The sequence below is a fragment of the Dioscorea cayenensis genome, chromosome 14 (genome assembly GCF_009730915.1).
Source record: "Dioscorea cayenensis subsp. rotundata cultivar TDr96_F1 chromosome 14, TDr96_F1_v2_PseudoChromosome.rev07_lg8_w22 25.fasta, whole genome shotgun sequence".
NCBI lineage: Eukaryota > Viridiplantae > Streptophyta > Magnoliopsida > Dioscoreales > Dioscoreaceae > Dioscorea > Dioscorea cayenensis.
This window is the reverse complement of record NC_052484.1, coordinates 2,730,839-2,875,017: the sequence shown is the minus strand read 5'-3', so window position 1 is coordinate 2,875,017 and position 144,179 is coordinate 2,730,839. Positions and strand designations below refer to the sequence as shown.

At 33.3% G+C, this 144,179-nt stretch overlaps 12 protein-coding genes and 1 pseudogene across 21 annotated transcripts in view; 6 read left to right on the top strand and 7 right to left on the bottom strand.

Annotated features, from left to right (window-relative positions):
• LOC120275662 (salutaridine reductase-like) overlaps positions 1–2,499 on the bottom strand; it is a 6,789-nt gene extending 4,290 nt beyond the window's left edge. For 2 of the 8 annotated variants that reach the window (XM_039282320.1, XM_039282314.1), the window contains exons 1-2: positions 2,279–2,499; positions 1–2,172 (exon numbers count right to left, since the gene is read on the bottom strand). The exon at positions 1–2,172 is cut by the window's left edge and continues 123 nt beyond it. The gene's annotated coding sequence lies outside the window, so the exon portion shown is untranslated. The remainder of the gene's footprint in view (positions 2,173–2,278) is intronic. The other 6 variants (XM_039282315.1, XM_039282318.1, XM_039282316.1 and 3 more) reach the window with 6 other exon arrangements.
• A 4,116-nt stretch (positions 2,500–6,615) lies between these two features.
• LOC120275612 lies at positions 6,616–17,192 on the top strand. The gene is made up of 14 exons (XM_039282239.1): positions 6,616–6,826; positions 6,920–7,163; positions 8,076–8,150; positions 8,265–8,450; positions 8,819–9,193; positions 10,870–10,933; positions 12,144–12,262; positions 12,845–12,871; positions 12,913–13,063; positions 13,920–14,013; positions 14,839–15,082; positions 15,957–16,031; positions 16,150–16,335; positions 16,781–17,192. Exons 1-14 carry the CDS (start codon positions 6,804–6,806, stop codon positions 17,159–17,161), a joined length of 2,244 nt encoding a protein of 747 aa, XP_039138173.1. The 5' UTR covers positions 6,616–6,803; the 3' UTR covers positions 17,162–17,192.
• Positions 17,193–21,946: 4,754 nt separating this feature from the next.
• On the top strand, positions 21,947–25,203 carry LOC120275339 (salutaridine reductase-like). Its single transcript, XM_039281880.1, has 5 exons — positions 21,947–22,200; positions 22,301–22,544; positions 23,654–23,728; positions 24,054–24,239; positions 24,680–25,203. Exons 1-5 carry the CDS (start codon positions 22,178–22,180, stop codon positions 25,058–25,060), a joined length of 909 nt encoding a protein of 302 aa, XP_039137814.1. The 5' UTR covers positions 21,947–22,177; the 3' UTR covers positions 25,061–25,203.
• A 4,086-nt stretch (positions 25,204–29,289) lies between these two features.
• LOC120275340 lies at positions 29,290–33,239 on the top strand (annotated as a pseudogene).
• Positions 33,240–34,806: 1,567 nt separating this feature from the next.
• LOC120275338 (salutaridine reductase-like) lies at positions 34,807–37,516 on the top strand. 2 transcript variants are annotated; one of them, XM_039281879.1, is made up of 6 exons: positions 34,807–34,898; positions 35,007–35,055; positions 35,147–35,390; positions 36,420–36,494; positions 36,583–36,768; positions 36,955–37,516. In XM_039281879.1, exons 2-6 carry the CDS (start codon positions 35,033–35,035, stop codon positions 37,333–37,335), a joined length of 909 nt encoding a protein of 302 aa, XP_039137813.1. In that variant the 5' UTR covers positions 34,807–34,898; positions 35,007–35,032; the 3' UTR covers positions 37,336–37,516. The 2 variants fall into 2 exon arrangements, with proteins under 2 accessions (XP_039137813.1, XP_039137812.1); XM_039281878.1 differs by having other exon boundaries at positions 34,881–34,898; positions 34,973–35,055.
• Positions 37,517–47,285: 9,769 nt separating this feature from the next.
• Positions 47,286–53,562, bottom strand: LOC120275902 (MLO-like protein 6). Its single transcript, XM_039282632.1, has 15 exons — positions 53,434–53,562; positions 52,569–52,626; positions 51,253–51,425; positions 49,785–49,901; positions 49,641–49,701; positions 49,467–49,555; positions 49,307–49,381; positions 49,091–49,185; positions 48,958–49,007; positions 48,829–48,869; positions 48,588–48,761; positions 48,456–48,491; positions 48,310–48,377; positions 48,161–48,221; positions 47,286–48,077 (listed from the first exon to the last, which is right to left on the bottom strand). The coding sequence occupies exons 1-15, from the start codon at positions 53,560–53,562 to the stop codon at positions 47,622–47,624; spliced, it is 1,683 nt and encodes a 560-aa protein (XP_039138566.1). The 3' UTR covers positions 47,286–47,621.
• A 5,486-nt stretch (positions 53,563–59,048) lies between these two features.
• LOC120276464 (pre-mRNA cleavage factor Im 25 kDa subunit 2) lies at positions 59,049–65,086 on the bottom strand. The gene is made up of 7 exons (XM_039283216.1): positions 64,887–65,086; positions 64,652–64,697; positions 61,342–61,435; positions 61,161–61,234; positions 60,060–60,146; positions 59,868–59,978; positions 59,049–59,373 (listed from the first exon to the last, which is right to left on the bottom strand). The coding sequence occupies exons 1-7, from the start codon at positions 65,003–65,005 to the stop codon at positions 59,302–59,304; spliced, it is 603 nt and encodes a 200-aa protein (XP_039139150.1). The 5' UTR covers positions 65,006–65,086; the 3' UTR covers positions 59,049–59,301.
• A 2,177-nt stretch (positions 65,087–67,263) lies between these two features.
• On the top strand, positions 67,264–70,107 carry LOC120276328 (LIM domain-containing protein PLIM2b-like). Its single transcript, XM_039283049.1, is given in 6 exon segments — positions 67,264–67,293; positions 67,295–67,399; positions 68,300–68,396; positions 68,542–68,576; positions 68,691–68,780; positions 69,768–70,107. Coding segments are annotated over 6 exon segments (609 nt in total). The 3' UTR covers positions 70,020–70,107.
• Positions 70,108–70,383: 276 nt separating this feature from the next.
• LOC120275611 (transcription factor MYB82-like) lies at positions 70,384–71,746 on the bottom strand. The gene is made up of 3 exons (XM_039282238.1): positions 71,611–71,746; positions 71,397–71,526; positions 70,384–70,882 (listed from the first exon to the last, which is right to left on the bottom strand). Exons 1-3 carry the CDS (start codon positions 71,744–71,746, stop codon positions 70,384–70,386), a joined length of 765 nt encoding a protein of 254 aa, XP_039138172.1.
• Positions 71,747–74,482: 2,736 nt separating this feature from the next.
• Positions 74,483–83,901, bottom strand: LOC120275445 (serine carboxypeptidase-like). Its single transcript, XM_039282018.1, is given in 10 exon segments — positions 74,483–74,798; positions 74,992–75,125; positions 75,319–75,550; positions 75,552–75,578; positions 75,651–75,736; positions 81,158–81,311; positions 81,384–81,527; positions 82,236–82,355; positions 82,767–82,935; positions 83,559–83,901. Coding segments are annotated over 10 exon segments (1,509 nt in total). The 5' UTR covers positions 83,876–83,901; the 3' UTR covers positions 74,483–74,672.
• A 1,965-nt stretch (positions 83,902–85,866) lies between these two features.
• LOC120275444 (purine-uracil permease NCS1-like) lies at positions 85,867–87,686 on the top strand. Its single transcript, XM_039282017.1, has one exon. The coding sequence runs from the start codon at positions 85,901–85,903 to the stop codon at positions 87,545–87,547; it is 1,647 nt and encodes a 548-aa protein (XP_039137951.1). The 5' UTR covers positions 85,867–85,900; the 3' UTR covers positions 87,548–87,686.
• Positions 87,687–89,854: 2,168 nt separating this feature from the next.
• On the bottom strand, positions 89,855–112,973 carry LOC120275443 (syndetin). 2 transcript variants are annotated; one of them, XM_039282015.1, is made up of 25 exons: positions 112,616–112,973; positions 110,534–110,701; positions 108,353–108,427; positions 106,590–106,668; positions 104,893–104,957; positions 104,646–104,735; positions 103,557–103,646; positions 103,336–103,422; positions 103,097–103,180; positions 102,726–102,845; positions 102,055–102,083; positions 100,889–101,021; positions 99,367–99,918; positions 97,971–98,524; positions 97,833–97,896; positions 97,640–97,727; positions 97,350–97,531; positions 96,187–96,312; positions 95,966–96,036; positions 93,090–93,152; positions 92,572–92,644; positions 91,541–91,660; positions 91,378–91,455; positions 90,211–90,261; positions 89,855–90,117 (listed from the first exon to the last, which is right to left on the bottom strand). In XM_039282015.1, the coding sequence occupies exons 1-25, from the start codon at positions 112,823–112,825 to the stop codon at positions 90,007–90,009; spliced, it is 3,363 nt and encodes a 1,120-aa protein (XP_039137949.1). In that variant the 5' UTR covers positions 112,826–112,973; the 3' UTR covers positions 89,855–90,006. The 2 variants fall into 2 exon arrangements, with proteins under 2 accessions (XP_039137949.1, XP_039137950.1); XM_039282016.1 differs by lacking the exons at positions 106,590–106,668; positions 108,353–108,427; positions 110,534–110,701; positions 112,616–112,973 and having other exon boundaries at positions 104,888–104,951.
• A 22,187-nt stretch (positions 112,974–135,160) lies between these two features.
• On the bottom strand, positions 135,161–138,782 carry LOC120276379 (ACT domain-containing protein ACR10-like). Its single transcript, XM_039283103.1, is given in 7 exon segments — positions 135,161–135,508; positions 135,593–135,649; positions 135,651–135,878; positions 135,950–136,289; positions 136,594–136,699; positions 138,217–138,456; positions 138,550–138,782. Coding segments are annotated over 7 exon segments (1,263 nt in total). The 5' UTR covers positions 138,704–138,782; the 3' UTR covers positions 135,161–135,370.
• Between the last annotated feature and the right edge of the window lie 5,397 nt (positions 138,783–144,179).

Genomic DNA, 144,179 nt, shown 5'->3' with positions numbered 1-144,179 from the left:
GCCCTCTCGTAATCCTCTATAGCTGCAACTAGTTAAAGAGTCCAACAAAAACATCACCACATTTCACTTAAGGACAACAACTACATTAGGAAATTATCTTCCCCACTACATCAACTTTTCCTAGTTTTAAAGCTGACCACTAACTAGTTAACAAGTCTGACAAAAATATCACCACATTTCATAGGAAACCAAAATCAAATTGCCACTATATACATATAATCTAAGCGACAACAAGTTCATTCGTAAGTTGATACTGATGTAAAATCATGGTAAAGAACTGTAGGTTCACCATCAGAAAGCAAAACCATCATTAGCAGACCATTTTGTTGCTTCTTCAATAGATCTAATCCCAGTATTACAATTTATAGTGATTTTTTGCAAACACAAGATAAACACAATTAAAATAGAAGGCAAAATACTTATTTGTGAGAATCCTCATATGCACAATAAGAGCTACTTAATTTTTAGATTCGATACGTGAAAAATGTTGTTGGCAGGCCATTTTCTTCCAAGTTCTTTGCTTAGGAATCACTTAAATATTGTTGCAACAATTCATCCAATTTCTCTTCAGTCAAACCATCGATATTGCTGAATTCTATTTTGATGCTTTCGCGATGCTTTCACTTGGAATAGTCTGAAAGACATATTATAATTCAGCTCAAAGAGCCAAAGAAACAAAGAAAGAAGAAAATGCATTAGACAATTTTGGAAAACAATTGAAGTATAAAATAATTTTACAAAAGAAGCATTGATATACAATAGGTCAAAATTCAATAATACCAACACTTGCTTAATGTCTGCCAATTGATTTTCAGTAGTCAAATGAGGAGTAGAAATCAACTTCTGTATGCTTAGTTCGTTCATAAAAGGCTGGATTATTTGCAAGAAAGGCAGTTGCTTTCTTATCACAATACATAGGAATAGGCCTCTTAACTTGTACTCCAAGGTCCATAAGTAAAGATTCCACCCATAAAAATTCACAAGCAGTTTGAGCCATAGCTCTGTATTCTAATTCAGGACTAGAGCAAGAAACCACATTTTGCTTTTTACTTTGCCAAGTGACTAGGTTCCCACCAACAAAGACATAGTAATCAGTAGTAGACCTCATATCTTCTGGAGAACCGATATAATCTGAATATCAGAAACCATGAATTTGAGCATGCCCATTATTTCGAAAAACAAGTCCTTTTTCTTGGAGATGACTTGAGATATCTCAAAATATGACACAGAGCTTCCCAATGACAAAAAAAGAAATATCTGGCCAGGTTATTGTCAAGTAAAGAAGTTTTTCACCCAAGGCTCTATATCGTCGAGTATCTTGGAAGGGTGCACTGTATGGATCATCAAGGCACGCCTTTGGATTCATGGGAATAGAGGAAGGCTTACAGCCAAACATTCCAGATCCATAACATATCTTCTTTGAGGAAGTATAACCCCATCAAGTATATGGGTAACCTCAATGCCAAGAAAATAATTAAGCCCGCCTAAGTCTTTTGTCACAAACTAGGACTCCAGAAATTTCTTGGTGTATGCTATTCCTGATTTGTCACTGCCAGTTAAGAGTAAATCATCTACATATACAATAAGAGACACAGATCCAGAGCTCCTATGCATAACAAATACCAAGTGATCAACAGAAGATTTGCAAAAAACATAGCTTTAAATAGCTAAACTAAACTTATCAAACCATGCACGAGGACTTAAGACCATAAATTGCTTTCCTCAATCTGCATACTTTGTGGCTATTCTCCCCTTCAGTGACAAATCCAAGAGGTTGTTGGATGTATACCTCCTCAGTAAGATTGCCATATAAGAAAGGCATTTTTAATATCAAGTTGATGAAGTAGCCACCCAGAGTTAACAACAACAGAGATCAAAATCTGTACTGAATTAAGACTGGAAACCGGATTTAGAGTTTCAAAATAATCAACTCCAGTAGCCACAATCAACGCTTTAAAACACTCAACAGATTCATCCGATAAGTATTTGATAGTGAATAGTAAATAGTAAATACCCAGTGGCAACCAACAACCTCTGCAGCCGGAGGAGCATCAATTAGCAGACATCTCTTCCTGCATAGCAGACTTCCAAGCAGGAGACTCTAAAGCCTCCACATGAGACTGAGGAACAGGGATACTATCTAGATAAAGAGCAACATGTTGTGCTGAAGAACTTGAATGAAATAAGGACATATAATCAGATAAAGGATATCAAGTAGAGGGATGTGTTTGGCAAACAGGTTTTCAGATTGCAATAGGAAGGTTAAGATCATAATTACCTGACTCATTAAGGGATTCATGGCCAGAATCTCCATCAGATGAAAGCATTGTAGCAGGTGCTTCAGGACTTAGGATAGTGGTATGGGGCTCAGAGGTAGTTAATGGGGATGGATGATATTGAGGTGATGGAGGTAGGGGTGTAGAAATCAACTGAGGTCATGAAGATGATGTAGATGGAAGGGGTGTCAAAGGCAGGGTCAGGAAAGGAAGAGATGGGTAAGAGAATATATATCCTCAATTGAATTTTGTTGAATATATATATATATATATATATATATATATATATATATATATTCCAGCATTAGAATATTAAGCAACATTCTTGAAAATGGGTACATCAGCACTTACATAGTAATGCTTGGAAGGAGGATGATAGCAGCACTGATAGCCTTTTTTAGGTCTGAGAATATCTAAGAAAAATACATTTGATAGATCAAGGAGACAATTTATCACTAGTAAATAAGTGGACAAAATAAACACATTTAAAAACTTGATGTATGAGAGGAAAAACCTTTTTATCAGGACACAGAACTGAAAATGGAACTTGACCTTTTAAGATAGAAAAGGACATTTTTAGGGGTGTAAATGATACACCTCTACTCACAAGCTACTCGGGCTCGATTCGGTGAAAACTCGAACTCGGCTCGGTCACAGTCTAGCCGAGCTCGAGCTCGAGTAGCTCGAGTAGTCTAGCGAGCCGAGTTCGAGTATTGTGATACTTGGCTCGAGTGCTCGCGAGCCTAATCGAGCATGTATGTATATATATATATATATATATATATAATATTATATTTATTTGATAAAAATCAAGGGGAAAAATTTTCGAGCTCGAGTCGAGCTCAAGCTCGAGCATAATGTTTATGGTTATTTTCAGCTTTTTTGAGCTTAATCGAGCGAACTCGAGTAGCTCGATTTGTGTACCGAGTCGAGCTCGAGCTATAAAATAAATACTCGATCGAGCTCGAGCCGAGTATCGAGTACCGAATTTTCAGTCGAGCTCTAGCTCGAGCTCGCTACTGCTCGGCTCGAACTCGATCGATTACACCCCTAAGGACATATGATTGAGAAGGTAACAATAAGTGAGGATAGCATTTACCCAAAAGACTTTAGGAACCTTCATTTGAACCATGATGGTTTTGGATGAATATGGCAATATCTAAAATATGACGAAGTTTTTTCTCGGTAACCCCATTTTGTAAATGCTAAACCTTTTAGGATTTAAGGGTTTAGAATTTAGATTTAGGGTTATAGGTTTTTAGGTTTTAGGGCTAGGGTTTGTGGTTTTAGGGTTTAGAGTTAGGGATTAGGGTTTTATAGGTTTTATAGTTTTGGGTTTAGAATTTTACAGGGTTTAGGGTCTGGTTTAGGTGAGAAAAAATGACGTAGATACTGACTTCAATGCTACTTTGTCATCCACGTTATTCGAGAAACCTATTAAAGAAGCTTATTGCTTAAATATAATATTAGTTTTTGTTTCTTACAATATAGATACATAAGGTTACATCCTAGACTTCCTCTGGATTCATTACATCTTTCAGTGTATTCCTAGTGGGAGCATCAGAAGAATATTTGGTGATGCAGATGGATTGAGTGAAGAGAAATTGGATTAATTGTTGCGACAATTTTTAATTGATTTCAAAGCAAACAACTTGGAACAAAATGGTTGGCCAACAAGATTTTCTGCATACACAATCTCAAAATTAGCTTTGAATGAACTTACGAGAATTCTCTCAAAGAAGTATCCTAAATTCTGCATCAATTGTGTACATCCCGATTTTGTGAAAACTAAATTAAATTTTAATACTGGAATTAAAACTGTTGAAGAAGGTGCAAAAGGTCCAGTGATGTTGGTTTTCCTTCCTGATGGCAGCCCTTAGGTGTTTTATGATGATCATACATCAGTAACATCTTTTGAATAAATTGTTATGTTAATGCTATTGAAATATGTTATATTAAGGAAGTCTAAGTTAGGGTCAAAATATAATTTGTGTCTTAGCATATTAACAAGGTTTATATGTTGTGTTATTGTTAGTTGGAAATGATCTTTTTATCTAACATATTATTATATAGAATATTTTGTATATTGGATAATATTATTATTAAGTAATACTCTATATTTAGTGAGACACAAGCCTATACAATCGAGTTTGTCAGTCTTGTATGAATATGGAAGATCTATTGTAATATAGTATGGTTATGTGAATATATTGTCTACTCTCTTTTCTTAACCCTTTGTGTTCCTCCATCCATGGCTCCATCTTCACATGGACCAGGGTTATTTTTTTGACTTTTGCATTTACTAAATATGACTCTTTTTCAAATGATTTAATTATTAATAAGATGGCTTGAGAATTCAGTGTTTGATATAGATATGCACATGACATGAAGAGGATTTTGAGAGGCTTAATTAAGTTGCTTTCTTGCCTTTATGTTTAATCCAATTATTCTCATTTTCATTTTCTTTTCTTCTTGCTGGACTCTGCTTTTTCTTGGAACTAGTACTTTTTTATTTTATTTGCTTGATTTTCTTATAATGATCGGCAAATGGATGGTATATGTTTTTTTCACAAAAGATTAAATTTTGTTTAGTGTCTCCCTTTATTCTTTGAATTTAGTTTCTGGAGCGGAAAAAATACGAAATCATATGATATGAAATCTCAATTGGAATATATTTGATATTTTGAATTGTTTGATGGGTCTGTGTTTAATAATATTATAATTTTTTTCAGATGCCGTAAAGTATTATTTGCATCAAAATAGGATTATGAGAAGGCTGAGAAGTGTTTGAACATAAAGTATTATGATACCAAGAAAGTGAGGCTTCTTCAATTATCAGTCAAATTCACTGCACAAAGTTGTATTATTTAATAATTCATGATTATTTATATACTTATTATTTATTAGTGTGAGAAGTAACAATGCCATATTATACTCATAAGTCTAATATTTTTTTCATAACTGCATCAAAGCCTTTATTCTATTTTATGAGACTATTTTGAACTTCTAGTTATATCAATATATATGTATATATATATAGTGAAAGTGGATAAATAACAAAATTTATTAAAAAGAGAAATACAAAACCAACGTACATAAGAAAATATATCAATACATGTATGGTTGTTCTTTTGTTTTTTTATTTGTTTTGGTTTCCTATGCATCTATTGTAATGTTTTACAGTGTTAAACATATTTTTCATGTAGTCGCAATTTATACAACAATTAATATCACTAATAACTATAGAGATAAAACTGCGATATTCTAGAAAAAGTAACTATCAATGACTTCATCAACTTTAAAACCTATTTGAATAAACCTTCAAAACATAGATGAGTAGCAATATTCATTTTGATCTATTGTATATCAACTTTTCTTTTGTAAAATTATTTTATACTTCAATTGTTTTCCAAAATTGTCCATTACATTTTTTTTTCTTCGGCTTTTTGAGCTAAATTATAATATATTTTTCAAACTATTCCGAGCGAAAGTATTATGAAAGCATCAAAACTGAAGAGAAATTGGATGAATTGTTGCAACGCTAGTTAAGTGATTCCAAAGCAAAGAACTTGGAAGAAAAAATGGCCTGCCAACAATACTTTTTACATATTGAATCTAAAAAGTAGATCTTAATGTGCGAGGATTCTCACAATTAAGTATCTTGCATTTTATGCTAATTGTGTTTTATCTTGGGTTTGCAAAAACCGATATAAATTGCAATACTTGGATTAGATTTGTGAAGAAGCCACAAAAAGATCTGCTGATGTAAGTTTTGCTTTCCGATGTGAACTTTAAGTTTTTTACCATGGTTTAATGGGCACTTACGAATAAACTTGTTGTCTCTTAGATTATATGTATATATATATATATATATATTGGGCTTTGACTTTGATTTTATAAGAGTCACAGGCTTTAAACTAATTAAAGACAAAATCACTTGTTTAAGTTATTTAAGCCTCTGTCACTTGGATCAGCTCATGTTGGTAATTTACCCACTTTACATTTTCAGGTATTTCACACTCCTATCAAAATAGTTCATGTTCTCTATTTTTGATAAATTTTTAAATACATATATAAGGGACACGTATTTGAAAAACGTTCATAAATTTTAAATCTACACACCTCCTCTGAGCTCATCCAACGACCCTCGTCTCCCATGCCATCCCAACCCCAAACTAACCTATACTAAACACCAACCCTAACGCACTTTTCCCTCTCTCTCTCTCTCTCTCTCTCTCTCTCTCTCTCTCTCTCACTTTCTCTCATGTTTTTGGTTTCTCTTCCTTACTAATTTTTTTATTGTTGTGGATGTCCCTTAGTGTTAGCAGATAATGTTTTCCTATACATGTATACAAGAATTAACCCTCAAAACCATGAGTTACACTATTAAGTATTAACAGATAGAAACAAACATTCTTCAGGACTTTTAAAGTAGTGTTGACTTTCAAAGGAAACATTACAACATCATTTCTGTACAGAAAAAAAATTCATCACAAGTAGTTGTTTTATTTCAACAGGATCACAAACATGGAGGGGGAAGCATCAAAAAGGTACTGAAATTTCTCAAAAATTTTTATGATTTTGATCAAAATAGAGAGCCTGTGCTAAATCTTGTCTTGTTTGATCCCTTTTGGTGTTTGAAGGATTGCTGTAGTGACTGGTGGAAACCAAGGGATTGGGTTGGAAATTGTGAAGCAGCTTGCAAGCAATGGAATCATGGTGCTGTTGACTGCTATTGATGAGAAGAGAGGCACTGAAGCTGTTGAGAAGCTCAAAGATTCTGGCTTCTCTGATGTTGTTTCTCATCAGTTGGATGTGTCTGACACTGCTAGCGTTGCCACTTTTGCTGATTTCATCAAAACCCAATTTGGAAAGCTTGATATCTTGGTAATTGGTCTAAATCAAAATTTTAGGGCATGAATGTTATAGAAATTTAATCACTGATGCTACTGAATTTTATAGTCTATGATGTAGGGAAGTACTTTCTTCAGCAAGAAAAGAAAAGGAACTGTCTGTATCTGTTTTTCATGTTATATTAGTACTTTGCATATTTCTAGCATTATTTATAATCAGGGTTTTGCTCCTTGTGGTAATCATTTTGTTCATATCCAATCCAATTCTTCCTCTTTTCAGTACCTTTTGCCGCATTCATCCCTCTTTCAGTAACTTTTGCCTCTTTGAATCCAATTGCAGCTCTTTGACATGAGTTGCTTGATTTTGCACTATATTGTGCTGGTGAGTACTTCCAAAAAAAAAACAAAAAGAGGAAATGTATGTATTTGTTTAACATGTAGATTGCTACTTTGTAAAGTATGTACAATCAGATTTTGCCCCTTTTGATGATCACCTAATTCATTTCCAATCCAATCCAATTCTTCCCACTTTCAGTAACTTGTTTGTGTATGTAACTCATCTTTTGATGTGTATGCTTGGTTTTCCCAAAAAGGTTAGAAAACTTATGGTAAATGTATTTTTCGGCGCAGAGTAATTTATTATTATCAAAGAACCTCACATAATTAACAGCGTTTTGTTATTTTGTGTTTAACTTCTGGAGCTGAATGAGATGAAAGCATATGCTATCGAATCGTTTAATATTGAATTTGATTGAGTTGTAGATCTGTTTCCTGTTATCTAATACATGTGCAAGTGTTGAACTGAAGTGTTGATTGGGAAATGAAGAAATGAGTGCTTGATGCCATCTAGTGATTTTTTAGAAGCATGAGTGACATTAATGAAACATCCAGTGTTCGTTCTTTTTGTTATGAACTGATTCTTTTTTTACTAATCATCTTTGGGAAGGTTAACAATGCTGCAGTCCTTGGAATCCTTTTAGACCTTCAGGATTTAGATTCATCAACAAAAGAAAGCATGAAGGTAAGCATCAATTACTTTTACTAGCCATGGATATGGTTTCATGATTTTCAATCACTAAGTTGTTAATGAAACTTGCAAGACATCAGAACTGAGGACTAATTTACTTTCTTGTAGCAAGGTGGGTTGCCGGTTTTCTTGAAGCTATTAGCTGCAGCTGTTGAGGATTATGAGAAGGCAGAGGAATGTTTGAACATTAACTATTATGGCACCAAGAAAGTAATAGATGCTCTCATGCCACTTCTTCAATTATCACACTCGCCAAGAATTGTAAATGTTTCATCTGACGGTGGAAAGCTTCAGGTAATGCGAAAATATTTTCGGCTTTTTTTTTTTTTAAATTGTATTTTTAGTATTTTTCCAAGTTTTCTTCTGTTCTATTTGATGAAGAAAATCAGATTTTTGAGAACATGATTTGAAAAGCATTATGATCAAATCTTATATTAACTGTTCAATGCCTAGTTTAGTTTGAGGATTTATCTTTTCTGAATATTTTGAATTGCTTTTCTTCTTTGTTTAATCCTCCGATTTGTTGGAATGGTTTATAATAAAACTATTTTGAATATAGAACATAAACTATGTTTTGTTTAATATAATGTGGATACATTAGGTGACATTCTAGGACATCTAATAAAAACATTGACTTCCTTTGGATTCATTATATCTTTCAGCGTATTCCTAGTGAGCGCATTAGAAGAGAATTCAGTGATGTAGATGGCTTGAGTGAAGAGAAATTGGATGAACTGTTGCAACAGTTTTTAAGTGATTTCAAAGCAAAGAACTTGGAGGAACATGGCTGGCCAACACCAGTATCTGCATACAGAATCTCAAAAGTAGCTTTGAATGCACTTACGAGAATTCTCGCAAAGAAGTATCCCAAATTCTGCATCAACTGTGTACATCCTGGCTTTGTGAAAACTGATATAACTTTTAATGCTGGGACTGAAACTGTTGAGCAAGGTGCAAAAGGTCCGGTGATGTTGGCTTTGCTTCCTGATGGTGGCCCTTCCGGGTTTTTCTATGATCGTACATCGGTATCAACTTTTGAATAAACTGTTACATTAGTGTTGTTCAAATATGTTATATTAAGAAAGTCTATGTTAGGATCAAAATATAATTTCTATCCTAGTATGTTGACAGACTTTTTTTTTGGTGCTATTATTAGTTGGAAATGATATTTATGTTTAACAGACTATTATTTGGAATATTTTGTATATTGGATAATATTATTATTAAGTAAAACTCTATGTTTACTGAAACACAAGCCTTTGTAACCAAGAGTCTTAGTGTTGTATGAATATGGAAGATCTATTGTAAGTATGCTCATGTGAACCATCTTCACATGGACCATGGCTATCTCTTCGGCATTTGCATTTAATAAATATTTCTCTTTTTTAAATGTATTAACTATTAATAACATGGGTTGAGAATTCAATGTTTGATATAGGCACGGGCATGAATGTGCAGAAGATTTTGACAGACTTAAGTTACTTTCTTCATGAACTTGTTTAGACAGTTGAAGTGACCCAGAAAATACATGAAAATTTTGTCATACTAGATACAAAAATGTAGTCTGCTTGCCCTTTTATTCTGAATGAGCTTTTTATGTTATATCTGGTTTTTGTGCTGTCCAAAAATCCTGCCAAATGTATATTCTATTGTTTTTTAGGGAATCAGAAAAATTTTGATATGCATTAAGGAGACTCCCTGCAATCAGATTTATTGATACAGACGATGATGTTGTTTTGAATTCATGAGTTTTCAAATGTTAGCATGCTTCTAGTTAAGGTTGGATTAACCTTTTGTCACATGGAGTTCTATATATGGATCATTTATGATTGAATTCCCGACCCAAATCTTGAAAAGCGATCTAGGATTGATGGCCATATGTGTCAATTCCTGTGGTTGAAATGTATCACCAAAGTTTTCAATTTACTCATTGATTATACGTAAGCCATAAATATATCAAACATGCTAACAGAGGGGAAAAATTAGCCTTGATGATTGCCATGATGATTGCTGGTAATGGGTCAGATTGGGTGAGACAAACAATGATACTGTTATGAAATTTAACATGTGAAAATTTGTTAGAATATCAATTTTGTATTTCAGACAACAGCTTCTACTTGTGTTTGTAATCCAAATTTGTTCAGGTTGACAAAACTCTGACATGATTGGTTTTGTTCAAGCTTAAGTTTCATCATTTTCAATCCAAACTAAATTGTGAACAATGAACGCCACTTTTTATCTATTTGTATATGTCTATATGTATGTATTATTAAGATTTTGGTATTGATGTTTCAATCCAATTATTGTCATTTTCATTATCTTTTCTTTTTGTTGGACTTTGTTTTTTTATTGTAACTTGTACTTTATTTCATATGCTTGATTTTCTTGTAATGATCGGCAAGCGGATGGTATATGTTTCTTTTCTTTTCTTTTTTCTTTTTTTTTTTTTGGTAAAAAATTATGTTTTGTTTGTTGTCTCCCGTTATTGTTTGTGTTTAACTTCCGTAGACGAAGTCACATGATATCAAATCTCTATGGGAATAATTTTGATATTCTGATTTGTTTGATGGGTCTATGTTTAATAATATTATAATTTTTCAGATTTTGTTTGCAGTCTTCTTTCCAATATTGAGCAAATAAATGGAATTGTGTTTTATTTTTAATGAGAATTCATTCTGAATTTATTTACTTCATTTCCAATTACGTCTTTTAGGTTAACAATGCTGAAGTTAATGGATTTGATGTAGGTGTTGAGGATTCAGATTCATCGTCCGGAGGTGACCATCAAGTTACTTTAGTAGCCATCAAATTTGAATCATGATTTTTGATCACTAATCTTGCAAAAGAGTTTTTTAACATCAAGTATTACAATACTAAAAAAAAGTGAGACTTGAATTTGGAACACTTGAACATCCTACACTTGCCTTTCGTAGCGGCATTGCGCTTTTTATAGTAGAGTCAATGCCACTAGGCTATGAGCCTTTTGACAATTTTTAGATTGATCAATATGTTTATGAATGTTTTTTTTTCTTTTATTCATTTTGGTTTTCTATGCATCTACTATTTTGTAGTGTTCGTATTTTGGCATCTCCAACTAATCTCCAACTATGACCCCAAATTCCAAATTTGGGGTCATAATTGGCTCCAACCGACCCCAAATCGTGCCCCAAATTTGGGGCACCCAAGATGGAGTCAACTATTTGTGACCCCAAATTTGGGGTTCCACCTATTTAGTTATTTTTTTTATTCAATAGTTTTTTATTTTTATTATTATAACTAATGAAAATAATAAGTAATTAATTTATATAATTAATACTATAATTATAAGTAATACTTTGATATAATTATAAGTAATTAATTGATATAATTATATATTTTATGTGTAATTAATTAATTTATGATAAATTTATTAAACCAAAATAGTTAAAAATATACTAAAAACAATGAAAAGCACATGCACTACGATTTAGTAATATATTATATTGTAATAAATATTTAATTAAATTATTATTTAAAATAATTAATTTTCAAGTATTTTGTGGTTGAATAGTAATAATAAAAAAATGAGATATGTAAAAAATATCTCTTTCAGGTAAGATGTGGGGATGTGGTAGGAGTATAATTTACTGTAGTATAACCGAATTTTGGGATTTGAGATAAAAATTTGGAGTTGTGGGTTGGAGATGGTTTAAGGGCCACATACTCTATAAAATAATTCAGAACAAAACTATTTGTTTAACATTGCTTTGATCATTCGGCCTTTTCTTTGGATGAACACTATTAATCCTGCTATGACTTCTTTTCTGAATGATCCATAGTACTTTGAGATTCCAATTGCTCTTAAACCAACTTTTCTTAATATGGATTTGATTATGATACTTTTCAGATTACTGAGTTATTGGTAGACATTCATTGGGATATGTCTAGGATGCGTTTTATTTTTGGGTTACATATTAATGACAATGTTCTTGGTCAATGTACCATTAGTTACAGTCAAAGAAATCAATGGGTCTGGTTCCCTAACAGCAAAGGCACTAAAATATCTTCCAAGATTTACTCTTTCTTCAATCACAGATGGTCATTTGGTGAACATTGGGATGGTTGGGGTAAGATTTGGAACCTCAAAGTTGCTCCCCGAGTTAAACATTTCATGTGGTTAATGCTGCATAATGCTGTCAAAACCTCAGCTTATTTTTTTCGTTTGAATTTGGGTCCTCAAACATTGTGTCCTTTTTGCAAAATGTTCCCTGAGACTGCAGAGCACTTGTTCCTTAATTGTCAGAAGACTCAACAGATCTAGAACTTTACTTGTTCTGTTATTCGCAAGCCAATCAATCTATGTCAGGGGATCTCTTTGAGCATTTGGTTGGATCATGTATCATCAGGTAATGACAATTATATCCAATCAGTGATTGAAGCTAATATGTGGTTTATTTGGAAGGCCAGGTGTAACATTATTTTCAAATCAGAAGAGCTTGATTGTCAAAAAGTCTCACTCAAGGCTACTGGGCACGTCAGGGAGTATTTTTGTGCTTCATCTATTTGTTTGAGAAACAATTTCATTATGAACAATTATACATTTGCTGACAGTCCTATCTTGATGATCGCTTACGCGTTTAATGCAGAACTTTCTTTTGCCGGGTTAGGTTTTATAGTTTTTGATTTCAACTCCAAAATGTTATGCTCAGGTTGCTGTGGTTGTACGGCGTTCTCAGGTATGGAGGCTGCAATCAAGGCTTTTTGTTTTGCTTTGTAGGTTGTACTTCAAAGGGGGATGAACTACAAGGTCAGGACCACATTGTCTTCCTGTGCTGAGCTTGTTAAGGCGTTCCGGCAAGAGAATTTTTTGGAAGATTGGAGGCTTAGGCATCAGTTTCTTCAAGTCAAAAGCCTTCTAGCTGAGTTGGGTAATCCTGTTCTTCATTCCATTCCATTAAGCTGGAACAGGGCCCCTCATTCTTTAGCTTTATATGGTCTTACTCACCATGAAGTGACTCTGTTTCATAGTGGAAGGGATCTCCCTAAGTGGCTGATGAAGAAACTTAAATCTACTGGCTTTGTTTTTCATTGAGTTTGTATCTTTGTTTAGTTAGTTTGTTTTTTGTTTTTCTTTTTTCTCCTTGATCTTGTAATTTGTTTAGTGCATGTCTGGTCTGTAATTAACTCTTTGTAAACTGTTTTTCGTATTTTAATAAAATAGCTCCTCGAGCTCTTTCCAGCTCAAGTCTACTTGTTTAAGTGACTCAAGTCTCTATTACTTGGGTCATTCCTTTTTACTATTTTACCCATTTTATATTTCCATGTATTTCGGGCTTCCATCAAAATGGTTCAGGTTCTCTATTTTTAATAAATTCTTAAATATATTTATATAATGCATAACACATTTTACTATTTTAGCTATTCAAAACATACAAGAATTAACCCTTAAAACCATGAGTTATATAATTAAATTAAATCACACAAACATAGAATTTCAACACTATTTTGCTTTGCGGTTGAGACACAAAATTTCTTGGACTTTTACAGTAGTTTTGACTTTAAAATTCAACAACCACCATCTTTTCTATATAGATAAAATTCATCTCAAGCACTGTCTTTTAATTCAGACACAGCTGGTGAAATGGCGAGAGAGAGAGAGAGAGAGAGAGAGAGAGAGAGAGACAAAGGCGCCAAGCAACTTTGGGAAGTTTTTTAAACCAAAGTCACGTGCGGGGGAGGATGCCAGACGAGTCAGCGGAATCTTTTTACATGCTGATTCGGCAGTTGACCAGGCAAGGAAGTCTGGGATAACGGAGATGAGCAGCTTAGTTGAGAAAAAACAAAAGTCTGAAGCATTCATAAGTCTCTGCGAAGCAAGGTAAGAACAGAGTTTTTGCACATATGGACGCTGTGACTATTTGTACATAATCACTATTCACATTTTAAAAATATGCCCAAACTCAAAATTTAAATTTTTATCACTTATAAAAAATTTTTATTAGAGATCGACTGCTAATAGACCACTTGGTCCTTGATAGATAAGGAAGGAAGTCTGGGATTGAACGAAGAAGCAAAAGGAAGAAGCTGGCCAAGAAGCGCTGGGGACAATTCATTAGTGGATGACAGGGTGTTCCAGTAAAGGAAGAGCTACAGACACTAAATAGAGAGTTCTGTTAATTAACAGGGAAATGAATGAATGGTGGGCATTCAATCAGAAGAGAAGTTGATCTAGGCCTGATCGGATTCCCGGGGTACTTATCCGGTGAAGCTGACGGGAGGGAAGTATCTTCCCAGTATTTTGTAAATTGTTTGTTTGAGTAGATTTACAATCATTCATAATTTGGGAGATGCTGAGTGATTGTATAAATCTTAATTCTTTCTATTTATTTTAGTTGGAGGTTTGTTATGATAGTTGTGTGTGTGTGTGGTTTGAAATTTGAATGCACTTGTTATCAGTTTTAGTGAAGAATCAAATGCTATCTTGCATCTGAGAGGAAGTTACAGAACTGATAAATCTTGTTGTTGCCTTATATAGCTCTGATTTTTAATTTTAGCAAATTAATCCATAACAGTAGGCACCAGGATCACAAAGATGGAGGGGGAAGCATCATCAAAAAGGTACTGAGATTTCTCACTAATTTATAAGATTTTGAGGAAAAAGTCTGTAAATCTTGTTTTGCTTGATTCCTTTTTGTGTTTGAAGGATTGCTGTAGTGACTGGTGCAAACAAAGGGATTGGGTTGGAGATTGTGAAGCAGCTTGCAAGCAATGGAATCATGGTGTTGTTGACTGCTAGGGATGAGAAGAGAGGCACTGAAGCTGTTGAGAAGCTCAAAGATTCTGGCTTCTCTGATGTGGTTTTTCATCAGTTGGATGTGTCTGACAGTGCTAGCATTGCCTCTTTGGCTGATTTCATCAAAACTGAATTTGGGAAGCTTGATATCTTGGTAATTGATCTAAATCACAATATTATGGCATGAATGTTATTGAAATTCATTCACTGATGCTACTGAATTTTTATAGTCTATGATGTGGGGGAGTACTTTTTCCAGCTTGAAATAACTCATCCCCTTTTTGGTAGCATTGCCTCTTTGAATCCTATTCTATGGCTTGAATGTGAATTGTTATGAAATTCATCAACTGATTTTGCCTGAAATTGTATTAAAATATGTTGGTGAGTACTTTCTTCTTGAAAAAAAAAGGAAATATATGTATTTGTTTGACATTTTAGATTGCTACTTTGTATATTTCTAATAGTGTGTATAATGAGCATTCTGCCTTTTGTGATGTTCACCTATTTCATTTCCCATCTAATTCTTCTCATTTTCAGCGCCTTTGTCTGTGTTTATAACTCATCTTTTGATGCGTGTGTTTGATTTTCTTGAAAAGATCAGAAAACTTGTGCATGTATTTTTGTCATTGAGTTATGTATTATTATCAAAGAGCCATACATAATTAATAGTATTATGTTGCTGTTTATTTTTGTGTTTGACTTCTGGAGCTGAATGAGATGAAAGCATATGATATGAAATCGCTTAATATTGAATTCGATTGAGCTGTAGATCTGTTTCTTGTTATGTCTGACAGATGCAAGTGTTGAACTGATCTGTTGATTGGGAAATGAAGAAATGAGTGCTTGATGCCATCTAGTGATTTTTTAGAAATATGAGTTCCATTAATGAACAATCTAATGTTTATCCTCTTCGTTGCGAATCACTTAATTTGCTGCTTGAAACATTTCTTAGATCATTTTTGTTTTTATTTTCAATATAGAGCAACTAATAAAAAGAGTCTTTCTGCATCCATTTGCTTCTTGTTCAGGTTAACAATGCTGCAGTCAACGGAATATCTATAGACCTTCAGGATTTAGATTCATCAACAAAGGAAAGCATTGAGGTAAGCATCAATTACTATTACTAGCCATGGATATGGTTTTCTTGGTTTTCAATCATTAAGTTTTTACTGAATTGCAAGACATCAAAACTGAGGACTAATTTACTTACAAGTCTTGTAGCAAGGTGGGTTGCCGGTTTTCTTGAAGCTATTAGCTGCAGCTGTTGAGGATTATGAGAAGGCAGAGGAATGTTTGAACATTAACTATTATGGCACCAAGAAAGTAATAGATGCTCTCATGCCATTTCTTCAATTATCACATTTGCCAAGAATTGTGAATGTTTCATCTGCAGGTGGAAAGCTTCAGGTGATGCAAACAATAATTTTGAATTTTTTTAAATTTGTTTCTAATTTTTGTGTTTTCAATATTTACCAAGTTTTCTTTCTTCTCGTCTTTTTGCATTATGGATTTGGGAACTGATTAAGGAAAAGAAAAGATGAAGAGAAACCATTTTCTTTTGTTCTATTTGATGATGAAGAAAATCAGATTTTTGAAAACATGATTTGAAAAGCATTATGATCAAATTTTTAGTTAACCATTCGATCCTTACTCTAGTTTGAGAATTTATCTTTCTGGACATTTTGAATGGTTTTTCTTCTTTGTGCAATCCTCCGTTCTTTTGGGATGATTTATAATAAAACTATTGTGAATATAGAACATAAACTATGTTTTGTTTAATATAATATAGATGCATTATTCTGGCATATCTAATAAAAACAGTGACTTCCTTTTGATTCATTATATCTTTCAGCATATTCCTAGTGAGAGCATCAGAAGAGAATTCAGTGAGGCAGATGACTTAAGTGAAGAGAAATTGGATGAACTGTTGCAACAGTTTTTAAGTGATTTCAAAGCAAAGAACTTGGAGGAAAATGGCTGGCCAACAAAAATATCTGCATACATAATCTCAAAAGCAGCTTTGAATGCACTTACGAGAATTCTTGCAAAGAAGTATCCCAAATTCTGCATCAACTGTGTACATCCTGGTTTTGTGAACACCGAAATGAGTTTTTATACCGGGACTGAAACTGTTGAAGAAGCTGCAAAAGGTCCGGTGATGTTGGCTTTGTTTCCTGATGGTGGCCCTTCGGGGTTTTTCTATGATCATACATTGGTATCAACTTTTGAATAAATTGTTATGTTAATGCTGTTGAAGTTTGCTATATTAAGAAAGTCTATGTTAGGATCAAAATATAATTTCTATCTTAGTATATTGACTTTATATTTTGTTCTATGTTTAATATATTATTTTGAATGTTTAATATATTGGATAATATGATTATCAACTAATATCCTATGTTTAGCAAGCCTATATCATGAAGTGTCTGAGTGTTGTATGAGTACATAGGATCTATTGTAATGTAGTATGGTTATTTGAATATGTTGTCGTCTCTCTTAATCTCATCCTTTGTGCTACGCCATCCATGGCTCTATCTTCACATGGTCCGTGCTTATTGCTTTGATGTTTGCATCTAAAAAAATATAACTCTTTTTTAGACGTAATAGCTTTTACATATTTAATAACATTTCTTAAGGATTCGGTATCAGGTGTAAACATGCACATGAGGATGCAGAGGATTTTTGAGAGACTTAAGTTGGTTTATTCCTGACATTTGTTTAGACAGTTACAGTGAACCAGAAAATACTTGAAAAATATGTCATATTAATTATGAAAATATAGCCTGGTTTTCCTTGTATTCAGAATGAGTTTTTCATGTTATATCAGGCTACTGTACTCTCTGAAACTGCTGACAAATGTATATGCTATTGTGTTTTAGAGAACCAGAAAAATCACAATATGCATTTACAGATGTTTTGTAATAGGAGACTACCTGCAATCAGATTCGATTATACAGACGATGATGTTGTTACAAATTCATGAGTTTTAAAATGTTATCGTGCTTTGTACCACAAGAATGAGAAATTAGAAAAACAAGGTTCTTATTTATTTATGTAGTCAATCACATCGAGCTTCTAGTTAACGTGGAACTCGACTTTAATCACAAAAAGTTCTATATGGTCCATGTGTGTGAGTTCCTGTGTTTGAAATGTATCACCAGATTTTGCAACTTACTGATTGATTTTACTGAGGCCATAAACATATCAAGCATGCAAATAGAGGGAAAAGAAAAGTCTTGTGTGTGTGTGTGTGTGTTGCTCACAGGTTACAGGTCAGATTGGACGATACGAACAATGATGCTGGTGTGAAATTTATCATGTTAAAATGCTGTTAGAATATTGGTTTTGTATTTCAGACAACAGCTTCTGCTTGTGTTTGTAATCCAATTTTTTTTCGGGTTGACAAAACTCTGACATGAGTGGTTTGGTTCAAGTTTAAGTTTCATCGTTTTCAATCCAAACTGAATCTTGAACAATAAACACCTCTTTTTTATCTATTTGTATATGTCTATGTATGCATAATTAAGATTTTGGTCTTTATGTTCAATCCGATTATTGTCATTTTGATTATCTTTTCTTCTTGTTGACTTTGCTTTTGATCGTAACTTATACTTTATTTCATATGCTTGATTTTCGGCAAGTGGATGGTATATGTTTCTTTCTTTTTTCTTTCTTTTTTTTTTTGGTAAAAAATTATATTTTGTTTGTTGTCTCTCCTTATTCTTTGTATTAACTTCCGTAGTTGGAAGAAACGAAGTCATATGATATCAAATCTCTATAGGTATATTTTTCGATATCTGATTTGCTTGCTACGTCTATGTTTAATACTATTATAATTTTTCAGATTTTTTTACAGTATTCTTTCCAATATTGAGCAGCAAATAAATACAATTGTGTTTTATTTTTAATAAGAATTCATTTAGAATTTATTTATATCTTTTTAAATAATGTTTGATTAGGTTAACAACGCCATAGTTCATGGAATCGATGTAGGTGTTGAGGATTCATGATTCATTGACAAAAGAAAGTGCGGAAGTGACCATCAAGTACTTTTACTGGGCAACTAATTTGAATTATGATTTTTTTATCACAAATCTTGCTGAGTGTTTGAACATCAAGTATTACGATACTAAAAAAGTGAGACTTGAACTTAGGACACTTGAACTTCCCACAATCGCCTTGCGTAGTGGTATCGCGCTTTGGTTAGTAGAGCCAATGCCGCTGGTCTATGATCCCTTTGGCAGTTTCTAGGTCTATTAATATTTTTTTTTCTTTGATTCGTTTTGGTTTTCTATGGATCTACTATTTTATAGTGTTTATATAACTATCAATGACTTCATTAACCCTAAAACCCAATTGAACAAACCTTCAAGACATCGATGAATAGTATCATTCATTTTGATCTATTGTATATCAACGCTTCTTTCATAAAATTATTTTGTACTTTAATTTTTTTCAAAATTGTCTAGTGCATTTTCTTTTTTGTTTGTTTGTTTGTTTGGCTCTTTGAGTTGAATTATAATATATATTTCAAACCATTCCAAGTGAGAACTTTAAAATAGAATTCAACAATATAGACTATTTGACTAAGGCGATATTAGATGAATTGTTACCTCTTTCTTTAAGCAATTCCAAAGAATAGAACTAAAAAAAAAATGGCTAGCCAACAACATTTTTTTACTTTTTGAGCCTCAAAAGTAACTCTCAATGCGCTTACGAGGATTCTTGCAAATAAGTAACCCGCATTCTATGTTAATTGTGTGTTTATTTTGGGATTGCAAAAGACGTTATAAATTGTAATATTGGGTTTATATTGCGGAAGAAGTTAAAAAAAAAAAAATCCACTAATGTTACTTTTGCTTTTTGATGGTGAACCTTTAGTTCTTTACTATGATTTTACATCTATATCAACTCGTAAATTAATCTCTTTGATAATATATATATATATATATATATATATATATATATATATATATATATATATATATATATATATATATATATTTGTCTTTGACCTGAGTTTTCTAAGGGCCACAGGCTTTAAAATAATTCAAGACAAAACCACTTGTTTAAGTGACTCAAGTCAATATCACTTAGGCCAATACCTTTTACTATTTTACCCACTTTATATTTCCATGTATTCCTGGCTTCCATCAAAATGATTCATGTTCTCTATTTTTAATAAATTCTTAAATATGTTTATGTATGCATAACACATTTTACTCTTTTAGCTATCAAAACATACAAGAATTAATCCTTAAAACCATGAGTCACACAATTAAATCATAGAAACATATATAACCACCATAATAAACATGAACATGAAAACACAATTAATTTTAATAATATATATATATATATATATATATATATATATATATATATATATATATTATAACATGGACAAGCCACCACACCCTAAATTCTCAATTATATTTTAAAAGAAAGTAAAATCTTTGATGTTCCGCATGAGAGTCAATGACATTGTCACTCATCTATCCTGGTGGTGGTAAAATAAACATATTAAATAGAGTGATTTTTTTTTTAACAATATAGATAAATCACTTCACATATACTCTAAATCCTCAACTGAAAGAGAGTCCGCTACTTTGCTTGTAACCTAGTTGGATGATCTCCACTGTGTTTGTGCAGGATGCCCATCAAGAGATTTGCTTCCAAGAGAACTAGAAGAGAACCTTCTTCTCCCGTGCAAGAACCAAGGTTTTCTAAAGAAGAACATAAAACACGTTATGCACTCCTATCACGCAAGGTGTTCGGCACGGTTAGAAAATTTGATTGGGAAGCTTTAAACACATTGGGATTAGATGGCATGGTGTTGGAGCTCATTTCACATGATAGTTGGGACAAATTATTTTCAATTGAAGAAATCACATTCAAGGAACTTAGCTTGGAGGTCCTTAGCTCCATCGAAATGGTCAAGGAATACCCATTCACTCACCAGTCTAACGACATCACTTTCCGAGCTTTTGGGAAGAAACGTCGTGTTTCTGAGGATGATATTGGTGTGCATTTGGGGTTATATACGGAAGCTTACCTAAGATCATCCGCGTTCAAGCAATCAGTTGATGAAGCTCCACAGTTGAAGGCGAATGCATCTTATTGGAGTTCCATCTCAGCTAACTCTTGAACACGAAAGGCCTCCCAACTCACCAATTCTGCTCACCGATATATTCATGCTCTTTTAACTAAGAGTATTGGGGGCAGAAATGACTCTACTGGGGTAGTGACGCGCCACGATCTGATTATGTTGTACAGCATCATTGAGCCTCGACCTATCCATATGGGACACTTCATGGCAGAGACTCTGTCCCATCAAGGCAAGTTTGTTTGTTTAGGAGCTATTTTCGCGGGACCTTACATTACTCGACTCATTCGCGACATGGGATTGATTGAGCACACTAGAGGCATGACTGTGGTGGGATCTATTGCCCCCTTAGGGATTCCGACCCTTGTCTCCATTGGGATTATTAAGAAGCGGGGAAGTATTTATCGCCTTGCCCAGCAGTAAGGATCATGCTCACAAGACCCCAGCACTTCACGTGGCACTGAGACTGAGTCAGAGTCTGACCGGGATGATAGAGAGGGTTCACCATCTTTGGCAGCCAGGTTTGAATTATTTCGCACTGAGGTCCAGCAGCGGTTCCAGCGTCTTGAGAGTGGACAGAGGGAGATCATCACGGCACAACAGTGGATTGAGCACAACTTAGCTGAACTCCTGACCATTGCTCGCAGCTCATCTTCATCGACCTCTGTTGCCACTACTTGTGCTGCATCCTCATTTCCTCCACCCTCTTAGACCCGTGACATACCTTTGTTTATTTTGTATATGTTTTTCTTTTCTGTTTTGTTTGTTGTGTGTTATTCAAACTTGTACTTTTGACTTAGTTAGGGTCTTTCCCCTACTATGCTCCTCTTTTATTTATGTTAGCGCTCTCCTCCCCGTATTTTATTTCCATTTCCTCTTTACAAATTGTGAATAATGATAGGCTCCTTGTGCTTTGCAGGGTTATTGATTTTGAGGAGCTTGCACTTATATATATAGAATTTAACACTATTTTGCTTATGTGCTTGAGACGCATAATTTCTTAAGGACTTTTATAGTAGTTTTGACTTTAACAGTCAACTATCACCATCTTTTCTATAGTCTATACAGATACAATTCTTCACAAGCGGATCTTTTACTGCAGACAAAGAGTAGGCACCGAGATTTTTCATCAGGATCACAAACATGGAGGGGGAAGCATCAAAAAGGTGCTGAGATTTCTCAATAATTTTTTAGATTTTGATTAAAAAAAAAATAGAAAGCCTGTAAGTCTTGTCTTACTTGATTCCTTTTAATTGGTGTTTGAAGGATTTCTGTAGTGACTGGTGCAAACAAAGGGATTGGGTTGGAGATTGTGAAGCAGCTTGCTAGCAATGGAATCATGGTGTTGTTGACTGCTAGGGATGAGAAGAGAGGCACTGAAGCTGTTGAGAAGCTCAAAGATTCTGGCTTCTCTGATGTGGTTTTTCATCAGTTGGATGTGTCTGACACTGCTAGCGTTTCCACTTTGGCTGATTTCATCAAAACACAATTTGGGAAGCTTGATATCTTGGTAATTGATCTAAATCACGATTTTATTTTTAGGGCATGAATGTTATTGAAATTCATTCACTGATGCTACTGAATTTTTATAGTCTATGATGTTGGTGAGTTCTTTCTTTAGTAAAAAACATGAACTATCTGTATCTGTTTTTCATGTTACTTCATTACATTTTATATATCTAGTAGCATGTAATTTGTGCCTTGTGATGATGATTTTGTATGTTTCCAATCCAATTCTCCCTCTTTTCAGTACCTTTTGCCGCTTGTAATCATTCATCCCCTTTTAGTAACTTTTGCCTCTATAAATCCTATTCTAGGGCTTGAAGATGAATTGTTATTGAAATTCATTAAATGATTTTTTCCTGATTTTGTATTATATTATGTTGGTGCGCACTTTCTTCAAGGAAAAAAAAGGGAAATATATGTGTTTGTTTGACATGTTAGATCTCCACTTTGTGTGTTTCTGTTATTATGTATAATTAGGATTCCGCCTCTTGTGTGTTTGTAACACTATCTTTTGATGCATGTGTTTGATTTTCTTGAAAAGATCAGAAAAATTTTAGTGCATGTATGTTTGGCATAGAGTAATTTATTATTATCAAAGAACTACACATAATTAACAGTGTTATATCACTGTGTATTTTTGTGTTTAACTTCTGGAGTTGAACGAGATGAAAGCATATCCTATCAAATCATTTAATATTGAATTTGATTGAGTTGTAGATCTCTTTCATGTTATCTCTTACATGCGCAAGTGTTGAACTGATGCGTTGACTGGGAAATGAAAGAATGAGTGCTTGATGCAATCTAGTGATTTTTTTTTAGAACTATGAGTGACATTAATGAGATATCCAGTGTTCATCCTTTCGTTACATATCACTTAACTTGCAGCGTGGAACATTTCTTAGATCAATTTTGTTTTTCTTTGAGTGCTTGATGCCATCTGGTGATTTTTTTTAGATGTATGAGTGACATTAATGAAATATCCAGTGTTCATCCTTTTTGTTACATTTCACTTAAGTTGCAGCTTGGAACTTTTCTTGGATCAATTTTGTTTTTCTTTTCAATATAGAGCAACAAACAAAGAGTTTTTTTCTGCATCATTTGCTTCCTGTGCAGGTTAACAATGCTGCAGTTAGTGGAATTTCTGTAGATCTTCATTCTCTAGATTCATCAACAAAAGAAAGCATTGAGGTAAGCATCAATTACTTTTACTAGTAGTCATGGATATGATTTCTTGATTTTCAATCACTACTCCATGTCCCAAATTACTTGTCCACATAACTAATTTAAGTGTTAATTTCAAAATTTAATCTTACTAAAAATTTATTTAAATATGTTGTTATTTACCACTATAACTTTAAATGCACGAAATGGGCAGATGAGAAAGTAAACTTAACGTTCATGAAATTTTTAATTCCAATTACTTTTCTTACTTTTTGTGGGATGGAGGGAGTAAGTCGTTAATGAATTGCAAGACATTGGAACTGAGGACTGATTTACTTAATAAGTCATGTAGCAAGGTGGATTTCCGTCTTTCTTAAAGCTATTGGCTGCAGCTGTAGAGGATTATGAGAAAGCAGAGGAATGTTTGAACATTAACTATTATGGCACCAAGAAAGTAATAGATGCTCTCATGCCACTTCTTCAATTATCACATTCACCAAGAATTGTGAATGTTTCATCTAGTGGTGGAAAGCTTCAGGTGATGTGAACAAAAATTTTGATTTTTTTTTTTTCTAATTTTTGTATTATTATTATTTCCCCAAGTTTTCTTTCTTCTCGTCTTTTTTGCATTATGAACTTGGGAACTTATTAAGGAAAAGAAAAGATGAGGACCATTTTCTTCCATTTTATTTGATGATGAAGAAAATCAGATTTTTGAGAACATGATTTGAAAAGGATTATGATCAATTTTTAACTGTTCAACACATAGTTCAGTTTGAGGATTTATCTTTTGTGAATTTTTTGAATCGCTTTTCTTCTTTGTTTAATCCTCCGATCTTTTGGGATAATTTGTAATAAAACTATTGTGAGTAGAGAACATAAACTTTGAATTGTTTAAGATAATGTAGATACATTATGTGAAATACTAGCATATCTAATAAAAACATTAAGCTCATTTGGATTCATTACATCTTTCAGTATATTCCTGGTGAAAGCATCAGAAAAGAATTTGGCGATCCAGATGGCTTGAGTGAAGATAAATTAGATGAACTGTTGCAACTCTTTTTAAGTGATTTCAAAGCAAAGAAATTAGAGGAAAATGGCTGGCCAACAAGATCTTCTGCATACATAATCTCAAAAGTAGCTTTGAATGCTCTTACGAGGATTCTTGCAAAGAAGTATCCCAAATTCTGCATCAACTGTGTACATCCTGGTTTTGTAAAAACCGATTTAAATTTTAATACCGGGACCATAACTGTTGAAGAAGGCGCAAAAGGTCCAGTCATGTTGGCTTTGCTTCCTGATGGCGGCCCTTCGGGTTTTTACTACGATCTTACATCGGTATCAACTTATGAATAAGTTCTTTTCTTAATGTTGGTGAAGTGTGTTATATTAATAAAGTCTATGATTGTGTCAAAATACAATTTCTATCCTAGTGTATTAACAGACTTTATATTTGGTGCTATTATTAGTTGGAAATGATCTCTATGTTTAATAGACTATTATTTAGAATGTTTGTATGTTGGGTAATATTATTATTAACTAATATTCTATGTTTTGCAAAAAGCAAGTCTATATAATGAAAGTATTGTATGAGTATGGAGGATCTATTGTAATATAGTTTGGTAATTTGAATATGTTGTCTTCTCTCTTATTCTCGTCCTTTGTGCTCCTCCATCCATGGCTCTATCTTCACATGGCCCATGGTTATTTCTTTAATGTTTGCATCTAATAAATGCAACTCTTTTTTAATTGTAATAAATGTTATATATTTAATAACATTTCTTAGGAATTCAGTATTAGATGTAGACATGCACATGAAGATGCAGAGGATTTTTGAGAGACTTATATGTTGATTTATTCCTGAATTTTTTAGACAGTTACAGTGAACTAGAAAATACTTGAAAACTATGTCATATCAAGTACAAAAATGTAGTCTGGTTATCCTTGTATTCAGAATAACCTTTTCGTGTTATATCAGGCTTCTGTACCCTCCGAAAATGCTGACAAATGCATATTCTATTGTGTTTTAGTCTTTTAGAGAACCAGAAAAATTACAATATGCATTTACTGATGTTTTGTACAAGGAGACTACCTGCAATCAGATTCAATTATACAGACAATGATGTTATGAATTCATGAGTTTTAAATGTTGGCGTGTTTCGTATCACGAGAATGATCCCTTAGAAAAACAAGGTTCTTATTTATTTATGTATTCAATCACATGGAGCTTCTAGTTAAGGTGGAACTGAACTTCAATCACAAGAAGTTCTATATGGATCATTAATGGTTGAATGCCTGAGACAAATCTCCAAAAAAGTATGTAAGGTTGATGGCCATGTGTGTCAGTTCCTGTGGTTGAAATGTATCACCAGATTTTGCAACTTACTGATAGATTATACTGAAGCCATAAACATGTCAAGCATGTGAATAGAGGGAAAAGAAAGATTTTGTACATGCATTTGCGATGCTCACAGGTTACAGGTCAGATTGGGTGATGTGAACAATGATACTGGTGTGAATTTTAACATGTTAAAATGCTGTTAGAATATTGGTTATGTATTTCAGGCGACAGCTTCCACTTGTGTTTGTAATCCAATTTTTTCCGGGTTGACAAAACTCTGACATGAGTAGTTTGGTTCAAGTTCAAGTTTCATCGTTTTCAATCCAAACTGAATCGTGAACAATGAACGCCTCTTTTTTATATATTTGTATATGTCTATATGTATGTATAATTAAGATTTTGGTTTTTTTATGTTCAATCCAATTATTGTCATTTTCATTATCTTTTCTTCTTGTTGGACTTTGCTTTTGATTGTAGCTTATGCTTTATTTCATATGCTTGATTTTCTTGTAATGATCGACAAGTGGATAATATATGTTTCTTTTTTTTTTCTTGGTTAAAAATTATATTTTGTTTGTTGCCTCCCCTTATTCTTTGTGTTTTACTTCCGTGGTTGAAAGAGATGAAGACATATGATATCAATTCTCTATTGGAATGTTTTTGATATTTTGATTTGTTTGATGAGTCTGTTTAATAATATTATAATTTTTCAGATTTTTTTACAGTCTTCTTTCCAATATTGAGTAGCAAATAAATGGAATTGTGTTTTATTTTTAATGAGAAATCGTTATTAATTTATTTACTTCTTTTTCAGCTACATTTGTTTAGGTTAACAATGCCACAGTTAATGGATTTGATGTAGGTGTTGAGGATTTGGATTCATCGGCACAAGAAGTAGGAAGCTGATGATCAATTACTTTTACTAGCCATTTTTGGTGACTAATCTTGGTGAGGTGTGTTTGAACATCAAGTATTACGATACCAAGAGAGTGATGCTTCGTCAATTATCACATTCACCAAGATTAGTACATGTTTCAAACTTGTTACTTGGCTTGACACAAAGTAGTACTATTTAATAATTCATTCTTATTTTTATATTTAACATTTATTAGTGTGAAAATTAACAAGGGTAAACTACATGTTTAGTCACTAAACTATTCGTGTTTTCCTAATCTAGCCACTAAACTAAAAAAAATTTCAATTGGGTCACTAACCTTAGCATTTCTTTCCAATTAAGTCACTCGCCTCAACGCCGTTACCCTGATGCTGAGCTTGCATGCCACCTCACCAGACACGTGTCAGATTTTTTTCTTGGGTTGTTGATGTGGCATTCCACTTCAATAATGAACTTCAAGTGACGCTTTGACTGACCACATAGCATCATACTTCCCCTTTGTTTTCCATGCATGGTTTTACTGAACCAGAGAGCTTGAGGCCAATTTTCCATTATTTTTTCCTCTATCGTTTCTCTGAAACCCTAAGAAGATGTTGTCCAACTAGTGATCATGGCTTCTCATAGACGGTAGCAAAAGCGATGGCATTGCAGATAAGTAGAGAACATGATCTTCGGCTAATAAAACGAGAACGATGGAGATCTCATCATATTCATCATGATCTCCTTCACTTCTCTGAAACGTAGTCCACTTCACCACCACCTTGCTGGTGATCATAATGCACCGTCAACCTCACCACCCGCCTCATCATCATCAAGCTATGGCTCCGTAGCTGAAGGTACAAGATTTGGACAACTTCCGGCCCCACGATAGCCACTGCGCACCATCGTTTTCCATTTCTTCGCCGTTGCCGCCACCGCAGCCTTGAGAGCCATCGCCCTTGCCCTCGTTCTCACTTCTCCAACCTCCGGCGAGATCTCCATCTTCGCGTACCTTCCCATCTCGTTCTCATTCTCATTTTCTCATGGGAAGTGATCAGATCTCAGATATAGCATTTGTAGAAATATTATTTTCATATTCACATGTGCATGCATGCAAGCCTTCAATAAGGTCAACGTCCACTAACATTCCCTGGAGGTTTATGATTATAGATGATGAAGATGCCACCATTGTTACAATTGGCATGAGCACAACCAATTCTATTTGAGTCCCTCCAAACCATTTGAGTGTAATGTCTACACACTCTCTCAGTAGGTTGGCAAGTATTGTTGAGTAGTTATAGTTCTGTTTCTCTGACACCCATGAATTCACAACATCTGCTGCTGTTTACCCAGTCGAAGAACCACAGAAGATGTTGCCACCATAAGATGTTCTTTGGCTGATTTATCTCTTATTTGCAGTGTCACTGCTTTGGCCACCGTCTATGTGAAGACATGATCTCCAGCTGGATGACATCTCCTTAGGGTTTTAGAGAAGCAATGGAGGAAATGATGAAGGAAATTTAGCTTCAAGACTCTTTAGTTCAGTGAAACCATGGAAAGCAAAGGGAAAAGTATGATGATGATGATGTGGCCAGTCAACAACCCAAGAAAAAGTCCGACACGTGTTAAGTAAAGTGGCGTGCCAGCTCATCATAAAGGTAACGGCGTTGAGGTGAGTGACTTGATTGGAAGAAAATGCTAACGTTAGTGACCCAATTGAAACTTTTTTTAGTTTAGTGACTAGATTAGGAAAACACGAATAGTTTAGTGACTAAACATGTAGTTTACCCAATTAACAATGCTATATTATGTTGATAACTGTAATATTTTTTCATAAGTGCATAGAAGCCTTTATTTTTATTTTTCGAAGACTATTATGAGTATCTAGATTTTTTTTATTTGGGACAAATGCAACATGTGTTGTTAGTTAAAGGGGCGTACACACGAGCTTGGAATTGATTATCTAGCGTGCTAGTCCTCACCAAGCGATGCGGGGTATGGGCTGCAAGTCGCAAGCCACAATCCTAAACTCATGCTGGGGAATTGTTACTACCACTGCGAGACTTGAATTCGGGATATTTGAACGTCCCACACTTGCCTTTTGTAGTGGAGCCAATGCCGCTAGGCTATGAACCCTTTGACAGTTTCTAGATCTATCAACATGTTTATGGTTGCTTTTTTTTTTCTTATATTCATTTTGGTTTTCTATGCATCTACCATTTTGTAGTGTATACATATTGTTCACGTAGTGAATACTAATACGACAATTTAAATCACTTGTATAGAAATAAAACTAGGATATTCTAGAAAAGTAACTATCAATGACTTCAATAACCCTAAAACCCATTTAAACAAACCTTCAAGACATCGATGAGAAGCATTTCATTTTAATCTATTATATTTCAAAGCTTCTTTTGTAAAATCATTTTGTACTTCAATTTTTTTCAAATTGTCTAATGCATTTTCTTCTTTGTCTATTTTTGTTGCTCTTTGAGCTGAATTATAATATATCTTTCAGACTATTCCAAGTGAGAGCATCAAAATAGATTTCAGCGATATAGACACTTGACCAAAGAAATTGGATGAATTGTCGCCTTGCAATTTAAGCAATTCCAAAGAAAAGAACTTTGGAGAAAATGGCTGGCTAACAACATTTTTTGCGTTTCAAGTCTGAAAAGAAGCCACAAAAGGTCCCCTAATCTCAGTTTTGCTTTCTGATGGTGGACCTTTAGTTCTTTACTATGACTTTACATCTGCATCAACTTATAAATGAACTTGTTGTCTCTTAGATTATATATATTCATATAAATTTGTCTTTGACATGAGATTTCTAAGAGCCATGGACAGTAAATTAATTCGAGACCAATCGACTTGTTTAAGTGACCCAAGTCTCTACCACTTAGACGTTAGACCAACCACTTTTAGCATTGTACCCTCTTTATATTTCCATGTATTCTAGGGTCCCATCAAAATGATTCATGTTCTCTATTTTTAATAAATTCTTAAATATATTTATATAATGCAGAATTCATTTTACTCCTTTAGCTATCCAAAACATACTAGAATTAATACTTAAAACAATGAGTTACACAATTAAATCTTAGAAACATGTATAACCACCATAATAAACATACACATGTAAACAAAATTAATTTTAACAATAAGCAAGAGTTTTTTTTTAATAATGTGGATAAGGCCGCACACACCCTAAATGCTCAACTATGCTTTAGAAGGGAGTCGAACTCTTGACTTTCCACATGGGAGTTAATGCCAGTACCACTTGTCTATTGTAGTGGTAGTAAAATAAACTCAGGACTTACGGGATTGTTATAAAATAGAATTCTATTTCATTATACACACACACACACACACACACACACACACACACACACACACATATATATATATATAAAAAATAGTATTTCAACACTGTTTTTGTTATGTAGTTGAGACACATAATTTCTTAAGGACTTTTAAAGTAATTTTTATTGTAACAGTCAACCACCAACATCTTTTCTATACAGATAAAATTCATCTCAAGCAGATCTTTTATTTCAGACACAGAATTATTCATCAGGATCAGGATCACAAACATGGAGTTGGAAGCATAAAAAAGGTACGGAGATTTCTCAATAATTTTTAAGATTTTGATAAAAATAAAAGCCTACAAATCTTGTATTGTTTGATTCCTTTTTGTGTTTGAAGGATTGCTGTAGTGACTGGTGCAAACAAAGGGATTGGGTTGGAGATTGTGAAGCAGCTTGCAAGTGTTAAAGAGCCCATTACTGTATAGCCCATTTTAGCCTTTTACTTCTTGTGTCTATATATACTTGTATACATCACTACATGAATATTACTCTTCATATCATTCTTCCTCTCTTCATCTCATTCTTCCTCTCTTCATTCTCTCTATATTCCATATAGCCTTATTCTAACAGCAAGCAATGGTATTATGGTGTTGTTGACTGCTAGGGATGAGAAGAGAGGCACTGAAGCTGCTGAGAAGCTCAAAAATTCTGGCTTCTCTAATGTGCTTTTCCATCAGTTGGATGTGTCTGACACTGCTAGCATTGCCTCTTTGGCTGATTTCATCAAAACTGAATTTGGGAAGCTTGATATCTTGGTAATTGATCTAAATTACAATTTTAGGGCATGAATGCTATTAAAAATCATTGACTGATGTTGCTCAATTATCTGTGCCTTTTGCTGCTTCTAATCATTCATCCTCTTTTAGCCAAAATTTTGGCTTTTTAAATCCTATTCTAGGTCTTGAATAGGAATCGTTATTGAAATTCATATACTTATTTTGCCTGATATTGTATTAAAATATGTTGGTGAGTACTTTTCTTATTGAAAAGAAAGGAAATATAAGTATTTGTTTGTCATGTTAGATTGCCACTTTGTATGTTTCTAGTAGTATGTATAATTAGGATTTTGTCTCTTGTAATGATCACCTATTTCATTTCCTATCTAATTGTTCTCAATTTCAGCACCTTTGTCTGTGTTTGTAACTCATCTTTTGATGCGTGTGTTTGATTTTTTTTGAAAAGATAAGAAAACTTATAGTCCATGTATTTTAAGCGGAGTTATTTGTTATTATCAAAGAACCCTACAGAATTAACAGTATTATGCCACTGTTAATTTTGTGTTTAACTTCTGGAGCTGAATGAGACAAAAGCATATGCTATGAGATCACTTAACATTGAATTTGATTGAGTTGTATATCTGTTTCCTGTTATCTCTTGCATATGCAAGTGTTGAACTGATGTGTTGATTGGGAAATAATCAGATGAGTGCTTGATGCCATCTGGTGAATTTTTTTAAGAAATATGAATTTCACTACTGAAAAATCTAGCGTTTATCCTTTTCAGTTGCGTATCACTTAATTTGCAGTTTGAAACATTTCTTAGATCAATTTTGTTTTACTTTTCAAAATAGAGCAACAAATAAAGAGAGTTCTTTCTGCATTCATTTGCTTCTTGTTCAGGTTAACAATGCTGCAGTCAACGGAATATCTATAGACCTTCAGGATTTAGATTCATCAACAAAAAAAAAGCATTGAGGTAAGCATCACTTACTATTACTAGCCATGGATATGGTTTCATGATTTTCAATCATTAAGTTTTTACTGAATTGCAAGACATCAGAACTGAGGACTAATTTACTTACAAGTCTTGTAGCAAGTTGGGTTGCCGGCTTTCTATAAGTTTTTAGCTGCAGCTGTAGAGGATTATGAGAGGGCAGAGGAATGCTTGAACATTAACTATTATGGCACCAAGAAAGTAATAGATGCTCTCATGCCATTTCTTCAATTATCACATTCGCCAAGAATTGTGAATGTTTCATTTCTGTTGGAAAGCTTCAGGTGATGCGAACAAAAATTTTGATCTTTTTTGTTTCTATTTTTTTTTAATATTTTTTGAAGTTTTTCGTTCTTCTCCTCTTTTTGCGCTATGGATTTGGTAACTGATTCAGGAAAAGAAAAGATGAGGAGAAACCAGTTTTTTCTGTTCTATTTGATGATGAAGAAGATCAGATTTTTAAGAACATGATTTGAAAAGCATTATGATCGAGTTTTCTTTTCACTGTTCAATGCGTGGTTCAGTTTGAGGACTCATCTTTTCTTAACTTTTTGAATGGCTTTTCTTCTTTGTTTAATCCTTCGATCTTTTGGTATGATTTATAATAAAACTATTGTGAATAAAGAACATAAACTATGTTTTGTTCAATGTAATGTAGATACATTGGGTGACATTCTAGCATATCTAATAAAAACATTGACCTCCTTTGGATTCATTACATGTTTCAGCGTATTCCTGGTGAGAGCATCAGAAGAAAATTCGGCGATGCAGATGGCTTGAGTGAAGAGAAATTGGATGAACTGTTGCAACAGTTTTTAAGTGATTTCAAAGCGATGAACTTGGAGGAAAATGGGCTGGCCAACAAGATTATCTGCATACACAATCTCAAAAGTAGCTTTGAATGCACATACGAGAATTCTCGCAAAGAAGTATCCCAAATTGTGTATCAACTGTGTAAATCCTGGTTTTGTGAAAACTGATATAACTTTTAATACCGGAACCAAAACTGTTGAGGAAAGTGCAAAAGGAGCGGTGATGTTGGCTTTGCTTCCTGACAGCAGTCCTTCGGGGTTTTACTATGATCATACATCGGTATCAACTTTTGAATAAATTTTTATGCTAATGTTGTTGAAATTTGTTATATTAAGAGAGTCTATATTAGGATTGAAGCATAATTTGTATCTTACTATACTAATGGACTTTATATTTGGTGTTAATATTAGTTCAAAATGATCTCCATGTTTGATAGATTATTATTTAGAATGTTTGATATATTGGATGATATTATTGTTTACTATTATTCTATGTTTAATAAAAAGCAACCTTTATAATGAAGCACCTGAGTGCATTGTATGAGTATGGAGGAACTATATTGTGATATTGTTTGGTTATTTGAACATACTGTCTTCCCCCTTAGTCTGGTCCTTTGTGCTTCTCCATCAATGACTCTATCTTCACATGGTCCATGGTTATTTCTTTGATGTTTGCTTCTAATAATTATAACTCTTTTTTAAATGTAATAACTTTTACATATTTAATAACATGGCTTAAGAATTCAGTATTGGATGTAGACATGCACATGAAGATGCAGAGGATTTTTGAGAGACTTGAGTTGTTTTCTTCCTGAATTTATTTATACAGTTGAAGTGAGCTAAATACACTTGAAAAATCTGTCATATTAGGAGCAAAAAATGTAGTTTTATCATCTCTTTTATTCAGGATGAGCTTTTCATGTTATATCAGGTTTGTGTACTGTCCGAAAAGGCTGACTAATGCTTATGCTATTGTGTGTTTGGGAATCAGAAAAATTATTATATGCATTTAATGTGTTTTTAGGAGTCTACCTGCAATGAGATTCAATGATACAGACGATGATGTTTTTATGAGTTCATGAATTTTAAAATGTTAGCGTGTTTTGCATCACCTGAACTATCCATTTGAAAAACAAGGTTCTTACTTATTTATGTAGTCAATCACATGGAGCTTCTAGTTAAGATGGGATTAACTCTTAATCACATCGATGATTAATGGTTGAATGCCTGACACAATTTTCAAAAAAAAAAAAAAAAGATTTAAGGTTGACGGCCATATGTGTCGGCTCCTGTGGTTGAAATGAATCACCAGGTTTTGCAACAAACTGAATGATTATACTGAAGCCATAAAGATATCAAGCATGCGAATAGAGTGAAAAGCAGGTCTTGTGTATGTATGTGTATGCGTGATGCTCACAGGTTAAAGGTCAGATAGAACGATATTAACATGATACTATGTGAAATTTAACATGTTAAAAAGTTGTTAGAGTTTCAGACAACAACTTCTACTTGTGTTTGTAATCCAATTTTGTTCGGGTTGACAAAACTTTAACCTGATTGGTTAATTTTAAGTTTAAGTTTCATCCTTATCGGTCCAAACTGAATTGTGAACAATGAATACCACTCGTTTATATATTTGTATTTTTCACTTTGTGTGTATAACTAAGATTTTTGCCTTTTTGTTCAATCCAGTTATTGTCATTTTCATTATCTTTTATTCTTATTGGACTCTGCTTTTGATTGCAACTTGTACTTTGTTTCATATGCTAGATTTTTTCTTGTAATGATTGGCAAGTGGATGGTATATGTTTTTTTGCAAAAAAATTATCTTTTGCTTGTTTTATCCCCTTGTTTTTTGTGTTTAACTTCTGGAGCTGAAACTGATGAAGTCATATGATATCAAATCTCTATTGGGATATATTTGATATTTTGATTTGTTTGATGGGTCTATGTTCAGTAATATTATAAAACCTTTAAAAATTAAGTATCGATAAAACTAAGTTATAATTGAGCAGTAAGTTTGCCATAAAAAGAAATCCTCTCTGCAAAAGAGTGACCCAAGTGCCATAGACATTGGGATCTTTCAGTAAGTACATACTTTCTCAAGGACTTTTGAGTAGTTTCCTTTTGAAAGTAAATCTAAATATCTCTTCTATACAGATAAAATTCATCCCAAACCTTTCTTTGATTTCAGACAGAGCATCTATCAGAACCACAAACATGGAGGAGCAAGCATCAAAAAGGTAATGAGATTTCCCAATAATTTTTAATATTCTGATAAAAAATAGAAAGCCTTTAAATCTTGTCTTGTTTGATTCATTTTTGTGTTTGAAGGATTGCTGTAGTGACTGGTGCAAACAAAGGGATTGGGTTGGAAATTGTGAAGCAGCTTGCAAGCAATGGAATCATGGTGCTGTTGACTGCAAGGGATGTGAAGAGAGGCACTGAAGCTGTTGAAAAGCTCAAAGATTCTGGCTTCTCTGATGTGGTTTTTCATCAGTTGGATGTGTCTGACAGTGCTAGCATCGCCTCTTTGGTTGATTTCATCAAAACTGAATTTGGGAAGCTTGATATCTTGGTAATGGATCTAAATCACAATTTTATGGCATGAATTTTATTGATATTCATTGACTCATGCTGCTCAATTTTATCATTTATTATGTTTGTGAGTTCTTTCTTCAGTAAAAAAATACAGGAACCATATGTATCTGTTTTTCATGCTACATCATTACTTTTTATCTCTCTAGTAACATGTATAATTAGGGGTTTGCCCCTTGTGATGATAATTTTGTTCATATCCAATTCAATTCTTACTCTTTTCAGTACTTTTTGCCGCATTCACCCCCTTTTCAGTAACTTTTGCCTATTTGAATCCAATTCTAGCTCTAGAACATGAGTTGTTATTGAAATTTATTAATTGATTTTGCTTGGTTTTATACTATATTGTGCTGGTGAGAACTTCAAAAAAAAAAAGGGAGGAAACATACGTATTTGTTTACCATGTAGATTGTACTTAGTATAAATATGTACAATTAGGAATTTGCCCCTTTTGATGATCACCTAATTTATTTCCAATCTTTTTCTTCTCACTTTCAGCACCTTTGTGTATGTAACTCATCTTTTGATGTGTATGTTTGATTTTCTCAAAAAGATAAAAAAAAACTTATGGTAAATGTATTTTTGCCATAGAGTACTTTATTATTATTATCAAAGAACCATATATAATTAACAGTATTTTGTCACTGTTTGTTTTTGTGTTTAACTTCTGGAGCTGAATGGGATGAAACCATATGCCATCAAATCACATAATATAGAATTTGATTGAGTTGTAAATCTGTTTCCTGTTATCTCTCACATACATAAGTGCTGAACTGATGTGTTGATCGGGAAATGAAGAAATTTGCGCTTGATGCCATCTGGTGCATTTTTGGAAGTATGAGTTACATTAATGAAACATCCAGTGTTCATCCTTTCGGTTACGTATCACTTAAGTTGCAGATTGAAACATTTTTTAGATCAAATTTGTGAGAGTTCTTTCTGCACTTATTTGCTTCTTTCATTGTTTGGAACTGAAAGTATTCTTTTTTGAATACATATACTTGTGAAGGTTAACAATGCTGCAGTCCTTGGAATCTTTGTAGACCTTCAGGATTTAGATTCATCAACAAAAGAAATCATTGAGGTAAGTATCAATCACTTTTACCAGATGTGAATATGCGATTGTGATTTTCAATCAGAACTGAGGACCAATTAACTTACTAATATTATAGAAAGGTGAGGGGCCGGCTTTCTTTAAGTTATTAGATGCAGCTGTGGAGGATTATGAGAAAACGGAGGAATGTTTGAACATTAACTATTATGGTACCAAGAAAGTAATAGATGCTCTCATGCCATTTCTTCAATTATCACATTCGCCCAGAATTGTGAATGTTTCATCTTCTGCCGGAAAACTTCAGGTGAACAAAAAAATGTCCCCTTTTTTGTTTTACTAATTTTCATCATTTATTTTACTAATAAAACTATTGTGAATAGAGAACATAAAACTTTGTTTTATTTGTTTAGTATAATGTAGATACATTAGGTGACATCCTCGCATATCTGATAAAAACATTGACCGCCTTTGGATTCATTATATCTTTCAGTATATTCCTGGTGAGAGCATCAGAAGAGAATTCGGAGATGCAGATGGCTTGAGTGAAGAGAAATTAGATGAATTGTTGCGACACTTTTTAAGTGATTTCAAAGCAAAGAACTTGGAACAAAATGGCTGGCCAACAAGATTATCTGCATACATAATCTCAAAAGTAGCTTTGAATGCACTCACGAGGATTCTCGCAAAGAAGTATCCCAAATTCTGCATCAACTGTGTACATCCTGGTTATGTGAAAACCGAAATAAATTTTAATACTGGGACCAAAACCGTTGAGGAAGGCGCAAAAGGTCCGGTGATGTTGGCTTTGCTTCCTGATGGCAGCCCTTCGGGGTTTTATTACGATCAAACATCAGTATCAACTTATGAATAAACTGTTACATGAATGTCAGTAGAAAAATTTCATATATCAGTCTATGTTAAGATCAAAATATAATTTGAATCTTACTACATTAACAGACTTTATATTTGGTGTTATTATTAGTTAAAAATGATTACATGGAGTATCTATTGTAATATAGTTTGGTTATTTGAATACATTGCCTTTTCTGTTATGCAAAGGGTTTTGAGAGACTTTACTTGCTTCATTCCTGAATTTATTTTGACAGTTGAAGTGAGCTAGAATGAGCTGTGTATATTATATCAGATTGGATGATACAAACAATAATACTACTATGAAATCTAACTTGTTAGAGAACTGTTAGAATATTGGTTTGGTATCACAAAACAACAGCTTTTGCTTGTGTTTGTAACCCAATTTTGTTTGGGTTGACAAAACTTTGACGGTATAGTACTTTAATTGTTCCTTTAACTTTTCTCTCTCTTTTGGCTTTTTACTTGAAAATACTTCTAACTAGTCCCTCTATTTTTGAAAATATACCCATTTAATTAGAAATGCTCCCAACTAATTCCTCTATTTTTAAAAATTACCCAATTATGGCACATTTTTATAAATAGAGTTACTAGTTGGGAGCATTTCTAACTAAGTGGGTATATTTTCAAAAGTAACGGGATTAGTCGAGAGTATTTCTGAGTAGAGGGACAAAAAAAAAAGAGAAAAGTATATGGACTATTTTGGTGATTATACCAAACTTTGACATGATTGGTTAAGATTTTTGGCCTTTATGTTTAGTCAATTATTGTCATTTTCATATTCTTTTCGTCTTGTTGGACTTTTCTTTTGATTGTTGCTTTGTTTCATATACTTGATTTTCTTTTAATGATAGGCAAGTGGATGGTGTATGCGTTTCTGGCAAAAAAATAAAAAAAATAAAAAAATAAAATAAAAATAAAAATAATAATAATAATCATATTTTGTTTGTTGACTCCCAAAGTTTTATTAGTTTAACTTCTAGAGCTGAAAGAAACGATGTCGTGTAATATCGAATCTTCATGGGAATATGTTAGATATTTTGATTTGTTTGATGGGTTTATGTGTTATGTTTAATAATATTATAAATAAAATTTCAATTTTATTTACCATTTATTTTTTTGACAAAGACGACAAGCGCCGCCTCACAAAGGGGTATCAAGGGACAGATAGGTATGGAGGTGCACCAGATGGCTTAACGACCCCCTAGAGATTTATTAACTTGACGAGATGTCAAATGGGGTAATTAGATTCCTATTATATGCACGTCCAAAATATATTTCAGAAACCAAAACCAAAGTTAAGTAAATCCCTTCGTCATAATTACGAGAGGAAATGACATCTCACATACGAGACTCATAAACGGTGAATAAAGCAAATGATATAGTATAGTATTTATATAATATTTACAAATGATATACACGATGATTATATGATCTGCTAGCGCAAGGATTCGACCCTGGGTCAGCCCATTCCTTATCCAAGTAATGTTACAGTATTTGTTTACCATTTTCCCTTCAATATTGAGCAACAAATAAAGAGCATTGTGTTTTATTTTTAATGAGAATTCATTTGGAATTTATTAGGATCTTTAAGGATATACTTTCTTAAAGACTTTTAAGTTTTAAGCAGTTTTATCTTTAAAAGTATATTCCAAGATTTTTTTTTTTTTAACCACTTCAATTAAAACAAAAACAACGTACAAATCCCAACCACATATTCCAAGATAATTTCTATTCAGATAAATGTCATCTCAAGATTCTCAAGCTTTATCTTTTTTTGTTTCAGACAAAGAATATCCATCAGAACCACAAACATGGACGAGGAAGCATCAAAAAGGTACTGATATTTCTCAATAATTTTTAATATTTTGATGAAGAATAAAAAGCATGTAAATCTTGTCTTGTGTGATTCCTTTTTGTGTTTGAAGGATTGCTGTAGTGACTGGTGCAAACAAAGGGATTGGGTTGGAGATTGTGAAGCAGCTTGCTAGCAATGGAATCATGGTGTTGTTGACTGCTAGGGATGTGAAGAGAGGCACTGAAGCTGTTGAGAAGCTCAAAGATTCTGGCTTCTCTGATGTGGTTTTTCATCAGTTGGATGTGTCTGACACTGCTAGCATTTCCACTTTGGCTGATTTCATCAAAACACAATTTGGGAAGCTTGATATCTTGGTAATTGATCTAAATCACGATTTTTTTTAGGGCATGAATGTTATTGAAATTCATTCACTGATGCTGCTCAATTTTATCATTTATTATGTTGGTGAGTTCTTTCTTCAGTAAAAAAACAGGAAGGAACTATATATATATATATATATATATATCTGTTTCTCATGTTACATTATTACTTCGTATATTTCTAGTTGTATGCATAATTAGGATTTTGATCCTTGTGATGATCATTTTGTTCATATCCAATCTAATTCCTCCACTTATCAGTACCTTTTGCCTCTTGTAAACCTGTTCTGTCGGATGGATAGCCTCTTGTGAAGATATTCTAGTTCATTTCCAATCTAGTTCTTCGTGTTTTGCATTACTTTTGCTTGTGTCTGAACTCATCATTTGATGTGTAAGTCTGATTTTCTTGAAAATTTCAGCAAACATATAATGTATTTATTTTTGGCAAAGAGTTATTTATTATTATTGAGGAACTGTACACAATTAATGGTGTTATATCTCTGTTTCTTTTGTGTTTATCTTCTAGAACTGAAATAGATGAAATCATATGCTATCGAATTATTCAATATTGCATTTGATTGAGTTGTAGATTTGTTTCTCGTTATCTCTTTTATATGCAAGTAATGGATTGATGCCTTGATGGGGAAATGAAGAAATGAGTGCTTGATGCCAGCTAGTGATTTTTTAGAAGTATGAGTTCCATTTATGCAACATCTAGTGTTCATCCTTTTCATTTTGTATCACTTCAGTTGCAGGTTGAAATATTTTTTAGATCTTTTTTTTGTTTTTCTTTTCAATATAGAGCAACAAACACATAGTTCATTCTGCCTTTATTTGCTTCTTTCGCTATTTGGAACTGAAGGTAGTCTTTTTTTATTACCTATCCCTGTGCAGGTTAACAATGCTGCAGTTAGTGGAATTTCTGTAGATCTTCATTCTCTAGATTCATCAACAAAAGAAAGCATTGAGGTAAGCATCATTTACTTTTACCAGCCGTGGATTTGGGATTGTGATTTTCAATCATTAAGTTGTTACTGAACCTTGCAAGGCATCAGAACTGATGTCCAATTTACTTACAAACCTTGTAGCAAGGTGGCACCTTGGGTTTCAATAAGTTATTGGCTGCATCAGTAGAGGAATTTGAGAAGGCCGAGGAATGTTTGAACATTAACTATTATGGCGCCAAGAAAGTAATAGATGCTCTTATGCCACTTCTTCAATTATCACTCTCGCCAAGAATTGTTAATGTTTCTTCTCTTGGTGGAAAGCTTCAGGTGAAACAAAATGTTCCATTCTTTTTTGTTTATACTAGTTTTCATATTTTAATACTTTTCCAATGTTTCTTACTTCTCATGTTTTCGCTTTATGGAATTGGAAACTGATTGAGGAAAAGAAAAGATGATGTTCTATGCAATGAATGAAGCAAATGAGATTTTCGTGAAGATGATAAGAAGAACGTTTGATTTAGTTGTTTTTGATGTTCCAGTTAATGCATAGTTCAGTTTGAGCTCCTTTTGATTCATTATATCTTTCAGTGTATCCCTGGTGAGAGCATCAGAAGAGAATTCGGAGATGCAGATGGCTTGAGTGAAGAGAAATTGGATGAATTGTTGCGACACTTTTTAAGTGATTTCAAAGCAAAGAACTTGAAAGAAAATGGCTGGCCAACAAGTATATCTGCATACATAATCTCAAAAGTAGCTTTGAATGCACTTACGAGGATTCTTGCGAAGAAGTATCCCAAATTCTGCATCAACTGTGTACATCCTGGTTTTGTGAAAACTGAAATAAATTTTAATACTGGGACCTTGTCTGCTGAAGAAGGTGCAAAAGGTCCAGTGATGTTGGCCTTGCTTCCTGATGGCGGCCCTTCGGGATTTTACTATGATCTTACATCAGTATCAACTTATGAATGAATTGCTATGCTAATGTAACTCTCTTTTCATTGTATTGTTAACTTCTACTTGTTTAATAAGATGGCTTAATACTGTAGTGTTCAATGTGGGCATGTGCATGAATATGCAGAAGATTTCTGAGTGAGATGTGTTGTTTTCTTCCTGAATTTGTTTAGACAGCTGAATTGAGCTAGAACACATGAAAATGTAGCCTGGTTATCTTTGTTTCATCCGGGAGATCATCATTCAGATTAGAATCCGGAACGGATGTGCGGCAAGGAAATCTGCTAGCGCTTGTCCTTTTACAGCTTTTTGCGCTGGTCACCTACACTAACTGCAGGAAGAGCCATACGTACCCAACCAGAGAAGCATTTCAGGATGTGTTTGCTTTGTTATATCAGGTTTAATGCTCACAAATGCTTATAGTTTTGCAATTTGTGCAATCAGGAAAAATTATTATGTGAATTTAATAATGTTTTGTAAAAGGAGACTATCTGCAATCAGATTCGATGATGCAAACGATGATTCTGTTATGAATTTTAAAATGTTAAAGTGGTTCTAGAATAATAGGTGTGCACTTCAGTAAATGTTTCAACTTAAGGTCTAAAAAAAAAAAGTTGTTATAGCAATTTTTGTCAGGGTTAACCTTTAATGGCTTGGAGTTCTATACGGATCATTGATTGTTGAAGGCCTACCACAAATCTGTTGGGTATGTAGAGCCTGATTGTGTGACACCTCAGGAGGTGCGGGAGAGCATCAGTTTAGGTTGGAGGTGCGGGGAGAACGCCCCGCAGTTGGATACAAGGGTAATTTGTATATGGTTAGGATTATAGTTTGATAATCTTGTAAAATTGTACCCAGATAGGATTTGTATCCAGATAGGTTTAGGATCTAGATAAGTTTAGGATCCAGATAGGGTTAGGATCCATATATGATTTACCCTCTTCCAGATATGCCTCAGAGTTCTAATCCAGATATGCCTCAAAGCTCTAATCCAGATATACCTCAGATTTCTTCTATATATAGGCAGTCCCTTGTAAGATGTATGTGTGCTTCAGATATTGAAATAAAACCCTAGTGCGGCCGTGGACGTAGGCAATCTTGCCGAACCACGTAAATCTTGTCTTTCTTGTGATTGTTTTCTACTTTATTTTTCTCTCTCGATCTTCAGTGGGAATTCGAATTCCCAACAACTGGTACCAGAGCCTAGGTTTGAGAATAAGAGTGGGAGCAATGATGGAAGAAGGAAAGGTTCGAATTGAGAAATTCGATGGCAGGGACTTCGGATTCTGTAAGATGCAGATAGAGGACTATCTCTACCAGAGGAAGCTGCATGAACCGCTATCAGGGAAGAAGCCAGAGAGGATGGAGCAGGCGGTCTGGGATCTGCTTGATCGCCAGGAGCTTGGAGTGGTTCGTTTGACATTGACGAGGAACGTGGCTTTCAACATCGTCAAAGAGAAGACAACCGCGGATCTAATGAAGGCGTTATCAAATATGTACAAGAAACCATCTGCCTCGAACAAGGTGTATTTGATGCGTCGTCTGTTTAACTTGAAGATGGTAGAAGGTGAATCTATTACAGATCACATTAATGAGTTCAATGTGATTCCGACTCAATTGAGTTTTGTGGAGATCACGTTTGAGGATGAGGTAAAGGCACTAATTTTGCTATCGTCCCTACCTGAGAGTTGGTCAACGACAGTAACTGCAGTGAGTAGTTCGTCAGGAAGTGCAAAATTAAAGATGGAGGATATCCGAGATTTGATTCTGAGCGAGGATATTCACAGAAAAGAATCAGGAGAATCGTCGGGATTAGCTTTGAGCATACAAAGCAGAGGAAGGAGTCGACAGAAGGGTTAGAAAAAGGATCACAAAGATATTGTCTGCTGGAATTCCGATAAGAAGGGTCACTTCAGTAGTCAGTGCAAGGCACCAAAAAAGAATAAGAAGAATCAATCAGAAGATGACGATTTTGCAAATTCAGCCAGCAAAGATGTTGAGGATGCTCTTGTTTGCTGTGTTGACAGTCCTATTGAGTCGTGGAGTCTAGACTCAGGTGCGTCGTTTCACTCAACACACTGTAGAGAATTGCTACATAATTATGTTGCAGGAAAATATGGAAAGGTATATCTTGCTAATAATGAACCTTTGGAGATTGCGGGAAAGGGTGAAGTTCACATAATGACTGCCAATGGAACACAGTGGAAGCTACAAGAAGTCAGGTATGTCCCAGGCCTGAAAAGAAACTTGATTTCCATGAGTCAAATTGACAATGCCGGATACACTATCGTGTTTGGAGGAAGATCGTGGAAAGTAACCAAGGCTGCAAGGATTGTGGTACAGGGCAAGAAGATGGGAACATTATACATGACTTCAAAGAGCAGAGATACAATATCAGTTGCGGATTCTTCAGTTGATTCAAAGTTAGGCATCGAAGAGTTGGGGACATGAGTGAGAAAGGGATGAAACAGTTAGCATCAAGTGGAAAGCTGCCAGATTTGAAGACGATTAATGTAGGTCTTTGTGAAGACTGTATTTATGGGAAGCATAAAAGAGTCAGTTTGTCAAAGTCTGCAAGAGTATCAAAGGCAAAAATGCTACAGTTGGTGCACAGTGATGTATGGGGGCCAGTTCTAGTAATTTCTCTTGGAGGCTCACGCTACTATGTTACCTTTATTGATGATTCTGCTCGAAAGAATATGAGAATAGACAATGGTGGCGAGCCAGAGTACTATACAGAAACTATGCAAGTGGAAGATTCTGTCAAGTGGGAGTTAGCCATGAAAGAGGAGATGAACTCCCTAGAGACGAATCAGACTTGGGTGTTGACTAAGCTCCCAGAAGAGAAAAAAAAGCCTCACAGAACAAATGGGTGTACCGTGTCAAGGAAGTTCATGATGACAAGAAAAGGTATAAGGCCAGATTTGTGGTGAAGGGCTTTTAGTGATTAATTGAGGATGAGACACTAGTACTGAAGAAGATACTTAGTGCAGAGAATCCAACAGACATGTTGACAAAGAGTGTAACCATCCAGAAACTTAGGCTATACATGGCCTCAGTTGGCCTCCAAGTTACTTGACGAAGAGGAGGCACCGCACTAGGAGAATCATCTAAGCTACAGAGATGAGGGCTATAAGAGAGCCGCTTATATTAAAAGATCAGTCTCCAAGTGGGAGATTGTTGGGTATGTGGAGCCTGATTGTGTGACACCCCAGAAAGTGCGGGAGAGCATCAGTTTAGGTTGGAGGTGCGGGGAGAATGCCCCGCAGTTGGATACAAGGGTAATTTGTATATGGTTAGGATTATAGTTTGATAATCTTGTAAAATTGTACCCAGATAGGATTTGTATCCAGATAGGTTTAGGATCTGGATAAGTTTAGGATCCATATAGGGTTAGGATCCATATATGATTTACCCTCTTCCAGATATGCCTCAGAGTTCTAATCCAGATATGCCTCAAAGCTCTAATCCAGATATACCTCAGATTTCTTCTATATAGGCAGTCTCTTGTAAGATGTATGTGTGCTTCAGATATTGAAATAAAACCCTAGTGCGGCCGTGGACGTAGGCAATCTTGCCGAACCACGTAAATCTTGTCTTTCTTGTGATTGTTTTCTACTTTATTTTTCTCTCTCGATCTTCAGTGGGAATCCGAATTCCCAACAAAATCTTGGAAGTGAACAAAGATTGATGACCATATCTGTTATTTTCCAAGGTTGAAATGTATAATAATCATGTAAGCAGAAGGAGAAAAATATTTTTGGGATATATGTTTGGCTTTCATATGAACTTGTGAAGTTTTGACTTTCCAGTACCTTGCAAAAGATATCAAAGTTTGAAAATTCATAGATGGAGAAAAAAAACTTAATGCAGGGACTTTCAGTACATTTTTATCCATAGTCTCAATATTATTTTTCAAGTTGAGTTTAAAAATTCCCAAGATTTTTTCTTGCTCTTGATTTAGTCTATGGATCAGTATTTATTGTTGACTACTTGTCTCTGCATAGAATTCAGTCACAAAAAAGACTAAATTCTGTTCAAGCACACCAATGTTTTAGAGAAGTGCATTCACCAGAATCACATATGTGGAGGAAACTGCAACCTCAAAGGGGTACTAACTACTAACAATTCTCAATCATTTTAATTTAATGTTCTGTTTATCTTGTCTTATTTGAGTCATGTTGTTGTTAACTGCTAGGATGAGAAGAGGGGCACTGAAGCTGTTGAGAAGCTCAAAGAGTTTCAATTCAACGGTGTGGTTTTTCGCCAATTGGATATGAAAGCTTGGTTTGGGAAGCTTGATATCATGGTAAATGATTTACAGTAATGTGAAATGTTATTGATTGAAATCATTGTCTGATGTTACTCAGATTTATAATTTATTATGTTGGTGAAGCTTTTTTTTTTGTTGGAAGTAAATACCTTCTTCAGTCAAACAGGAAATTGGTTTCCAATAGTCTCTGTGCAGTTTATGTATTTGTTTGACTAGTTTAGATTATACTTTGTATGCCTCAAGTTTGGGAAGGTTGTAACTTATCTAGGGCATGAATTTGAGTTGCTATAAAAATTTAGTGTCTCATGTTGTTGAAGCATCTCATTTATTGTGCTAGTCATTAGTTTTCTTGGGTGAAATATGAAATTAGCTTCTGATAGTTTTAGTGCAATATATTTATTCTCTAGAAATTTTAGATTATTACTATATATGTCTCTATTATGTAAAACTAGGGTTTTTGCCTTTGTAATGATAACCTAGTCCATAAAAAATCCATATGTTTCTATTTTCATTATGCTTCTGCCATGTTGAGCTCTGCTTGTGTTTGCAACTCTCTATTGATGCATGGTGTTTAGAGGTGTCAATCGGGTTATGCCAGGCCAGAGCACTGTGCTACATTACTAATCCACGGGTTTATAACCGGCAGGCTGTGCCGGCAAGCGGCCTGGCTCAGGTTGGCACGGCATGGCCCGCAAACGGTCTGTTTATTATTTTTTTTTAATTTTGTTTATATTTTTGAGTCTTGTTTGTGAAAAAAATATTTATCTTTGATGGTCAATAAATAAATTGTAAAGTTTAAGTCTTTGTTTGCTTCAAATAATTATCAATTGTACATTGCTTCAAATAATAAGTCTACGTGTACATTTCCAGAGGCTAAGTAGCTTAAAATAGGCTACATTATTCATGGTGCATGGGTGGTGATAAATGCAAGCAAGATTAAGGACATAGTAGACTAGCCCAAGCCAAAGTCGGCCAAGTTTCTTAGGGACTTCATACTTTTTTTTTAAAAAAAAAAAAAAAATAGATAAACTACTAATTCATTGCCAAAACGGGAAATAGGACGACAAACAACAAATAGAAGCACAAGACAGGACGGAGACTGATCACCAGAGGTGAAGCCCTAAATAGAAATTCATAAAAGATTATAGATTTTGCAATCCTTCAAGACATTTATCTAAAGTTGAAGCTTGAGGGCAAGCTCTATCTCAAAGAAACTAATTCTATATTTTCATAATATTATGTCTCCTATTTATGTTATGATTTTGTTTTAGATTTTTACCCAATTAGGATCCTAGTTATGGATGTTTGTTATTTTTCAAGCCTATTTAAGGGGATGTTCTTAATAAGAGAATTAAGTGGAACCTTTAGCTGCCAACATAGGTTCTCTAGGAGTAGTAAGGAACACAGTAATCGAAAAGGAAGCAAGTTTTCTAGTTTCTTGAATCTTGACTAGATCCTGTGCTGGGGTTCTTAACAGATGATCATCCATCCTTATTTATACCTTGCTTATCTTGGTTCCTAGTCATCCTTTAGCTTTCTATTATATTCAAAAACTTCAGAAAGTGCAAACAATGATAGTTATAAAATGCAACATGCTAAAAATCTGCAAGAATATCAGTTCTCTATTGCAGTAAGTTTGGCACTCTGATCTCGACCCGAAAACAGAATTCTTATTAATTTCCGAAGTTTATTTAATAGTTATCCTGATTAACCTTTCATTGCATTGAGTTCTATATGGATCATTGAAAGGTTAAATGCCTGCTGTAAGCTTTGGTAGCAGAATGTTCTTCAAAATTTTCAACATACTGATTGATTTAGATTTTCTAGCACTCGAGAAATTCTTTTTGGAATTCATGGACTTCTTTACTATAAGCATAGGATATACAATTTATTTGGCTTTTTAGTCAAATTGCATTCATGAAGCTTTGTATTGATTGATCATTGTTCCAATCTTTTCTCAAAGGAGAAGTCTCGAATCTCATTACTTCTCATTTCGATATGAATGTCATCAGTTGATTGCCAATGTGTTGTAGTATCAACCGATTCAGCTCTTTCAATTATTTGCTGCAGCGTGAGCCTCAGATGCTGAGCTTCGGAGCCTAATGTGTTCTGATTTGATGTTGATGGTGAGCTTTCAAGATCAAAATGTTCATCATCAGCATTATAACGCTTCGTCGGAGAAGTTTGCGCACTGTCTAGCTCGCTCCGATAGTACCTTAAGAGGTGCACAGGTGAGAAACCATGAACTGGTGTTGCCGATCTACTTGTTGACAAAGGTGTGTTGCTTCCTGATTTCCTGCTTTCTTTCAATCGTTTCTTCGCTGTATGGTGCCATTTCCTTAAAGCACCTGCTATTTTTTCATTGAATATGGCGGGCTTCATGTTCGATCCCATCTGTTTATGTATCACAAAATGCATTCTTGAATATCATAGTTTTTTTTCTTGTAAAATTACTTTTTCAGTGATTCTTTACTTACCTGTGTCACCAATGCATAGAGCGGTAGAGTTACATAGCTACACAAAACTTGTATGAGGATACTGAAAACAATCGAAATCAAAAACATTAGCAAATGGACAATTTAGAGTATAACTTGCATAATTGTACAATTTTGATTTCAAGGCTTACCCCATGGTGATTCTGATGATCATATCTTGGACATTCTTGTGAAAGCAAGAAGGGTACCCGAATTCATACTGCAAGAGTTTCAAGCCAGTAATTAAGGTACAATATATCGTATCGCCTCAGATGAAACTTCTGGTTCAGTGTCTTACCAAGCTCCATGCCAAGAAAGCAATCTGAAATGCATTCTGAAAAATTACAAACAAGTGAACATTTAGGAGTTTTAATCATTGGTGAACATGATTGGAGTGATTGTAAGTGTTTGTTTGGGAGAAGAAGATCACTTGAAAAAGAACAAATTGGATGAGGAAGAGTATTAGTGTCGGGCGATTGAACCAAAAGAGGTCGTCTTTTGGATGAACAACAGGAACACCCTTAACAACATCTCCGCGGTCCATGATTTGCAAGGCCATTCTTGTTATTATCACTTGGAGCTTTGTTCCTATCAGAAGGATGATCTGCATTTGAACTGGTTAATATTTTCGGAAAATTTAATGAGTAGGTATCGGTATAAACGACACATACCACCAAAGGGATGAATGGCATCCATAGGTACGAATTCCAACCTGTTATCGATAGAGTAACAACATAACTCATAAGATTTGTTTTACATGATATAAAAACTAGAAAAGATGAAGTAAAATAGTCGCGTACCATGAGTGTTAAATAGCAAGAATACGACGGCAGAGAACCATATTATCGGGCTGCAGATTTGCATATGAAAAGTTAGCTGAAGAACACTGGTTGCAATTTTTCTGTCGTAAAATTTATCTGCAATTATTCTTACCTCACCCCGACGACTGCCTTGAAATCATTTTCGAGTGATCTCTTTATGTAGTTTTGAAAATTGAACTTGGTTGTGCTATGTGGAGCCAAATGTGCCTGCAATCGCAAAAGCTTGATTAATTGATTCGTTCGCAAACTAAAACAAACTACAACACGCATCAAAAAAGCATATTAGAGTAACTAATAGTCTCATATTGGTTAAGTCGAGGAGACATACCATGATAAATCCATGTCTTAGCGTGAAATAATCAACCTTTGAAATCGATCTCAAAAATTGTCTGAAGAAACATGCCTGCAATTTCATATCACACACTTCATTAACAACTCAGTGGATATCAAACAATTCTAAGAAGAAATAGATAAATGACAGCTCTTACAATCCAGATAAGAACCGGAGATGTGCTCCAGTAACTCAAGTGTCGACGGCCGAATGAAGTATCTCTTGCAAGCCTGAACCTATCCGGATCTACAAAACAATCGATCATCGATAAGTGAAACATGCAATGCATACATACATACATATATATATATATATTGATCGACTCAATTACCATGTGCAAATCGATATTCTGCTGTCGTCGTCTCTTCTTCCCAATTTTTCCATCGTCTCATCTGCATCATATTTTTTTGTCTGTTTGATGAGTAAACTTTATTCATTCATGTGTTTTTGAAGATAAATTTGGAGTTGTGATTACCTTCAATCCACCCAATGCCATTGTGGTTATGCTGTAAAGAACATGAGTTACTGCCAGGACAAATATGAATATATGAAGTTGATGAATGCCTTCAGAGGAAATCAGAGGAACTTGGTTCTGCAAATAAGAAACCAAAACAATTTCATTGAATGATATGGAATTGAACATTTTGATTAAATTAAAACCAGTTATTATTATTATTATTTTTCTTTCTAAGTTTAATTACCTCATATGTGTCATTTTGGTGTTTGTATTTTCAAAATATTCAATACAGTTTTTTGTGGTTAAGTGAAATTATTTTTGATAAATTAATTGCAGTTCCATGACATGTCGACATGTCATTAAAAAATCATACGAAATTTGAAAAAAAAAAAATACTCATGCGGAAAATGACATGGCAGAAAATATCATGTCAACTACAAAAAATAGTACATATGTACGAAATTAAAAAAATATATCAATTTTAATCGGTATATTAACTGTACAACATGGTTGATAATGAATAACTTTTAATATATATTGAATTTTTTGGAGATACAAAGATTATATTTAGGTTAAGAATGGTGTGTTTATTATTATTATTTATTTATTTATTTGTTTATTTTGGTGACAATTTAAATAAATAAATAAATAATGTGAGTTGTGAGGAAGATTGCAAGCCTTGACAAGCTTCTCCAAAACAGTGGAAGGATAGAATCGATTGATTGATTTGATTTACTTTTCAATGAATCAAAAGACTCTGAAACAAAAATATAGAGAAAATTATTATCTGTGTGAATAATAATCAATTATTTTTTTCTATGTTTATATCTTGCAAAACTTTTTTTATTTCAGTTTTCATCCACATATATATATGTATATATATATACTCCCAAAACAAAAGGAATTTTTTTTTCCTAATATACCCTTGCCGTGAAAGATGTGCATTCAGTTAAATTGGTTTATTTGCTTATAAAATTTTCATAGTCAACAAAAGGCAAAAGAAAATTTCAATTAATTTGGTTAATATAGCCTATATTTTATGGTATAAAACAAGAATATTTACTGATAATGATTCTATGAATAACATTAAAAAAAATTGACTAAACCAAATTGACTAAAAAAATGTAATTAAGTGTAAAATAAAGATAAAATCAAATTGACTAAATTAAATATATGGCAAATCACTTTAAACCAAATTGACATTAATACAATCAACCTTTCACGTTTTCTATAATTCAACAAGCTCACTAGAGTCAACTGATAAAATTATGTGAATTAAATTAGTTTGATTAGTCATAACAGTATTAACAAAATTTTAACCAATTTACCATAAAAACAAATCAATAAATTTAGACGAATTGAGTTGGTTTAGTTGGTCATATAGATGTTAACCAAATTATTATAAGGAGAAATCAATTTACCTTTGCCATAATTAAAGAAAGAAACTAGGGTTAAAATTATATTGAATGTTTATAGTGTGTTTTACCTTGGATGCACACTTATCAGAGAGGGCATCTTCATCAAAATCAGTGATGTTATTTTCTTCTTCTTTGTTGCATGGGTGCCATGAATTCCCAACACTCTTTGGAACACATATCTTTGAAATTGGTCCTTGTCCCACAGTGAGTAACAATGATATGAATCCCATCAACATTAATTCTATTTTTATTCCACACAACAAAACAACAAAAAGAAAACTTAGTATATATAGCTCAATATATGTTAAAATAACAAAAATATAAATAATCCTTGCATTTTTTTTCCATACTGTTTATTTTAATCTTTGTATTTTAAAAATATCAAATACAATCTGTATATTTAGATGAAAATTTTCATTAGCATAATATTGAAATACATGTCTTTTTTGATATATTATACTGTAATTATTTTTATGATTTTTTTTTTAATATAAGTAATCGGAATCAGTAAATTTGCCATATTATCAAATAGAAAATGCCATATCTACCTACCAAATGAGCAACTACAATCATATATATATATAGGACCGATCTCATCCATGCCGTGATAAAGATAAGAAATACATGACACTCATTGATCGTGCGTGGATCTCGATCCAACGCTCAACATCGATAAGCGATATAGCACGATAACAAGTCACGATAATTATATTACTGGTTAGAACAGTACAACATATAATATTATTGTTCATCAATGTCGGCCGTTGGATCTGATAATTGAATGTCCATAAATTTCTTATCTATGGACTTCATCCATAGAGAATGTTTTGCCATATATATATATATATATTAGAATGGAAAAAGATCATCTTCAAAGTGAAATCTATAGATTTCGCAGAGATTCTAAATCAAGCCGTTGGATCATCATCCCATGGTAGATTGCTTTATATAAACACTGCACGCACCTTTTACCTTTCGCGATCACTATTAAACCTTAGCGAAAAGTCGGTTTCTACCGTTTTATAAGATAAGAGCCCCGACAGTTTATCCGACGACTATCCCATGGACGTCACTAGAATTTGAAATCTAAGGACGTACCTAGATGATGGGTCCTCTATTAGAATAGCATTTCAATATATGTTCTAACTCAATGAGAAGTACGATAATAGATAATTTCATCCACACCTAAAGATTGTCATAAATGTTTTGAAAATATAAATACTAAACTAAACATATATGGTCAAATATAGCAATTAAATGTTGCATTTAAACAGGGGAGTTCAATTGTAATTTATTAATTATTTGTGAGGATATAGTTTATCTTTGTTTAATTAACCAAACAAATAATTTAAACTAGATAAATGAAGGAATTGAATAAACTCACCTGACTTAACCTTCTCCAATGCTTCCACAAGTGCTCTTTTGTGATGCTTTGTCAATAACTTCAAAATACAATGTTGAATTGTTTAATAAATTAAAAATACAAAAAATAAAAAATAAAACATATAATCACACAGAAAAAAGGAAAAACTAAACTTGTTAAATTCTTCTCAAGGAAAAAAAAATATCATAATTAACTATATATAATACATGACCATTTTTTGCTCCTTTTTTTCACTTTAATCAACAAACAATTTCAACTGAAAAAAAATAAATATTCTTAATTTTCATTATTCCAATTTGTTGAATTCTACTCAAGGAAAAAAAATGATAATTAAATATAATACGTGACCATTTTTTGCTCCTTTTTTTTCTCTAATCAAAAAACAATTTCCAACACAATTAAATGGAATTCTACCCTTGAAATTTTGTTATAAAGAAGACTCAAACTCTCTAAATTCCCACAATTTCCAACACGTAAAAATAAGCAAATTTCGATGATAATTTTAATAAAAAGAAATTAATAAATCTAAAAATTATATTTACAAAGAGAAAAAAAATAAAGAGTTTACACTATTCTTGTTAAACCACTTCTATTTAAATTACATATAACAAGTCCAATTCCTACAATTAAAGATATGTTAATAATCGAAGATAAATTAAATCCCGCCTCGCAATTCTTTCTCTAATATATATATATATATAAACGTAGCTCTAAAGGTTCCACTAAGTGACAGTTTAAGTCACAAAATAAGTAATCATAAATCTGAATCAAAAGGCTGAGTAAGTGGTGGTGCGAAGAGACTATAATAATAATAATAATAATAATAATAATAATAATAATAATATAACAACAACAACAACAATACCTTTGCAAGAAGATGAAGAGAGTGCTCAATGATAATAGAGATTACAAGAAGAACAAAACAAACAAGTGCTACTGCCCAAGTTGATGTTTCCTCAAGTGATCTTGATCCTTCTCCTCCTCCTCCTGCCATTAATTAATCTCTTCTCTCTTTTTTATCTAATTGTTTCAAAAGATATCAATATAAAAAGATACAAAAGAAAAAGAGAGAAAGAGTTCCAAGTACTCATAAGAAGAAGAGAAAGAAACAAAGAAAGGGTTCTTATAAAGCCATGGTTTTGACTTCTATCGATTTTATTGAACTACTGTCGTGTTTTTGTGTAAGTTTAGTCTTTATGTGCATGCATGCATCTTATTTGTACTTTTTCATAAATGATACAATTACTTACAAGTCCTTGTTCCTTTCCATTCTTCCTAAAATGTCCTTTGACAATTGAATATGTTTTTTAATGCCTTCTTTTCCATTCAATTACTTTTATATCCCTTTGTTAATAAAGACAGTTAATTTGACAGCTAAAAGGGAAAAATCCCAACAATCTCATCAACCGTTTTTTATATTAACTCAAAACAACTAACTAGTGTTAAGTAAATTTATATTGAAATAACACAACACCAATAGCATTGGTCTTTTGTGGTGTGATAGGATTGATTGAGGGTTAAAAAGATTATTTCAAATAAAATTTGAACTTCAAAATTTAAAGCAAGGCATTATTCTCATTTAAATTAACACAGTTGACATGAAGAAAATTGGAGGGATCATTTAAGAATTACTTGGTAAACTTTCAAGGACCTATGATTACTTTCCTTTTTTTATATTACAACATGTTTGCCTAATTTGAGAGGACAAGGACAATTTGCCCAACTACTTCGTACTCTTCATTTATATATGTTCCTCAAGTTGACTTTTTTTTATTAGAAATATTAGGAGAGAATATAGAATCGTTAGATAATGATCTAATGAATAATGGGTGATGTTCATATATTAGAAATCAAAATACATCCCAAATGACCATCCAATATATATATAAATATATAATTTTGAAGTAATGATATATGGTATCTTCATTTATATATATTTCTTAAGAAGTTGGCTTTTGATTAGAAACATTAAATAGAAAAAACATCATCTATAAATGTCCACAGATAATAAAAAGTAAAAAAAAAGACAATGGGAAAAAGTGCATTTGATTTCGTTTATAAGAACAACTTAAGCAGTACAGTACAAAACAAATGGTTGAAGTGCAGTATAACTGCTTGTGTTGTTCTATGTTTGATGATTATTGGATAGCAGAAATTTTTTTTGTACTATTTAATATTTGATTTACAAAAATTTTGGACAAAAAATTATAAAATTATTGCAATACATTTTTACTATTCAATTTTTTGTTTTACAACATAAAAACGTTTACCACAATATTGCATTAAAATCCAAATATAACACAATTTAAAAAGCTTTTAATCCTCAACCAACAAACTCCCATTAAAATCCTAATCCAGAAAAAAAAAAAACAAATAGATAAATAAATAAATCAATGCGATCATAATGCCCTACAATAAAGAATTTTAAAAATAAACCTCATCTTTATACAAAAGGAAACAAAAACCTAAATACATCAATTTGAGTTCAAAAAAGACCTAAAGGTTGCCTTATAACCTTTTGATCAAAAGTAATCATGCATGTGTATGTCGTAGCTGATGGACAACTGTGCATTGTCAACTTCGGCGATCACCACGTTGAGAAAAGGAAGAGAAGGAAATTCGTTTCGACCTAGTGAAACCTCATCCCTATCAAATATTTTAGTGTAATTTTTAATTTTAAGTACAAGCAATATGGTCTTTAAGTTGTCCTATATCACGATAAGATTTTTGTTTCATGGTTTTAGTAGTAAAAAAAATTAGTCAATTATGGTGAACTCAATCTGTTGTTTGTACTATACTCACTCTATTTGTAAATCAAATAAATAATAATAAAAGTTGTTCTGTATTATCACTTACAATTTTACGTATCAAACGGATCCGAAGACAAGTAGGATTGGAATCTAGAATGAATTAAAGAGCAAAGGGTGGGGATGGAGGTAAATGGGAGAGGACACAAAATTGTTGGATGATGATGTAACGGATACTAGGCGATATCAACAAATTAGAAATCTAGACACAAAGACGTACCAAACGCGGCATACCTATATATATATATATATATAATTAATTTTGAAGTGATGTTATATGGTTTCATTAGTCAATGTACTTATGTTGATAAAGGACGGAAGTACGGAAAATAGTATTGGGTTCTTTTTGCAATTAAACCCCTGTCTTACGTGTTTATTGGGATCTAATATTTTCTATATTAATATTTAATTAAAAACATCCCACGTTACTCATATGCATTAAAAAAACACCGTCCGTTAAGTCTGCTAAAAAGTAATGTCTTTAATGATAAAAATAATCTCAATGTTTTTAGGATAGATTGGTTTGTAATTATTAATAATTAAAGGATGGTTGAGGTAAAAAAAAAAATTTTTAAAAATTTTAATTTTATGTTTTTTGAGAAAAAGAAAAAGTAAATTTGAGAATTTACAATAATTATAATTTATAAACAAATAAAAACTAAGATTATTCTTGATTATTATTTGAGAGTGATAGAGGGAGTTATTATTAGGACTTTTTCTTAGATATTAATAAAGTAGGTATTAAATAATTATCTTATTTTTATATTGAATATTTTATTAAAATAAAATAAAATAAAATAATAGAATTACCGACCACTTCTGAGTTCCTAACTAAACAACACCAAAAAGTCCATTAATAATAATGTCTCAAATGATAAAAATAATCTCAATATATAAGGTTGGCTTGGTTTATTTTATATTTTTTAAAATTTTATAATATTATTTTACTTTGTATTTATTTATTTAATTTTTTATATTTTAAAAAATTATTTGGGAATTTATTATAATTATAAATATAAATAAATAAAAACAAAGAATAACCTCAATATTATAAATAACTGTTGAAATTATGGATGCCCACTGTAGCAATCGCTGCGTTATAGCAACATCATATTAATAACCACCAATAATGGTATTATTTTCACAAACTAATGTATTTTAGACTGCTGAATAGAATTAATCCCAACTGGCCATTCCTCTGTAAATACCTCTTCATTCTTGTAAATGATATATAGAAAAAAACAAATCTAGTGTTTATTTTATAAAATTTATATATATTTATGTTGAGAATGAATTATTAGTAATATTTATAAGACTAAGTTATTATTTGAGAGTGACCAAGTGAGTTATTTTCAGAGTTTTCTTTGGTTAGATATTGATGAGATAGGTGTTAAATCACAATAATTATAAAATCCACTATGTTATTTTTTTCAATTTTTTAAATTATATTTAATATTTTATCAAAAATTAAAATAAAAATCATTGGGGATGGCTCCTAACTAATCAACACCAAAAGTCAATGAATTATATATCTGCCTTCTTTTATTATTCAATTATCCCCAAAGCTAATATTTTCATAGGTACAGCATTCATTATCTTTAATTCTTGTAACATTTTGATTTATATAAAAAAAACTTTGTAGATTTAATTAGTTTTATTTATTTATTTATTTATTTACTTACTATTTACTCATATGAAGGATTATTAACAAAATATCACTCTATACTCTTGGGAAAAAATTAGGCAGATGATGGATTCTCTAAAAACTATAAAGAAATAAAAAATTATTTATACTTATATTTAAATGATGGCAAACTAATTATATTAAGTATTGACAAATTAATAAAATTTCCATAAAGTCCAACTTTCACACGTGACAAAAACAAAATATAAGTTTAATTATTTTGCAAGATTGAGAAGTACATTTGATGATAATTAAAAACTAATTAAGATTAACTATAATTTTGCAAGTACATTGAACAATCAAACAATATGACTAATTATTTATTATTTTATTGAACCAATCGTCATGGTTTACCCACTTTTATTTTAAAAAAAAAAACTATCGTCATTGTGTAAATCATATAACTTTATTTTTGATAAAATCTTATAAAAATGAAGCAATTAGTATTTATTTTTATTCCTTTTCACTCTTGTGGAACAAAATCATTAAAAAAGAAAATTATGTTTATTAATTACTATTTTAAAAAAATAAATACTCTTAAAATTTCTTTTTTTTAAAAAAAAGAAAAATTCCTTAATTTAAATGATTTTAAACTTGGGAAATATAATAAAATTAATAAAATTCCCTCTAAGTCCAAGTTTTACACAATTAAAAAATTTGGGTTTAATAAATGACAAAACAAAAACATAAATTTAAGCTGATTTATTTTATTTTATTTTTGTTGCCATATTTTTTTTCCTCTCCTTCCAGAAAATTTTGAATAATTTAAAAATATTAATTACTAAAGACAAAGTTGAGAAGGAAAAAAATTCCAACTAACACTTGAACTTTTTTTGAAAAAATCAAGTCACTATTAATTAAATTAGAAAACTATATATATATATATATATAATTAATCCCTCTTATTCATCCCCACTTGTATATAATCCAAATGTGAAATTTTAAAAAAAAATGAATGGTATTCGCATAAACCCGTGAAAAATCATAATATTACATACACATCTTTAACAAAATTTTAGTTTTAAAATTATTATTATTATGGATCAAAATTATAGATATTTCAAAATATCTAAATTTTTTTTGTATAATACCCGAATTGGTCCCTCTATTTTTCTCTCTTCCCTTTTGGTCCATCTACTCAGAAATGCTCCCACGTAATCTCTCTACTCTTAAAAATAACTTTTCTTAGTCCCTTCTACTCTAAAATAAGCCAATTATTGGTTATATTTTCAAAAGTAAGAGGACTAGATGAGAAAAAATTAAAGGTAAAGGGAGTAAATTTGGTCATTTTCAAGAGCAGAGGGATTAGTGGGGCACATTTCTGAGTAGAGGGATCAAAAAGAAAGAGAGATAAAAATAAAAGGACCAATTCGGATATTATACTAAATTTTTTCTTTAAGTTGGTTAATGTTAAAAACTATATAAGAATCTCAAATTTTCTTTTTCAAGAGTACCTACTAAATGAATGAAGAAATTTTACAAGAGTACATAATTAACTAAGAAGAAAATAAATGTTAAATTACTATTATTATTATTATTATTATTATTATCATTTTATTAAACTTCCATTAAGAGTTTGCAAGTTGAAGACTATGATAAGAAAGTGTACACATTTAAATTCAAAGACATCACAAATATGAACTCTTCTCTGAGTTCATAAATTTTTTATGTTTAATTTGGTAAAAAATCCAAACTAAAAAAATATGCTACGCGTTTCAACTCGTTTTTCTTCAGGTTCTTATTTTCAATAATAAATTTCAAAATAAAAAAAAAGTAATTCAAAATTCAATGCTCAATTTATTCTAAAAAACTAAAATAATAACAAAAATGGTCTGACAAGTTTAGATCAAGACATGAAACTTTCTTAGCAATTCCTGCCTCATTTTCCTTCTGCTTTTAACAATAAACATTGAGTTATGGCATTAAAAAAATTCCGGAGTTCCGACAAATAATTAACATATTTTCGATAACAATCATTTTCGACAAAACTTTCAGCACAATGCACCCGAAAAGAAGGTACATGTTTTTCTCCATCAAACATGCGTCGCCAACATAACAAGTGATCAATAACATAATTTTCGATGTAACCTCCAGGGATTAGAAACACAAACCAGAATTTCATTTGTCTGTATGATCGATATCGGGTTTATATAATCTAAAAGTCGAAACATGAGTAAATAGTTTGATCAGTTTCGGAGATTGAATTCCGCTACACGGTTCAGTCTTTATGCTCAGAAACTTTTCATGGATGAACCATGTTGAAGTGGAACCTCGATAACTGCTGAGGAATGGTCGAAATAACCGGGCCATATCTCTGCGATCGACATTAGAACACGATGAATTTTAGGCTTGACGTATATTTCGAGTTCATGTCAAATGCTCTGTCAAACAATAAAATAAATTTTCTTTTCTGGAGTTGTTATGGTTTGACTGATCAAAGAACATGCATTCAAGTTTTGTTTTCTTTGGATGCATGTTTCTAAATGAATTGAAAAAGTAAACAGCATTAAAAAAAGATGCAAACATTATGGATATCCATTTGAAGTCAGCAACAATTAGATGTCAATGAAAGGATAAATAAAAATATAATAAATCAAGAAAGGGGGTCTGAATGTCCAAAAGAGGATAAGTACAAAAGAGAAGAAAATAAGATTTGAGTATGACGAGATATTGGCACATTTGATGTCCTATAGCTTGAGGATTGTTTAATTGTTTTTATGCTATGAAAACTCTTTTGACACTGATTATGAATGTAAAGAAAGATACTTACAAGGAAGGAAATAGATGAGAATGGAAATAAATAGGTACCTGAACATTGTCGTACAGTTCGAATAGTGGAACAGCAAGTAGTTTCAAGTTTTTGGGTACAGCGAAGTACTCCCTTTCAGACAGATGAACAAGGAATAGCTTCTTGCATTCCTGAGAATAGAAGTTAGCTAAATGTTTAAAAAGGTAAAGATTAAAGACCAAATTGTGGAATATGCTTATAAAGAATTTTACCTTAGGCTTGGTGATATGAGGAGGGCAGTATGGGTACATCATTGTTTCAAAATTTGGCCTCCACCAGGTAGCAACACATTCACCAACCTATAAAAGAACAAAAGAATGATGCAACATTAAAATCTGATCGGCATACTGTGTTTTGTTCGCGTAACACTGTATGTTAATTACTAATTGAACTAGTTATTCAAATGGCAAAATGACCACATAGGCAAGCCCATGTACCATTTTAAACAAAGAGGTAAAACCTGATGATAATGATGATGAAACAAAAGAATGATGCAAGATTAAAATTTGATCAGCATAGTGTGCTTTGATCACGTGACACAGCATCTTAATCACTAATTGAACAGTTATTCAAATGGCAAAATGACCACATCGGCAAGCCATCGCTGAACAGTTATTCAAATGGCAACATGACTGCATCGGCAAGCCCATGCATCATCTTAAACAAAGAGGTGGAACCTGATGATGGTGATAAAATTGAAATCTTCAACTAAAATTAGATTGAACTACTCGTGAACATGTTTTCAGAAGAAAAAAAAAAGAGTTTTCTTCTGTTTGATGATCAAAGGAACAATAAACAAGGCTATTCAAGGTCATGGATCCATCCATCTGATTTAGATGAAGTCATTAAAGTGGTACAACATTACAACATGGGGGACGACCACAACAGAGGCAAGTATCAAACAAAATGGAAGGGTTCATATAGAAGGGTTTAAAAATTGAAATATTATGATCACAATTTTGTTTGTAATTCAGGCCAGTGAGGCTGTGGTAAGAGTACAAGCACAAATAAATTTTGGTTTCCATCCATTGCAAGTTAATATGAAGGCCCTCTGTTTTGCCAACCCCAGAGTTGATGGCATTGCAACATGGCAAGAATTAGCTAGGAAAATGGCATGCGATCTGATTCAAGCCATGCATTTAATGCTTATACTCTAGAATGTATATTATGAAGAGTTAGGCAAACAGTTTTACAGAGCTCCAAAATCATTTCCAGTGTTAATATACATCCCAAAAGAAAAACATTTATCAACATAGACAGTGTCTCCCAAATGTATTTTCACATACAAAAGACAAGGTAGCTCTAAGAATTACCTGCCAATTTGGTTGATGCGAAGGCATATTTGCAGCCAGTTTGCTAGAGAGTTTACGTTTTAAGCCCTCAACTTCTAAAAAAATCAAGATCCAAGTGAGGCATCAACATCATGAAAATAATACAAGATGAAGTAGCACTTCAACCAGAAATAAATTACTATGGCAAAGATTATCAACCTACCATTCTCTCCGGGCTTCAAGCGTCCGCCAGGAAGTTTGCAAAATGTATTTCCAATTTGTAGCAGAAGTATATGGGGATGATTATGTTCTTGCACCTGCAGGTTACCACAATTTAGACTGATTTGTCATGGCAGAAAAAATAATAATAAAAGGTTACCACTTTAACCTGGGAAAAAAAAAAATTTGTTGTCATACAATCGTAATGCAAATCTCATATACTAAGTAATCCAAAATAAATCATCCACCGGGTCTGCACAACATAGAATGATTAAAACTATAATATAAAAATGCAATCACCAAGAATAACTGCCTGCAAATTATTTTAAGACCAATAACTGCAGATTATCCGGTCATGGGGGTGATCCCACACCAGAGGGTCAAGCGCAAACTGGAGCCACAGGTCTCCCTCGTCGGGCATGGCCCTGCACAAAAGGGTTGGGTGCAACCTAGAACAACAGATCTTTGATGCTGGGTGAGAGGGGTCATTGCAACCTAACGGATCAGTTGCACTAGTGCATAGCGCAACCCCCACAAGTCAGTTCCAGCCAAAAGTCTGCTTGCAGTGGCCAGGCGCAACCTCTAGTGTTTGGTGTGCTCGATCAGAGAAGAACATAGGAAGGGGATTGCAGTGTAATTTCCATGGCCAACTAATGGAGTTAACACTGGTCTGGTCTTAAAAGAACTTGTTTGAAAAAATTAAGGGCTTCTAAGGAAAGCATCAAAATTGTTGTACTTATTGGGAAAGTGAAACTGCTTCAAAGTATTCTGTTACTTTCTTCTTTATTTTATTTGTGTAGAATATATGCGTGAGAAAATGGGTTAGAGCTTTAAAACATTTCACAATTAAACTATTCCCACTTCAGGAATACACGGTTTGAAAGGATATTAGTAGGAATGGACAGTAGTCTATATTTGCTTTTTTTTCTTTATTGTGCTTTAATTTCTGATTGCTTTAATAACTTAAAAATTTCTAGATAACAACCACATTAACGAGATGATTCATTAACCAAAGAACCCGAGGAAATGCCTACCAATAATCATACTCGCAAGATCTTCATTATGATGAATCTCATCTTCAATGAATATCAAAGAACCACATACACCAATATGCTCTCACCATGTGTTATCATTTACTTCAAATTATTTATGTGGTGATTGAAGACACTAATATATGGCGGTGAAAAGTGTGATGGTATTATTGAGGTAGCAGTACCAAGCGCAGGTTACCCATCATGTGAACATGGTTCATTTTGCGCCTGAACAGACAGCAGTGAAGAAGCTTAATTGTTCATATATTGGTTTATTGAATTATTATTTTTCTATAAAATTTCTTCAGATTATCAACAAAATTAAAATACTTTTTTAGGTGAAATCATTATATTCTTTCTAAATATAATAGGACAACATTAGATCAAACTTTGTCTAGTTACATTCAAATCTTTTGAGCATTCCTGTCCCTCATATCTGATTTATGTTTTCCAACCTCATGCTTCAGATCATACCAACAACACGTCACACATGTGCTAGTGCAAGTCTTTTTAGTGCTTATAAATTTGTTGATGCTAACAGAAATGTTGATTTGAGAATTAAAATATGTTCAAATTATCACTATCGCTCTTCAAATAATTCATCTAAAAACAAGAGCAGTAGCCCAAAAGAAGCCATAAGAAATTTATTCATGATATTTCTGTGTTTTTCAGGCTTCTATCTGTGTCCTGAGGTATGTTCAAGGGAATCTTACCTCAATTTTTCACTTTGAATATCCATAGATCTAGCAGCCAACAAAGAAACCTCATAACTTGACTAGAATTGGTCTATGAAGATATTGAAGAAGAATAGGGTATAAGTATAACCCAATGAAAACAGGCTGTATTTGCCACCAGAATCAGGGACTAATCTCAAGTTTGGGTATTTTTTCAAAATCAGTCAAAGATGCCATGTTATTTAGTGTGTTTACACCTACTTTCTTTATAGAAAGAAAGATACACCAATGGCTCCTCAAAATGCAAATGATCATCATCTATGTAAATAGATCTTCACTATAGTACCAATCCAAAACCTTTGACAAAAAGAATTAATAAAGATAAAATTGCCAATAAATTTACCTTGTATCAGAAGGCTGAATCTTGGAAATCAACATAAACCACAAAACAAAAATTCTTTGGCAGGTTCAAACTTCCATTGTGGTTCTTAATGCTCGGGTTTGAATAAAATCTCCTAGTGAGGTAAATCTAAGATGATTATCATATATACCAAAAACACATCAGCTAGTTTAGAAGTTAATAAAGATATCAGGACTTCCTCACACAATGTAAGCCTAAACCAAAACTTTTTCAATCTAATCCAGTCAATGATGAAAATTTCCATCAAAATGATATATAGTCAACAATTGCATGTCATAAATCTTGACCCTTAGGACACTAAAAAAATTGTATGCTATCACAAAAACCAGCTAATAAATTTCGAGACTCACAAAAATTTTAAAATCCCATTGCATCATCACTCAAGTGTTAGAAATAAAATCTCATAATCCTAAAGACTCTAAATGGAGACAGATGATTTCAGGGCCAAACTTATCTATCACTGTTGTCCCAGCTAAAGGAAAAAAATAAAATAAAATAACAAACTGCCCCACTGCAATCATGCTGATTTTGGGATAAGGGGATAACAAAAGGTAACTAGTTAAAATTGGGCACTCAAATTAAATTAAGAAGATTTATGGAATAGGAATAGCTCAACGTAATTGACTGCAGAATTCAACAAAGATCGAGGGGGCTGAAAAAAGTCTCAAATGTGCAGCACAATCTCCACAACGGCCGTGTGATTTTGTTATTGGGAAGAGATTATGTAATTAAACTGACAAATGGTGATCATGATGATGACTACTACGATGATGATTGCACAATAATAGTGTTGACAAAACAAAAAAAAAAAGTGGTCACCATGGTTTCTATGTGCATAATTCTTCAAAAACCTTACAAGATTAACAAGATCAGCATCAGTTCTGCTTCGATTACACTGTTCTCTGTGTTTTTGAGCGCAAACTATTGTAATCTAAGTACTAATTTCCCAATTTTCACTCTCACTAAAAAGACCACATTTTGAATTCAGATCCAAATTTCATTCAAGAAAACTACTTTATATATCAACCCTCAAAAAAGATAGGATCAATTAAAACAACAATCCATTTAGGTTGGAGAGTCTCATCAACTAGAAATTTCATCAACAATAATCTACAAATAACATCTTACTCAATCACCAAGAAAAATTAAATTAAATAACACAAAAGAAAAAAAAAAAAAAACTTTTACCAAAAGAATTGCTTCAACACTCGTCCGCATTCCTTCTTTCATATAACTGCCATTCAAAACAATAAAAAAAAATTAGAAAACAAAACCCTAAAAAGCAAACATCTTCCAGCAACTTCAAGAACAAGCAGCCGGCTTTAGAAACCAAAACCCTAAAACCAAAACAAACGAATAAAACAAGAACAAGAAAGAGAGAATTGAAGATGATGATTTCTAGGGTTCCGAGAGAGAAGAATACTTGACTTTCATGCGGGCGAGGCGATCGGCAACAGAGGTGTCCTTCTCCATCTTGGGCTCCTTCGTTCCGAAGGTGTAGTTCGCAAGAGGGTAGACGTTCACCGCCGGCGAGGTCCCCATCGTCGTCGCGGCCGCCGGTGATCACCGTCTAGAGCTTTTGCGGGTTGAGCTGGTGGAGTGGAATGCTGGAGTCCGATGAGAAGTTCCGAAATTTATCGGATGCGGATCCCAATCCGGATCCCACAAGATCCGGATCCGTTTGGCCCTAATGGGTAATGACCTCCTCCTTATCGGATTTTGGATGTAAAAATGCAAGAAACCTAATTGCCTTAATTGTTGTCATGTGTATTAAAATTTGCAAAAAAATAAAAAATAAAAAATAAATACTAAATAGTTCTTGTATATTTTCATTTTTGATCATATAATCCCTCTATTTTGTTCATTTGCTTTTTTTTTAAACAAATGCAACAAACAAAATTAGAGTATGTATTACAATAAAAGACATACGAACAATTGAAAAATTGATTATACGACCATATGTTCTCATCGATGATATAAAAATTGGATTACAAACCTGCTCTCATATTAAACACCTTTTAGCAATACTATGTGGATGCATTTTGAACTTTGACAATAAAAATCTCACAAATCAAACTTTACACAACATGTACGTACGAAAGGGTTTTTGTTTTTTTCATTTATTTTTTTAATCATTATTTTTCAAAGTTGTTTCCTATGTGGTTCCATGCAATTAATATTTTGATAAAATACTGAAAATAAAAACTGATTTGGATAAAATTTTTAAAATTTTAAAAGTTAAAAAATGATGTAGCAAAATTTAATTGTATGGGGATAGTGGGATACCACATCAAGTATCACTTTTCATAAAATCCCTCCTACCATGAAACCGAGTTCATGGATCATTTCTCTTTCATTACTTCCCTCCAAAAATTAGAATTTTAGTTACAATTTTGCTATTAAAATATCTTATATTAAATGATTTTTTTTTTTAAAAAAAAAGAAATTATTCAAAAGTTAATAATTAAAAAACTTATAAGGGCTTTTTGCTCTACCAACCTTATTAAACTATATTATTGTTTAAATAACCCTAGGACCATCACATCTAGGGGTGTAATCGATCGAGTTCGAGCCGAGCAGTAGCGAGCTCCAGCTCAAGCTCGACTGAAAATTCGGCACTCTATACTCGGCTCGAGCTCGATCGAGTATTTATTTTATAACTCGAGCTCGACTCGGTACATAAATCGAGCTACTCGAGCTCGCTCGATTAAGCTCGAAAAAGTTGAAAATAACCATAAACATTATGCTCGAGTTCGAGCTCGAAAGTTTTTCCCCTCGATTTTTATCAAATAAATCTAATATTATATATATACATACATGCTCGATTAGGCTCGCGAGCACTCGAGCCAAGTATCATAATACTCGAACTCGGCTCGCTCGACTACTCGAGCTACTCGAGCTCGAGCTCCGCTCGACTGTGACCAAGCCGAGTTCGAGTTTTCACCGAGTCGAGCCTGAGTAGCTCTGCGAGTAGAGGTGTATCATTTACACCCCTAATCACATCAATTTCATTTAGCACCCATGTACTGACTATGCTACTAACTGAGTATTTTAAAATAAAAATTATTGATTTTTTGCATTTTAGCTCCTCCTCTCTTTTATAATTATTTAAATAACTTATTTGTGATTTTTTAATCCAATTTTTTTAAAAAATTGTTATTAAAATGGAAAATATTATTTAAAATTAGAATTATTATTATTATTAAGCTGAGAATTATTAAATGGGACTTATTTTAAATTATTTTCAATTTTTAAATAATTTTTATTTTAATAATTCTTTTGTTAATAATAATAATTCTAATTTCAAATAATATTTTCTATTTTAATAACAGTTTTTTAAAACAAAAATTGGATTACAAAAACCACAAATAAATTATTTAAATAATTAAAAAAAAAGCTACAATGCAAAAAACTAAAAAAAGGGGTATTGACCGGACATTGATGTGATGTCCCAAGGTCATTTTGACAAATAAAATAACCCTAAGATAATTTAGATAATAATATAATGTAACAGGGTTAGCAAGGCAAAAAAAAACCCAACTTATAACCATGAATAGCAAAGCTTCTCTCATTCCTTCTTGACCGGGTCTGTGTGGTGTAAATTGATGACACCCTCTCCACACATCTCATTTCATTTCTCTTATATTTGCACCATTTTCTCCATCCTTCACCTCATTTTTCTTCGGCTTTTCGGCTTTTAATCTACTACTTGCCGAAGAAGACGAAGAATTTTTATTATTATTTTTCATATCAATAAGAAAAATTTAGTCAAGGTTTTATTAAGCTCCTAATTTTTTACCATGTCTTTTTGTGGCACTCAAGATAAATGTAAAGGCATGCGATAAGACGGTGCATTTCATCGACTTGCTCACGGCCGATGGTATTTCCTATCATAAGACTTGCTTCAAATGTAGCCATTGCAAAGGAAATCTCACAGTAAGTTCATTTGTCTAAATTTTTTTCGATTAAGATTAATTTGAGAGTATCGACATATTTTTATGTTCATTTGTAATTTTGCATGTATGCTATCATAAAATAAATAAATAAATGGGGTTTTTATGATTTATACAATTATCGAAAAATAAAAAATTATTATATATAGTCTAGTAAATTGTTTTTATTTACTTGTATATTTTTTATGACCATAAAGTTAAACTATTTATATCTTCGCTCTTTTTGCAAAATAAAAAATAGAAAAAATAAATAATTGTAATTTGTATCTAAATAAATTTGTAGGTTGATTTTCATAAATTAAAGAATATAAATAAATATTTTTTTTTAAAGATATATAAGTAAATATAATTTTTATGAAGATACTTTGATAATCGTCCACTTTTTAAGAGTATGCAAATAATTGTCTCATAAATAAATAACTTGAACTTGTGTAGATATATATACACAGAGAGAGGGCGCGCTCATCAGGACATCTTTAGATTTGACCTCCTATAGTGATTGTTAGATGCATGTACAACATCTAATAGTAATTCACATTTTATAGATTTTAAAAATCTAAGTATGTGCTGATAAAACATATACTTATATGTATATATATTGAAAGTTTGGATGAATGCATTTTACGGAGTATTTTCGCATGTACCGTTACAAAAATTTAAAATAATAAACTCACATCTATATATTTATTTTCAAAACTTTGGATATATGCATGTGTGAGATTTTTACCCTACACCCCGCCCCTCTCTTTTAAATTTCATTTACTTAAAATATTATTTTTTAACTTTGATTTTGATTTCTCGTTCTCCCAATAAAATATAAAATAAAATATAAATATAATTTTATTATTTGTAATTATATATAATTTCTTGAAAATGTCAACAGATGTATAACTATTCTTCAATGGATGGAGTGCTTTATTGCAAGCCTCACTTTGAGCAACTTTTCAAGGAAACAGGCAATTTCACCAAGAACTTTCAAAGTAAGTTTATTATTATTATTATTATTATTATTAATTAATTAATTAATTAATTAAAAATTAATTTTTACATAATCATATGCTTAGTTAGCTTAATTAATTGCATAATTAGTGATTTACATGTTTGTTTGTTCTTTTTGGATTTCAGCTTCTTCAAAGTCAGGGGATAAGCATAATGAACTTGTAATACTTCCTAACTATATGTATTTTTGTGTTAATTTCAAAATTAATTTTTCTTTGTTTTTGTTTATTAATAAATTGATAATAATTTGGTTAATTTTGTGAGAAAATTAGCAGTCAAGGACTCCAAGCAAATTGTCCTCCATGTTTTGTGGAACTCAAGATAAGTGTGCTGCCTGCCACAAAACTGCCTACCCTTTAGAGAAGGTTCATTACTTAATTTCCTCATGCACTTTCACCTTTCATATATATATATATATATTTTTTTTAAGAGGGGTTTTTAAGTCTTTTTTCATACCAAAATTATGATTTTTCATACTTTTTCATATATACATTGGTTGGTGTATGAAAATACTATTTTTGTTCTTTAGTATATTTAAAACTATGATAATGTTTCAAAATTCAATACTTGGTAATTGGTAAAATTAATTAGTTTGTATGTCATATGACTAATTGAATGATTAGCGAAAATGATTAGTTTGTATGCTATATCTAATCAAAAAGAAATGATTATATCATGAGTTGAAAATCAATATAGCATGACTAACAAAAATTACTTTGTTTATGTGTCACTTGTCTGAATGAAATTTGTTGTGTCATAAATTTAATATGTCATTATTTATGAAAATAATTAGTTTTTCTTTTGTCATATGACTACTTAGAATATTATCATGCAGGAAAAATTAATAAAATATATTTTGTGGCTATATATTTAAAAGATTGTCATATCTTAAAACTAAATTATATGTCACATAACTATCAATATGATATGATTATCATGTGTAAGAATGCCATCATAACATGACCTACACCATGAGATTTATCCTAAAAGACAATTAAGGGTCAAAACTAATGCAATTTAATTTTTATAAATTGAAATAAATAAAAACAATTATTTAGGAAGATTAATATAATATAATTAACAAAAATAATTAATTTATATAAATAAGAAAACAATCATTTAGAAAATGTAAGTATTGTTGTATGTGAATGATTCCAGTGCTCAGCAAGCTATGCTCCTGCTTACTCCGAAGATGATTGTGCAAGTCTATGTCTTTTTTATCAGTATAATCATTCATCTTAGTAAAAAAAAAAATTTTGTCTGCTTATAGATCTAATAAATATAGTTGCGAAATAGTGTTGTCATATCGATCTTTCTCCACGGTCTTATCATCGATGTTTTTGTTGTGGTAGCTCACTGTTGAGGGAGAGTCATATCATAAGACATGCTTCAAATGTTCTTATGGAGGATGCATGCTTACAACATCAAACTATGCTGCACTAGATGGAGTTCTCTATTGCAAGCATCACTTTGCTCAACTTTTCATGGAAAAGGGAAGCTATAACCATCTCAAGAAAAGAAGCATGGAGGCTGCTCCTGAACCTCCTCCACCTGAAGAAACCACCCAAGATGAACAAAACACTACTCAAGAACAATCATCTTAAAAAGGTTCATACATACATATATAGTTTTTTCAACATTTCATAGTATTTGTTTCATCAATTACTTGGAAATTAATTGGAGTTTGTGATATTGAAGACCACAAGCTCTTCAAACTATTGTTCTTTCTTGTTGTGTTAACATTCTTTTGACCAAAGATATTGCTTTTTATATCAAGGTGATGGTTTTCATGTTTTAGTTATTTTTTTTTTCTTAAGAAATGAGAAAAAAAAATTTGAAGTTATGGTTAGAAGAATAATTAATTAGATGGTCAATTGAAAAAAATCAAAGGTATTAGGCTTTTATTCATTTGTTAAAGCACACATCAATAAATATGCATAGATACACATCAATATCAATGTTTATTTTTTATGCATCATTGTGAGAAATATCAAAATTGCCACACAAATCACCCAAATAAAAAAGATCAAAGAATCCATCTTGTGAACCCATTTGTCCTTGAGCTTCAAACCCATAAACACATTCACTTTCTCCAAATCCATCAAGGAAATTAGTATCATTTTGTTCTAAGTCCAAAATGCAACTCATTGAAGAAGTATCTCCATTCATTAATGAGCTCTCACCATTCACATTCTCCATTGAAAACCAATCAGCAAAAATAACCTTTGGAATAAAACTACTTTGAGTTGTTATTGTTGTTGTTGTTGTTCCTTCGGAAGAGCTTGAATCCATTGAAGATGATGCCAATGGTTCTATAGTTTGGTTACAAGCGATATTTCGGTTATCGAGTTCTTTCGATTTCGATGCTTCTTGGGAATTCTTAACTCTCTTCTTAAGGTATGAGTTCCAATGATTCTTCACTTCATTATCAGTTCTTCCCGGAAGATGATTTGCTATTTGTGACCACCTAAAATAATCATTCAAGAATAAACTTCATATTTAGACAAAAAATATTTTTAAGACATGTTTGTCTATTTTACCTAGTCATGTTATAATGTTATACATTAGTCACACTAAGTTTGACAATGATATTACATTACAAAAATTTAAACAGCTGTCTTTAAACACTTAAAAGTGGTTCCAATAATATGTTAGGTGAATTTAAGCGGATTTTGACTATCTCAAACATCACCGACACAAAAATTAGTTATTTCTACTAAACTAATATATTCATATCCATATTTACGAATGTAATCAATGTGCATTAATTCTCATCATATTACTTGGGATATAATAAAACCTTTTTGTCATTGTTATTGATATATTCATATCTATATTTTCTAACTTAATACATTGATTTTGATTGTAATTATTAATTCTTAATTATCGCCTTTACCGATTGCTATATTCATAACCATAATTACTAACTTAACTAATACAAGACTTATATTGATATATTTGATTCCAATCAAAATGCTTACTTGTTACCCAACAATGCATGAAGATTAATGACGATTTTCTCCTCCTCAGTAGAAAAAATACCGCGCTTTAAACCTGGTCTCAAGTAATTTATCCATCTCAATCTACAACTTTTTCCATTCCTTTGCAATCCTATAAACCAATCAAACAACATATTAGAATCAAAATGCCAAACTTTTTCCAATCATTGTACATGATAAAATTAATCAAACTCACCGGCTTTCACTGGAACTTCACTCCAACATCCATGGCCATTTCTAAGAATGTAATCCTTCAATCTTTGATCCTCTTCAGGAGACCATAAACCTTTCTTAAAATGATTTTTTGGTTTCTCACAATTCCCACACACCATTGTTCACCAATTAAGACTTCTAATTCCTTAATTGATGATAAGATCTCACAAAAAATGACCACCTTTTAAAGAATTCTTAGTCCTTTGAGAGTAGTTGGTTTTGCAATTAAAAAATTAAGTAAGATATAATAAGGAATTATTGCAACTACTCATAATAATTAGGTGACAATGAAACTAGATGAGGTGTTGTAATTCTTGGACTTTAATTATATTTGCTCATATTGAAATGTCAACTATGTTTATATTTTTTTTTTATTCTTATTGTTTATTAGAATTTTATTAAGTGGCTAATATAGAGTTAATTAAGTTTTTAATGAACATTCAAAAATCATATGAAATCCTTTGGTTTGTACTTTAAAACTCATTGTTTCCCTTTCAGACAACTATGAATCATTTGAAATCTTCTTTTTGATTATAAAAATTTAATTATGAAGACACATTCCATGGAGTGCAAATATAATTAAGTATATATTTCATAATTAAAACAAGACCCAGTTAATGAACTAGTTTTTTTTTTTTTTTATACAAAAACGACAAGCATCGTGTTGCGGTCAAAAAGACAAACGTTTATAGAAGTACACCAGTTGGTGTGGCTTAATGACCCCTAAAAATAAATCATCTTTGATATGCAACCCTAGAGAGAAATGAAAACACTTTATCTTTCACAAAAGATCCATATCAGGGCCATATCAGGGGAGAAAACAGTACTAATAAACAATACTAAATCCTAATCTAGAGTTTGTGAACAATGTTTATAAACATTACTGTGGGAGGAAGGTTTCAAAAGTTCACATTTTTGCTTACGTTGTGGTTTACCATCAAATTTGGCACTTGAACAGTACTATAAATAGTGCTTGAGCCTACAAACACCGGATAAAAATTACTACTACAGTACTACATGTAAGGATTCAACAATGTCCATCTGCCACTCATGTGACTAACCATTACACCAGGCAATGGTTGTCTTATGGCATTTATATAATAAATTATTTTTTTTTGGTAATAGACTTATAGTGTTGTTCCTTGTAAAAAAAAAAGGCTGCCATTAAGAATTTATTTAAAAAAAAAAGTAATATTCCAATTGATTAAAATAAGAATTAAAGAGATTATTTTATATATTTATTTTATTATTTGCATACTTTTTTTAAACAAATTTTTAAAAAGATGTTGATGTATTTGAAAAGCAACATAGTTGAATATTATAATTCATCACCCAACAATAATTAAATAAATATTAAATTGATAAAATAAAAGTAACAAAGTGGACCATGATGCTTGTTAGTAAACAAGAAATGTTTTATGATTGGTTGCAATCTCACTGATTCTGTCTCAATAAAAATAATATAATAAATAAATAATAAAATAAAAATAAAAATAAATAAAAAAAAAGTCATAGTAGTAGGCCAATAAGATGGAAGTCTAAAAGAGAAAAATAAGCAGGCATGCAAAGCTAACAAGTTTGGTAACACCGACAACTTTGGATGGAAATTAAGACCCAAACTTTTCTGTCTTATGCTTTCTAATATTTATTTTAGAATATACCAAAAAAAAAAATTCCGGCAGGGTAATGTTAACTTACGGCTTGAAGATTTTTCTTCTTAAGTTTTTCTATACACTTAAAAAATAAAATAAATAAAAATAAAACATCAAATAAAACATAATTTTTTTTAGGCGACAACCACTTCATAATATATATATATATATATTGAGGGAAAAAACTAGTAGAACTATTTTATTAATAATAAAAACAAAGTACAAGAGAGTTTAAGATACAATTAAACAAACAAAATAAAACAAAGAGAAATAAACTAACACAACAGAAGAAACAACATAAAGAGATTAACAAACAAAACCACTGACTCTGAAGATCTTCATCAACCACTTGGGAAGCTCTCTACCAAAATAAAACAGGAAAATTTCATGATGGTTAAGACCACTTCTTAATATATTGACACTGGCTCTCTTGAGTAAAACATAGAGTGTGGTTCTTTCTATAAAATATAAAACAATCATTTCATTAGAGTACCATTAACCGGAAGATTTTCTTTCTTAAGTATTTTCCATAAACTTAAAAAATAAAATAAATTGAATTCAAACATCTAATAAAACATGAAATGCTAATCAATTTTTGATTTATTAACACTAACACTGAACCATTGTGTAAAGTATTTGTATCCTTACTGAGGAGCCTGGTTCAAGCCTCTCAACTCACATGTAATGTGACTTATCCACTTATACACAAATAATAAAATTATACATTAATATAAACTCCGAGATCCTAAAATACCAAATATATTTCTTCAACTTATCTCCGAAAAATAATAATAATAATTTTAGAATTTGTGAACCAAAATCACAATTTCTTAAATTTCAGGGATCAAAATGAACAATGAGCCAAAATTTAAGCAATTTAATCTAATTCCAAATTTCCAAATCGCAAACCAAATTGAGCATACTTGTCAATTATTGAATAGCCCAATAGTATGACACAAGAGTGCAAGAATGAGGACAAGGGTTCGAATTCTTCCCCCGATAATACTGTTTATGCACTGTTCACGGGCCTAGGTGTGAATCTTTTAAAAGAGAAACATTAGTTTCACCCCTCCAGACTGATGCACCTCCATACCTGTCTGTCCCTTTGACAATCCTTTAAATAAAGAGCACTTGTTGTCTATTAATAATAAAATAAAATAAAATAATTGACCATACTTCAAAACAACAATTTTCACAGAAACATTTCACAACCCAGCACATCTGAAACATATATATTCAAGTTTATCTGCAAATACATTTGCATTTTTCTCTCATTCCATCAGAAAAAAAAACAAGAAAAAAACAAGCAGAAATGTTTTTATCATCTCACCATTTCATAGTTAGCGATAAGTGATTAATTAGTAGTATTAAATTTTTGCCGTAATTAGATATATTAAATTTCGGCATGAAGTTCATTGCTTTCAGAATACTGAGCAAGCTCCCCTCGAGTCCACCTTTTCAGCATCTCTAATGCAGCCTTCGGCTGATCCATCGGGACCATGTGCCCGGCATCATGAACCTATCAATCAACAAGTACCAATTAACAACACAAGACTTATTTATGATAGAATAACTAATAATCCCACATCAATTAATTTTAGAAAAATATACATTTGAATATATAAGACTGGGGTTTCTCATTCTATCAACTTAAGCTTTTTGGATTGAGTTGGGCATAGGTAATATGTTTGGTTGGCGTTAACAAGATATACCTTGAGAAAACTTAGTGGTCCATAAGTTTTCAAGAGTCCTGCTTCAGCTCCATCGACAGTGAATGGAAGCTCCGATGATGAGACAAACTTTTGCTGACCGGACCACTCCATGGAATGTACCCACCTTGAATTTCCTGCTCAAATGAAATGATTTAACTTTATCTTTCGCAATTATTTCGCTCATAGTATTGCACTTTCCAAAAGTATCGGAATAAACTTCTCGAAGCCAAATGAAAAGTAGAAACAATTAAAAATCAAGACAATCTAAAGAGTATGAGAAGTGAATCAACGATGCGCAAATACATAGCATTAAGGTAGTAGTTTTACCGAGCCAGTTGCATATAAGATCATACTCCCCGGCATAAATGAGGACCTTCACGCCGTCCTCAAGTAGAGCAGGAATACCAACTTCCAAATTCCTCATCCAGTCGGTAAGCATCGCCTGGTAAACAGTGGGACTGCACGAAATGAACTCTATGTCACCGACTCCAAGAGACTTTCTAACAGATTTAAGGTTGAGGAATTTTTCCATGTTCGAAAAAAATCATAACAGAGATCCCCTCACATTGCTTCCTGATGTCGTAGTACTACAAAGATCGGTGGACAAACAGTTAAAACCGTATTTCTTCAGTTGTTATTTAAAAAGAAGAAGTCATTACATTTATTCCGTCCGCAATCTTAATAATTGAATTAAATATCGCATTGCAAACCAGCAGAGATGCTAAGCAAGTAACTGTCCCCCGATGTACCTAAAACATCATTTTCATTATCATCAATATACCACAAGAAGGAAAAAAATCAGTAAAAACATCACACATTTAAACATGTCCTGAGAGGAATCAAGAATGAAAAACACAAATTATTAAGCAACTAAATATTTGCATAAGCTACAGAACATATTCCAAAGCTCAACAACAAATTCTGGGTAACATGAAATGATCATGTGAATTCAACTCAATGTGAATAAAATATAAATAAAAGGCTTTTTTTTTTGTATCTTGTATGTCCTTGATAAAATGGTTAATTTTTTGCATATTTTTTAAAAAAAATTCCTTTGTACAGTCTCAAAAGTTGAATTTGTTTCACTCGTTCACAAGATTTTTAAAAACACAACCTAATATTTTTAAACAAGAAATGACAAAGCCCATTAGTCATGTTAGAGTTATGTTATAGTTTATATTTGGTTAATGGGCCATATTGGGCCCATACCACAAAACCCTAGTATTTCTCTATATATATCCTTATACTCCTTTACTAATGACATATACAAATTATTTCTCCTATTCTCACATGGTACTAGAGCTCTAGGTTAAACCCTAGCCGCCGCTGCCGCCGCCGCCACCGCCACTCCAAACCCTAGTCTTCCACCCACCGCCGCCACCTCTACCACCAGCCGTTATTCATCTCTTGCCGTTCTTGTTGGTCTATGGGCACCTGGTGATGTTCCTCAGCCCTCACCAGTGATGCCCTTGTCTTGTTGCTGAAGGATTTGTCTTATCGTCGTCATGTCTTCGTTTCATGATTCTTTAGTTAAGAATCTCCATTGTACCTCGCAAAAGTTGGATGGAAGGAACTATGTTTTTTGGGCGCAGAGATTTGAGCAGTTCCTTACGTCTCATAAAAAATCGTCGTACCTCACGGCAGATCCGCCGGACTCGAAGGATGCCAAGTATGCTGATTGGCTTGCTGAGGATGCTGCAGTGCGCTCATGGTTGACCGGTAGTATGGAGCCGGATATTGCCCGAAATGTGGTGATGTTGACTACTGCAAAGGCAATTTGGGAGATGTGCAGATTAACATATGGAAATGAAAATAATATCTCTCGTGTTTTTGAGTTGTATGAGCAACTGTTTACAACCCGTCAAGGCGATCGTCATCGCCCCTCGCTCTTCACTCACATCCGTAGCTCTGTTGGATGAGTCTGGATATTTACCGACCATTAGTTCTTGATCCGCCACCTTCGTCGTTACTCGGAATGAAGTTGCGATCATCGCGATATCTTTCCCAGGCTCCCCTCGAGATGCAAAACCAGGTGAAGGGCTCTATTATGAGTTCTGAGAGAATGCCTGATCTTGCTGCTGTTTATGCTCGCGTGCTTCGCCTGTCTTCTACATCCACATCTCCATCGCCCGTTGTGTCCTCTGATCAGTCCGCTTTGCTAGTTTCTCGTGGGCGTGGTGGTAAAGGCTCCCTCGTGGTGGTCGAGGAGCCGGCCGTGGTGATTCTTGGAATAGGTTTGTGTGTACCTTTCGTCGACGGCCAGCCACACCGAGGATCGTTGTTGGGATAAGCATGGTCGCCGCGGCTGGCCAATGCTAGTACCGAGGATGGTCGATCCGTCACCCACTAGTGCTGAACAGTTTATCACTATCTCTCAGGCTGACTTTGCACGGTTCCAGCTGACTCGTGGCACGCGTCTCACACCACGCCTCTTCTTCCGCTTCCTCGGGTAATGCCTTTCTTGCTTCCGTGACGCTCCCTGGATTATCGACTCGGGGCCTCTTCCTCACATGATAGGTACAAAAACCCTTTTTCCAAAAAATCTTTCTCCATCTATTTTTCATTCTGTGGCAATTGCCGATGGACGATCGTGCTTTAGTGTCCCGGGAGAGGGAGTTGTCAGCGAGCTTCCTCTCGACTTAGACTAAATAATGTCCTTTATGTACCTGAATTTCCAATCAACTTGCTATCCGTTTCTGCGATCACCAAACATTTGAATTGTAGTGTAACATTTTTTTCCTTTTTCATCGTATTTTTTTCGAGGATCCGCAGACGGGGAAGAGGATTGGTTTGAGGGCGTAATCGCGGTGACGGGCGTATATACGTTAGTGCGTGATGATATTCCTCGTGGTTTAGCAGCATCTGTTTCTGACTCCGAGTCATCACTCATATGGCACTCGTAGATTGGGTCACCTTTCTCTTAGTCGTCTTCGACAGAAACTTTTGCCTTGGATTTGGGTCGAGTCGTTTATGTGAGTCGTGTCGATTGAGTAAACATCATCGTGCTACCTTTAAACGTTCTACTCTAGTGTCTAGTCGGTCGTTATTTGATTTAGTTCATTGTGATGTTTGGGGACCTTCTAAGGTCGCGTCTATTTCTGGGTCATCGTTACTATGTTGTGTTTGTTGATGATTTTTTTCCCAAGTGTCTTGGGTATATTTGTTAAAAGACCGTCGGTCTATTAGCGATGTCCTTCAAAAAATTCATTTTTGGAAATAAAAAAATCAATTTTCCATTGTTCTCAAATATCTTCGCATCGATAATGCTTTTAGAATTTGTCTCTTCCGTCAGAAATTCTTTTATGATGCCCTTTGGAATTATTCATCAAACCACCCGTCCACACACCTCTCAACAAAAATGGAGTAGTCGAAAGAAAGCATCGTCACATCTTGGATGTTGCACGCACTCTCTTGGTAGAGCGTAATGTTCCCTATGTATTTGTGGTCTCGATGCTATCTCGACTCGCAGCTCATCTTATTAATCGTATGCCTTCTGCACCCTTTAGGGGAGAGGTTCCTTTTACGTCGCCTTCTACCTAATACCGAGTTGTTTCACTTATCCCCTCGTGTTTTTCGGGTCAGTGTTGGTTTTGTTCAAGATTTAACTCCTAGTTTGGACAAGTTGCGCCCGCGTGAGCTTAAATGTGTTTTTGTTGGTTATTCCCGCACCCAACGTGGATACCGGTTGTTTCATCCGACTAGTCGGAAGTATTTTGTGTCTATGGATGTCACGTTTTTTGAGTCTCAATCATTTCTCTGATTCAGTTTCTCACGATATGTTAATTACGTCATCTGATATTGTTCTCCCCATCCCTGTCTAGGTCCCTCCACCTGTGACTATGCCTAGTGTGACGCCTCCTCCATTGGATACAGATGTTGGTCGTTTTGGACAGGTTTATCATCGACGCCAACGTGTACCACCGCCAGCTCCGCCCACTCCTGTCCTCTCCCCGGACCATACAGATCCGTCTCTTGATCTTCCCATTGCCTTTCGCAAAGGTATTCGTTCTTGTACTAAACATACCATCTCCCTTTTTGTTTCTTATGATAATCTTCACCCGTCCTTCCGCACATTTGCTTTTTCCTTGTCTGCTGAGTCAATTCCCAGGAACTACCAGGATGCGCGTTTGCTTCCACAATGCCAAACGGCAATAAATGAGGAAATGGAAGCCTTGAGATCTCGTGGTACATGGGCGCTAGTGCCTCGCCTGCCGATGCCGGTCATCACTGCACGATGGGTCTCTCTATCAAGCACAAAGCGGATGGTACAGCTTGATCGCTACAAAGCTCCGCTAGTGGCCCGTGGTTTTACTCGGACTTATGGTGTTGATTATGCTCGAGACTTTTTTTCACCGATTGCTCGCCTAAATTCCATTCGCATTCTCATCGTCGGTAGCTATGAATCGATCATGGACACTCGTCAACTTGATGTGAAGAATGCCTTTCTCATGGAGACTTAGTTGAGATCGTGTTTATGGAACAACCTCCTGAGTATGTCGCTCGTGGGGAGAATCTAGTCTCGCCCATCTCAAGAAAGCGATCTATGGTCCCGAAACAAAGTCCTCGTGCATGGTTTGACAAATTTAGTGTAATTGCAGTCTGCGTATGGTTTTCGCAGTGTAATGTGGATCATTCTGTTCTATAAGAACACTTCATCCTGGGTTGTGTTGTACTTGCGGTATATGTCGATGACATCTTGTTGACGGGTAGTGATCGTCGTGGAATCTGTAGAACTAAGGAGCATTTAATGAAGCATTTCGTTACACCCGAGACATGGACGACCCGGATACTTCCTTGGTATTGAGTTTCGCATATGCTAAAGGAAAGATGACGCCTCACAGCGGAAGTATGTGTTGGACTTACTTGAGGAGACTGGGTTTATTGGGTTAGTAAACCGGAGAATACACCTATTGAAAGCGCTCACCACCCTTTTTGGGGAGACATCTTCCCCATTTCTCAAAAGATCTCGGTCAATACTGAGACGTTTGATTGGCAAGCTCATTTATCTAATCGTCACTCGCCTTGATATATGTTACGCTAGCTGGACTCCTCGAGTCGGGCTTTTTACGCATGAGCCACGAGAAGTTCACTCGGCATGGTGCTCTGAGGGTTCTTGCATATGTTAAAGGAGCACCCGACAAATGTCTTCTCTACAAGAATCAAAGTCACCTAGATGTTGCAGAAAGATATTCGACTCGGGTCAGGCTCGGTGATAGAGGAGACGTAAAAGTCTACGTCGGGCTTCAGACGTATGTCGGTGAAACTTGGTTACTTGGCTAAGCAAGAAACGAATGTGGTTTCGAGATCGAGTGCGATGCAGTATAGATCGATGGCACGGGCATGCACTCGTGAGATGGTTCTGGGTGCGCTCTTTTCTATCCGAGTTGGGATTCCCTATCACAATACCTATCGCAGATGTTGTGTGATAACCAGGCCGCCATCTTCATTGCAAAATAATCCAACATTCCATGAGCGCATCAAGCACGTGGAGGTTGATTGTCACTATGTTCGTGATATGGTACTCAAGGAGTCATCTCTATCACCAGTATACCCGATCGTCTCGAGCTAACCGCATGGATATCTTCACCAAAGGTTTAAATGTTAAAGTCTTTAGTAATCTAGTGTAACAAGTCGGGCATGCTCGATATATATGCTCCAGCTTGAGGGGGAGTGTTAGGGTTATGTTATAGTTTATATTTGGTTAATGGGCCATATTGGGCCCATACCACAAAACCCTAGTATTTCTCTATATATATCCTTATACTCCTTTACTAATGACATATACAAATTATTTCTCCTATTCTCACAAGTCATTGAAAGTTTTCATACAAGCACTTAAATTTTTAAAAATTACATATAACAACCAAAAACCTAACGTTCCTTCTTACAGTATTTATGCATTTAAAAAATAGAAAAAAAGGCAAAGAAAAACTAATCATATAAGTTTTATATTCATAATATATATAAATATATATAAATATATATATATATATATATTTTGTAGAGCGGTATAGAATTTGTAGCACTTCAAGGGCAATGCAAGAAAGAATCCAATTTGTAGAGCAGTATACACAAAAGCTATTTTCCCAGAAATATATAAGAAATTAATCATTTCATTGGGCATACAAAATAAAACTCTTAATGAAAATTAAAAATCAACAAGAATTACCACATAGCTTAATAGCAAGTTCACATGCAGGATATATCTTGTTAATCCTTTTATATTCAGCTTCGTGAATAACTCCCATATCCAACGCATAGTCTGTGTATGCTTTATATTGAATTGCAGGATCTGTGAGTCCGTTACCAATAGCAAAGCCCTGCACAACAATCGATCAGTTAAGGGAATTCAACAGAGATTGACTAGCAGCTTTGAATCAACAATAATGCACCTTCAAGTTAATGTGCAACCCGTCCATAGCTTTGTTTCCTGCATGAACTCGACTTGCAAAAGCCGGAATGTAATGCCCAGCATATGATTCACCAGTTATATAGAAATCATTACTGGCGTACTTTGGGTGTGTGGCAAAGAAAGCCTAATAACAGAAAAAGCAAAGAGAACATATTGATCATGTATACAATCAAAAGGTCGCACATTTAATGTTCATAAATGGAATATAATTTGGCCATTAGATGGTTCATAAATGCTAGAAAAGGGATACATTGTACAAACTTTAAAGAAAGAACAACTGATTTAATATTTCAATATATTTCAATATATTTCTAAATGAAAGACAAACTCTCCATCAAGGACAGGCACCAAGGACAAAATTTAATTGATGATGTTGACTGGTTTATAAAGAACAACTCAATTGACAAGGCTTCTATGAGCACATGGTTCGGTGGAGAGTTAAATACGATGACTTAACCCTGCATATAAGAGTCTATGTCCTCATCTCTAAGCCTCAACACTAAGCCTCAACACTAAGGCTATCAATAGGAAGAATTGAGTTTTTTTTTAAAAAAAGGAACACAACAACGACAACCATATGAGTCAAAGAACCATTTAGCCAAGGTCACTACCATACTCAAATGCCAGACTTACATAGTTAAACGATTAACATTGAAATAAGTTATTATAAGATACAGTAAAAAGATTCATATGGCAGACTTATATAGTTAAAAAATTAACATTATAACAAGTTATTATCGGATACCGTAAAAAAATTCATATGCCAGAATTATATAGTTAAATGATTAACATTGAAACAAGTTATTATCGGATACCATAAAAAGATTCATACCTGCAAAAAATCATATAGGTCGTCACTGACACCCTTCTCATCATGTCGAATATCACGCCTGTCTGAGCTATAGCTAAAACCAGTTCCAGTGGGCTGATCCACATATATAAGGTTCGATGCCTGGAAGTTCAACAAAAACTCTCGTATGTATTTCGAAGTAAAAAAAAGATCATTCACAGGAATGCAAAAGTTTAGTTTTGGATATAGCCATATGCTAAACATGTTGATAAACATAAAAAATAAAATAAAATGACAATCTAACTAAACATTGAGTTTATTATGCTGATCACATTCAAGAAAGGTACAACAATATTAATCTAAACATTCAATTTTTTTCCCCGCCCTTTGGCAAATTTCACAGTATGAAAGAAACATAAACAATGTGTGCTTGAAACAATAAATATGAAAAATAGAAGCAATAGCGTGCCCATTTCTTTACTTCATGAGAACAGCTACCTTACACCAACCATATAGTACCAATAACAATATTAGTGAACATACAAACTAATATAAGCATTTGTGCAAAAATACCTTATCCCAACCAAAGTCATTCCAGACAAGAGTCATGTTGTCAGCAATAGTGAAAGGTCCATTCTCATAGAAAACAGCTAACTCGCTGCTACAACCCGGTCCTCCAGTCAACCAAATAACCACAGGATCATCCTTGCTATTCCTCGATTCGAAGAAAAAGTAGAACATCCTAAAAAACCATCAAATACTTATAAGTAGTGCATGTACCAAAAGCAAGAGCACACTATCAGCTCTAACAAAAGATACAACCCAAATTATTGTCAGTTTTGCATAAACATGATACATATTTTACAAGTTAACCTATAGTTATTCTGAAATAAATTTGGTTACCAAAAGAAATTGAGTACAGGACCCCACCTGGAAGAATCTAAACATTTGAGAAGTATACGTGCAATTTGCATTTTCAGTATATAGACCTTGCGTGTGGTGTACATGCAAATAAAAGCCAATTATTCATCCAAAATCTACTCAACTGCGTATCGCATTGCAATACAAAACCGCACACATAATTCCAACCAAGCTTCAAGGACGATCTTAAATCCATGAAACTACACCTTAAAACACAAATTCAATAGCAAACGCTCAATCTAAACAATCCAAATCGCCATTCCCATAAAAATCACAACACCTTTGTACTCAAATCACATCCAGAAACCCAATCAAATTCACAACAAAGCACCAAAACACCAATCAAAATCAATTATTTATTTGTTCTTCTTGATCCGAATCAAACAAATCAAGCCCAATCAAATCATCAAAGAATTAAAACAAAAAAGGGGAGAAAGAACTCACTTTGCGTCATGGGAATGGGGGAGGGGATAGTACCCAGCATGAAGCCCAAGATCCTCAATAGAATCACCACCCGAAAGTCCCGGAAGGGAAAAAGGCTTCTCCACGATGGTCCGCCCATTGGTCTGGTGGAACGCCGCGGAGCCGGAATCGGGGGAGAGATCCTTGGGAAAGAGATTAAGGGCGCGGATGAACCTCTCAGCCTGATCGGAAGGGAAAGCAGCGTCGGCGGGAAGGGTGAGAGCTTGAGAGAATCGGGAAGAGGGGGAGGAGAAGAGGAGAATGGAAGAGAAGAGGAGGGAGAGAAGGAAAGGTGCCATCTTTGAGCAATGGGGAACGCCATTGGAGAAGAGAAAAGCGCAAGCTTTTATAGAGGAAAGAGAATGGTAGTTAAGACGAAAAGATGAGATTTTTTTTTGGGATTTTTGTCTTATTTACTTTTACAACCCTATAAAATCCTAAAATTACAGTGTTTTTTTTGTAATAATAATAATTATTAATAATAACAATGATAAATTTATATTTACATAGAAATTATTGGAATTTTTTAGTCATGTATTTAGTGAATTTTTAATTTTTTTCAAATTACATTATGTAATGTGTAAGCGTGTGTGTGAAAACTTCATAATAATAAAATATGAGTACTATATTATAAAGGATTTGTGGATTTCCATATATTATGAAATATTTATTAGAATAATATGATAAAAAATAGAAATAAAATTATATACTTATGTCAAAGTATGTGTATTTGTGTATATAGTCCTCGAAAAAAATTATATACATGTATATATTCGGTAAAGATAGAAAATTTGCAAAATATGCAAATGTACTTAATTATTATATGATTTTTATTGGAGTATATATAATCTAGACATTGACATATTTATGTTCATAAAAGAACTCTCAACTTTGACAAAGAATAAAATAAATAAATTTGATAAACATTGCCTAGCATACAGTCAAAAAGGCATGTGGGCGTAAGTGAGGAGACAGAGAACATCCCTTCATCATCAATATTATACTATGCAATATTGCAAAAAATACTATATAGTACTATTTATTTACTGATCACTCGATCCTTGTAGGAGTTATATTTTTCACCGTTCCGGAGTTTCAAAACATGAGAAATTTACTATTATGAATTATGAACCTTGATATATCATGTTTGAATTATAATTGTCTATTTTTTTGACAATTCTTTATAAGATGGTGTTTGTTGTCACTCTAAAAAAACTATAGGACAATTTTAATAATAAACTTTATAAAGCATTAATATTAAAACTTAAGCAATCCCTTATTATTGTCAATTAGACATGAAAGTTGAAAATTAAAGTTAATTATTAAAAGTCACATAAGATATATATATTGACAAATGTAAATAAATCATTTTTTTTTTGGGGGTCTCAACATTTAGTCTTTCTTACCTTTTTATTTATTTTTTTTGCATTTTATCTTTTATATTTTTTTATTAAATCTTTTGTACTCTCAATATTTTAATAGAATATCAAAAATATCTTCAGCACCCACGGCAATAGAAGGCATGAGGTGACACCAGATTCAAATGCTCCAGTACAAGGATGAGACTACCTCTCTCACTTTGGGCGCAAACCAACCAAAATAGGCATCAAGAGGCGAATTTACTCTCTTACTATCATTAAAGCACAAACATGCTCGCAAAGGGACTTACTTTTTAATTGGTGAAAACTTGTCAAGCTAACTCGCTAAGCCAACTAGTCAAGGATGTTTGTATTAGTCCAAAAGCGTTGGTCTCTAGACGGACACAAACATTGGCTCTTTCATATCAGTGAATAAGGTTGATATTATTTTTTAGCTTTAGTTTAATTTAAATTTAAAAACGAAAGTTTTGAAAATCAGTGTTTTGAAAAATTGATAAATTTTTTTAGAATTTTTCATGAAATCAAGAGACTAGAAGTAACCTGCCGTCACTTTCCTCAGAAATAATGGGTGATTTTCCATACTTTAAATTTAAAAATAAAAATTTTAAAAATATAAAAACTTTAGAAACTATCTAAAAGTTCTCTAATGACATATATATTACTTCTTCCATCATTATATTATTATTATTATTTTAATTATATTACTGCCCTCTAAAATCAGATCTCAAACAAACAAATATATATATATATATATATATATATATACACACACACAAATATAAAAGAACTAGTTGCCATATGTGCTCTCACACTCATTGGTTGAGTGGTGATCCTTGTCAACACTACTCAATCACTCAACAACCACAAAGACCATTCATTACTTGAACACATCTCTCCAAAAAGATCCTCCCCATCTGCTTGACTCTCTATTCTTCTGTTTCCACAATGCAATCCAAACTCCTCCATCTCCACCCTCCTTGTTTTCCTTTCTCCCTTTCTCAACCTCCCCACCACTCCTCCTTTCTCCACCTCCCCCATCTCAAACACCATTCTTTTCCTCATCTCAAACACTCCTCTCCTAAATCTCCTTCTTTGTCATCTTCATCATCATCATCTTCATCTTGGTCTTTGTTTTCATCTATATCAAATAACACAAACTTGGACTCTAACACAAACTCTAACCTCTCCCCCACTTCTTCTTCTAACAAAACATTCACTTCATGGGACTTTGCCACTCTTTGGATAAGCATGATCATTGGCATTCCTTCCTACTACCTTGCCGGAAGTCTTGTCGATCTCGGCATGTCTTGGTGGCAAGGAATTGCCACCATCTTTTTGGCAAACTTTCTCCTCCTTGTCCCTCTCCTCCTCACCTCCGTCCCCGGCACTAAACATGGAATTCCCTTCCCCATCCTTGCCCGTTCCTCTTTCGGCATCTCCGGCGCTCACATTCCTACTCTTCTCCGTGCTCTCATTGGTTGCGGATGGTTCGGTATCGAAACTTGGATCGGAGGAGAAGCCATTTATTTACTCCTCCCTTCCCAACTCAAGAATTCTATTCCTTTTGCATTTGTGCCTTTGCTTGGTTTAGACATATATCTGCTACAATTTATATGCTACTCCATTTTCTGCCTAGCGCAGATTTGCATTATATGGAGGGGAATAGAAGGAATTAGCAAACTAGAGAAATACTCAGCTCCGGTGCTCGTTGCGCTTACCTTTGCACTCCTTCATTGGTCATACCAAAATGCCGGTGGCTTCTCTCGCATGCTCTCGCTCTCTTCTCGCCTGAATAGGTCAGAGTTTTGGTCTCTCTTCTTCCCGGCCATCACTGCAAACATCGGATTTTGGGCTACGGTAGCACTTAACATTCCTGACTTCACTCGCTTTGCTCGAAGCCAAAAGGACCAAATCATCGGCCAAATCGGCCTACCTATCTTTATGAGCTTGTTCACCTTTGTCGGCCTAGCGGTAACTTCCTCCACCGAAGTAATCTTTGGTAGAGTGATATCCGATCCGATACGCCTTCTTGGGATGATCGGCGGACAATGGACAACAATTCTTGCGATCTTTGGCATTAGTCTTGCTACCATCACCACTAACATCGCCGCCAATGTCGTCGCCCCGGCAAATGCACTTACTAACTTATGCCCTGAGTGGTTCACTTTCCGAAGAGGAGCTCTTGTCACTGCTCTTCTTGGCTTTGCCTTCCAACCATGGAAGCTCTTGAGATCAAGCGAAAGCTTTGTGTACACTTGGTTACTTGGTTATTCTGCTTTAATGGGGCCTATGGCAGGGATCATTCTCACTGATTACTATCTTGTGAAGCACATGGAATTGAATGTTGATGCATTGTACTCTAGAAGTCCTCAAGGGGCTTATTTCTATCAAAATGGATTCAATGTGGTAGCAATTATATCTTTGGTTGTCAGCATTCTACCGATAATCCCCGGCTTTCTTCACAAGCTCGGGATTTTGCTGAACACTATGAAGCTCTTTGTCGTTCTTTACAACAATGCTTGGTTTGTAGGCTTCTTCCTATCTAGTCTCATCTATTGGGTCCTCTCCGGGAGAAAGAAGATGAATATATAAGCCTGAGTCTCTCATCCTATTAGCTCCATATCATCATAATTGGTTTTGCATCTTTTTTTGGTGAATTACAAATTGACACTTTGTAACATTTGAATTGAGAATTTGAAGTATTTGGTTGAATAAACTTGTTCTTCTTTTCCTTCTTTTTGACTTGTTGGTTTGATTAAAAAGGAATTCAATTCTTTCAATCAAATGAATCTATTAATAGTTCTTTCTACTCTTTTCCTCCTTGACAATGGAGGAGAAGATAGTTCTTTCATTTTCATTAGGGTGTTAATTTATGCATATGCATTACATGTTGTCTATTATTACTATGCTAAAAAAATTTTTACAATATCTAATTATTTTTTTAATATATTTTTCATGTGTTTTTTTGAATGAAAAAACACACAAGTTTGGGTGGTTTTGTAAGAGTCTACAAAAGATAGAGAATGGAAAGGGGGACCAATGAGTTTATTATAGTTCTAACAAACATGCTTTTCATTCTCTTTCATTGTCTCATTTATTGATTAATTTTGATGATTTTTGTCATCATTGGAAATTTTCTAGAGATTGGACCACTTGATGTTTATTTAAATCCTTGAAATTCAACTTGGTTGCAAAAAGCCATTCTATTTTTATGTGTTGAGTTGTGCAACAAAAGCTCACCAGAGGCTTAGATGCAAAAGCTCAAGTTTATACCTAACCCATCTCTTTTACTACAATTTCTCAAAAGATAAATAAATAAATAATAATAATAATAATAAATAAATAAATAAGAGGGTGACAAACGCCACTCAACAAATGTCAAAAGGACATGCAAGATGATATATAAAGTACTATAAGCCCACAACGGTAAATCTTTCCTACTCTACAACTTTAAAAGGTGAAGAATACAACTCCTCTCACAGAGGACCTAGTGAATAATATTACATAATATTTCTATATCATCACACAAAACTTATTACAGTACTGATGGTGGAAGGATTCAACCCTCCGTCTCCACACTCACGTCCACATGTCTTTTCACTGCACTTGACAATATGCAGCTATTTTTTTAAAAAAATAATACTAACACTATTATTTTTTTATCAAATTTTAATAAATGGGAAGGATTAAAAGATTTCAGCAACTTAAAAAAATAAAATAAAATAAAAAATAAAATAAAATAAAAGCCCTCCTCTCTATTGTGGATAAGGAATCAGAGAAACAAAAAGCATTTGTTAAATGATACAGAAACCACAATTTATATTTGATCTTTTAAGCCGGACATTATGTAAGTTATTTCTTTCTATACATATATATAGTGTTTCTTCCATTACAGTAAAATAGTCTAGGTTGAGGTCAGTAAAGCATATTGATATAAAAAAATTTAAGGATTTTCTACAAGTTTATGTAAAGTTTAGGTTTTTTCCCCCACTTTAATTTTGCTAGATTTTCACCTGATGTTAAAATAATCATAAATACAGACATATATATATATATATATAGTGAATGGATCAACCAGACAAACCTCTGAAGATGTTCAAACTAGACAATTCCCTACACCAATTGCATCAATCAACAAGAAATAACCTCAATGTCATTGTCATTCTATGTATTTTCAATATATAGGAATAAATTTAACATATTTAAATATATACATATTTATACACACACTGACACACACAGTAATAATTAAAATTATAAAATTCATTTTTTATCTCATAAAAAACATACAGAGTAATAATCTAATGTATTTAATACCTCAACTCGGTAAAAGAAACATATCAAAATTATATAGCTCTCACTTTTTTTCTAAATATAAATATATATGATAAATGACATTCTAACATATTTAACACTGATTCTCCAACTTAAAATTACATATATATATATATATATAAAGCATTCACAGAAATGTCCCTAGCATTTAAAAAAAGAATGAAATAGAAGAGCAGAGACAAATATATTTTACTATAGCAGCTAGAAAAACAGTAACAAACAATTGTACCACTAACCAGACGGATGTTGTGTTAAATTTTCAACAGTTGAAAATAACTTCCCTAAATTTGAAATCTTCGCACGTGCGTAGATGATTCATTCTCATATATATATATATATATATACTTAATTAAAAATGCTTCTTATCTGTCACCACTCGCTAAGAAACTAAGCAGAGTTTATAAGGTTTAAGCAAACAACATTCAGGAAATATATACAAGAAATCAAGCACTTTCTGTAAATAGGAATGAATGATATTATTTACCTGCACAACAGTGCAAATATACGCTCGATATTTTTACTGAAATTAAAAAAGAAAAAAGATACATACACCGTAAAACAATGAAAGCAGAAAATAACTGCATAGATGATGTAACATTATTGAGATCCCTATTTTACATTGCAAGTGAAAAAGCGGGCGAAAAAAAATTATCGAAAAAAAATGAAAACGAAAATTTTACATCCCTTAGATATATAATACAAGTATAAGAAACACCTTATGTGCTTGACTCGATGCGTTCCAAAACTTCCAACCTTGTTTTCCTTTTCCATCCTTTCATGTTGGCGACAAGGTTAACTAACCCGACGATTTGTGTTCTATTGTATTCCTATAATTTCGATAATGTAAACGAGTCATGATTATGCTAAAAACCATTTTCGAAAAAAAGGATGAAGTGCCGTAGAAGGGAATGTAGACTTACGGGATGAGCTCGAGCCCAATGAACGTATTCAGTCTCTGGAAGATAATAGGCCTGTTTCGATAGATAAGACGATGGTTAATAGAAATTCGGTATGAATATGTTTTCTATGGTGAATCCGAATGTCATCATTATTAAGAATGACGAACTATAGCTTAAAAAAAAAAGGGTAAAACCAAAAAGTAAAATAATGGTCTAAGAAGAACGAGAGAACAGGATATGTAACTAATAAGCAAAAAAGTATTTCCTCGAAGAAGTATTTATGGGTCAAAGCTAATATCCCACTAAAAAAAATACAAAATACAAAATGGCAAATCCTAGAATAAAAGAATAAGAGATTCACCAAAATGATTTAGAGAAGCCATTTTACAACAGTTAAAATCTCCTCAAACAAGTCATGCTCTACATTGCTTTCTTATACAGATGAATAGATTCTTGTGTTTAGTTAAGAGTTGAAATTAAGATTCTATAATCACTTAATAAGGGTTACATAGCATTTAGAAGTTCATTATTTAATGGCCGTAAGTAGATATGATGATTAAAGCCTCACAATGAAGCAAAATCAATTGCAAAGGTAGGTCCTAAACCTGGAAACTAAGATAAGTGTCCTGTAGTAATTTCTCAAGCACCTTCAAGCATTTAAGTAGAAAAGCCAAGTTGCAAGGCAATTAATAGTAATGACACATAATGCACAACTAGGACATCTCAAAACAAAAGTGATGCTTTCATTCATTGCATTCTGACGTCCTACCAATAGAAAATAATTTTGATTTAGAGGAAGATACTTTATTGTAGGTTTAGGTATTTCAACTAAAAGCCTAATTATTGATACAAGTTGACATATACACAACTGAGAAAGTATTGTACATGCATGATGGAATATCCAGCAATGATTTTTCTCATGTTGTATCTTGAAATATTTTGTATTACCGACGCCTCAATTAGACATATGAGATCTCAACAGAACTCATGAATCATCAATCTAAACATTATCCATCTTAACTTGTAGCCTAGAGGAATCGGTTTTGATGTGATGGGGCAAAAGCTTAGGTTCATATATCCATATAAATTGTATATATATATATATAATATCTAAACAAGACCCGACAATCTTGTGATTAAACATAAGTTCAACTCATATAATGGGTTCCAGATACATATCACAATTACCTTGATAAATGTTTCTACCATTTGCAACTTTGGCTTCACGTTTACAGGGACAAAGTGCTGCAAACCATTGATTAAGACCTGAAGAAAACAGCGTTTGCCCCCTAAAACTTTCAAGGCTATTAAGAATTACAGCACATTATAATCAAAGTTTAAGAAAGAAAACCTGAAGGTCTAATGACATTAGAACCCGTCCTTCATCAGTGCATTTCCTTACTCGTGATAGTCCTTCGATGAGTATTTCTGCAACATGCTCAAGTCCATATTCTAGTAGGGCATTCTGAACCTGAAGAGCAATGCAGAAAATTCAAGGAATGGCCACTACAGAGAACGATTTGCAGTTGATACTTTACAGTAATATTTAGTACATAATAAATCAGGACTAGAGAATAAAATAGAAACATCTGCTTTACATGTAATTAACAAACAAGTCAATATATAATTATCTGATTATCAAAATAACACAAACTAGCATGAATGGAACATTAGAATAATACCATGAACATCAAAGGGAAAAAAACCTAACATTCTTAATCACAACCTTGAACACTCAAAATAATGACTTACATGGGGTTATATAGTTAAAAGATAAAGGGTGTGGGATTATGGGAATTTTTTTTTCAAATATTGAGTTGGACGAAAAACTTTTATTTGAGCTGACTAAAATTTGACTTAATTAATACTAATAAAATATAAATATTTTAAAAATAAAAATTTACTGTTTCTAATAAATAATACATTTTTTAATGATAACAAGTTTTTCAAAAAAATAATTAATTAAATTTATTCATTTGAAAAATTAAATTTGTATAAAATTAGTTTATAACTTATCCCAAATTGTTTAGTTAAAGAAGTACCCCAAGCCAAAAAGGCAACAAGGTAGTTTATTCCCACAAATGCATCTTTCATTCTGAAGTTGAGGATACAACTTACACCAAAATCAGCACAAAAAAAAGACCATCTCGATAAGGAAAGTAGGGTTAGAATATTTTTAAAAAATGCTGCGTCTCTCTACAGGATGCCCCAAGAAACCTTATCTGGCTCTAAAATAAACTAGATAATAAAACTAATAATAAAGAACATCAAAATCAAGTGAAAGAAACCAGGCACAACAGAAATAAGGCATCTTAATGACTGAAATAATTTACAGATGAAGGAGATGATATAAGATAATTTTAGAGGTATATATAATGCTACCTCCTTAGAAATTCCACCATGTGCCAACATTGTTTTGTAATGCTTGTACTCTCCCAACAATAAATCAACATATCTATTGGCATGATAAAATAAATAATAAGAGAGCAGTTAGCATCAATTACCCTTGAAATTTATCAATGTAAATACCATGTTAAACATCTAAATAACTTGTCTCAAAAATCACAAAAAAATAAATCTCAATTGTTCCAAATTTCCATCATAAATTACCAATTTAAACAAGGATGATTCGACTCTTGAATTTGGAAAAGATTTTACAGCATACGAGTGAGAAGTTCTATTCATCATATAATAAATACTACACATGCTTTCTAGTATATATACAAAGACTTCACTAAACAACTTTCATAGCGTGTATTGTGCGAAAAATAAGAAATAACATGAACTAACAAGTAAACGGAGTAATGAAAGCAATACCAGTAACAGGGTTACTAATTAAGACAAAATGCTCAGGTTAGATAACTCTTTCAGTCAGTGAAGTACATGACAATAGAACTTACCCATTATGTTCCAATCCAAGCTCTTTGATCTCCCACTTAGCATTAGAGATCTTATCCACGTACCTAAAGAAAACATTACTTGTCAATTCTATCAAACATGCAAAACAAATGAACAAAAGACAATCCTAGCAATCCATTTTGAACTACATGCAGAAGCTTCTTGTCAGGTGGTTCTGATATTGCATTGGGACTCAACTGTAGGCTTCAACCAGACAATACGCAAAAAACACACCAATTAAACAGTGATTAGTGAGAGCTATCTGCTAAATTTTGAAATAAAAACTAACAGAAATAAAAACTAAGTACATAAAGATTGCATTTAAACCCCAGACATATCCAAGTTCAGTTAACCTATGGTTTCCCTGAAAAACGGTTTCAATTCCATTCTATCTCTTCCATTTTCTTAGCTCTTTATTCTTTCTTGTGTCTCCAAATCCTAGCACATCCCTTATCCAAGTACTTCCCACATGAGATATTAAGCTTCAGGCATAGTTATTAAAAGCTCAAGGTGCATTAAGGCAATAGGGGTTCAAATCACCTAGGCACAAGGCGCAAAGCTCAGGCACACAACTTTCCCAAGCAAGGCGCAAAACAATTTAAAATACTTAAAAAATTTATAGAATTCATAATATATACTAAATTTCATAAAATAAGAAATATTAAAGTTTAAAGTTCAAAGTTGGATAAAAAGAAATAGCAAATTATCAACGTAGGATGAAAATCACGAACTACTACTACTAGGAAATACTATTATGTCAAGAGATCCTAATTGCTAGCAAGTTCAACAGCTCCATCATTTTCTTCATCACTATTCTCCCATTCATTCTCCTATTCATCCTCTCATCTTAATATTCTTCTTCAAATCTGACTCCTCATCTCCAATGGTTCATATTTATATAGCTCTTAAAGACAAAAATAAATAAATAAATAAATAAACCTTTTTGTTTTGAACCGTTGAGATTTAATTTGGTAGTCATCTAATGACTTATATTTGTCCAGCTCTTAAAAATTGAAAAAGGCTGCACTTTACTAAGGCGCATGGCTTAGGGCAACTCTTTAATGTCGTGTGCCTTTAAGGCGACGAGGTATTACTATTTAGGCTGGAGCCTAGGGGGCCTTGTGCCTCAAGTGCACCTAGCTTCAGGGCAAGTTTCTTAGTTCTAACTTCCAGAGAAATAGATGTCACACAACCAACACATGGAGAGGCGTGTTTCTGGTAAAGGAAAACTAAGTATAATCTGACAAAGGAAAACTAAGTATAATCTGACGTAAGAAGCATTTATGATGGATTGTATAGCCAACCATATGATGAGCAATGAAAAGCTAGCATAAGAGGACTTGACCGAACCCCTTATAACAGTCTGCAAGGAAGACAACAAGGGTGAGCTTCAGAGACTACTAAATATCGATATTGACGCTGAGAAGGTCGATTTTAATCAGTATTAACAATAGTCAAGGTAAGTATTACACCCTTCACTGTACCTATGAATTTTGAAGACTCGGATGGATTTCAAAGACAATTGCAAATATTTTTTCCAAAAAATCAAAAGAAAATGATTGAAAAAATGCATCATGATAGAATCATCAGAAGTGGTTTGAACAGGAACTCAAAAAGAATTAACATCAAGAAAACATGAAGGTGAGTTGTGTCACTTGTAAAGTACAGTGTCTTTTTATAGTTTCAAACCAGACAAGAAATTTAGGCTACTTCCTGGTGTTTTTAAAAATCTCACATCCCACTATGCAAGACACTCAATATATTTAGGAAAACAAAGAAATAAATTTGAGCATAGCCTACAAGAGGTTTCAAATAATTTAGAGTTGGGGATCACTCCAGAAATATTACATCATTGGTATTTTAGAGTAACGGATGACAATTTTCAATATGATACATGCCTTTTATGGAGCAAAGCTGCCGAATTTTGCTAGGGACATTGAATTAATTGAGAAGACTAAAAGAGACTTACAGCTAGAGTTGTTTGACAACTTATGAGGCTAACTTAATTTTTAATTTAAAACAGAATCTAACTGCTTACTTCCACAGAAGATCAAAAACCAGTGTTTTATGGTCTTTGATTTGTCAAATTTTATTCGTGATAAAGCTTTAAGGTTATTGCACTTGAAGCAATGAACAGGACCTCTTATAGCCAGTTAAAAAGAAATCCCCTGAAGGCAATGTGAATGGGATCTACCAATGACATTGAGGTCCCTATTATACCTTTCACTTGAAGCAATGAAGGCACTAGAAATGCAACAGGATATCATTGTTTGACCAAAATATATGTCAATCACTTGAAATGCTGGGAAGGGTAGGGCCGAACATGAGTGTACAATTTTGAACTATTTTTTATTCGGTAAAAGTTCACATCCAATAGCTTGAAACTAAAATGACAAGCAGCATTACTGTCATGACACAACAAAAAATGTTGTTAAATCCATAAGAAAGAACTCATAACAGACGAAGTCTATGTGGGTGGGACAGAACTCAAGAATTGACAGGTCAGCAGATATTTGAGTGAACATAGGGTATGAAGCCAACATCCTTCAAGAATCTAGATTGATGGAAGGCCACATTATTTGTACTTTCAAAGACATCAATTGTGCCAAGATGCATAAAAGTTATACTATCCAAAAGCAAATGGCTAGACAGAATTACAAACACGATTTCGGAGAACATGTTACAGCACCTTAAAATAATGATAATCTCACAGAGACATAATAGGTAGCACAAAGGATCAAAATTTTGAGAATAAAATATTAGTATCAACATTAAACCAAATATGAGTTTTGCGAAAGAAATCACAGTATAAAGCTCATACTTATAAAAGAAAGAAAATAATATAAACATAATCCATTTGGAGGAATAACTATTCTACCCATTAATATGGAGAAGCATTCGTGCCGTGGTTCTATGAATGTGCTCAACCAAATCTGGAACAGAATCCACCTGAAACAAAAAAATAACATAGAAATATCCTCCATAGCTTATGTACTTAGACTCAAATATCACCTCCTTAATGTATGTCAGGTAACTGATACCAAATCTATCCTAAAAAGCTTAAAAAGAAGTAAAGAAAAAGAGAAGAAAAAAAAATACCAGCAATCCAAAGAAATCTTCAACCAAATTTGTACTATGCTGTACAAGCATTGACTGGAGATGAGCTCTTGATCTATGCAATAAGCGAGCAACAAGGGATATAGTCTCAGCAGCAGCACATCTCTCCTGCAACATATACAAAATTTGTAAATTAGTAACAAAGCAAAATAAAGTCAGATTTTCAATCAACATTCTATAAATATTAGCTAGGCATCAGGCAACAAACAAACATTACTACATGCCCCATTTAGAAAAAAAAAAGATATATATTCAATATAATGTATGCATAAGAAAATTAAAAAGGGAAAAGCAGACTCTATCAACTGAGACTAGATATTTAGCCATACCATTCATTTCTGAAGGTATGGGAAAACTTGAAACCAGAGTCCTTGGCAAATTAGTTTGTAAAAATTGTCCACACAACACAGGGATAATGCTTGTGGCATATGAACTAAGGTAACAAGAAAAGCTTGGGATACCAAAAGATTCACCCGCCTCTGGAGCATTGTCTGACAGCCAATTTGCTGAGAAGGTTAAAGTTTGAGCAGTACAATTATGTTGATGGTCTTAAGGCTTTGATCCATCCACAGCATTCTAAAGATCAAGATGTTGAAGATCTTGAAGAACTCAATATTGATAATGTCTTCTTTGACTATGAGGCATTCATTCATGTGAAAAAATTGCATGCAGTAAAAACAAAAAGGAATAAGATGACGTAAACCAAGACAAGCTGAAATACAAAACATCTGCATGGTCAAATAGTCCTGCCTAAGCTAAAACAAAAGCCAAGTTACTGGCCTTGCACTTGAAAGTAAAACTACTCATAGACACATTGCGACTGAACTGCAGAATAATTCCACAGCTCCAATGCAACTTCCTATATTGTGGCATAACATCATCCACCTTAATGCACGCCACAGGATAAGAAAAACAGCCTAGATATGCTAAACAGCAGCTATGTGATAATTCCATTTAAAACATAATCTGGTATGAGACAGAAATCTCAGAGTCAATATCACCAAACTACTCCACATGCGATCAGCATGATCAGTCAAATACTAAAAGAGTAAGAAGAGAAGCATGTGAGAAGACAAGGAACGAGAACTTTTCAAGGGAAAATTACTGTCCTATAAGCACAAAAATTAAAAAATAGAGTTGATTACCTTCAAGCCAAACAAAGTATTCGGTGCATGACCATATATTGTGCTAGAAGGGATAGTTGGCATCACATCCATCTGTGTGAATGGAGTATTCATTGAAGATGAGGAAGCAGTAGGAGAATGCTGAGGTCTGATCCACTGATCGCACTCTTGCATAATTTTGGATATAGCTATCTTAAGCCGAGCTGAAAGTAAGAAGTATGAGTTTTCGGTTGTGAACAAATCAACCACAGACAAATGACATCTCCTAACACAAGGCAGCTAAAGGTAACTCCAAACTACTTCTTCCTTACAAGATAGATTTCCTGATTGATTTATGTCCCGCTGACCAAATGCTTCAAACACGAAATGGTAGAAGATGCCAAACAACTGAAAAATGCCCTGCAATATTCCACAGCATGATAAACAAACTGGAGAATTTCATAAAAGTTTCACAAGATAGTTCAAAGAAAGAAAAATCACAATATACCAGAGAACACATATTACCTTGAAGAACTCAATATTGACAATTTCTAATTTCTGCATAAGCCGGGCATACTTGTCCATCAATCTGGGAGAGGGAGGCTAATAAGAACAATGACATTATTATACACAAATATTACTTTAAAAAAAGATGAGCTGTACCTTAATAAACAAAGTGAGGACCCAGTTTGTGCAGTAATTTCCTCATCATTTAACTTTGCTGCATTATTTTTTGGATGCAAAGATTTTGAGATCCTACTAGGCATCTGACTGTCTTCATCAATAAAGTCAGCAAGAAGATCTTCATCTTCATCTTCCAAAACAGAAACACCACCATTCATTTGATTTCTCTGATTGTGTTTTGCTGAAGTTCTATCATGATTTACAAAATCAACAATGTTTCTATCACTTAAACTTGCATCTGGCGATCCATTTAGCAATATGTGTGCAGTTGGTGACTCCTGGGAGTTTGATGTCACCTTATGGGAAAATGGACTTTCAACATTAAGCCAATAAGAAAATCCATCCTTCTGTTTGGCATTTACAACAGGCTGACTCAGATCCTTCGAGCGTAGCATCGATCTTGTCAGAGAATCACCACCAGAAGGCGCAATCAAGGCAGCGCCATCACCAGTAAGACCAGCCAAATTAATCAATTGCAATGCTTCTGCAGGCATTTTCACCCAATTCTCCTTCTCCAGAACCATTTTAAGAGCCTGCCAGGAACAAATAGATTGAATAACTTTCCATTAATAACATCTATAAATTAAAAAATGAACCTCACATAAAGAAGTGTGTGCTCAATTCAATGCAAATCTATCTGCATTTTAAACCAAGTGGCACGCATTGGCTTCACAGCATCAAAGCACCTAACAAAGCAATGCCTGACCTATATTATTAGCTAAGTGATCATCAGATAAAACAGAACAGAAGAAGAACATCAGTAATAATAGTATTTTAAAATATTGTAAATGAATCAAGGAAGCAGGTAATTTCCTATTTCATAGTATTTTAGAATATTTTAATAACAAAATTAGCATGCAGATTGACATAGCATGTATTGACCAAAAACATACTAAATACAGCATGACAACATGCAGTATCATTGTATTCAGAACTTAACAAGCATCATGAGAATGCAAATAGTCATAGATCAGTGGAGAAGAATTGCAGAATAGAGATGAAACACAATTCAAAGGAATTTCAAAATTGACTATATAATTAGATTCAAATAAATATATTCCACAGAATCAAAATGGCACTCAGAACTGTATAACAATGTCAGAGAGATGCAAACGAATTGATTGGATATAAAACACAACCGAGGTTTAAAGGGGGAAAAAAGATGCTCTAAATTAGCATATGCTGATTTGACTAAGACAATATTAGCTTCAAAAGAGCAGCAAACCGGAATCTACAAAAAGATTATTTAAACAAAATGCATAGGCATAAAAATCATGTATACCAGAAAAAAACATTAAATAACCAAAGAAACCCAATGATAAAATCACGAGGAAGAAAAGAAAAGGCTGAATGGTGATAATTGGTTATGACATACGTATATATTTTGTTTATGGAAGGCTGCCACATAATTTTCACAGACAATTTTCAATCGATGCCTGAATTCAGATGCTTCAACTCCACAGAATGCTTCACCAGCCAAAACAAATACATTAAGATCTTCATAGTTCCTCAAGAACTGGTAAGTGCTAGTGGATGAAACAGCAGAGCACGAGAGCAAGACAGAAACACGACTGGTCGTAAGTTGCCATAAATTTTTTCTCCCTCTCTGTAATGTTTGTGCAACAAATGCAGTGGCATCTTTTCTCAGCAGATTGAATGGTGAATCAACACTCGTTGTAGCAGTATCAACATCAGTTGCATAAAGAGATGTCTGAGAATTTAAGCATGTGGAGCCCATATTATCAGTCATATTGCCATCACATAAATCATTTGACCGATTGATATCTTCTGATGATGGTTCAGCTTCCAAGTTTTGACTAGAACATGAAGAAAATTCACCCTCTCTTATTCGGTCATTAATTTCTTCATTTGCATAATGAGCCTGATAGCTCCTATCGTCCTCATTGTTTAACTTTTTCAGATCTTCCTGACATAAATAGGAAAAGTAAAAAGAAAAAAGTACTTAGATCAGAAGTTATAATTTGGATGCATCTAAAATGAAATCCTGACAAAATAATTGTCATACATGCTATCTCCAAAATGGGCAGGTGAGGATATCTCAATTTTAACTCTCAATGAAATAAAATTAAATATGGAAGTAACCACATCTTAGAAACCATAAATATAAGTCTACATCACATTTTAATTAAAGCTTATGGTGTTATCCAGAATTCGAGATTTTAAGAATTAGAAGAAAAATTAAGAAGCCAAAAACATTCCAAGGAAAAAACTAAGATCCCTAAAATAGGAAAAATAAATTAAGTCCATGCACCCACAAAGAATATTCAAAAAATTATTTCAGTCATCCACTACAAAAGAAGATGACATTTTTAAATGATGAAATTTATTTAGCGTTCATATACACCAGTTAAACAAAACTATTGATCATGCATATTTTTCAAAAACGATTAACTACGTTCGACTTTTAAAGCATGTTTTGTGCTTGATTGATTTTTTTTTTTAATAGAATTAAATTTTAAATTATCTAATAGTGGTCAAACACTCATAAATTGTACTTAAATCACAAATTCCTAGGTAATAAAAACACCTACTAAGCATTGCCTAGCCACCTTAGTAAGATACTAAGATTCATTAGCAATTACAAGCCAAATGGCATACAAATTAATTCAAAATAGGTGTTTCTTCATTTCATGTTGAAAACAAAGCATGCAAATATAGCTTTCCAATTTCAGGTTGTCCAGTCTGAAAATGAAATCACTTGAGAGACTATGGACATAGATAACACTTCCCCATGATTTATTATTACACATTCAGAAAAGTCCTAAATTTCAGTTCTTGAAGACATCAGTATTTGTAGGAACATGAAGAAAATAAACAAAATCAAATATCAAACACATTTGCTCCAGTAGGAATAAATGTAAAAGTTATTCACTCACCATTTTCTCTGGATGAAAGCACATGATTGCATGATACGAGCACATCAATCTAAACAAGACATCCAGAGTTTTTAACAAACACTGGCGGAATTTAGATTCAGGTATTTGGACGCAAAGATCACTATAGGTAAATCTGGAACAAAGACAACTAAATTTTGTCATATATCAATTTTCATGTGAATTGTAAGCACAGCATTTTCACCAATTCAACCTACATCAGTCATAGACAATCAACTGAAGCAATCACACAAATTATACTGATAGAACAAATAATTGAATAAGAACCAACATTTACACCTTAAATTCGAGAATTGATATGGCATGAAAGATATTGTAACAGACATAAGTGTGCAGATAAACACTATGTAAAGCAAGCAAGCAAATATAGAAAAATATAACACAATATTCAATAAACACACATTGTATAGCATAATGGGTAGCATAATCCAAAAACGAATAACATCAACAACTAAAGGGTATTGATCTATGCCAGCAACATGTTCAGAAGAGAGGCAAGAAAAAAGACAGAAATTGAGGATTAACTTTATAATTTTTGCTTTTGTTTACTTTGTGCGTGTGTGGTTGCTTTTAGTTTTGGGACCATGGGTGGGTGGGGTGGAGGTGTTTGTGGTGGGCGTGGGGGTGGAGAAGGTCTCCTGTTCACAAATCTAAACAAAAATTCATCAATAACATCTAAACAACAAAAGTTTCCGATAAGAAAGGAGGTCCAGGAGATTCCCGTTATTATTCCAATGCAGAACCCATACAAAAATGATCTGTGAAACAAACAAGATACAATAAGATGACCTCAATATTCTGAACATTTCTGATTATATTTCTATTATTTCAGAAGTCCACTCCTACACATGATAGACATTGCTGAGCAAGAGAGAGAAATATACAATACACAAGCATGGAAGAAAGCTTAGATTGGAATCCCAATAACAATGAAAGCATTTAGCTTTTGACAATGGAGAGCCGCCATATATGTCATTAAAAGCATTGAAGAATCATAGCAATGTTTCAAAAATGATGTGGAAAGCAGTTTATAGTCGATGAGAGAAAAAAAAACCAGAAACCATAACCAAAGATTACTCTTTCAAAGGTTTTCTAAGAATGGAAATGCATCGCAAAAGGAGGAAGCCCCCAAGTCATGGTAAACGCACCTATTTCTCTGAGCATTATTTGCAATTTCCTGCAACATCAACTAGATATTTAGAAATTTCAGAGACAAAAATTCTAGCATGCATGCATGCATGCAAAAGAAGAAATTCATAGGAACAGGTGCTAAGAAGAAACATAGGTTCCTGGACCCAATTATTCAAATAAGTGGTAACAAAAAGAAATGAACCAAGCACAGGAAGTTTAAAAATTAATTAATTAATTAATTAAAAAGCCCTTAGCCCAAATGTATACCCAATTAACACTATTTCAGAATTGCAACAAAAGAGCTTTTAAAATTGGGTGAAAATGGAAACTTTGAACCCCATCTAAGTGAAGCATTATTAATTTGTTACCACATGGTATTTTTGGATTCCATTGATGCAAAGATCTCAACATCAAAAATAAAATAAAATAAATAACCCACAAAACACTCTATTCTCCCAAAAATTATGCAAAAACTATTGATTCAGTAAGACATTAATCCTAACAAATATATTTCAGGAACAAGACTTTCATCATATAAGCTTTCCGACCATAATAAAATATATTTGCCAATATTGAGCAAGACTAAATATTTAACAAAGAAGTCAAATGAACAATGCATATTGCAGAAAAAATTTACTTTACTAGTATGTGATACTTCTAATAGATGACTGGCTACATGCCAAACTACCTCATGTACAATGTCCTTCAGCACAGAATGTGTTTGAGATAGAACTTCCTGCATGAAGAAGCTCTGTATCTTTTCAGCAAGACCACTAACATCCCCTATTAGGGCATAAGCATCAACTGCCTACAAAAAGTAATAGACTCTCAACTTTGGTACACAAATAACTGAAGCTGAAAATTCAGAACGAATAAAAAGATTATCAAAGGGAATTCCTAGTGATACAAGTGACTTTCAATATTTTCATACAAAATGATTTTTCATTCAAAGAACCAGAGTGATAAACAACATATTCAAAGTCGATACAGTTTATTAAGTATCAGAAATTCGAGGCAAAAAATGAATGGTGAACATTACTACTCAGATGGAATACTGACAGTTACGTATCTTTCCTCCTTGAACTCCTGGCAAACTCCTAATAAAAGTGCATCTAGCTTTTGTAATGTTCTGGCAAGCCAAGCCTATAAACAACAGAATAAAAAGCCAACACAAAGAAATGAAAAATCATAACGAAAATCACATCTTTAGCTTTTAGAATGAAATTCTTATATGTGACAAATACATTACGACAATGCAATTCCAAACAATTTTTAAGCATTTGACCTGGAAAACTCACCTCTACACCGCGGCCCATTTCTTGAATTGCAGACAACTGGGAATAACTATCCAGAACTTGCAAATATTCTGATAATACTTGAAATGCCTAAAAACTATGAGAGGTGAGCAAGAAGGAAAGCAAGAAATGATGATGCATGGTAAGCTTTATCTTTTGTTCTAAAGCTAATATTCATATTACTAAGGCAAACCAACAGATAACGGAAAATATCAAAAACCAACCCGGAAGAAGTTTTCCTTTTCAACAAGAGCTTCAAGTTCCATTTGCATATCCACTGCATGGCGAAGCTCGCCTAGAATTGGAAGCATATCCTGTTAAAATTGTAGAAGTTTTAGATCATTTAAGTAGTTTTACTAATATACGCAAAGCAGAAACAGAAACAACAAAACAAAAGTGATTGCGGTACATTTGACAGTAGGCAAAATCAAGTCAACCTCGAGCTTCACAAGCATGTGCTGCCAAGAACAGGTTCTAATGAGATCCCAGGGAGCAGGTGATCCTGATCTTGGTTGATGGGATTTCAATAATAGGACATTTCTAAATAGCTCAATGAAACGATGCAGAATGAAAGAATACCACATCTTACATCATGAAAGAATGCAAGGGCAGTCCATAGAGAGCTAAACTTGAATACAAATCAGCAGGAGTTTTGTTTGTGTTGGAACAAATTGGGATGTTAGAAAACGATCTTTGGAATGAGTTTGTGAAAACATTTATCACAAGTTATTCCAAAGACTATGAGTTTTGAATAGCTAAATACTAATTGAAAGTTATTCAACACACAATTAATGGTCTGGTTAACAACAAATTGTGATTATATTATTCTAATTCATAAAAAAATTATAAAAAAAAAAATTTATTCTTATTCAAAGTTATTCTGCTTGGTTGCTAATTTAAGATAGGGTTAACTCCCAAAAAAACATGACACAAAAGTTGTTGCCATCTTCACTCGCATCAATAAAATGAAATCAGGCAATGATCTTTCTCACTAGGAAGAGTGTCTAGAAATTTAGAGTTCCACAATAACCATATCTAAGTTAAACCTTCCAAAAGTCATTTATGTTTTACATATTGCAATTCACTCTCTATTGACAATGAAGGTCCAACCGTTATCCGCCTTCAAATTAAGCTAGTATTAGAAACTCACTGTAACACTTAAAACTATAATAATGTGCACAATTATAATATTTCCATAAGCAAGTCATGGATATCATTACAACTGTACTTTTTAGCATGCATCATAATAGCCAAAAAAAAATGTTATTGTTAAATAGGAAAGCATAAAGAAAACAGTTACAACAAAATATTACCAATAAAGCTTGTTTCTTCTTGGAATAAGAATTCACAACAAGGTCTCTAGAGACCTCATTCATTGAAGAGACTATGTGTCTTCGCCCATTCTGTGAAAGAAAAAGGATAACCATTCAAATTTACTAGGATAAATATTAATAGAAAAGGTTAAACAAAAGCACAAACAAGAGAAGTTCAAACAGACATTTATGAAAGAATAAATGTAACTAGGAATTATTGTTTAGTGTCATTCAGTTTGCACCTTACCATGCAAATGACGCTTGCAACTTTCAGATCTTGTTCCAATTCTGTCACTAACTGCATCCCTTTCACTGGTACAGAAAAAGAAGAAGAAATTCACAGGCTGTGTTTTTAACCCAATTTTCACCATAGAAAAGTAAAGCTATTGCAGTTAAATGTGAATTCAAGAAGAAAATCAGGGCATAGTTTTCACAAATAAAGACAAATGCAAAGGGCAATAAAACTCTTAGGAGTTGGGAGCTCTATCTTAATACAGAAATGAGACATATGAAATGGCATGAAATAAGTAATTCAGTGACCAAAAAAATATTCAAATTGAAAATGAGAACTTGATAATACAATAATGCTTAAAGACAGGTTTGGTAAAAAACTCCAAGTATGAACATGAAGGCATAACCAAAAAAGAGATTCAAATTAAGAAAACTATTAAACTTAGGCTCAGATCTCAGCAAAACCAGTAGCCCTGCACTATAGCAAAAAGTTAAACCTCAATCAAGCAACTTTTACATATTAGATGCAAATTACAGCAGTTGAATCTCTCTATAGCACCAGATAATTCTGATGTTATTCTACATTTGCAATAAGGAAAAGTAAATTTTGTAAACACTTTGTTCTTCACATCAAAAGTTCACCAAACAATAACAGCTACATAACCATGAATAAATACTGCAATCATTCTAGGGACAAGAATAAAGCACCGTCTTCTTCTCTACAATCAACCTCAGACTCAACACATGAAGATAAACAAAGAAAACTCTGAAACAAAGGGAGCTTCATTCATAATAAGATAATCCAAGTTGCCTTAAAACTTTCGACCTATATGTACCCAATGATGATGCCAATAAATGAATGACCAACAAACAAGCTAGGTTTACCACTAGATTCAAATATATAACACAAAGCATTCTTGATCCAATTCAACTGTAACACTGACGTATCTCAAGATTTTAGGCCAATTTTGAAATATAATTGCTAGCAAATAAAACTTGAACTACAAACCTATAGGGACCCACAGTTGGCTTTGAAACAGGTATGAGAATGAAAACTAAAGTTTCTCTTCACATTGCCTGGTCTCAATGCTACAGATTAATCTTCCTTTGGCAACAAATAAGGGAGATTTATTGAGCAACAATGCCATCCACTTATAAATGACATACATATCATTAAAGAGATTGAGAAATTAAAAACTTTGCTTGGCTAATACTTTTAGAATTCAGGTAGACCACACTTTGCTAATACTTTTAAACTCCCAAAAACAGAAGCCTGACTTGAGGACATGACTCAAATATATGAGTTGCAAAAGAGTGATTGAGCAACTAAAAGCTTTGCTTGGCTGCTACTATTAGAATTCAAATAGGCCTCACTTAGCTAATATTATTATACTCCCAATAACAGAAGCCTAAATTCAGGACATGACTCAAATACATGGGTTGCAAAAGAGCGATTGAGCAAGTATAAACTTCAAATTTAGTATTCAAAATTTGACTATATTGCAAAATTAAATATGATACGAAATCATAATAGCTTAAACAAAACCATAGCATGTTACTAAAAAGAAACAAAATTTCCAGCTTACTAGTATCATTAAGTTTAAATACACTCCACCCAAAATAATGATCATTCATATATCTATTAACAAGTATTTGGAACTTCAAATGGTAAATCTGATCAACAAGAATTCTTCCTATATATAAATAGCATACCCATTTCTTCATGATGCTCCATAACATGGCGGGATAAACGTTCTGTCAACCTATCAAGTTGAGCTAAACGAAGAGCTGCCTGTCAAATGTAAAAGTATTTAATTGTGGATCAATCAAGTAAAGAATATCCTGCACCCCAACTGTTCTAACATATGGACATAAATTTAACAACAATAACAATGGTCAGTATCAATTTGCTCAAGGAAAAAAATAACAGTCAAGATAAAATCTGAAAAGGTAATGAACATGTGATGATACAAAAGATATGATGGGATAAGGGAAGCCAGGAGGAAAAAGAACAGCAAAACCAACTTATACAGCATATTTGTTGGGAGTACCTGAGAGAACCTAGCCCAAGTTATCCAATCAAACATAATAACTTGGAATAGGAATAACTCTTTTAAGAACTTTAATTAATTGAATTAAATATTGATGAATATAAATCATTAATCAAACTGAAAAAATATAAATTGAAAAATACCTAAAACTCATGAAATTCAATTAATTGAATTAAATATTGATGCATAAAAATCATTAATTAAACTGAAAAAAAATTAACTAAAAAGTACCTATTTATTTAATGTTAATTTGCTAATCATGTCAAAAACTCATGACAAACTTGGATTAATTTTGGATAAAAGTTTATTCAACAACAACAATAACAAACAACCACAACTATTTGGGGCCGGCTACATGAATCTTTTCCTTTTATGTTGCACTATCAAGGGCCAAAATATTAGATAAAACCAAGCTCAAACATATCATTTTCATAAAGTCTCTACTAAACAATTTTTAAGTCTACCTCTTTCTCTTTTACAACCTCCACCTAAATAGCTTCCACCTTTCTTATAGGGGAATCTACCAGTCGTCTAAGGACATGTCCATGCCATCTTAATTGATTCTCTCTTAATTTGTCAATAATAAGAATCACAAACTCATAACAAACTTGGATTAATGTTGGATGCAAGTTTACCCAACAACAACAACAACAACTAAAATTTAATTAATTGAATTAGATATTGATGAATATAAATCATTAATCAAACTGAAAAAAAACATAAATTGAAAAGTACCTATTTATTTAATGCAAACCATGTCAAAAACTCATAACAAACTTGAATTAATTTTGGATAAACAACCCTAACTATTTGGGGCCAGCTACATGAATCTTTTCCATCCATATTGCTCTATCAAGGGCCAAAATACTAGATAAAACCAAGATCAAACATATCATTTAGTAAAGTTTCTACTAAACACTTTTTATGTATGCATCTTCCTCTTTGACAACCTCCACCTAAAAAGCTTCCACCCTTCTTATGAGGCAATCTACCGGTCATCTAAGGATATGTCCATACCATCTTAATCAATTTTCTTTTAATTTGTAATTAATAGGAACCACTCCCGATCTATCTCGAATAAAAGTTCCCTCAACAATACAAAATTTGAATACCAAAATCCTTATTCCAACTAATCCAAACATGTCCCAACAAATTCCAGCCACAACCAAACACTACCACAGTTTGTAGGCAATATCCAGCAATGTACTTAATTTAATAAATAGCTTGAAACACTATTAAGTCAAATAACTGCCTAATAAAGGAGAAATCATCTCAAAATTGACAAAGATCATCAACTATAAAGGTTATTATTGACCAGGTTTCACACATGTAGGAAAAGGAAGACAAAACTTCAAAGACAACCCCAAAAAGAGGATTAGAGCAAAAAATTAGCATTATATAATGCTTCATAATGTGTATACCCACCTTCGTCTCAAAATAGTTAGCATCATTTTCTTCAGAAGGAATGTTTTCCAAAGCATACTTCACTGGGTCGAATTCCTGTAGGTAGATGCGTAGTTAAATAATAAACATATAAGCATAAGTACGTTCAAACAAAATTCAATTTGGAAATAAACTCTAAACAAAACACAAGCACCAATTTCAAGGATTTAATTGCAGTTTTAAGAATAGAGGTTCTTATAGATAAATCCAATAGTAATTCATGGACAGTCATGCTACACATCCATCATTCTTAATTAACGTTAAAATAGAAGTTTATTTTATATAAGCTTAGGAATTATCAATTTCTTATCTTGAACTTAAAAATCCGTCATATTTAAATTTGCTCTTAATTAGTTCGATAAATATTGTGCCCAGCTTAGAGGCAGTAACAAGTTACAAATCTTAATTGTTAAGATCTCTATTTACTTCATAGTATACGATGTATTTGACACCAACATCTATTGTTTCTTTGTTGTTTTTATGCTGATCAGTTTTTCTCAAGATCTTTCCAGGATTGTGTATGGTAAAGGGTGATGAACCATATCCTCCAAATATTATAGCATTGAAGAAGCAACTCTGAAGACTTTAAAATAGTGACTTTTCTTTCTGGATTGGATTTTTCTTATGATTTTGTATGCTACCAGATGCTTGTGGGATTTAAACTTTCCATCTTTTAATGTGGCTTTTCCCATCCTTCACACCTTAATGTCATATTCCTTGCCCCGCATCTCAACATTAGTGTCATATAGTCATGCGTCTTCTTTCAACATGGGCATGGCACTGGGGGAGGACGTGATCATGGTCAGTCTAAAAAATATAGATTCAGCATATTCTGGCATAAGTCTGATCATTTGGAGGGATTTTGTTGGCATAAACATTACAAACCTGATTGGATAAAGACACCTTCTTCACTGTGTGATCTGACACTGTTCCTAATGAAACATCAAGTGGTATGTCTCTGGTGTTTCAATCACATTGCCTCATGCTGACTTTGAACAATTGCTTAAATTAGCCCATGTTGATTCCTATGCTCCTGCTTCTTCCAACGCTCTAGGTACTGCAAATATTGCAGCCCATTTAGTTTACCCACAGTACGGGCTAATAGACCGTGCCAGGTGTGTCTATTATCCTTTTTTCACTTTACTACATTTTCTAGGCATGTTATTTTATATGTTCCCAGGGTTCACATATGTCTGCTATCACCCAACTGACTTAATCTCTTTATATGTGGTATGATTTTTCAATCATCTTCTTATGCCTTTTAAGATCAGGTCATGAAGAAAGTGATTGGCAGTGGACATGAGGCTAACAAGCTAGATTATTTGGACAAAATGGCATCACCACAAATGAAAACTCATGATCTTGCCTCATCTTATTCTGCTTTACAACAACATTCTTGATTTGGGCATCTTTCCTTGAATCAACTCCAATTATTTGTCCCTTCCTTATCATCATTGCATGTGTGAAGCTTGTTACTTGTCAAAACATAGATGTTATTCTCCTAGGTTTGGCATTTCTACTGAATGTCCACTAAATGCCTTTAATCCATGGCATTACCATTTATTTGTACTTTTTATCTATGTTTTCTCACAAATGGAATTGCTTTATTTATTGAAAGATTGTAACAATTCCATAAAAAATAAAAAAATAAAAAAATAAAAAATAGAGATCCCATTAGGAAGATTTGCAACTCATTGTGCCCTTTAAGTTGCACACAAAATTTATTAAACTAATAGAGGGCAAATAAGTACATGCAACAAAAGTTAAAGATAAGCAATAGATAACTCCCAGCATAAATAAAAAATTGGGATGTTTAATTTCTTCAATTAACCTTGAAAAGGTAGCTATCTTTTTAAGATGCACCAAAGGTACTTCGGTTTCCTTACACATTCAACCTTAAAATCAAGACCTTCAACGACAATTTGCCAAGCCTTTTTATGTTAATTTCAGGTATAAACAAAAATTTGCCAAATACAAGCCGAACAAAATCTAATAAACCATCTGCATATCAGACCTAATTGAAAGTGTTATGAAGATTCTGATTCTCAACTAAGGCCTGCTACTATCCTGATCCAAAATTATAAAATACATGAGAGATTGTTTATACAAAAATAAAAATTCAAATTTTTTAAAATTAAAAATTAAATTTTAAAAAAAAAAAACCTCTCCGTAAAATTCTTCCTCAAGCTCTTCTGTTATTTGACCTTGAGGTCCGCTAGCATATATAGAAGCTGAATCTAGAGAATTTGAGGGAAGGGCAAGTTTCTGATGCGGGGGGATGCCAGCAAGGGCTCGAGCAACAGCAGCTGCAGCAATTGCCCGAGCTGGAACCTGCAAAAGTTATTTAAGAAGATCTTAGACACAACTACCACAACATAATCATGCACAACAAAGCTAATGTCAGTAGTAAATTTACATAGACTGAGACAAAAAGAAAATTGAGAATTTTATGCTATCAGCTAAAAGTGTAAGGTTGTAGAGTTCATAACAAAGAATCCCCTTTAAGGACCAAAAGATAAAATAACAATTCAATTTAATTTCTTGTGCTTAAAAACCGTGGTAATGAAGCATATGCCTCTCATTTGATCATAACTAGCAAACCAAGTTACTCATGAAAGATGGTCATGGTCTATAAAATAAAAACAAAACATACACTCAATCATGATGACCTCCGAAAGAAATATTGACAGCGTATCATGATAATGCCAATCAACAAGGATGGAAACCAAATGCTGGTTTGCAAGTAAGGAAACATATCTCCTAAATCTTTTTCTTAGCTAAGCATGTCTAACCACTGTAACTTCACAGCCATTCCTGCATTCAGAAATTAGTAGGAACAGGGATACAGAGACATTAAAATATCTTGGATAGCTACATCGGCAAAAACTTCTTCACACTCTGCAATTCCTTAAGATGCATGCTATAGGAATCACAAAGAATTCATACCAACTCGTAAGAAACTGACAGAAGTAGATAGAGATGTAACAAATGCTGCATCCTGATGAGACAAGTACACCAGGAACTCATTCCTGCAAATGTATAGACCTATTTTAGCACCTTGAAAGAAAATCACTCATCAATTGTTACAATCCCTCGATTAACGACCTGATTATTATCATTCACATAGAATTGACCAATTTGGTGATGCAATTGAGCCCAAGTATGGCAGGAGCAACTAATTCAAAGCCTCAATTGAGCTCACAGTAAATTAGACTTACAATGGCTACACCACCATCAAAATGGAAAACCAATCACCACAACTTCACCCTCACTCATTGAAAATTTAGGTCAATCAAGTTAAATCTGATTGACAGGGTTGGGTTTGGGATCATACCAGAACTTGATTGGGTTAGATAAACTCCCATTAATAGCACATATGTCAATCTTAGGGGATGTGAAATCCAAAAAACATTAACAATCTCCTCATAATATGCCAAGCTTAGTGGCATCAAAAAAGGCTGAGTCGGCAAATACTGAGATTGGGGTTAAGAAATCCCTGTAAACAGTCTGCAGGCATTTGGATATCCTTACTTCCTTGCATAACAAATTCTTAGTTAAGCAACTTGCAACATGCTTAAATCCAAAATATCATTGACTATTTCATTAAATGTCTTAAATCCCAAAATCGCAACTTTCTAGCTTTAGTACCAAGACTAGAATATTCTAATTTCCCACACAGAACAGACCTAATCCAATATCAGAAACATAACTATTTCATCAAGAACTGAAAAGATCCTGCTTTTCAGATCTGACTCCCACCAAAGAGAGTCTGTCTAAAATGATCCAACTCATTTAGGTCCACTTAAGACGCCAAAATTACTTCTTGATTTCACATAGGGAATTTCAAAACTGGACTTCAGGTAATATGATCAGCAAACACTACCATTCCCAAACACCCAACAACCAAGACAATTTACAAAGGTCCAATCCTTAGATTCAATGGCCAAAGCCACTTTAAATTGCTCTAATAAAATTCCATAACAGGTTTCCCACGTCTAACAACTAAACGTTTTTGTCCTTCTATTGAAGCCACGAAATTATCATCATGCAAATGTGACAAACCCCCGCATACAATTGCAAAACGACCCACGGCATTATCTATCAACCTGCATGCTCATTTTCTGAATCTATTGCGTAGATTAGTGAATAAGATACAATCCCAAACACGCAGCATTCAACGTGAAATTCAGAACCCGCAAAGGAAAAACATAAAATAAAATATAATACAAGGGATCAAAGAAGAACCTCAGGGCGATCAGATGGGGGAGGGGGGAGGAGGCCAATGGATCGGGCGGAGCGGACGGAGCTGAGGATCTTCTCGCCGACCCTGGAGAGATCCATACCTCCGCCCTGGAGGAAGAGCAGAGAGAACAAGAGAAGAGGGGCACCAGGGATCTCGAGGTCCGAAATGGCACTGCCAGAGTTGGGGAATTCGCGAGGAGGGTCACGCCGCATCGCTCAGCCAGAGAGCGAGATCACGAACTCCCATCGGACGGCGGCACGGGCATCGGCGGCGAGGTTCGTCGGAGGCGATGATCGGAGAGAGGAAGGAGGAGGGGGAGGAGGAGGAGAGTTTCGGATCTGGAGAAGAGTGAGTGCTTTGTCGGTCAAGCGGAGACGAGGGCAAGGACTTCTTTTTTGGAGATCGGTTCAGATGGACCGGGTTCGGTTCGAATTTGGTTCGATTGACTCGGTTTGGTTTGGTTTGGTTTGGTTTGGTCCGGTTCAAGTATTTGAACCGGTTTTTTAAACCATGATTAAATATATATATATATATATTGTTAAGAATATTTTATAAATGCAAAAAAATAATAAGAATAAAGAGCCAGAATATTTACCAAAATTCTTTTAAAATTCACCCTCTCGAGAAAAAGGGTGATTTATGGGTCTGCGTTAATGGAATCGAACAATCACGATCGATTCTGATCCGACTGGCCTAAAAATACCCTCACTGGATGATAATAAGAATAAACGATCCGGGCGATCACTACATACCACACCTAGCTGCTATAGTGTTTCCTAGATGGTTGCTACATTAATGCAGCCTCTGCACTTTTTTGCTACAGTAGTCATCCATTATAATATTTATTTATAACACTCCCCTTTGATGCCTACGACCAAAGGATATGTCTCGTTAAAACCTTCCTAGGAAAAACCCAATGGGATAAAAACCTGGCTAAGGAAAAAGAGTACACTATCCTTGGTATATTTAAGGGTTACTGCCTCATTAAAAACCTTGACTCGAAAAAATCCATTGGGACAAAAACCTTGGCAAAGGGAAAAAGAGTACAGTCTCCCCCTCAAATAAATAACCTTTAACTTATATTAGAAGTACTTATATCCTTATGTCTTCTCATCCCGATTTTATGTATAAGTCTTTGGTGAATGCACTTAGGAAGTGATTTTGTGAATAGATCAGCTTGATTCTCATTGGATTGAATCTTTTGAACTTTTATAACACCTTCTTTCTGGAGGTCATAAGTGTGGAAAAATTTTGATAATATATGCTTCGTTCTATCACCTTTAATTTAACCTCCTTGTATTTGAGAAATACAAGCACTGTTGTCTTCATAAATTACTGTAGCTTTTGTTGTTACTAATGGTAATTTGCATGATGACTGTATATGCCCAATCATAGATCATAACCATTGGCATTCACGACTTGCTTCATGGAGAGCTAGAATTTCAGCATGATTTGATGAAATAGCTGTAAGAGTTTGTTTTGTAGAACGCCATGAGATAGTTGTACCGTTGTAAGAAAATATGTATCCAGTTTGAGATTGCTCTTTGTAAGGATCAAACAAATACCTAGCATCAGTAAAGCCTATGAGGTTGGATGAAGATTCTTGTGGATAGAATAAGCCCAGATTTGCAGTTCCTCATAAATAACGTAGCACATCTTTTACTTCTCTCCAGTGTCTTTGTGTCGATGTAAAGTTGTATCTTGCTAGAAGATTTACTGCAAAAGCTATATCTGTTCTTGTATTATTTGCAAGGTACATTAATGCACTAATTGTACTTAGATATGGAGTTTCTGGACCAAGAATGATTTCTCCTTCTTTAGGTGGATGAAATGGATCTTTCTGAACATCAAGATTCCGGACAACCATTGGTGTACTCAGTGGATAAGCCTTCTCCAAATTGAATCACTTCAACACTTTGCTATATAGGTTGATTGATGCACAAATATTCCTGAGTATAAGTGCTCAATTTGTATACCTAGATAGAATTTGGTATTTCCCAAATCTTTCATTTCAAATTCTTTCCTCAGATAAGATGCTGCAATTGCAATTTCAGAAGGGGTACCTACAAGATTTAAATCATCCACATATACTGTTATCACAACAAAACCGTTAGTATAACTTTTAATAAACAGGCATGGACATATACTATTATTTTGGTACCCTTATTTTATAAGATATTCACTGAGATGGTTATACCATATCCGTCCAGATTGTTTTAATCCATAGAGAGATCTCTGCAATTTAATTGAGTATAAATGTTGTTGATTTGTAATGTCTGTTATTTTATATCCTTCAGGGATTTTTATATATATGTCATTTTCAAGTAATCTATATAGATATGCTGTGACAACATCCATCAACTGCATATGTAATTTATTACTTCCTGCCATGACAATTAAAAATCGAAAAGTAATTCCATCAATTACAGGAGAATTAATACCAGGCATTTGAGAAAAACCTTGAGCAACCAGTCTTGCTTTGTATCTCATAATTTTATTATTTTCATTTCTTTTTCTCACGAACACCCATTTATAACCTACTGGTTTTATCCCTTCTGGTGTTGGCACTATCGACCCAAACACCTCACTTTTGATAGAGAATTTAGCTCAGCCTGGATAACTTCTTTACATTTTGGCCAATCATTTTTTTGTTGACATTCTTCAATAGATTGTGGCTCTGGATTATTATCAGTATTTATTTCTATATTTGTAGCCACATTGTAGATGAATTTATCATTTATTTCGGTCTCATGTCGATTCAATCTTTGACCATCATCTACATAGTTAATTGAATTTTCAATATTTTCAGAGATATCATTCCCCATTGATTCTTCATTAATTTGTTCTAAGGGTTTTATAATTTCCTCTCCCTTTTTACATGGGAGATCCTTCTCTTTATTTTCCTGCTTCCTTTTTCTAGGAGCTGAATCTTTGGCGCCAATTAGTCTTCCAAGTTTTTGTCGTGGTTTATTTTCTACTTGATTTTCTTTCAATGGATTCTTAGGAATCTCAATTCTTACAGGACCATTGGCAGCTGGTACATATGATTTAGTTACCATTTTAGTATTAGTGAATGCATCAGGTATTTCATTTGCATTATTTTGCAATTTAATGATCCTTTGAACTTCAAGTTCACATTCATTGGTGCGAGGATCATATGTATGTAATCGTGATGTATTACAATCAATTCTTTTTGGTTCATTTTGAGTAATCATTTCTCCCCCTAATGAAGGGAAGACAGATTCATCAAAATGACAATCTGCAAATCTTGTAGTAAATACATCCCCTGTTAATGGTTTTAAATATCGTATAATTGAAAGGGAATCATAACCAACATATATACCAAGTCTGCGTTATGGACCCATTTTTGTACGATTTGGTGGTGATATTGGCACATATATTGCACAACCAAATATTCTTATATATGAAATATCAGGCTCTTTACCCCATAACAAGTTGGTGTGGTGAATATGAATTACATGTAGTGGGTTGGATCCGTATTAAAGTTGCAGCATGCAAAATAGCATGACCCCACACACTTGTAGTCAGTTTCGTCCTTAATAACATTGGACGGGCAATAATCTAGAGTCTTTTAATTAATGACTCTATCAACCCATTTTGGGTATGTACATGAGCTACTAAATGCTCAACATGCATTCCAACTGCCATACAATAATCATAAAATAATTTTGATAAAAATTCACCAGCATTATCAAGACGAATTGTCTTTATGGGATAATTTGGAAATTATGCTTTAAGCCTGATAATATGTGCTAATAACCTTGCAAATGCTACATTTCTTTTAGACAGAAGTGAAACATGGAACCATCTAGTCGATGAATCGATTAAAACCATAAAATACCTAAATGGTCCACATGATGGATGTATTGGTCCACATATGTCTCCTTCTATTCTTTCTAAAAATTTAGGAGATTCTCAAGTTACCTTAGTTATAGAAAGTCTGGTTATTAGCTTTCCCATTGAGCATGTTGAACATGCATATTCATTATGTGTTAGGATTTTATAATCCTTTAGTGGGTGTCCATGAGAACTAGTAATAATCCGTCGCAACATAATAGCACCAGGATGTCCAAGTCTTTCATGCCATATTTTAAATATCTCTGGGTTATTAACCTCCCGGATTAATATCGTATGTGATTCCATCACTTTAATACGTGTAAAATATAATCCTAAGGATATACAAGAAAAGCTTTCAAGTACACGTTTTTAGCATGAAATAATTTGTGTAATATAAAGATATTCTTTTCCTTCCTTATCAACCATCGTTGAGATGTATATCTTTAAAGCTTAAAAAGTTCCTCCTAGACTTAGGTGAATATAGAGCATTTTTCATCTGTAAGGATGTCCCATTTGGCAACATCAATGCTGCTTATCCAGAACCTTCAACCAGGTCTGATGACCCTGCTATTGTAGCTATACATGCCTTTCTCATTGATAAAGATATAAAATATATTTTTCTTGTCAAAATAGTATGCGTTGTCCCGCAATCAATAATGCATTCATCATCAGCCATATTTTAACAAAACAGAAGAAAAACATAATTTAATAAAATATAAAGACATATTACAAATTACTTTATAAGGAAATCTGACATATCTAAATATGTATTTTCAGTTACATTTAAATTATTTATAGAATTATTCTCAATTGGATCAACTATGGGGTTATCAGCAAAATTCGTCTCAATATCTTTTCCTTTCTTATTTTTAAGTGATTCTTGGTAAAGATTAACAAAACATTTAGGGGTCTTGCAAATTCTAAACCAATGACCTTCCAGGTCATAACGATAGCAGGCATCCTTCTTTGTCTCTGACCCTATCTTGTGGCTTTGTTGCTTTATCGCGTGGTCCCATATTATTTCAACCCCCATCACGACCGCGTTGTCCTTGACCACCATAATGTCCTCATCCGCCACGGTTTTTAAAACCAGTTCATGACGACGCTATCTTCTTTGCCCAAAATTAATTTCTGGCATTTATACTGATCCAGATGGCCGAGATTGATGATTCTGCATCAACAATTATTACATAATAGAAATAGTCATTGGATTATAACCGTTGCTAATTATAATTTGAAAAATATCCGTTAGAAAATAATCGTTGTAAATATAGCCGATATAATTATAGCCATTATCATTTTTCTCTATTTATACACAACATGATTTCTTTGCATACACACACTCCTTTTTTTATTGAAAAACTTCATATTTCTAGCCATTGTTTCACCATGGATTTCTTAAATCTTTGGAGGGAAAAAATGAAGAAGATAATCTATTAATGCTCAGCTATTGGTCAAGACAATGTCCAACGACTTCCAAAAGTGTAGAACATCACACATCCATTCTTACAGATGAAGCATATGTACAAGAATTTCTTGAAGGTCATGAGGAACACATATTCCTATCATGATTTCTTTGGATAAACAAGATCCTTACATAAACAGGAAATAAACACTATTGCAGAATGTTATGGTCGTATGTGATTTTGATCTTCGTTTTGTATATGTCCGAGCTGGTTAGGAAGGTTCTGCTTTTGATGCTAGGATTCTCCAACGTTCGGTTGAACAATGTTTTTAAGTCCAAAGGGGTAAATATTATCTTGTAGATGCAGGATATGCTAATACCCCTAATTTTATTGCTTCATACAAAGGTGCCCGTTACCATTTATAGGAGCAAGATGAGCGCAATCTAGACTGAGCAATTATAAAGAACTGTTTAATTTGCGACATGCTTTATTAAGGAATCATGTTGAACTCATCATCAGTATTTTGAAAATAAGATTTCCGATAGTTAAAGTAGCAACTTCTCACCCAATTAACTTTTAAACTAATATAGTAGTTGCTGCTTGTATGTTGCATAACTTCATTTGTGTACGTAACAATACAGATGTTGTTGAGGATTTTGATGGTAAAGACAAAGAAACTATTGTTCCTAATGGAGATGACTCATACTGAAAGGATGTTGACACCATGAACTCTGAGCCAATGCATGTGCTTGTAAAAGAGATTAAATAGCAATACAGATGTGGAATGATTATTATAGCTATCGCTGAGCTAGACCATAGGTTTGTGGCAATCATGAAATTGTTTCTTTAGGTCTTTTGGATGAAAAAATATTGGGTCTTGTTAAAAAGCCTTGAGCTATGTTGATTTAATGTGAGAAAAGAATCTGAAAATTTGGAAAATTTTGCAAGTTCCTAAATGATAACCCATAACAATCATACAAAAAATGATATTTAACAAGTTCATGATAAAAAAAAATTACACATAAATCAAAACATTCCCATAATGATCATACAAAAAAGGATGTTTAACAAGTTCGTGATAACAAATTCACAATCAAAACATTCAAGATAACCCATAACAATATCACACTCATCATCTTTTACTCCATTTTGGTAAACATCATTTTGAGTCATGACACTCTATGCTCTTCCTGAAGATATAAGAAGAGTTTAAGATAACTCTTATCTTTAATGAAAATTTCTGTAGCTTTGAACATTTTTTCTTCTATGAAAATGCCACACATTTCGTTAAATACTTTCATGCAATCTTCTATTGTATGCTTCTCCACTACTTAAGTGCCCTTGAGAACATTGAGATATTCTTTATTCTCATGCTCTTGAAATGCAATGTATTTATCCATGTTGAATGATGAATCTTTGGGCTTTTTTCCTTTTCGCTCCCTTTTTCTTCTCTGTCTATCTTGATCTCCTATTCCCCGAAGCATTTCATTGATTGAACTTTGAGTTTGAGGATTCTATAGTTGAGAACAAACAGGTTCCACTTGCATGTTATCATCATTCTCCATCTCGTTTATAGGTGATGGTTAGAGTGGATTTTTTGGAGTATAAACACTTGGAGTTGGCGTGTGCACTGGTAATTCAGAAATATCGTCATAATCTTCTATACCACGAGAGCGTTTACTTTCAGCATATCTCCCTATATAACAAAAGTATAATATGTTAGTTAAATTATAATTTCTAAAAGTCAAGTTTTACAATAATATATGCTTACCCTCATAAACCTCCTACAATGTCATAAAATATAGAAACAATCTTTGATGCTACTTCCTTCCATCTCTATTCCTCTATTTAATTTGCTCGAAACTAAATGGTTGTAATTAGAGATGGGCGCGGGCCGTCCAAAAAACCCCGCCCTGAACCCGACTCGTCGATTCATTGACCAGATAACCTAGGCTCATCATCGTAGATGGGCTTTGCCACGGGTCGACCCACCGACACCCTACCGGGTTAAAACCTGAATCGAAACCGGGCTCCAAATTTTAGATTTTGAAATTTGGAGCCAACTAGAGATGAAATCGGGCTCAGGCGTGCTCGAGAGCCAGACGGCCGAAAGACGAAGTTGGGGCGGTGCACGCTCGCATCGGCCAGCTACAGTGCCGAGCCACACTTTGGTGGCCCGCTGGGCCGGCACGGCCCGCTGCCCGCACTGGGCCGGGCTGTCTGAGCACGCCGGCTCAGCCACGGCCCGCCACTAGTCGGTATGGTCAGGGCACGGCCCGGCCGCTTTGTTTTTATTTTTGTATTTGTTTCCCCAACTAATTTAAATATTAGAAAATGACATTTGTAGCCCCTTTAACAACTATAAAACGGCTAGTTTTTAAGGCTATTTTAGACTTTAAAATATAATTACTTTTTTACCCTTTTTAACAACAATAAACGGCTAGTTTACAAGGGTATTTTGGGAATTAGAAAATTTTAAATAACCTATAAATACCCTCAAACACTTACATATTTCTCCACACCAAATTACTCATTCTTGTTCTAATCTCTCAAGCATTGAAGACTCCAAGCTCTCTTAGTTCTCAATCTCTTCAAGTTCAAGATTTGAAGTTTATCAAATCCGGCTCAAGTGTTTCATCAATCTGACAATTCCCCCACCTTTTCATCAGTTCATCAATTCGGACTTTTCAAGAAAACCACGAATTAAATTTACATCATCAAGGTTGAGGTAACCCTAAACCTTTTTTTATTTTTTATAATGGCCGGCTCTCCCAATTTTCCTTTCGATACACCATTTTTTTTTAATGAAAACAACTCCGGAAATTTTGATGATTCACAACTTGAGCCTGAGCATGTTACTGAATCCCCTAGTATGGGAGCATCCAGTAGTAAGCCTCAAACAAGCACAAGAAAAAGAACTTCGGGTGTATGGCAATTTTATAATATTGTTGAAATTCCAAACAAAGGGACTCGTGCCGTTTGTAAAAAATGCAAAAAAGATTTTTCTTGTCAAACTTCGGGTGGAACGGGTCATTTGAAAAGGCATGCCGACAAACATACTACTAGTCAAAATGATCCTTCCCAAACACAAATTAGTCTTACAAATTCAAGTATTGGAACTTTTGTTTTTTCCAATGAAAATGCAAGAAAATGGATTGCAAAATTTATTGTTCAAAATGAACAACCTTTTTATATTGTTGAAAATATCGCGTTTATAAAAATGCAAGTTAAGGGTTTTAATCCGAATTTTAAATCCGTTTCAAGGACTACTATGAGAAAGTATTGTCTTATTATTTATGAAGAATATAAAGAAAAATTAATTTCCGAAATGTCTAAAGGTTTATTTAAAATTTCTCTTACTTCCGATATTTGGTCTTCTCAAAATAATTCCGATTATCTTTTGTGTTACCGCTCATTATATTGATAATAATTGGACTTTTGCAAAAAACGTATTTTGAGTTTTTATTGAATTAGAATACCAACATACCGCATGTAATATTGCCGGTTACATCATGCGTACTATTAATGAGTACAAAAATTGAAAAAAATTTGTATTTTCAATCACTCTTGACAATGCTTCGCAAATAATTGTGCCGTTGATATGTTACAATTGCATTTAGAGCCTATATTTTCCGGAAATTTTTTTCATGTTCGTTGTATATGCCATATATTAAATTTATGTGTTAGAGATGGTTTAAAAATTATTGATCCTCATATTCGTAAAGTTAGAGGAGCTATCTTATATGCATCAAAAGCTTCTTCACGAAGGAATGAATTCAAAAGATTTTGTAGGCAAATGGGGAAAAAATATAAAAAAATTTATTTCGATGTTCCTCATAGGGTGGAATTCAACTTATAATATGTTGAATTGTGCTTATGATTACAAAGATATTCTTACAATGTATTGCCGTGAGTTTTTTTCCCGACCTTGGAATTACTAATTATGATTGGGAAGTTTGCTATATGATAAAAAGAGTTTTTTTGGAAATTTTTTTAATTCCGCAACTAATTTTTCCGGTATTTATTATCCTACTACTTTTTATGACTATTTCTCATTTTATATTATATTAGTGAAATTTTTGCAAAAATATAGATGTGATCCCTAATTTTTGCTCCCATTGTTGCTCCTATGGAATTAAAATTTTAAAAATATTTTGCAAAAATCAACCCTCTTCCCGTTTTATCTATGTTTCTTGATCCCCGTTTTAAAATTGATGGTACTTTTTGTATGCTTGATTCTTATGATGAAAACATGGGACTTGATCATTCAATTTTCAAAGATGAATATCGTTCTTTGCTTCATGATATGTATAATGAATATAACCATACATATGGAAATCGACGAGCTTCTACTTTTGCCGGAGATTTTGAAAATTCTTCTTCACTTTCCAAAACTAAATGTCCGGCCAATCTTATAAATATGATTAGAAGAAAATCTACAAGTGCTTCTTCTTCTTCTTCTTCTAGTACTAGTTCTTTGCATGAATTAAATCTTTTTTTAAATAATAATTTTAATGATTTTCTTACTACCGAAGAAATTAATAACTTTAATATTTTCTCGTGGTGGAAACAACAAGAACATAACTATCCCGTGCTAGCCGCCATGGCACGTGATCTACTAACTCCACCGATGTCTACAGTAGCGTCGGAGTCTTGTTTTAGTGCAGGAAAAAGGGTACTCGATGATAAGAGGAGCCGCATGAACCAAGAAACAGTGCAAATGTGCATATGTTTGAAGGATTGGTTAGAAGCAGAAGATAGGTTACAAGAACAACAAATACATGAAGAAGAAAATGATACCGGAGAGGGCCTTACACCATCCGAGCATTCAACTTCAACCCGTATTGATGAAGAAATAGATTAATCAAATGAAGTTTGAAGTTTGTAATTTTTCTAAATTGTTTTCAAGTTTGTAATTTTCTAAATTGTTTCAAGTTTGTAATTTTCTAAGTTGTCCTCATAGTTTTTTTAAATAAATGGCAATTTTTTTCCTATATCTATTTGTAATTTATTTTTTTAGTTTATCTCTATTTTTTTCTATGTAATTTTATTTTTCTAATATTATGTTAAATTTAAAAAAGTTTATCTTTTTTGTATTCATGTAAATTAAAATTTTTTGCATATTTTTTAATTATTTTTTCTATAGTCTTTATGTGTTGTATATTTTTTACAATCAAGAAACTTATATTTTATGATATTTAGATTTTTTTAAAAAAATTCCATATTTTTAGTATTTTTAAAGTATTTTTTACAATTTTTACAATATTTTTAAAGAATTTAAATAATTTAATATTAAAAAAAAGCGGGCCGGCAGTAAGCCCTGCAAGACTGCCCGACCCAGTGGCTCGGGCCGTGCTGGCTGGGCCGACCCCTTAGTGCGGTGGGCCGTGCTCGAGACGATGCAGAGTCGGGCCGGGGCCGGGCCCTGAGCACGCATCTGGGTGCTCGGGCCGCACTGCCTGCGGCCGTCTTGGGCGGGCCGGCCCATCTTGCACCTCTAGAGCCAACACAGCTCTAAATTTCAAAATATGAAATTTGGGGCCACTCAACGACTATTAAAGTCGTTGGGTTTTTTTTTTAATTTTATTTATTTTATATTTTTTTAAATTCTAAAAGTAAAAAAAAAAATCCAAAATTTAAATTTTAAATAAACTTTTATATATACCCCTCATCTCCACCCAATTTATTTTTTACCAACTATCATCCTTCCCCAACTCTTTCTCTTAATCTCAATATTTCCCAACTCCTACTGTTATTCTCTCTTAATTTCATTAATTCCCAACTTCAACTTAGGACATCTTTTATTATCTGGAAACTTGGGGTCTTAATTAATTTATTTCTTTTTATTCAGAATTTTTCAGAAATTTTAAATTTTCTCATTTTCTTCCTCTTTTTTTTTTAATTTCAGAAAATTTTAGAATTTTTTAATTTTTTTATCGAGTGGGTGATAAAAGCCTAAATGTATGTATTTATATGTTGGTTTTGTATATGCTTGCATGCTATTTTAGATTAATCAGTGCTCGTTTTTCGCTTAGATTGGTTATTTTCTTGTTGCAGGCCTCAAAGAAGCTAAATTGTGCTCAAGAACGCAATTGTGGTGAAATCAGCACCAAAAATCATGTTCTCGAAGCAAAAACACTGTTGCGGTTATGTAGCAAAGAACCGGGGCCCTACTTGGATTAGGCTGTGACCTCGTGAGCACTGCGCGCCAGCGCACCGCCCACGTGGGCCGCTGGAGAATTCGGAGCCAGTTACTGCAGATGATTCACTGTAGCAAAAATACTGTACTTGGTACTGTAGCTTAGCATTGTAGCACAGACCCGGGTTTTTGCGAGCGGAAAGACAATGAGCCACGCGGGTGCGACGCAGGCCGCGTGACTCGGGGCAGATGATTTTTTATGTAAAGCTAGGGCTTATTTTGGGGGATCTTCTTCTTTCTCGATCATCATATCTCTTTCCAATATTGGAGGCTTTCGGTGGGGGCAACTTTACCGGAGCTAATTGAGGCCACAACCGACGATCTAGAGAGGGAAAATTGAGGGGAGAAGCGTCATTGGGCAAGATCTTCATCGATTCCACCTTTGAGAAGCTTGGAGACGATGTGGGAAGCCGCCCCTATTGCGGCGTTCGTGGAAGACATCTGTGGCCTTCCTCTTCCTCTTATTGTTCTCATTGTTTGAGGGAGTTTTTTATATGCATTTGTTAGTTGTTTTCATGAGCCTATCTTGTGTAGTTTCTTATATGGACTGCTAAACCCCCAAGGTCACCAGATGTCGGTGAACCTTGGGGTGAACTTGTGTTGTTGAATGCTTTGATTCGCTTAATGCATGTGGTTTGTTCATGGTTTAAGCTTGGTGCACTTTTATGTGTTGATCTTGCATGAGAACTCTGTATTTCAACTTCTAGGTTGTACTCGGTGCGTGACCATCGCCCTTATACTAGACACACCTCGCTTAATGGGGATGTATGTATGAGCACGCCGTGACCATCGGGTGTCTCATACCCCTCCAACCATTAGGGCTGGACCTAGGTTGAGTTTCAGCCCTAATTAGAGATTTCCCTGTGTGAATTGCAATCGTGGGAGGATTTGGACGGAAGAGATTCCGTACCAATACTTGTATGGGATTAGGGATCATTACCGTGACCATCGGGATGATCTATCTTTGGATCTCTCTTGGCCTGAACCACCACGTGCTTAGCACTTCTAGCATTCTTCTAATCCTTAGTAACCCCGGGGGGATCCACATCCGTGACCTCCCTCACTTCTTGATTTCCACTTTCTTAATCGGTCTTTCACAATTACTCGCTTAGTTTTATTTTTATTAGTAGCCTTAAGCATCAAGTGATTTGTAGGTTAGACAACGAGTGAAAAGGAAGTAAGGGTAGCTCCTTGGGCCCAGGGAATACGACCCTCTCGTGCTCACACAAGAGGTATTACTTGACGACCCCGTGCACTTGCGGGACACTCATCAGTGGGCCAACTCGGCCCGGCCAGGCGGGTTGACTCGCCAACCCAACCCGCCAGGCAAACTCGACCCGCCGCGTCAACATGGAAGCCGGGCAGATTCTGGGTCCGCCTTCCTATGACCCAGACCGGTCGAGTTATACAGGCCAACCCGGCCCAGCGGGTTCTACACACAAACCGGACTGGATCCAGGTCGATGGGCCAGTGAACCGCAACCCGGTAGATCGGTCTCGCCGGGCCAGTTAACTGACTCATGTCCACCACTAGTTGTAATTAATAAATACATCATTCATTATTTATGTACATACCTCTAGTAGTGGTGCCCAAACATCATCAGGAGCTGATATAATGTGTCTTTCATAGTCCCATCCAAAGCCACTTAATTCAAAAATACTTTTTAGAAGCTTGTAGGTTTTTTCAACTCTTGTTCTACTGCTTTGAGTTAACTTGTGGTGATGCTTGGATTGAAAAACTTGGTTATCATGTCGCGTACCATTTTATTCAATGCTTCTGTGGTCCATCCATTTTGTGAATGGTGTGCAAGGGTATTATACTCACCTAATAACCTTACTAGGTGAGCCTTATGAATTTCATTCCACTTTGCCCTACTTTTATGTCTACCTTCACTTGCCATAATAGATCAAACACTATAAAATGTAATAAAAAAAGCAATAAGGGTTAGCATAGATGCACTAATTGGTTAAGATGTTTCAACAAATAAATGAAGATCTATGAAGACAAAAGACATGATATTCGATATTCAGCCTACAACAAAATTTGGTTTATTGTCCAAGGATCCAAAGAAAAATCAAAGTAATGCAAGCCTAATCAAGACTATTTATAATAACTAAGCTTGGACCTTTAATTTATAGTAACTATTTATAATTTGGTTTATTGGACTAGTTTGTCACATTCTGTTTCTGGGTCTTGCTATCCATGAAGTCTCAAAATCTTCACTACAAAACAAGCCTTGGACAAGCTTGCAGCCTAGCATAAAGGTCTAGAGGGATATACGAGATTGAATTACTAGTGTGTTCAATTTAAACAATTTATTTGCACTTATACTTATTCTTTGAGACATATATGGTAAAATCTCATGGAGGGATAATTTTACTTAGGAATGGCAATTATATCCAAACCCGACCCGACCCGACCCGACCCGACCCGAGTTTGACGGGTAAAACCCGGTTTGACCGGGTTTCAGGTCGGGTTCGGGTAAAACCCGACTTATATATAACGGGTGCGGGTGCGGGTATGGGAATTCTGATACCCGACCCGTACCCGAACCCATACCCGACCCGAAAATTAATTAATATTTAATAAATATAACTAATTATATATATATAATATTCATTTTTTTAGGGTTACCAAACACTATCTCAGTCTATTCTCTTTCCAAGCTTTCCTCTTCTCTGAAGTCTGAACACCGAAGCCGAGCCAACCTAAAAATCTGAAGCTTTTCTCTTCTCTAACGGTAGCAATACTCTCCTCCACCGCATCAGGTGATTCAGATCTCTTTCTCTAAGGCTCCAAGCTTTTACCTTTCATGCTTCATTGAACATTTATTTAACCTTCTTCAATATCATTTTAAATACTCTGATTTACTCTTCCAGCTAAGATCTCCACTCAAGATTGCAACTTCGTTGTCCTCGTCGTTGTTGGTCCTCGTCGGAGGACCGGAGACAACCCTTTCTTCCTCCCATTTGTGGTGAATCTCATCTTGAGTCCTATTTGCTTCTTTAAAATTTTTATTTCTCACATTCTCTGTCAATGATGTTGGACTATAGAGAGAGAGAGAGAGAGAGAGAGAGAGAGAGAGAGAGAGACGTTGGGGTATTTACAAACATTGAGGCTGGTGTTGGTGTTGGTGTGTAAGGATGGTGTTTTTTTTTTTTTGGTTTATGAGTTTGTGATGTTGTGTTAACTATGTTTAAATATGTGGCCTGAATTAATTGATCAAAGGACTAGCTTTTACATCAAAAGATTTCTTTGTGATGTTTAATGTTGAAATATTAAAACTTAATCTTATCTTTCTGATTTATTTATTTTAGATAAATATTAAGAGTTCATCCACTGTCATTGCATGGACTTATGGTTTTATTGCAATGTATATCATGGAAGTGACAAGTCATTGTAACTCTAAATCCTTTGAATTCTTGGTAAACTAAACATGAAAGGCCCGTTTTAGGAATTGCAGTCATCTTCTTCTCCACATCTTAATACCATAGTCATAACTGAACAAAAGAAAATTGGGTTTTGATATGAAGTGCATGCTTTTAGTTAATTATGTTCATTGTAAATGGGCTTGCCATGCTCTTTTGTTGTTCATCCATTTTTTTTTTATTCAATGTGAAGTGTTGCAAAACTTATCTAACATTTAACATTTAATTTCTAGGTTCATTGGGTCATATCACTGGTACATTCCTAACTTGGTGGAAGGCTGATAATTTTGCATGATGGTAACACATTCTTCCAAACAATTACTGATTAACTTTGATTGCTAAATAGCTTGTCTTATGCTTCAGTACACAGTCACACATGTGAAAGTTAATAGTAAGTCCTCATTTATGTAAACTTAATATATTTTAATTTTATAGTGACTATTATCAGTGAGTCCATGTAAGCTACTGTGTGCTTTTAATTATTCATGGGTATTTTAATAAAGTAGCTTTATTATTATTATTATTATTATTTAACCAAAATTATGATCCTAGTACCATTTTAATTATCAAAATGATCCTAGTACTATTTGGTTTAATTATTATTTGATTGATAGTATGCAATGGTTATTTTAGTGTTTGAATTATTTTGGTTAGAGGCGTAATAGCAAACATTGGAAAATTATTAAATAATATATATTATCCAAATCCAATATGCCTGCCAAATGGAGAAAGAGTTGTGGAAAATCATTAAAGAATATTTTATCTAAAATGATATTCTTGTAACTATAAAATGCCATTATTAGGTTTTTATATGTTATTATTTCAAATAAATTACAATTGTAAATTTTAATTATTGTTTTTTTTAGATGGGTGATGATATTGGTTCTCATCAATCAAGATCACATCCAATTGGAAATTCAACCCAATCAAATGAAATTGAAAGTCCTAATCCCGAAAGTTCTTTTCCAAATGAACATACCATTGAAGAGGGCGCAGGAGATCATACAGAGTCTACTACACAAAGTGGAAGGCTAAAAAGTGTTGTGTGGAGTCATTTTAAAAAAACTCAAGTTAATGGAGAGGACAAAGCTCAATGTAATTATTGTAAGAAATTGCTCGGTGGGAAATCAAAGAATGGAACGAAGCACTTGCATCTACATATGGAATCATGTATCCAACGAAAGATTAGCCTAAGAGGGCAGAAACTTATCACAACTAAGATGATGAAAGGCAAACAAAAAATGACAACTACAATTTATGATCCAGAATTTGCAAAGAAGGAATTAGCTCAAGCAATCATCATGCATGAGTATCCACTTTCGATAGTGGATCATCTCGGTTTTAAAAAGTATTCATTCGCACTCCAACCACTATTCAAAGTTCCTTCTCGAAACACCATGAAAAAAGAAATTTTAAAAATTTATGATATTGAAAAAACGGTGGCCTTAAAATTGATGGACACTAATAAAGGAAGAGTGGCAATTACAACAGATATGTGGACAGCAAGCAATCAAAAAAAGGGGTACATGGCAATTACTGCACACTATATTGATTTGCAAAGCCGCATTTTAAGGTAAATGTAAATTTATTTTATAATTATACATTATTTTTTCATAATAGTAATAATTGTTCTTTATTTTTTATATATTAGAATGATTTATATTCTTCTTTTATATTAGGTTCATTTATGTTCCTGCTCCTCACACAAGTGAGAGACTTAGTACTGTATTGGTCGGGTGTTTATTGGATTGGAATATTGATGCCAAATTATCCACCATAACTTTGGATAATTGTAGCACAAATGATTCCATGATTGAAAAGATTAAAAATAAGTTGAATCTTGGGTCTTTGCTAAAGGATGGTTCTTTGTTTCATATGCGTTGTTGTGCACATATATTAAATCTAATTGTGAAGGATGGATTGGAAGTGGTGAAAGATGGGGTAGAAAAAATTCGTGACAGTGTAGCTTATTGGACTGCAACTCCTAAAAGAGTGGAAAAATTCAAAGAAACAACTAAACAACTACGCATGACATACACCAAAAGCTTGTGTTTGGATTGTCCAACTAGATGGAATTCAACTTATAAAATGCTTGACATTGCTATATCATATAAAGAAGTATTTTGTAGGCTAAAGCATCGTGATGATAAATACACTTGTTTGCCAACAACGACACAGTGGGAGTTTGCAAGTGAAGTTTGTGAGAAGTTGAAGATTTTTAATAGTGTTACAGAATTGTTTTCTGGCACTAATTATCCTACTGCTAATCTTTATTTTTCCAAAGTGTGTGAAATTAATTTGGCAATATCAAGTTGGCTTACTTGTTCCAATGTGGTGATTCAGAGAATGGCAACAAAAATGATGGATAAGTTTAAATGTTATTGGAGTGTGATTCATGATATTATGGGAGTTGCTACAATATTGGATCCAAGATACAAGATGAGTTTACTTGAATATTATTATCAGAAATTGTATCCTGCTAATGCCTACCATGAAGCTAATAGAATTCGAAAGCTTTGCTATGATTTGTTCTTTGATTATGAGTTGAAGAATAAAGAATCCACTAGCTCTCAATTTGAAGATATCAACAGTTCCATGGTTGATGATTCCTTGAATGACTTTGATGCATTTGTTAAGAGTCAAAAAAGGGCAAAAACAACACATCTTGAGTCAGAGCTCGTTCTTTATTTAGAGGAAGATATTTTACCAAGATCATCTGATTTTGATATTTTGATGTGGTGGAAGTTAAATGGAGTTAAATATCCTACACTACAAAAAATTGCAAAAGATGTGTTAGCCATTCCAATATCTACTGTAGCTTCGGAGTCTGCATTCAGTACTAGTGGTCGAATACTAAGTCCGCATCGTAATCGACTTCATTGGCATACTTTAGAAGCTTTGATGTGTGCTAGAAGTTGGTTATGGAGTGAAGTAAATCAAGGTAAAGTAGTTTTTATACATGTTTTATGTATTAATATTTAAATATGTTATGTTTATTATTAATAACTCATTAAATTTCATGTGGCTTATTTAGGAATGAGTTCTAAAGGAATGGAAGACTATGGCAATTTACTTGATGAGATTGATTCCGAAGATGAAGGTAAGAAGAAGATTTTACAAATTAAATGATATTTGGTGCAAAATATATGAATTTATTTTTCAAATCTAAAATTCTTTTTGTTTAATGTAGATGAACTATTAGCAAGTGGAGCTACTCATGGATTGGAAGATGATTGATAATTTGGTGATGAATGGTGATCACCTCACATAAATGCTTTTATTTTGAATTGAAGTTTTGTTTTATATATTAATAGTATAGTATTTATGTTTCATTTTTATTAACTCATTAAATTTTATATGAGTTATAATAGGAATGAGTTCTAAAGCAATGAAAGACTCCAACTTACTTAATGGGAAAGATTTTGAAGATGAAGGTAAAAAGAAAATTTCACATGTTTAAAGATATTTGATATAAAATATATAGTTTTCGTATGCTTCCATTTTAATATTTATTTTGTTTTATGTAGATGAATTATTGGCAAGTGGAGCTACTTATGGATTGGAAGATAATTGACCTCTATGAAGATGATGATGATGAATGATAGTCATTTGAACCAAAAAAAAAAACACAATGCTTTTGCATTAAAATTTTCTTATTCCTACTCTAACATTATTTTGTGATTTTGAATGTTTGTTTTGTGTTAACTTTAAATGTATTTATAATTCCTACTTTGAATGTTCTATAAGTTAGGGTGTAACATTGAGACCATGAAGATGTATCAATGCTTGCATTTGATGCATGACAATGATGCCATGGTTTTAATTTGGTTTTTTTTGTATGTGAGATCTAGTTGATGTGTTTGTATTAGTATATCTTAAAAATTCTATGTCTAATGTCTATTTTTAATTTTTATTTAATATTTTAATTTTATTTTAAATATTTTTAAATAGGGTCAAGACGGGGCGGTATACTCAGTACTCGATACCCGCGAGTCTGAGTGCGGGTTGGGGTTTTTGAAAACCCGTCGGGTTCGGTTCGGGTTGCATAGAGGCGGGTATCGGGTTCGGGTGCGGGTATGGCAAAACCCGCACCCGACCCGACTCGTTGCCATCCCTAATTTTACTTCTAACAAAGCAATGTTTATCCTTAGTGTTTTGAAGAAGTGAAAAAGAGAAGTCAGAATTAACTGAAGACATCGAAGAATGAATCAGCATGTTAAAGACACTATAACAACAACATGTGAAGACATACCCAGAATTATTCCTTGAGCCCCTCTATAGTAAGAACCAGTTAACATCCTAAATCTCTCTTGTCCGGCTGCAAAATCAGAAAACTTTTATGGTTGTTATTACACATTAAAGACGAATAAACCTTAATAACATACCAAATATACAATACCTTGAACCTTTGAAATACCGGTAAGAAATTATATTCAAAGTGTTATCACAGTTTCAATAAGATTTTTCTACAAAGCAATTTTGTTGAGAAACCCCAAGTGGAATGAACAAGGACCTAAGTGTGAAAGTTTCTAGAAGATTTTGGATTCATAAGTAATAAAAAAAGGATTGACATGAAATATTTCTGGAAACTAAGGACTAGAAGGTAAGGCAGTAGGGAGCTTTTTGAAAAACTGTGTTATAATCCAATTTAAAAAAAAAACAAAAATAGGTATGAATCATTTCCCATTTTTTAGCTTCTATCGAGCATCTTGCATGCACTAGAAAAAAACCAAAACATTTTCAAACCCAATTTGGTTTTCTATTAAGTGGACGTGAACATATTTACTTGTGGTTACATGAGTGGATATATTTACTTTTGAAACTCTAAATTTTAACCTCCTCTCACATCCAAGTATGTGATGATCATTGACAAGTCAAACCATTAGAGTTTGAGATGTAAATGTCATGCAATTTCCCCATTGATTCAAGATAATGTGAATATTCAGAATATATATATATATATAGTCTTGTTACTAATTATTCTAGTATAATGTTTTAATCGGAAACTATCTATATATAGATGGCAGATGAAAAAGAACGGTTGGCAAAAATTCTTTTGGTTCATTTTTTATTGGACAAATCCTTTTTAAAATTGCAACCATTGCATCACTTAGCAGTAGCTTAGGTAGTTATTGCTGTGATTGGCTGGATCATGTGCTACATTAATGATCTTAAACATCTGTCAAGTCAAATCACGCATGAAATAAGGCTTCATGGAGACCAAGCAAGAAATGAGTTAATGTCACATTTGCTTTTGAGCAATCTATGTCACAGCATGATAAAAATGACCCCCATGTTAGTCAGAGAGGATGGTCTTAGGCCAACTTTATGTGTATCAGTCGAGGATCAAGTTGCCAAGACACTATACTTATTAGCACACAATTTCTCCCATTGTGAGCTATCTTTTTTCTTCCGCCATTCACGTGAAATGATCTTTCGGCATTTTCATAATGTCTTACAAGCTATCGTGAAATTAGAGGACAAATTTCTAATACAATCAGATGGCTCATACATCTCTCATGAAATATTCAATAGCAATAGATTCTATCCATATTTCAAGATAATAGCGCGTCCATTAAATTACAAATTAAAAAATTTATAAATTTAATACAACCATATGTATAGTTTTAATTGTGAATAAAAAATTATTGGTAGGATTGTGTGTAAAAATTTCCAGTGTTGATGCCCCTAGATATCGTGGAAGAAAAAATTATCCAACAAAAAATGAATTGACCACATGCGCATTTGATTTGAAATTCACTTATGTGTTACCTGGGTGGGAAGGCATAGTGTCTGATTCAAGAATTATGAACAATACATTAACTAGGGCCGCTCCTCTTAAAATCCCAGAAGTTATTTGTTGATATATTGTAATACTATATAACATTTCATAAACATATGTACACACAATATAATATCGAAGTTTATTTTATTCAACAGGAAAATATTACATTGTTAATGCTGGGTTTATGTTGAGGAGTGGGTTTATTACACCATTTAGAGGGGAGAGGTATCACTTGAAAGAATATTTAAGAAATTCACCACGGAATGCACATGAATTATTCAATCTCAGCCATGCATTTTTAAGGAATGCCATTTAACGAGCATTTGGCGACCTCAAGAAATGTTTCCCTATAATAGGAAGCTCGATAGAGCCCCATTATGGATTAGAAACACAGAAAGAGATTATTTTCGCATGTTGTATTTTGCATGATTACTTAATGGGTGTAGACCTAGATGATGCAATACTTGCACAAGTTGATAGTGAACTTGAGCATGAATCTCATGAAAAAAATCATCATCTTGTGGAAAATAATGAAGAATCCAATGAAGGAAAGATTATTAGAGTCAGAGATGCTATAGCGGCCGATATGTAGATTAATTATGTTGAGTGACATATATTTAGTGCCTTCTTCTATGTGTTACATGTTTTTTTTTAGTATGTATTTATGTGAACAATTTATGTAATGATGTGACCTACTAGCAAAAAATCTGAAGTTGTTGGAAGTTTTGATTAAATGGCCGAGTAATCATCGAAAGGGTTTATTGTTGAGGTCGATGGGCCATGATCATGAACCACAAAATTAAAATGGAAAGTTAGCATTATATTTCTTACTAACATGAAATAATTTTTTGTGTATTAATGTAAAACAAAGTTACTAAAATCATTATTTCATTCTTGCTATTTTTGTAGGGATTGTTGGATGTATGTCACAAATGGTAGTTCAACGTTGAATGATTTTGAAAAACATTTGAATTTTGATCTATCTTGCCAAATCAATATTGAATTTACTTTATTTTGATGAACAATATGCTTTGATTTTATGCAAGGGACCAATGTTATCTTCTTTTAACTTGATGAAACAATATATAGTTTTTTTTAACTCGGAAAAATATCTGATCCTCTTTTATGTTACAATATTGGAGCAATGTGTATGTTGCTTAATTTGAGGAAACTATGTGTATTATAGTTTATTTTGATGAAACATTATATGTTTTGGTGGTATTATGGAAATTGTTTTACTCATTTTATGGTTTATTTTATGATTATGTTTTATATTGACATGTGCTACAGTAATTTTTTTTACATTTGTTGAGTTTTTTTTAAAAAAAATGTTTTTGATGAATTCTTATGTTGGAATGACAAAGGCCCAAACCTTGAATTTGGATCAAATGTGCAAAAACTTAAATAAAAATAATCCAAATGTCTATGTTTTTTGTGTTTGAATTAAAATAAATATAAGGGTATTTTGATAACAACAGTACATAACCTTACCTTCTTTTACTGCCAAACCAAACACAAAATGGTGAAAACCCTTATTTTACATTTCCTTCCTTCCAAACAAGGTATGGATTCAACCATTCATTTTCCTTCTTTTCCATAACTTTATGAACCCACCCTTCACTCCATCCAAGCAAGCCCTAATGTGCTCTGGGGGATGTTTGACAACTGACCTTGTAAAATTGTGGATGAAGAGATCCCTTACATATCTTATCATGCACTCATTGGTCAAACAACGCCCAAACCTTTTTTTTTCAAATTATGTGTAAATGAGCTCAAACTTTTTTATAAAATAAAGTAATACCCTCTCCCAGAGTGAAATTTTATAAACTTTATAGTGTAAATTAAAAAACAAGTTAATCAAAATAATTTGAGAGAGTAAAACTACCTTCTATTGATGCAACTATATATACATTTGTCTTTACTTCTATGAGCAGGACTTAGACAAAGTCATATACAATAACAAAAACATTTATATATGTTTATATATATCGACCAATTAGTCGACAATGTATGAACATACACTAACTGTACACAATAAGTAGAACATTATACATTGATCATGAGCATGAGCATGGCACGAATCACTCCCAACCCATCAGCATTTTCGTTACTTTCTCTACAACTTTGTCCTTTAACGTATTCGACTCATGCTCATCACCGAGAAGAAGCCGGTAAACTTCCCATTCTCGGTCACCAACAACATGTCGCCCAATCTCGGCCTGAAAATGGAAAGATATATCATGTCCAAACTTTAACTTAGCTCCTATTCTCTATTTCTACCACGGTATCAGAGCTGGTCTTACCAAGAAGATGCGAGTACGAAGCAACTTAAGTGCGAGGGTGATGTCATAGAACACTGAGCGGGCGGCCTTTGCCAGACACTTCGACAGGATTTGCAACCAAAAGCTCAGTGTCAGGCCCGCGGCTCACAACAGTGACTCGGAGTGGATGAAATATCTCCAACCTTAACCGCTCGCATAATGCTTTCTGTTTGTTCGGGTCGATAATCTTCTTCCCATCCGTTTGCATCACAAATAAGTCAAGTTCACATAGCCCATTTAGGCTTGAGTAGAATCTTCCATATGATATCTGCAGGTGAGCAATAGGTGACTCATCATATCGGCAAAATTCTCACGCACATATAAATTTGAGGTTCATACCTGAATATTGTAGTCCTTCAGAGTTCTCATGATGTCGTAAAGGAGGCCTTTATGGTCCGGACAAACAATTTGAATGAGTGAATGAGCAGGGCTGAGAGAGTTGTCCATCGTCACTGAAAGATTGTGCGACAGAGGACGGTATCCCCCGGGAGGTTCTTCGGGAAGTTCAAAGCTTGACATTTCTTCAATGATTGCTGGGGGCAAACAAGACGAAGCTTGTAAACATGCTGCGATGTCTTCACTTGCTAACTCTATTTCGCAACTTGTCATGGAATCCCCTAAAACAGCTCTCAGCGCATCCATCGTCTCCTCTTGCCTCTTCTTTGTATGAAGAAGTTCCCTGATTTCAAGCAAAATAAACTAACAATTACTTTACATTTTTAACCATGTTTTGAATCAGTGATTATCTTCCTCCAAATTGTTTCACCGTTCATTATAGCAATACAATACGGGCACATTATATGATAATAACAATAAACATAAAGGCGAACATTTTCGTCTTTCCCTCTGAATTTTCATGTTTTACCACATATAAAAAGTCATGATAATCATTCAAAATAAGTTAACAACAACCTCAAATTCCGCAGAATTCTTCTCGATATTCATACAAAAAAAAAAAATAATATGGTGAAAAAAATTCGGACCTGGTATCTGTGATAAAGAAGAGGTCCATAACTCTTCCCTCAGGAGTTGTCGATACCTTCACTCTCCTTATTATCAGCTCAAGCTCACATAGCACTTGCGTCACATCTACAAGAATTCAATGAATATAACATTTGAAGTAAAGCATTATAACCCGAAAATTCTAAAAGAAGGCAAAGTTCATAAAGCTTGAAAACTACATCGTGGACCTAAAGAGTCTGAGATTGAGAAATCTAAAAAGAGAAAAAGGAATTTTCCAAAGTCATTATCTCATTTTCTGTCAATTCAAACATGAACAAAATATATTTGCATAAATCAAACACGCAAAAATTAGCATAGTTCGAACATAAGAATATTGTAATCTTTCAAAAACCAACAGAAAAAATAAAAAAAACCCAAAGAAATGCAGAAAAAGAGAGGAAATTCAACAAGAATTCATGGAGTTATCCCACTTGCTGATCGTTGTCAAAGTCTTCTTTTTTATATTCCGTCAATCCGAACACAAACTAAAATTAATTCACATAAAATTTTCTTCTAAGAAATAAACAATCAAAGCAGAAATCTTCTAGTCTTTCAAAAATCACAAGAACAAAAACCAAAGATCAAGACAAACATTAATTGACCATGAGATAGAACTCCCCAAAAATTCCAATCAAACCAAAAGAGCAGAAAACAAAAGAGGAAATTCAACAGAAAATACACAAAAAGTGAAAATTCAACAAGAACTCACCATTGAGAAGACAGTCACAAAAATGCAGAAAAGTAGAGGATTTCCTTTCTTGCTAATTCATCTCATTATCTCATTTTCCATCAATCCAAACACAAACTAAACATTTAACATAAATTTCCATCTTAGATAAAAACAATGAATTCAAACAGAAAACTTCTAATCTTTAAATAATCAGCAGAAGAACACATAAACAATAATCAACCATAAAACAAAACACCCAACAGAAAATCTAATCAAACAAAAAGTGCATTAAAAAAAACAGAGGAAATTCAACAAAAACTCACCATGAAAAAGTCCCAGTCACAAAAATGCAGAAAAGTGGAGAATCTCCTCCATTGCCAATTCATCAGAAGAACACAAGCATTAACCAAACATGAAACAATACCACCTCCCAAAAAAACAAAAAAAAAAATGAAAAAGGAGGAGGAAATTCAACAAAACTCACCTTGAAGAAGCCCTAATCACAAACACGCAGAAAAGTAGCAAATTTCCTCCATTGCTAATTCATCTAATTATCTTCTTGTTCTCATTTTCCATCAATCCAAACACAAACAAAATTATTTCACATAAAAAAAAAACAACCAAAAAGCATAATTCTGACAGAAATCTTCAAATAAAAAATCAGAAGAACACATAAACATTAATCAAACATGAAACAATACCCCTTCAAAAAAAATGCAAAAAAAGAGGAAATTCAACCAAAAAAAAAAAACTCACCTTGAAGAAGCCATACTCACAAAACTGCAGAAAAGTTAACAGAAAACTTCAAATCTATAAAAAATCCCAAGAACACATAAACATTAATCAACCATGAAACAAAACCCCCAAAAAAATTTCCAATCAAACAAAAAAACACAGAATAAAAAAAACAGAAGGAAATACAACAAGAACTCACCATGAAGAAGCCCCAATCTATCATAACAACAGAACTTGATCAAAAACACCTGCGGCTGCTGCTCCAACAACAACAACTCCTGCAAACGATAATAAGAATTATACAGCCCAGAAGCCCGGGAAGCAGCAGGACAAGCACCAAGAAGCCTCTTTTTCAGCAACCCCCACCTCGGCTGAGCCCCTGAATCCCTCCCAACAACCCAGAACAGTATGAAACACCACTTCCCATCCGTGCTAACATCTAATCCCCATCAAAACCCCCACAAAGATCAAAACTTTGAGCAAGAAATAAGACAAAGATCTCAGCTTTTTTTATGGTTAATTAGAGGCTCACCTCCACGCACTATGCTAAGACCAAAGAAGAGAATGATGCGGCAGAGGTCACAACCGAGTCCGGTCTTGTCCGGGCAGTTGACGGTGATGACTGTGGGCTCGCCGGAGGTCTCCGGCTGCCGGACCACCACAAAATCATCGCAAGGGATGCCCATTTCCTCCTCTCTCTCTCTCTCTCTCTCTCTGGTTTTTTCCTCACTGAATTGTGTGCGCCTTTCTCTTGTGAGTGGTTTGCGTTCTTTGGCAGCTATAGTTTGACTAGTTATTATTATTATTATTATTATTATTATTATGGAAAATTAATTAAAACATATGAAAAACATCCCAGACAGACTTGGCAGATAGTTTTTTTTACATGTTTATTTTATCTTAAAGCATGTACTTTTTACTTAAAATTATGGGTTTCCGTTTAAAACTTTACGTTTCTGTTTAAAATTTTGAGTAACCCCTTAAAATTATGGCTCCCTGTTTAAAAAACTGAGAGACAATCACGTAAACATGAGCTATTTTTATTTTAACATTAGTCACCTTTATGTTAGAAAGCTATGAAAAATAACACGTTAGAAAAGAAAGGACTCTCTAGGAATACTTAGGGGTCGTTTGGTTTACGGTAATGTAGAAAAATTACCACGTGTTACGTGGTAATCTAAAAATATTATCACGTTTGGCATTGCACCGGTGGTAATGTGGATGGTAATATCACATTACCAACTTATAAATATTACTAAGAAAGTGGTAATCCTATTACCACCAAATTTGGTGTATATCTTGGATTATCATATTAATCTTATAACTTTTTATATTTTAACAAATTGATTATTATGACATCCAAACACGGTAATGAACTATTCTCGGTAATAAGAATTCCCAACCAAACATGGTTATATTAAATTACCGCAATATTCCCAACCATATAACATTCTCACTCATATTACCCAAGATTGTCAGACCCGGCCCGGGCATTGACCCGGTTAAGACCAGGGGTCAAGGGTCAATAGGTTCGACCGGGTCAAACCAGGGTTGAACCGGGGTCAATAATAAAATATAAAAAAATATTATAATAATTAATAGTGAACAAATATAATATTAAAACTATAATTATAATATAAAAAATTACTCAGATTTGATATTTAAATTGATAAATGACCTTATATGCACTAGTGTTTTCTAATTATGTCATTTATTTTTAAATTTTTTTAAACATTTACAAATTTAATATATTAATATATAATTATTGAACTTTTCTCCATGTTTTTTATTTATTTATTTGTTTATTGGTTGGTTTTGTAGATGAGAAATTTAATTTACTAATTCTTATCTTTTATATAGATAATACATTTTATCAATAAATTATGTAACTTACCCAATTTCAATTGAGATTTTATTTTGTTTTAAATTTTCTTATATTTTTATTTAGTTAGAATATTTTATTTTTATATTTTTATAATAAAATTACACTCATTTATTGTTTTTATTTTTTTAATAAATTAAATTTTAGAAAGTATTTAGTATTTACCTAACATATTAATAAATTTTATTTTTAAATGCTAATTTTTTTTTGTTGGTATGTTTATATATATATATATATATATTGTAATTCCATTTATTGATTATAAATTAAAAAATAATATTAATAAATATATATGATTTTTGTAGTTTCTAATGAGAAAAATAATAATAAATTATTAAATATTGTAAAACTCTAATATTGTGAGCCGATTGAGCTAGAGTCAGCTCGATTCGGGTTGAGCACTTGCGTCGTCCGGGTGCTGTCGAGGATTTTAAACTCCGGGTTCGATGGGGTATACGGGCGACCATATAGAGCCCGGTTCAGGGGTTTCACGGTTGAAGCAAGCCGAGTCGATCTGGGTCGACAGACGTTGATATTCTGAGCAATGCTCGTGCGTGGTAATATGTTATTACGTAGAACTAGCAGCGCATAAAGTTATGTGATAAAATCCTAACTTCAAAGAGGCTATTTGTTCAGTGCCAGTTATTATTATTATTATTATTATTATTATTTAGGGTCTTTTATAATGCAAATTTGTGTATTTGTGAATTTTATTTAGACGATATGTCCTTTGCGGAAGTTTGCATAGTGTCTACAAAGAAGGAGAAAAATAAAGGAGAAGAAAAAAAAAAGACAAACAGTCAGAAAGAGAACAAAGTAAAGAGAGAAATTGAATAACAGTGATCAAAATTAATGATGAGTATTGTACTGGGTTTTAAAAAACTGCACTGTTGAATAGTTACTATTGGTTACCGTTCACATAAATGGATAATTGGTAGCCATTGCATTTAAATCCAATGGTTAATAGAGGAACGTCTGTAGAGTTGTTATGTGTTGACATCCTTAGTAGAATGGCCCTTATTTGTTTATACTTCCATAAAAATGATGATTTTTTATTTGGGGAAAAACATAAATTGGATTTATAAATAAATAAAACTTGAATTTGATATTTGGAAATTAGAATATTTCTTTTTGAAAGATGAATGATTTTTTTAAAATAATAAATCAATTTGTTATATAGGCTTCAAAGTTTTTATCTTGGACAGTACTTAAATATTTTTTTTCTCATAATGAATAAATAATCTCTTGGAAGTTTGGTTATTCATAAAAAACACTTCTGAGTTTAAGTACTTACAGAACTGATAACGCACTTTTCTCTCTTTCTGTCATAAAAGTAACTGGCATTGACAGAAATGCTTCTCAGCTTTTTAACCAGAAACATATAATATTAAATAAAAATGTCAAATATTAAACAAAAATATACTATATATTAAGTGGAAACTTATGTGATTAAATAGAAAAACGCAATGTTAAATGAAACTATACATTTTAAGCGGGAACTATATGTTGTAAAATAGAATAAACTGACGGAGTGAGCTGCATTAACTGAAAGGTAAGCTGTCAAAAAAATGATGAACTATCTGGAAAATTCAAATGTCAGAAAATCTGTTTGGGATGTTTTAAAACTTTCAAGGACTCATTTTCTCTTTTTTTTTAAATGAGGAACTTGTAGAAATATATACTTTATGAGAATATATATGAATTGTTTTTTTACTTTATTAGATATTGAATATATAATAGTAATAAATTGGTAATTGATTTTAATGAAAATATCATAGGTATTTTAAATGACATATAACTAAAAAAATTCAAAAAAATTCACATTAACTCAATTAAAGAAAAAAGAAAACTATTGAAGCAGTAGCAAAAAAAAAAATAAAATAGAATTTCACTATTTTACAAAGAGACAAATACTAAAATTTAAGGAGGGGTTGTTACTTGTTACATAATTCTTGAAATATGAGGGGCTGGCAAATAATTTCACTATTTAAAATTTTTTATTATTTCCACGTCGGCAACAAGGGAAACGACTGAATTCATTCATCACCGTTCATTTTCGTTTCCCACCAAAAACCCAGATCTACGGCTGATATTGACCGATCTAGAACGAATCCGACCAAAACGAAGGCACGTGGGAATTAAAGGATCCTGATCTCGAGGGAGTTGAATATTCCAAACGATATCTCACTCAATATCTCAGGACCGGACAATTTGGACGAGAAATTAAAAATATCGGCCAACGAAAAGTCAACAACCTTGTTAAGATAGTAAATAAATAATATAATAATACAATTATAATAAATTATAACTAGTTATTTGTCATTCTAGTCATATAGACGAGAAAAAAACTTAGATAAAAACAATCTAATATTTTATTTTTATGTATAAATATACAAAAGTAATTTTGTCAAAATAATTTAATCGAGATTTTTTTATTACTAAAATTAAATAAATAAATAATTTTTTTATATTTTTTAAAATAAATTCAAATATGTTAACATAAAATTAGAAATGTTTATTTTATAAGCTAAGCACTCTTTATATATATATATATATATATAACAGAATTCAAACCTAGAAATGTATAAATTAATAATTTAATAACTCTGTAACATCATTTGGTGAAGATGGGGTGATGAATAAAATCATACTAATTTTAGAAGAGCAAGTGGAAGTCGTTGATGGGAATCACATCAATGTCCAAATTGCATACTATTTTAATTATGGTTCTAGTTCTTAATGCATTCTATTTTTGTATATTCAAATTCAATTTAAAAAGCACTTTCTAGTGATTTTTGTTGGCTTTTGGGTATGATAACATTTTCAGTCAGTTTCTTTTCTCTCTCTTGCTTTTTTGCGATCGCTTCCTATACATGGTCACTCTCTATCGTTGAATGCTTTCTCACTCTCTCCTGACGGGTCAGCACTTCTTTACGAAATCGCGCGACTTAGATTCTTTGCCCAAATGACGTACGTTTTTAAAAATAGATGGGGCACCCTGTCGAAACGATTTTATAACCAGACATGCTTCAAATAGAAAATGACTCACGATTATTTTAACCAGTGAGCACATTTTTCAGAGAGAGTTTGTCAGGAGATTGAAGAAAGGGACCGAGAGAGAAAAAGTACAGTGACTATTTTTGATGATTATACTGTGTTTGCAGATTAGACATCTACCAAATTTATGAAACTTTAATTATATGAACAATATGATGAATAGTTCTCAAAACCCTGTCTTTGTACTGAAATGAGTTACGTGAATGTTGTTAAGTTTATTTTTTGAGTGAGAGAAAGAGAGTGTAAATAGTTTTGAACGGTTATCCAATGGCTTTGATTATAATATTTTATAATAACTGTGCATTCTATTTAATACTATTCATAATATTATGCAACTGTTAGATTTTGCTTCAACTTTCTATGGACAAACATCCTTAAATTTATTATTTAAGAATGTTTGTAGACTATTATCTCTTATGTAATTTATATAATATAAATAACTTTTAACAAAAACTAAGCTATATATGTCGTATATGGTTGGTAGGGTTATGAATTTTTTATAGTGAAAAAATAACTGTGTAATTGATTTAATTGATTAATATTGAACTCCACATATGTTTCTTTAATTTATTAAGCAACAAAATAAATATAAAACTTTATATAAAAAAGAATATATTAATTTTAAAATAAAATCAATTTATAAGTATGTATTTATAAATATAAACAAAGTATTATAGGCACAATAACTTTTTAACGTAGTTTGATAAAAATATAAATTATGTATTTATAAAATTCATTGTATATTATAAGTTCAATTAATTGGTTTTAATTGGTTTTAATTTGTTTTTCACAGGCTAAAACCATATTTGAATAAATATATTTTTTTATATAAAATAATATGATGGTACTAAATTTAAAAATAAAAAATTAACCGATTGAATTATGTCGGTTCAATTATAAACATATTTAAAAAAATATATGATGGCAATCCAAAATATAATTAACACATAAAAAAAGTCAAGTCAAGAATGAGAGTAATATAAAAAATATTTATTTTAATAAAAAATAATTAAAAAATTGAGCTTAAGCTTCATGTAAATATCTTGATAAATTGGCATCAAAATCAATATTAAAAAATTAATAAAATAATATTAATAAAAAAAACAATCCTAAGTATGAACAAAGTTTAAGCAATTGCATGTTTAATGACTAAAGTGGTGGTCATAATCAACAACTTGATTCATTAACTATGTTCTCATACATTGGTGGATTATTATTAAATT

Coding starts and splice junctions, on each gene's coding strand:
- LOC120275612 (XM_039282239.1), top strand. CDS start 6,804: ATGGAGGGGGAAGCATCAAAAAG. Junction 6,827..6,919: donor GAGGGGGAAGCATCAAAAAG/GTACTGAAATTT, acceptor TGGTGTTTGAAG/GATTGCTGTAGTGACTGGTG. Junction 14,014..14,838: donor ATAAGTCTCTGCGAAGCAAG/GTAAGAACAGAG, acceptor TTGTGTTTGAAG/GATTGCTGTAGTGACTGGTG.
- LOC120275339 (XM_039281880.1), top strand. CDS start 22,178: ATGGAGGGGGAAGCATCAAAAAG. Junction 22,201..22,300: donor GAGGGGGAAGCATCAAAAAG/GTGCTGAGATTT, acceptor TGGTGTTTGAAG/GATTTCTGTAGTGACTGGTG. Junction 24,240..24,679: donor CTAGTGGTGGAAAGCTTCAG/GTGATGTGAACA, acceptor TACATCTTTCAG/TATATTCCTGGTGAAAGCAT.
- LOC120275338 (XM_039281879.1), top strand. CDS start 35,033: ATGGAGGAGCAAGCATCAAAAAG. Junction 36,495..36,582: donor CAACAAAAGAAATCATTGAG/GTAAGTATCAAT, acceptor CTAATATTATAG/AAAGGTGAGGGGCCGGCTTT. Junction 36,769..36,954: donor CTTCTGCCGGAAAACTTCAG/GTGAACAAAAAA, acceptor TATATCTTTCAG/TATATTCCTGGTGAGAGCAT.
- LOC120275902 (XM_039282632.1), bottom strand. CDS start 53,562: ATGGCAGGAGGAGGAGGAGAAGGATCAAGATCACTTGAGGAAACATCA. Junction 48,222..48,309: donor ATCATCAGAATCACCATGGG/GTAAGCCTTGAA, acceptor GATTGTTTTCAG/TATCCTCATACAAGTTTTGT. Junction 48,078..48,160: donor TCTATGCATTGGTGACACAG/GTAAGTAAAGAA, acceptor ATACATAAACAG/ATGGGATCGAACATGAAGCC.
- LOC120276464 (XM_039283216.1), bottom strand. CDS start 65,005: ATGGGGACCTCGCCGGCGGTGAACGTCTACCCTCTTGCGAACTACACC. Junction 61,436..64,651: donor GTGTTGAAGCAATTCTTTTG/GTAAAAGTTTTT, acceptor GGTAACCTGCAG/GTGCAAGAACATAATCATCC. Junction 61,235..61,341: donor CTTGAAGCCCGGAGAGAATG/GTAGGTTGATAA, acceptor TGATTTTTTTAG/AAGTTGAGGGCTTAAAACGT.
- LOC120275611 (XM_039282238.1), bottom strand. CDS start 71,746: ATGGTGTGTGGGAATTGTGAGAAACCAAAAAATCATTTTAAGAAAGGT. Junction 71,527..71,610: donor TGAAGTTCCAGTGAAAGCCG/GTGAGTTTGATT, acceptor ATTGGTTTATAG/GATTGCAAAGGAATGGAAAA. Junction 70,883..71,396: donor CATGCATTGTTGGGTAACAA/GTAAGCATTTTG, acceptor TGATTATTTTAG/GTGGTCACAAATAGCAAATC.
- LOC120275444 (XM_039282017.1), top strand. CDS start 85,901: ATGCAATCCAAACTCCTCCATCTCCACCCTCCTTGTTTTCCTTTCTCC.
- LOC120275443 (XM_039282015.1), bottom strand. CDS start 112,825: ATGCGGCGTGACCCTCCTCGCGAATTCCCCAACTCTGGCAGTGCCATT. Junction 103,423..103,556: donor AAAAGGAAAACTTCTTCCGG/GTTGGTTTTTGA, acceptor CATAGTTTTTAG/GCATTTCAAGTATTATCAGA. Junction 101,022..102,054: donor AATAATGCTCAGAGAAATAG/GTGCGTTTACCA, acceptor TCTTTGTTCCAG/ATTTACCTATAGTGATCTTT.